We start from the raw sequence: 127,101 nt of genomic DNA, 5'->3' as shown, positions 1-127,101 counted from the left end.
CAAACAAAGAAACACATAATCACAGTAATTTTGTGAAATCAAAGACTTTCTGGATTTTGTTTATTTGTTTATTAGTCTCAGTTTGACCACGTGGTATGTTTTATGTTCATCTCTCCTTTCCTGCTGACTTGTTCTTGCTCTCCGACTTCTATTTGTGGATTGTATCTTTTCTTTCTTTTTTATTTTACTATTTTTCAAATTTATATTCTATTGTACTTTTTACATTCTCTTTTCTATTTTTGTTGCCTCTCAAACATTTATTAGTAAGTTTCAGTTTTCTCCACATGTCAGGACGTTGCGCCAACATGACATATAAGGGTTAGATTATGGTTAGTGCTACGGCCATGTGTATCTAGGATCCAGTTCACCTCCTATAACGGTTTATACGGATCATAACCCACTTGTTTTCCTCTCGCGTATGTATAACGACAACCAGTGCCTCATGCGGTGGGCCTTAATCATGCAGGAAAACTCATTGGACATACGACAAAAAAAGGGACGGGAAAACATTCTTGCAGATGGTTTGTCCAGATTGTAAGTACCTTATTGTACCATCTTGTGCCTTCTGTTTTTGGTTACAAAATGGTGTGTTTTGTAACTTAACAGGGAGAGTGTTACGATCTCTGGTTTCATGCCTCTAGAAAAGTCTCTGTACTTAGTTTTGTTTTGTTTTGTCTGAGTGTACAGCCCAGTTCTCCATATTCTTCAGCCTGCAGCCCAGGGGATTCAATTGGCTTTGTTCCTGGTTCCTCCACCATCACCTGGGATCAGCTGGGAATCATCCAACAAGGTGTGTCTCTGTTAGTATTTATCTGTATATTGTAAGTTTATTTATCTGCGTTTTTTCTTTATTAAATGCACGTACTCCTAAAAAACAAAAAACTCAAATGGCTCTGGGTTGTAACAGTTAGGGATAGTGAAAAGTGATTAATTGATTGCTTGTGGGTAACTTTCAGTTTGTATAAATATGATTTATGTTAAAAAATGGTATAAATATTTTTCTAACAAGCCTGTAATGTGTCAACCTGAGCTGATGTCAAAAATAAGAAGGCATTCTAAATATTTTGTCTATTCTTTGCTTTGTTTTTTTTTAATCACCACTTGCCTAAATTCTGCTAAATGCAGATCCATTTGGCCACCTGCTTTTCATCCACGTGAAAACAGGAATTCTGTGTTTGTCCACATGCTGTCTGTCTTATCCCACACCTTCCGCAAGCCAGTCCACCATGACATCAACAATCAGCGACAGCTGGAGAATGACCCATAATGCAGTTCAGCCGTCGCCTTCAGCATGGGAGGCTTCCCACTTTTTTCTTTTTTCTTTTGCCCCCAAGCATTTCCAACACACACCCTTTGTAGCCTCCAAACCTCTAAACTATACACAACGTTGACTCTTGTATACACATTCCCAGCAAGCAAACGTTGACACATGACAAATCAAAGTTCTAATCCCCCCCCCCAACACACACACACACACACACACACACACACACACCACCACCAGAGGATGAAAAATAAATAAATCCCCGTCGTTGACTGTCCGGGCCATTTGGTGGGTCTGTCTGCTGATCACTGGGTGGCCCAGGGCTGCTTGGTGTGAGGCCTGGGACGGAGCCACAACTGTTTCCTGTGGGCAGCCCAACCCCCAGAACTTCTGCACAACTGGCTTGGTGGGTGGTATTCCCCTCCTCCTACACCCCCCACCCCCCACCCCAAACACTGACACCCTCCCATTTTCAAACCTCTTTACTCCAAGCGTCTCCCTCCTTTTCTCCCTCAGTCAGTTGGTCCATCCATTTTCACAGCCTGAGTTCAACAGTTGCCTTGAGGGCGTTGAGTAAACAACAAACTTTAAACTCGCTGCAACAAAATTCAATCTTGAATAAGAATTTTAAAAAATTTCTACTGAAATAAATTAAATCTTGTTTAGGAGCAAACCGGGTGATTTCAGACATTTCTGCATGTGGTCCCTCTCCCGTTATTGAGACATGAGTGCAGCCTTGGAAAACGTAGCTGCAACATTCAAAAGTGCTGATTTCTTGGTCAGAGGAAGGAGAGGACTTGGAACTGTTGGCTTGGAATCTATTCCCATTTTTCCATCTGTTCAAAAGCACATTTTCTCAGTTTAAAGAAAATTGGCAGAGTTCAATGGCCTGTTCCCTCTCCACTGACTAAACACACACGCAAGCTGTATGTGAGCCGCGCACACCTACAAACCACCCAAGATGGTCGACAGATAAGGAGAAAATATTGTGGATCTTTAAAAAAATTGGATTTCTTTAATGGTATTTGCATTTAACTTAATTTGAGTTTGCACCTTAGAGTGGAATAGGCTGGAAAATGTGGTGGTATAATGGTATTAAAGGCATACCCTAGTGTCCACTAAAGGCTAAACTTATCTCCTCGCTGTGCTGTTTGTCTTTTTTACATCTTAATCTAACAGCTGAAATGCCTCCTCAGCCTTCATTAGTGTCTACAGGAGTGGTTTATCTCTAAACAAAACAAGTCAGCTATGTTTATGATCCAAAACAAGGAAATTGCTGGGACCAGACTGCAGCGCCAGGCATGTCAGCTCAATTTTTTTCTAAATATAACAGACCAGACCGGCACTCTGAAGTTGCAAGAGTGGTATTCTGGCCTCAGAGGGCAGTGGGGGTCTGAGTGACAGTTCATGAAACTTGTAAAAGGTCATTTTAGCACATACTGCCTCAAGAAAATGGTTTAAAAATATGAAAAAATTGCTAAATATATATATATAAAAAAATACCTCTAAATCATTCTGAGTCTGTGATGCAAACCTCAGTTTGACCAGCAGAGTGAAGTATAGCTGCAAACAGCAGTGGTAGCATGCACACTCATGAGCCTACATTAAATCAGAACTTTTCTCATTCATCTGTTTTTTGAGTTTGATTTATTGTTCCATGACTGAACTTTGATCCAGCAGGGATTTAAAGCCTCTCCAGCCAAGGAGCTAACCAGACTAAACACTCCAAGTTTCTCTGAACTCATTAAAGCATCTTGGTGTTCTTATCATGTGGAGATCCTCTGTGAACCATTTTGGTTACCAGCCAATCATTTTAGAGACATACAGCCACAGTCCTTATTCATTTCAAGTATTTAAAAAGTTCAGCTATCATCTCACTAATCTTTGAGCTCACTGGCCTTGAGTTTGAAACCACATGCATGTTATTATTATTATTTTTATTATCTGTATTTCAGGCTGCTATTTGTTGCTTTTAAAGTTTAGGATTGACATCAGCAGCATCATCATGAACCTGTGTACATTTGTGAACTTAATGTCTGAAAAATATGCAGCTTCTAGGTACTATAATAACTTCTCACAATATAGGTCAATAAGTGTAATTTACTCAACTTAATTTATTTATGGGACCTTTTTTGCTAAATGAATAAACATTCACAAAGAAGACACACGGAAAATATAAAATTCAAACCATGTGGTCCCAACTTTTTTGGCTTGTAACTCATGAATAACATTTAAGCACCGATATGAAGCACTTTGACCTATTTCAGGTGTTTTAAAATATTAGAAAGCATATGAACATTTTTATTCTTATTTTTTTTTTATTAAAAAGCATCATCATTTGATGCACAGGTGAACTTAGTGGTAACATCAACAATATCAGAATACTGCTGGAGAAAGCATCTCTCCAGTTCTTCACATGTTTTGGTGACTTCTGGTAAAGCGTCACGTTGAGGTTAAGGTGCTTGTGTACCAATCAGCGGGTAACCCTCCTCCCTACTTATAAGGCTTGTGATTGTGATGTCATCACCTACACGGCCGCCTCATTGGTGGCCTACGAGTCCTTACTTTTTGCTTGTTACTAATGTAAAAAGTCCGCTCAGTCTCATTCTTGCGGCTTAAATGAATTTATTATTCATTTGATTGGTTATTTTACACATTGTTTTCACAGTTTGTTTACACTCATAAGGCCGCCAACATGTCTGCGCACATCCCAGAATGTTTTGCGTAATCACATGTGATCACAAGCCCCATTGTTGCTCCTTGAGAAACTACCATCAAAATCATTCCACTCCACTGACCTGCTGGTTGCACCATGTTTTGAGCTTAACTGTTGCAGGTACCAAGCTTTTGTCACCATAGCTAAATTGTGGATTAGCCTTCCACTAGAAATTAGTCGTGCAATCTCACTTGGGGCCTTTAAAGCAAAATAGCAAAATAGACTCACGACATCCCATTAGGCCTCTGTTCTGATATGGTTGTATCTTGCCAATGTGTTAACTGACCTTGTTTTGTATAGTTTTTACTGTCTTAATGGTGTTGAATTCTACTTTAACAAATACGTTTGCAGTTGAAGCTTGTAGAAATGAATGCTTTGTAAGTCGTATTCGGGGGGCAAAAAACATTGATGCATCATTTCCTAGAATGAGCCACATCACAGTTGAGCTTAAGACAGCATGTTTCTGAGTCTTATTTCCTGATATTTGGACATCTCACCCCAGACTGGATAACAGCAATGCAACTCCATCACTGACTTGCAACGTGAATGCTTTCTCCATAAATAACACAAGCCTGGAGGAGCTCCTGCCATGTGGTTGAGTTGCTAATACAAATAATTGCATTAGCACTGCAATTTGCATATAAACTATGAGGGTGGAGGGCGGTAGCGGTTTTTGATATGGGCAACCTGGACAATGGCATCACGAGGGGGGCAGCAGAATGGGTAATAAATAAAGGTTTTAAAAAATAAGAAAAAAATAAAAATAAAAATAAAATAAATAAGTTAAAAAAATTACGGGAGCACAGCCCCCAACATCATGTCATGTGCATATTTTGGAAAACATGGGCACCGATGAGAAGAAAGGCTGTTTGCACCAAAAGAGCTAGTGGAGGATGCCCTCATATACTTGACTCACCTTGAGATGCATAAAAGCATTGTGAAAGTCATGTTCTTCAACTTCTCAAGTGCCTTCGACATTATCCAGTCGTGTCTACTGCAGCAGAAGATATGGGATGCAGGAGTGGATGAACATCTGACTGCATGGACCGTCTACCTCCCCAACGTGAAGCTGCACAACTGTATGTCCGAGGTGGTTGTGTGCAGTACGAGAGCTCCACAGAGTACAGTGCTCTCACCCCCATTCTACTCACCTTCTACACCTCAGACTTCACCTACAACACCAGCTGTCACCTCCAGAAGTTCTCAGTTGACTCGGCCATTGTTGGCTGTGTGTCTTTTTTTCCAGTGTATGTGCTGTAGAAAGTGAATTTCCCCTCTGTGAGTTTAATAAAGTCTGTTCTATTCTAAAACTTGCCAAGATGTCCATTGCTGATTCCCGGACATTAAAATAACAACAGCCTTCCCTGGCATGAGGCAGGATTGGGTGAGTCCATGGAAGTCAAGTGAAAGTATGAGGTAGATCTGTCGGGATTTTCAAATGCTAGAGTTTCACTGTCTATTTTCTACCAGAAGCTAAGATACGTGTAGGAGACTATTTTCATGTTCAGCCTGCATGAAAAACTCATAAATAATTTTTTATAAATGTTTTTTATGTGTTCCACAACTTTAAAACATCTGTCCTTGTTTGATGAGTTTAAAGTTTATCTCATCTGTAGATTTGTGATCTGCAGGAATTCTGCTATTTTCACAGCTTTACTTCCATATTCTCACACTTATTTTTTTAACCAAACACAGTTCACTTTTCTAGTTACTTCATCTGATCAGGAACTAGTCCTCAGGGCCTTTCTGTCAGCCCCAATTTCCCTCCTCTCCATCAGTTTTCACTTTAAACTACAAAAAGCGAAGGGGTTTCCTCCCAGCAAAGAAACAGGGTTTAGAAAAAAATCCTCCAAATCTGTCCTGTTAAACTTGAACAGAATGAAATGCACCAGGGACAGGGTTTTAGCCGTGACTGTGAAATTAGCTTATAAAATCTAACCTTGAATTCAATCAGTTTCTTTATGTGAACTGTTAAGACTGAAGTAGAGCAGGCCTGAACGCAACCTCAAAGGGGAACACCAATGGAAACCACAAACCATGAAGAGAACAGTAATGTGTCAGTGTGCTTTTGAAATTAATCCTCAAAACCCACCAGTGTTTCTTTCCCCCTTTTTACAGGGTCCAGTAGAAAAATCACATGTTTACTTGCACAGTTCAGGGATCCACAACATGTGGACCCCAGCTTTTTAAAAGAAAAACTTACACTAACAGTGCAGAGTTTTATAGCCCGTTTGAAAACCACAAGATCTGTGTGCGCTGCAAAAAAAGTTAGTTATACTGATGACACTTTTGTATTTCAGCCAAATTTGCAAAAGTGTTTTGAAATGCTAAGTTACATTGAAAACCATGAGAAAAAAAGCATCTAATTATAAACTTCTAACAAATAAAATATGTAAAAAAGAGCAAAATACAAATCTGATTTAGTATAACTTCATTAATACATTTTTGTTTATAATAATGACTTTTTATTTGTCAAAAAGCTGAAAATGATTTAAAGTGGAAATGCAAGGCAGAAAAAAAGTGACAAAACAGTCACAGAGGCTAAAATGATATTAAAGAAAACTACAGAAACCACATCACTGGCCTCTGATGTGTGCTCGATGTAAGTACTCCAAACGTTGCTTAACCTTTGAAGATATGACTAAAACAAGTAACGCATTCCCCAGGCCAAAAGTGGATTTGAAAATGAGCATAAAAGAGAGAGCTTTACATCCTTGTTATCAAAACTTGAAATCAGAGAATAATTTACTGCTCCAGATCTGAAGCAGTCCTCGTAAAGCCGTGCCTCGCTGGTAAACGTGCAGAGACGCAGCCAGAGTTCAGCCTTATGATTTTTCTGTGCATTAATACTCCTGTTTGTGATAATTACTGGGTTTACGTAAAATGACCCAGGCTTGTTAACGTCAGCTCTGTCAGTTATGGCTACCTCCAGTGGAGAGTTGGATTTTATTGTTATTGCACCCAAATGTGTTAATGCCATGTTTGCCTTTTCCATTGCCTAGACAAAGATCTGGCAGCCACTGAGACGAGAGACGTTGAAAACCCGTGCTCATGCATGGTGTCAATTATAGTTTATCTTTTGGTTTGCTTCAATTTCTGTAGATGGTTTTGCCTTATTGCTCCTCGGCCTGCCCCAGACCTCCTCCTCCTCCTCCTCCCTCTCTGTTCACCACATGAAATGACTGTCTGTGCCAGCCTTGCACTGAGCCTTCATTAGCTTTTACTACCCCACTTGGATGTGTTTGGGTTTTGCTTTAGTTCTCTCCCTCTCGTGTGTGTGTGTGTGTGTGTGTGTGTGTGTGTGTGTGTGTGTGTGTGTGTGTGTGTGGGTCTCACCCTCAGTGTGTCTGCATTTGTTTAATTACCAACCCGCGCCTTCTTTTTGGAGCACCCCTCAGTGCAATGCCACCATATCATTACACCACGGCTGCAATTTAAACTTCAGTCTCGCACACCAGCCCACGCTGGCTGGAGGTGGAGGGGCACTCTCGAGAGCTGTCTTCATTCAAATGGTGGTCCTGCGTCTCAAAGGGAAACCCATATGGACAAAAGATTGACTTTATGAAGAAAAAGGAAAGAACGAAAGACGAAACACAACAAAATCCCCCAAACCGCAGAGTTCTACGCAGCACAACACATCACGGCTGATCCACAGCTACATCTGGTGTTCAAACTGTTATTGTTTGAACCAAACAAACCACTTATAAACACAAGGCCTCTGCCAGACGAGGCTCATATTTAGGCCCTTCTGTAAACAGCGAAGCACAGAATGAATCAATTAAAAGGGCATTACGCTGTTCCTGTTTATTTAAAACATGTTTACACTATATGGGCTCTACCGCCTGTCTGCATGATTGCCTGGAACTTCATAACCCCCCTCCTCCTGCCACCCCTCGACAGGGCTAGTCACGGCCAAGGTATAACACACACACACACACACACACACACACACGCACGCACGCACGCACGCACGCACGCACGCACACACACACACACACAAACACGCACGCACGCACGCACGCACGCACACACACACACACACACACACACACACACACACACACACACACACACACACACACGGGGTAAAGGATACAAACACATTTAGAATTTGGAGTAAATATTGATCTCGTTCTTCCTCTGTTTCCGTGAGACGTGATTAGAAGAAAGTCAGTTGGAGCAACAATTTGATGCAGCACATGGAAGACATAGAGTTACATATAGCAGTAAAAATGACTACAAAAATAAAACGGCTCAACGAAGCATTCAGTGTTGGAGAACAGTCTCTGGATGGCAAGTTAGTACTTTAGTACATGAGCATAAAAATTTGGTCTTTGAGGAAAAAATGTGTAAAATATGCAACACAGATTAACTCTTATGTTGTGCACAGTGAACAGTTTCAAAGCTAAAGCCAGATTAGTTATTATTTCTGAATCCAAGATGAGGATGATGACTGAGGTACGTATGACTGTGAAATCACACAATCCAGCCTGAAAACATGCCTGATATCCTAATATCCAAGGATAAAATCATCTTTGGTTAACCTTGAATTTGTTAATTGTCAAATTTAAGTTTTGAATTAATAACACGTCTGCGCGAAAGTGGTTAAAACTCAGATTTTATAATAAAAAAGTTTTTTTTTACTACATCTTGAGTAAAAATGTAAATTGAGCATTTTTACTTTGTAGCCTTTTTTGTTGCCAGTACAGCGAGTACAGCAGACAGACAGACACATAGATATTCTTCACCCGGTGCAAAGCCGAAACACACACCACCTCCTAATGCACACAGAAATGCATGCTAGAGTGTGTTTTAGGCACACACATACACACGCTTGCCAAACACACTTTTTCTACTAATCAGTTCTATTGAATCCCAATAACAATAGGTGCTCATCCTCAGGCCACCCGAGCAGCACACACACACACACACACACACACACACACACACACACACACACACACACACACACACACACACACACACACACACACACACACACACACACGCATCACCAAATAATAAGTTAATTCTTTTGTTCTTTCATCATGTTTTCTCTTCCGTCATTGATTCTGCCTTCACAGGTCAGGAGTGTCTCAGCTCCTATCCGGGCCCACACACTGCCCTCATACCCAGAGTGGAGGAAAGGGGCTTTAACCACTCTCACACTCTGTGATGTTGTCTTACCCAGATCAAGGTTTTGTTCACTATAGATTTGGCAGCTCACAGATAGCCGCTTTCCAACCGCTGTCAGAGCGGCTCCTACCCCAACACTCCTCTGTGAATTTAATGTCATTGCCAGTAAAATCAGGAAATGTAGAGATATCAAAAGCAACGGTAAATCTGAATAAAATAATGTAGGTATTAAAATCCACATTTACCACCAAACATCATTCATAAATCAAGTGTCTTTTGATCTTTGAGGAAAACCTATTTTTATGGTGACGTTAGCTAAGGCACCTGTTGTTTACTCTTTGGAGAATACGACTCTGGTACACCATTGTTGCAGCTGATCAAAACACTCCTATTATTAGTCATAAAATAAATCACCAACAATATTTATCCATTATGATTTGCTTCCAGACTCTACAATATGGGTTAATGACTGATTACAGTGAAAATTTGTCATGTTTTGCTTCCTATTTGTTTTATGATGTAATGACTGATATACTGCAGGTCAAATTACTGATCAATGGACAACAGGTTGCAGCTGTAGAAAAAGGAGTTGATATAAGATGATTCAGTCTTGTCCTCTTTGGAAACACATCTTACTGTAACACTTATACATCAGTAATAATAAAACAATCATAATGTGAGAATTTATGTTTCTCATCTTGTGATGCCTGAGGGCTAAAAGATCATAAAATCTGTTTTCTTTGTGTGCAGTGATTTGTCTGACATACCAGAGTGCCACAGTAATACGTGCCAGATGATAAAATTGTCAAATTCTTGATAATACAAAGTTGTCAGAAGTAATTTGTGACTGTTGAATGAGTTGCCTGGTGAGTTTTCACTCTCTCAACAACTTTGGTGTTTCTACAATGTTACCAAATTAAACATCGGTGAGATGTTGCAAAAAGCATATTTTATTCATTTCATTTTAATGTCCTTAAGCATTTCTTTAAAACAAAAATAAAATGGAAAATTGAAATAAAATGTTTAAATTAACCAGTTTGTTTGAACATGATTTTGTGACAACAGGAATTTCATTCCAGGAAGGGTGGCTCTTTGACACAATTGTTTGTTTGTTTATTTATTTATTTATTTATTTATTTATTTATTTATTCGTTCATTCATTCATTCATTCATTCATTTATTTATTTATTTATTTATTTATTTATTTATTTATTTATTTATTTATTTATTTATTCTTCCTGATCATGTTATGGTTGTTCCAATTCTCTTATATTCATCTTATGTGCTTGTGTTAAACATGCTGTATGGGGACTAGTCAGGAGGAAACCTTTTTTCAGCCAAAGATGAAGCCCTTAAATCACTGATAACATATTTGAGAGTGATTATGACTAATAATAATTAAAAAGGCTGCTGGTTTCAATTTGAAGCTATTTTAATGAATCTGCAAACAAGCTAGTTTTTTTTTATTGCAAACACGGTCATGGAAAACTCATTCTTCACTTCGGGTATTTTCCCTGAGATTAGGGATCGGTACCTTTGACATTTGAATCGATCCGGTACCAATCCCCGGTACCTACGAATCGATACCGGTACTTAACGGTACCGATTTTCGATACTTTTGAGTGTTTAATAATTTTAATTCTCTTTTATAATTAAATATATATTTTTCTCAATATATAACCATATTTGATAAATATCACGATAAATAACATACAACTATTTGTATTTTAACATCGTCCTTGTAGTTTTAGAAGCTGATAATTAAACTGAAGCAAACATCTTTACTGTGAACTAAATTTACTGTGTATCTTCATACCTTTTGCCGTCTTTTCTCATTTGATTTTTCCTACTGGGAAGATAGAATTTCCAAGGAGAAAGCGAACGCACCATTAGCTGATAACAATGGTAGCAATGGAAGCTAACATACCAAGCTAACATTATCTTAAACTGTTTTTTTTAGCTGCTGGAGCAGATTAAAATGATGATGCCTCACACTTAGATCGTTGTCACTGGTTTCGTCTTCACCCGTCACATTTAGTAAAGTGAAGTCAAACTTTAGAGCGCGTTCATGTTCTTCTAATCAGGAATTTGGAGTTCCGAGGAGAAAGCAAACGCACCATTAGCGAAGCGGAAGCTAACATATCAAGCTAATTATATTTACTTACCAGAGCAGATTAAGATGAGGATGTCTCACTTAGATCGTTGTCGCTGGTTTCATCATCACCCAGTTACCCATCACATTTAGTGAAGTGGACCCAAGCTTTAGCCTGCATTCTTTCTACCATGCTGCTCTGTTTACAACTGGCTCGCAGCGAGCGACGACATAACGCTCTTGCGCATGCGCAGCTGTCTTGGCAAGTTCTCATTATGATGGACGGGTACCGAAACGAGGCACCGTTTGAAATGACGTGAATCGGTGCTCGGTCGGTACTATGGAATTCGGTCGGTACCTTAAAAAGTACCGAATTCGGTACCCATCCCTAATCATGGTATTTTTTTCAGCAATATTATATCGATACTCAAAAGCTGTGTATCTAATTTTTGGAAGAAATTCACTTGCAAACATTTGTGTATTTTATTTTCATTTGGTGCAATTCAAACGCTGACCGCTAATTGGCAGCAGCGTTCAATGGATTTTTTTCCACCATTGAAATGTAAATCCCTCTATCATGGTTCAGATACCTCATGTTAATCATGTTAAAGTGACATTGTGTGTTTTCCCTAGTGATAGGGGGCAGTACATACCTAAATCATTGCAAGCAAGCAATTTTTTGTGTTCAAGTAAGACCTTACCAACAGATGACCATTAGGGTGAAAAATTCTAGGGAGTGCAACCTCCAGCAAAATAACAAGAACATCTGATCCCCTCCCATCACTTGCAATAAGTGAAGAGGTAAATGTGTTAAAAAAAACAACATTTATTAATGCTGAAAGTTTTGTAACCATTTGTTACAAATCAGTAAATGCATTTTGTCCTCACAGGCTTCCGTTGAAAACATGGCATCCAATATGGCGCCGCCCAGAGACCTAGACCCGCTCCCATGTATTTTAGACCTAATTTTTATTGTTACTTGTTATGAAACTGTCAATATTTTTTCAACAACTGGGTACATTTTAATTAATTTACAACATTTCAATGGATAATTCCAGAGATTAAAAACTACACATTGTGTAAAAACAATGTGTAAAAACTACACATTGTCACTTTAAGTATCAGTTTGGACTGTTTATTGAATTTTCCTATTATAAACTCCGTCTAAAAATCGCTAATATTGTCTGACTGAATGTATCGCAATATATCGTGATATATAGTACAGTCTACCCTGTATTGTATGGAACTCAAAAATATTCAAAATTCAATAAATAAATAAGACATTATGAAATAAATATCCACATGAAGAAATACTAGACAATCATGTAATCTGACAATGAAATGATGAAATAACAGAATATTATGTACAATCTAAGCTCAATATTATGAAATATTTTTCATTCTTCTTTTAAACTGTCTTTATTAATATGTTTTTCTCAAAAGTCATTTTTCATAATAATCCAAATTAATATTGAGCTACTTTTATTTAATTAATTCGGTTTTTATTACACAACGTCTCTTTAACAAAGACAGCTTTTATTTCATAATAGTGTTTTTTCCCATGGCTGATTTATTTCAAAATGAGACTTTACAGCAGAATGTCTCAGTCCGTCAGTCAAACCAGTGGGTGTGACCTGCAACACCATTGGTTAATCCTTCCACATCGGTTGGTTCTGTTTCGTTCCCTCTGCCAGTGGCAGTAAACAGAGTGGATGTATCTCCTCGCGCTCTGCACAGATCGAGTACTAATGTAAACAAAGTCACGCACGTGACACGTAGCGCACCTGGTCGCGAGTCTATAAATTACGCGCCGATAGCTACGTTCGGGTCTCCCGGGATCTTCTCGCCCGAGAAGTTCCGAGTGACCCCTGTGACTGGTCTGCAGCTAGGTATTATTGACGGATTCGGACACACAAGCACCGTGTCCATACTTTGTGAGTGATTGCTTTTGTCTGGCTGAATTGGCAGCCAATGACAGACTGGCTTGGCTCCACCCCGTTAGTCCTGACTGACGGACTGAGACATTCTGCTGTAAAGTCTCATTATGAAATAAATCAGCCATGGGAAAAACACTATTATGAAATAAAAGCTGTCTTTGTTAAAAAGACGTTATGTAATAAAAACTGAAAGAATTAAATAAAACTGGCTCAATATTAATTTGGATTATTTTGAAAAAATGACTTTTGAAAAAAACATTATATTAATAAAGACATTTTAAAAGAAGAATGAAAAATATTTCATAATATTGAGCTTAGATTTTACATAACATTCTGTTATTTCATCATTTCATTGTCAGATTACATGATTGTCTAGTATTTCTTCATGTAGATATTTATTTCATAATGTCTTATTTATTTATTGAATTTTGAATACTTTTGAGTTCCATAAAATCGTGACACATATCGTAACCTTTTCCAGTTTGTCTAACATTTCATCCAAATGGGATCTACCATGTCTAATTACTGGACTCAATGTGTTCTTCGAGAGTTGTGACATTGAATACAACATGAAAACATCACTCAGTTGGCAAATTTCTTGTCATGCTAAAGTGAAATGGTACCTTTCCTTTTCAGTGTGCTGGACTGTTGCATGACATTGTGGAACACTGTTTGGTTTAGAAGTGGATGTGCATGAAACAACTTCAAAGACAGAGGTATCAGATTCAGACATGGGCTGCTTTGCCTTGGGCTGACAAACGAGGGGCAGTTATGTGAAAAGGGGAGGAATTTACAGCAACTACCTTTCATCTACACAGGTGGGCCTGTAGAAGCGTTTCAGCGTTTAAGAGAAGTCGGAGGTAATCATTTTTTATTAGATGCGCTGGGTCTCAAAATAAAACGGCTTTTACACTGAGGTTAAAACACATATTGTCACAATTCTGGGTTTAAGGTTAGAAACGAAAACATGAATGTTCAAGTAAACAAGGGTTTATGTTTGGGTTGTTTTGTGTTTCATTGTATTTCTTGGTTTGGACCAAAATGCAGGAGAGCAGGCACAGGAAGCAGACTGGCTGGCAAAAAGAACAGTTTTATTTGGATAAAGGCAGGGAGAATAACATGACAGGAAGACAAGACGAGGATCTGACACAAGAAAAGGGTTTAACCCTGCAAACAGTCAACGTCACATCATGGGCGTGCATTGCATGTCTATATTGAGTCCGTCAGTCCAGAACATGTCTGGAGAATGTCCAAACTAGGTCTTTGCACAGTGGATAATCAGGGAAACAGGTGGGTAGGGAAACAGGGGGCAGGTCAGTGAAATTAACACTTAATGAGAGGAGACAATCCATAAGAGACACTTAGGAGCTGCAGGAACAGATCCTGACAGTAACCCCGCCCCCTTTAAAGGCAGCTCCTGACACCCAAAATAGGAACCAAACAGTAAAAGAGGCAGGGGCAGGAATCTAGGATGCTGGAGCTCCTCGGAAGGAGGCAGGAATTCCTCAAGGTGGTGCAGCTGGGGCCTCTGGACCGGGCAGCAAAGCTGGGACCTCTATCAGAGCTGATTTCAGTTTTATATTTTCAGAACTAGTAGATTTTAATCTCATGAAGTAGAACAATTCTGTCTTATTATGATGTAACATTTTTTCTTTCCATTTATTTAGGAGCCAGCTTTAGCTAAAAGCTAAACCATCTGCAGTCCCTTAATTGATATTTCAGAACATCACACTACGATATCAAAGATCCAGCAGCAGTAGCTCAGGAGGTCAATTGGGTTGTCCAATAATCAGAAGGTTGCAGATTCAATCCTGGCTCCTGCCAGAGAAAGCTTCTGTTGAGTCCTTAGGCAAGACACTTAACCCTCCTTGCCTGCTGGTGGTGGCCATAGGGACCAGTGGTGCCTGTGTTCGGCAGTCTGCCAGAGATCCCCAGGGTAGCTGTGGCTATATTGTAGCTCATCATCACCAGCGTGTGAACTTGTGTGTGGATGGGTGAATAATTGTGCTGTGAAGCACCTTGGGGCATAGTTAAAGCATAAGAATGTGCTATACGTATACATACCATTTATGTCCATTCATTATTGTCGACAAAAAGCCAATTTTAGCCTCCTGCTGAAAAATATATAAAAAAAATAAAATAAAATAAAAAAACTAATAGGCATTTTCACCCTAACCCTTTTCAAACTATTAGGGAGTCTGTCCAACTCCTTAGGTACCATAAAGAAACAAACAAAACAACAAAACAACAACAATTAGAGAATAAATACTTTATTTTATTCTGCTCATAACAAATGTGTAGAGAGGCCAAATGATGGATTAGTATTAATTAAATTTTTTCTAAAAAAAGTTGTTTAAATTTTTGATTTCAAGCTGAAAAACCCAGCTAAACCTTTTGTTTGACACTCTCAATGATTATTGATATTCAGCATCAGCACTGCAACACTGTCAGTTTGTTTAGCTCCTCCACAGCCATGAGAACAGCACTGACCTTTCCATTAGCCTTTCCAAGATAAAACAATACAACAAACACACACTCAGACAAAGGCAAACATGAGAAGAATCACATTTTCATTGAATTTATTTTGTTAGTTCAATTTCTATAACAGGTGAGGGAACATCACGGTCACATATGAGTTTTTCTTGAGCATAGTTTTCAGAAGTCACAGTGTTTCAGACGTGGACAAGAACATCTTAAAATGACAATGAAGAAGGAAGGAGTAAAACAAATGGTGTAACATTTTCCTACACACACCTTCTCCTTCATTGTCCTCATACTGCCCCCTTTGCTCCAAACAAACAAACAAAAACAACAACAAAGGGCCTCTGCAGTCATCTGTAGTCATCCCCTCCCTCCAAAAAAAAAACAAACAAAAAAATAATTGAACAAACGCAGCAACAAATAGATATAATTATATATATTTATATATATAATATATATTTACTCTTTAAAAATAGAACTTCAGTCTACATACTAGCATCTGTACAAACTACAAAAATAAAAATTTTATTATAAATAATTTATATGGCATGACATTAACAGTTCTTTTGAAATAAACCAATGCAGGAGCTTTCCCTCCCCCCCACAAACCCCCCCTCACCAGGATGTGACATCACCTCCAAATCGCCAGACTGAAATGTAGATGGTGCTTTTATTGCTTTATTATTCAAAACTGCAGTAGCTACTTGACTCCTCTTTCATATTTACAAAAATAAAAACAGCTGCCAGTAAAATTGTGACACAAAAACGACAGATCTGCACGTTTATCCCTGCAGTTTTAACCTGGCAGTGACGAGACCAATACTGAACGTGTGATAGTTTGTGCAGCGAGCTGATTGAGAATCCTAAAATAAACAAAAAGAAAAAAAAGAAACGTGTGAGTTTTACTTTATCAAGAGAAATTAGAAAGCGAGTCAAAGCAACTGGTGTGGAAACATTGGCGAGTCGCGACAACGCGGCACTTTTACACCTCTAAAAGCAGTCGGCAAAGAAAAAGGTGAAAATAAATAAAATAAATCCCTTTGCATTTTACAATTCCCTTTTCAAAAATAACACAAGGTGACAAAAATAAACACCGCCCATATTAGAGCTTACAAGAAACTGCAGAAGAAGAAGAAAAAACTCATCACAGTCCCTTCAAGTAGTTTCAAACTGCAGAGGACGGTGGGACAACCTGACTCAGATTTAGTAATAAATAAAAACATGATCAGGGTTCGGTGTGATGCTGTTAGAATGGTGGCAACATTAAACCAGAGGGTGATGAATAACATTTTTTTCCCCCTGCATCTGAACAAGACAAACACACATTTACAACAACGTGAGGATTTAATACTGAGCTTGAAACGTTGCGATAATGACGTACGAAAGGCACGGCGGTTACTGCTGTCCGGTGAACAGTATCTGCGTGCTGTGAAAGGCAAACACACAGACGAGTGTGTCAAGATGCAGTTTCTCACAGCGTAATACTGTGAAAGGTATTTACTCGCCTTAAATTAGGGTTGGGTACTGCACTTTTTAAGGCAAATTGACTAAAAGAAGTCATTCTGAAGTGTAGCAGCAAAACAAACATCATTATAAAACACTGACCATGTATGCTCAATAGCCTAATACCTTAATACGATCTCACTTCTCTGTGAAAACATATAGAGCATTTCTTATTCTATACAACGAGGTGGAAAAGAAAAATTCAAACCACCCAACATAAAAATAATCTTTTACATCTTTACACAAGAGTATACCCAAAGTTATACAGTACTCTTAAATAGCTTCCCTTGTTTTTAGTATTAAAATATATACTCGTAGATTTATATCATAGATTTATGTCCTTGATGTGAGTCCTCTGTTGTCTGTGTGTAGTCTATGTACAGGTTGAGAGACTTGACGTGAGAGGACACGGTGTGTGAAAGGGTCTAGCAGGCTTTGGATGCCTGGATCCTCCGTTCACCTGCAGCACACATAAGACAGAGATGGATTAGTGATGAAAAACGAGTCAGCCAATCCTCACTTTCTGTCTTGATGTGTTTTTATACACCCGAAGAAAATTCCAAACTAAAATCACCTTGTGTTTTTCTGAGTCTCCTCCAAGTCCTGCAGCTCTAGAGAGTCTCTCTTACATGAAGAGTAGTTTGTTTTGTCTCCACAAGTCCTTTTAGCAGCTTCAAAACAGTCCAACTCACTGTCCATGTCAAAACTTTCATGCATGTAGCCTTGGTACACCGCCCCTGGTAAGGTTGGATGCACAGCCACTGTCACAGAGGCGGTGGCTGTAACCATGGTAACAGGTCCCCCAGCAGAGCCTTGTTGTGCAGAGTTGCTGTGACTGTAGCTCGGCCCTTTAGTCCTGTTTGGCTGAGGCCCTCTGCTGTTCTGAAGCCTGGGGCCGCTTTGAGGAGTCCTTCCAGGAAAGTGAGCTCTGTTGCTGGGTACATTTTGAGCAGGCTGGGCCTGCAGTCTCGGAAGACCGCTCTGCCGCTCCTGCTTGTTTCCATCCCAGCAGGTAACCTGGGAGCCGAGAGGTGAATGTGCATTGTGGGAGAATTCGCACTTGGGTTCCACCCTCCCACCGACGGTACTTTCCCTGAAAGGCTTCACCACCTGCAGCAACACATTTTTAGAGATAGAAACATAAATTTTGGACGACTTTGCAAAGTTTAGATCCAGAGCATTTGTGGTGTGTACCTTGAGTTTGGGGAAGCTGGGGTTTTTGCTGGCTTCCAGCAGGATGTGTGATGTTGCGGGAGGAACGCCGGTGTGCAAACCTTGTAATGCACTCCGATCACAGTACTTATAATCCTCCTCTCCGATTCCCGATGTTGTGGTCAGTTCAGAGTAGTATTCTGAATCGGATGACTCTGAAAAGGCTTGCTGACACGCCGACGGCGGGTTGTGGTGGCCTGTGTAGAACCCATGGTGGGTCATTGGAGGAGGCAACGGAGGTTCAGGGGAAGGTGCTGGCAGGCAGCTGGCATTGTCAACGGGTGTGACTTCAGCTGGAGGGCCCATCATAGAGAGGAGAACTGGGAGGAGGACTAAACCATTCAGCATTCCCAGAACAGTCAGGATGGCCAGGACTGCAAAGAAATACCTGCAGGAAAACCAGATAGAAGTCATCCTTTAGAGCGTAAATCTAAAATGGCAATTTCTATTTACCTTGATGTTGTTTGTTTGCACACTTATTTTATTGACTTGTCTTTTTATGCTAGACCACATGACCAGATGTTTGATGTGAGCAAAAACACTCAAATAAACATGTGCACACACGACTTTAAATGTACACACTTAGATCACACACAAGGAAGAGAGACAGCTCAAGGGAAGAAAATAGGGAAAGCCCAATGCTTTTATATCAAAGGCATGGGAAGTGAGGTTGGGGTGGGAGGGTTAAATCTGACTCTCCCTCAACCTAAGCATGCTTTGATGCCACTGTGCTGCTGCTACAAGACTTTCTCTCACTCTGTGTGCATGTGTGTGTTTTTTAATATTTCTTTCATGTGTGTGTGTTTCTGTGTGCGTGTGTGTGCATCTCGGTTTGAGCTCCAAGGAGGCCAGGGGTGGAGGCAGGCCACAAGAAAGAGCTCCCCAAGAAAATTAGAGAGGACTTAAACACTAACAGAAAGCATTGAGAGAGACAGAGAGATGCTAACCACCAGCCAGACTTTAAAAGGTAAAAGAAAAAAAAAAAGGAAGGAGAGGGAAAATGGAGAGATGATGTTGGTACGAGAGGGGAAAAAAGTCAGAAAGGGCATGGATAATAAGCTGTGGAGTGTTGTGGAAACACTCTTCTGCTTGAACGAACTGCTGAAATGATTACAACTCATTTGGCAAAGGTCATACTTCAGTCATCTACAGCTTCCATTAATCATCACTTTACAAGAAAATGCTTTTTGGTTTCCTTTTTGTCATTTTGCACAGAAACGTTTAACATGGCGGAGAAAAATGAGACGTGGTGAGGATGGAAGACAGAAAGAGACAACACTGGGACCTCCAACAGTGTCACTGTCAGGAATGTGTCCGTATTCTGTTTGCATGTGTCCAAATAAGCATTCATGCTTTATTTGAGTGTGTGTGTGTGTGTGTTTTGAGAAAATGGAGTCTCTGAGCAGGGTTGAATTGAGCCTGCTGTTTATTCAGTGTGTTAAGGCCAGGAGATGTTTACAGCAGTGTATTTATCCTACTCCCCAGCTAGCCAGTGTTAGATCACCCCGTTTACCCGACTGCAGCTAAACAAGACCTCCAACAGAGACTAGGCCCCTCCGTCTCACCCCGTCCTCTGACGCACAAAAACCAGTATGCCAAAAACGGCTTTGGTGTCCCCTTAGAAACGATCAAACTTATGGTTTTTATCCCTCCGTTCTCTATATTTTCAGTTCTGTAAAAGATCTATCTACTATCTACCGATCAACCACCTTTCCTGTCCTCCTCCTGCTTCTGTCTCTCTTTCTTCAGGAAAACTTTGCTGGTGAAGCCTGTGAGCTCAAGGCTGTGGTTTTGGGTATGAGCCGAAACCACATTCAGCTTAAAAACATGGAGCAATCCCCCCCCCCCCCCCCCCCATTTTGACCATGAACTAGTGAAAACACACACACACACACACACACACACACACACACACACACACACACAAGACCTCAACTTTGTAGACAGTTGCAGGGAGAGGAGGGAATGCTGTCTGTTGGTGGGCTGCAAACCATTTGACTAAGCTGACCAGTTCAAATTTAGCTCCACTTTTTATTACGGCATTGAGCGTGGCGGGTGAGAATGCCAAATGGATGATAGGAATTTTTACAGTTTCCCGTGTGTGTGTGTGTGTGTGTGTGTATGTGTGTGTGTGTGTGTGTGTGTGTGTGTGTGTGTGTGTGTGAGAGAGAGAGAGAGAGAGAGAGAGAGAGAGAGAGTTGAGGAGAGAGACACCACCCAGTGGGTAGCAGAACACTTCCATGTTTACAAGCAGCTGCTACACACCACCAATGTTTTCCCCATTTGTTGCACTCTGAGGTTGGGGAAGCGTGCATTCATGTGAGCGTGCATGTGCACGTGCATGCACACGATTGTGTGTGTGGAGTGACAGAACCAACTGCAGGGTTGTCACAGGTTGAATGTGTGCATAAATCGGGAGGAGGTAACATTTCCACCCGCATGCAGCCTCCATCACAAACAGGGATTCCCTCCAAATAAAGCTAATCACACACATACACACACATTTCTATATCACAACTTACCTCATGATGAAGTCAAACTCTGACCCTGCCAGCATGAGAACACCCAGCAGTGTGGAGATGGCTCCGTCAACCACTGGGGCGAACATGTGCTCCAACGCCACCGCCGAGCGCTTGTTCCTGTTGCCAATCGCTGTCAAGAAGCCCTGTGGCAGAGGGGAGGGAGAAATAAGTTGGAAATCTTTCCGATCACACAGAACGTGTTTGCGGTGGGGCTTGGCATGTTCTGGGTATCACTATGCTTGACTAAGAAACCAAACAAAAGACTACATTTGCAATCACACATATTTAACAAATAAAAGAACAAAAGTTTCAGCTGTAAAATGATGAAAATTGTTTTTTTATGTTTAAAAATACATTTTCCACAGTTTTAGCAAAGCTACACATATGAAAAACACCAGCTGCTCTAGTCTTCCTAACAACCCACACATGTGTTGTACCTCCATGCTGAATCTTACCAAAGCAATATGAACAGTAAACTCCACTCCGATGCCCACCGAGGCGATCAGGATGACCACGGGAATGGCACTGAGCTTGATGCCAATCAGGCCCATGATACCAAACAACTCCACAGTCATCATGGCCAAGATAAACACCTAGAACACACAAGGAAACAAAATGTTAACAAGTCCTCCAGCAGCCTACAAATGAAAAAAAAAGGAGGTTATGAAGAAGTTAATAATGCTGAGTTAGAGTAAATTGCAAAATGAAGAAAAATACACAATGATTGGGTAAACAGCAGCCAATTAGTTGCATTGTTGACTTACAATGATGCCAGCTGTCCAGGGGTTGAGCAAGAGAAGTGCACACACCAGGAAAGTGCAGGCTAGGACAACACTGATGGACAGCAGGAACCAGTGTCTGAGGCCGATGTACTGCTCCCAGAACAAGAAGGGGTATCCATTTGGGTAGTTGAGCACACCCTTGCGACTAAACTCATCGCAGATGGCTCTCACACTCTCAATGGCCTCCACAAAGTCACTGGCCTGGCGAAGGCCATTCAGGTAAAAGGGGAACTGAGCAAACTCCAGAGGTTCTGCAGCTTGAACTGCGAGGGGAGATTACAAATATCCCATTGGGATCATAGAGCAAAGTGTTTTCTCCACACAGGTTATTCAAACAAGATAAAGCACTTACTGCGCAGATTTTCCCCCGTAGTGTCGTACTTGTCATGAATCCACTCTCTGGGGTGGGGGTAGAAGTTAGCTTGGGATGCGGCGTAGCCCAGAGGATCGTTGCTGACCCAAACTGTCAGGTAGATGTAAAACACCTCTGAGGGGATCAGACCGTCGGCATCCACCAGCTGGCGGGTGGTCAGCTAGAAAAAAGTTATGATTCAAAAGGGGCATTCAGTGTTTCATGAAGCCACAGACTATCCCACAACAATAACATCTGTTTCTCTGTTTTAAGAGCTTCTGTGCAGGTCCTGACCCTTACTTACCTGGCTGTAGTTGAAAGGTTCTTTCTTGGAGCCGGTTTGAATGAGAAGCTTGTACGCCAGAGCTCCATCCTCCGTGCCGTTCCTGTAGCTGTCAGCGGTGATCCTGCCTGCCTGCCAGTCAGCATCAAAAGCAGACTGAAGACCTACGTGTGAGGTAAAACACCCAAAGAGGAAGAATTATTATTTATAAATACCTCCATTTTTATTTCCATCACAACAGAAAGGACTTCCAGATCACATTTGCACTAATGCTGAAAACGTGAAATATCATGTTTCCTCTTTTTTTTCCCCCTTTAGTTGGCCTCGGTTGGCCTGTTAACTATTACTTCCTCTTGACTGAGCCTCTGACACATTACCTAAGGACATACACATTTGCACACACACACATGGGACGATAACCTTTGACCTCAACCTATCCACCATGCCACCCCTGAGTCCAGGTGGAGGTAAAAAAAATAAAAAAATAAAAAATAAACTTTGTGAGTGAACTTTCACTCACCCTTTGCACATTCTCAGCCCCGAACCCACTCCTCTCAAAGAAAACCAAGAGAACAAGTTTTTGGTCATGCCTTTTTTTTTTTTTTTTACCTTTAAGCCAGTCCTGGAAGTAGTGCAGCCACATGCGTGGTAACTTGTTGTTGTCATCTCTGACCACGTATCTAACGGAGTTGAAGGCATTGTGCAGCTGAATCAACAACCGCTGAGATCGAGCGTAGTCAAATCCATCCATGGTCACAAGGTACATGTTGTAAAAGGAGAAGTACTTAAACTGGGCATCGATAAAGTCATACTCCTTGGTGTCACGGGGCACAATGTCAGTCAGGTAAAGGCCGTCGTGCACCATGGTGGTCCCATACAGACTGAGACCCAGTAATCCCAGGAAGAGAGCAACAACTATGACTTTGCTTTTTGGCTTCAGGAGCAAAGGGGCATATTTTTCTCTGGCAAAACTGGACAGGTTCCAGTGCAGGAAAGGGAGAGGGACACACTTCTTCCCAGATTTGGAGTCTTCCACCTGGGCAAGGAGATCCCGTGTGGAGCTGGAGGTAGGGGTGAAGAGCTGGGAGCCGTAGGGGTCTGACACAGGGGTGGTGGTAGGGGAAGGCGAGATGGCTAAAAGCAGAGAATGAAAAAGTCTTTAACTTCGGCACATCATTTCTATAAAATAAAAGAAGAATCTGAGGTATGAGTAATACCTTGAGACTGTGAGGTGGGACAGACGATGATGGAGGCAGGGCTGGTGGAGATCTGTGACGTTGGAGGCAGTATCGTGACAATATGCTGCCCCGCTGCATCACACTGCGTGAACGCCTGCACCGTTGTGGTGATTTGGGTGCTGGTGGTGATTGTGGAACCGGCTGTGTACTGGTGTGGATGCGACGCCCCTGTCGTGGAAGCTTGAGGCTGCTCGCCAGCATCCGACAACTCATGAGACGAGAGGTGGATGACGCGATCGGAGCACGGACTGTACAAGCAGCAGAGGATGTCCAAGCGCTTGTCTTCCCGCCTATGGAGGTCCAAACTGAGGATGGCAGGGAAGATGAGCAGCACCATGGCAAAGTTGAACACCATCACTATGGCCGCCTAGGGAGAAAAATGCAAGGAGAAGAAGAAGGGAAAAAAAGAGAGAAATTTGAGTAATATATGCAACCTCAGCTGGGAAAATCAGAAAAGTCTCCTTTATTTGGGTCCAGGAGCACAACCCCCGAGTAAAGACAAGCCCTGCCGTAAATCAGCAACCAAGAATACAAGTGAGCCAGGAGGGAAGAGAGGGACAGCAAAAAGAGAAATAAATGTTTGAAAGAATGAAAGGAAGAACAGAGGTGGTAGTGGTGGTGGTGTGTGTGTGTGTGTGTGTGTGTGTGGGGGGGGGGGGGGGGGGGTATCTGTTGAGAGTCTGAGCAAAACCATTATCCTTCTCCAGAACTTCCTCCACCCCTCCCATACATCCCAGACTCTGAAGTTGGCATTCTATTTTGTGGTTTCCAGTGTGTGTACGTCTACTTGAGTGTGTGCGTGTGTGTGTGTGTGCGTGCGTGCGTGTGTGTGTGTGTGTGTGTGTGTGTGTGTGTGTGTGTGTGTGTTTCAGACCACCCACAGTTTAGTCACAGATCAGAGAAAACCGCTGTGACGGGCTAGTGATATACTGATCCACTCCTCCCTCCTTCTCTTTTTCTCTTCGTCTGCCTCTCTAAGTCAGTTCGTTGCTCAGTACACACACATGCACACACACATGCACATACACTCGCGCAAACACACTCCCACATGCATGCTAGAACACGCTCCCAAACACACACAAAGCTGGCCCTCTAGGTGCAGCGCCTTTAAAACAGGGAACAAAACATTTTCCTGCCCTTGAATCAGTGTCACCCCTTTAAAGTTATCTCTTTCATTTACAAAGGAGCCTCAGGCCTCACGTTGTGCAATTGTGTTCTTGTTGTGTGTCTCTGCGCATGCATTAGAGGGTGAACGCCCCAAACCTACCTGCAACGAGAAAGCTCTCAAAGCAGGAATGGGCACGAGGGCGGCCATGAAAAAGGCGATCATGTTGTTTATAGATGTCAGAGCCACGCTGGTGCCCGTGCGACGTAAACAATCTCCGGTCCGCTCCTTCGTGGGAAAATTCAACAACACACGTATGAGATAGGGAAGACAGGAGAGCAGCCAAGAGGGAAGCAGTCTAAAAGAGATATTCCAAAGTACCTTAAAGGGGATATTACTTCCTGTCTCTGTGAAGGAGTGAGCCAACAGAAACACGTCATCCACGCCAATTCCTAGCGCCAGGAAGGGAAGCACCTGGGATGGGAAACATCAATGCAGGGCAAAGGGTCAGACTGAGCATTTGAAGTAAGTCAACATCAAATTCTCGGCTCTAAATCAAAGCATTACCCCCCCAAAACACACACACACACACACACACACACACACACACACACACACACACACACACACACACACACACACCCTCTAAGGGTCTATTCATATTCCAAATGCATGTGGTTCCTTTTGCATCGTACCTGTGTGGTTGCAGCATTGAAGGAGAGACCAAGGAGAGAGCAGAGACCCAGACCTGCTGCCACAGACAGGGCCACCAACAGCACTCCCGCCAGTCCAACAGCCCCCTGGGACTTGGCACAGTCCCATCTGAGCATTGTTACGCACGCATAGGCCAGCTGGAGAGAAGATTCACACATAAACACCACGTTTTGTCCAAAAACATTTTAGAAACTGGGAGAAAAGAGATCGAGTTAATCACCATGAGCAAGTATCCTCCAGCCACCCTGATAGCGCTGACATCAGAGAAGGACTTCATGATGTCATTGAGGGTTGTGGTCGAGAAAGCGTGGATGGACTGCGTGGAGTTGGATGGGACGCTCTGGTGAACCACCTGCAAGAGAAGCAAAAAAATCCTTAAAACCTTGTTTTTGAACTTGTGATGCCAACAAAAAACAATTCAAAACAAACCAGAACTTGTTAGACAAAAGAAACAATCAAATGTCTGTTCTCTTTTGGAACTGAGGTCCAACAGTACCAGTCATAGTTCAAGCCTGAAATTTGGTTCCTTAAATGAAGAAAAGCCCATGTTGCTTTGAAAAGCCCTTATGGAAAGTGAGTATGAGAGTGTGAATGTGCGTGTTTTTTTTTTACATGTGGCAGCATGTGTGTGTGTGTGTGTGTGTGTGTGTGTGTGTGTGGTGTGTGTGTGTGTGTGTGTGTGTGTGTGTGTGTGTGTGTGTGTGTGTGTGTGTGTGTGTGTGTGTGTGTGTGTGTGTGTGTGTGTGTGTGTGTGTGTGTGTGTGACAACTGAGGAGTAATGAGCACAGATGCCAGAGGTTGTGAGGTCAAAGGTGAAAAGGATGGGATCACATGTTTCAGGCTACTACTCTCTTCTCTCTGTGCCAGAAGTGAACCAAAGAGTTCCAAGAAAGCCATCTACCTTTAAATATCAAGGCACCTCTCACCGTCTCGATCTGATCTGCTCGTGCATTTACCGTGTCAGGCAGAGGTCTCATGTCTCTGTCAGTTTACGTTGGAGTTTCGTACCCCTCCTCCCTTCCACATGCCCCCCAGTTTCTTCCCTCCCTCCTTTACCCTCACAGTGGTGGGTGTCAGCTATCACGGCAACAGCTTGTTCCTATAACTAGGGCTCTGACAGAGAGAGATGATTGCCCTGCCACACACACACACACACACACACACACACACACACACACACACACACACACACACACACACACACACACACACACACACACACACACACACACACAAACACATACACACACACACACACACACACACACACACACACACACACACACACACACACACAACTTTGTGCCCTGTTCTGCCCCATGATCCCCTTTACAAGGGAGCTGCTGAAGACCGATGGAATTCAAACACTGAAGAGGAAGTTCCTGTGCGTGTGTGTGTGTGTGTGTGTGTGTGTGTGTGTGTGTGTGTGTGTGTGTGTGTGTGTGTGCGTGTGTGCATGCGTGTGTGTGTGTGTATAAGACAGAAAGCGAGCATGTGTGTGTGTATATATCAAGAGCAAAAGCTGTGTAAGATTAAAAAAAAGCTTCATCCAAACATCTCTATTTTTTTAAGTCATGCATGAAATTTGCTCACACCTCCACAAACTTCCTCTGCCAGGACTCGAGGATAGCAGTGGCCTTTTCTTCGTTCCAGTTGATGTCGTGGATCTCGTAGTCGTCTTTAAAGTGCTCGTACAGCTGTTTGGGACTCATCAACAGGAACATGCTTTGGAGAGCTTCCGCACTGCAAAACACATCGCCCAGATTAGAACAAATCAGAGTTATCGAGATCCTCAATGCCCCAAAATAAGGCTAATTATAGGGACTACTCTGTCTCATAAGTAGAACAATAAAAGTCCTTCAGCTTCTGTAAATGTCTAAAGGCTGGTGCTGTGTCTTGTAGGATTTTTCAGTCTGTCTGACGTCCAATGCAAACAAATAAAAGCAGGTGTTATCTAGATTGATGATTTCTGTGCTCCAAACCCAGATGTCCTCCATTTTTTTTAGCATAAGCTCAGCAAACAGCACCACAGCTCGAAATGTTAAAGAAGTGACCATAAATCAGACCAAATAATACGTGAGGCTAATGCAGATGGAGCTGGAGCGTTCTTTTCATTCAAGGCTCTCTTGAGTCCGCGTGGGTCTCAGTCTGGCCTCTGACCCAGTGCTGTCACTTCATTTGTTCTGACCATGTCTTTAAATCCAGCTGATGACAGTAGGAAAATGCACGACTCTTGAGACGTTCTAATAAAGAGAACCGGGGCCAGCTACAGATAAACATGTTTTTCTCCCTGTTCCTGTGTAGCGGAGTGGGAGGCTTTATGTGGCTGTCAATCATCTTTAATTAGCCTATCCAAGAGCGGGGTCAGTCGGGAAACCGATCCCTCGCTTCGAGGCATTCCTTGCATGTGTCTGCACAGTGCATGGGGGGTTAAACAGACTCTCCAACGTACTGTCCATCTGCTTGGCTGGTGAATATTGCATTATTTCACTACTCTCCTAACCTCACATCAGGCTAAATGAAATGTGAAATCACTCGAAACTAGCAAAGCATGATTTTTCTGCTCTGTCTTTAAGACATACACACCTCAGTAGAGTATCCTGGCTGCTTTTGACCCGCCCTCCCAGGATGAGCTCCTCCTGCCAGTGCATGAACTTCCGGCTGAAACCATGACAACCACCCTGGAGACGCCCAGCAATGTCAGGACTCTGAATGGACAGGCATTAGAAGAGTTGAGCAAAAGGCAGGATTTGTTATTAGCTCAGCGCTGCTTTGCTTTCATGCTACATCTGATTTGTAAAAAGGACTCAAGTTGAATTTGCACACATAAACGCACCTCTTCTAGTTCCTTATTGGGCGCACTGAGAGGACAGTCTGGGTCTGACGGGTCGAGACACGGCCTGTTCATGTAGGCGTGTCCCACCTGAGGAATAAACACAGAGTTAAAAAAATTGAAGTAGCTGAAGAAATGGCTGGAGTGAGACAACTTTTCATGAGGTCAATGAATGAGTTAGTCTCTCACCTGGGCTTTGTCCAGCATCTCTTTAAACCCTTCCAGGGAAGTGAACTGGCTTAGCTCCTCCATCAGTTTGACAGGATCTAAATTCATCCACTGGATATCTGGCATGCCCCTGCAGAGAAAACTCACACGGTCACCAACAACCCGAAGCAACGTGGTCACGAAAGCAAAAGAGATCTGCTCTAATCTTCACTCCTTCACTGCTAATCTTTAGTGCGTACACAGGATCTATCAGGTCTTCTTTTTTTTTTTTGTTTCTCTGTTGCAGTGACCTACACAGGAGGCCAGCTGCAGATACAGGATAAAATAGCGTTTATTATCATGTTTCACGCTGCCACAAAGCCCGGGAAAAAGGCTCGGTGGCTGCCTGTTCACTCTCACTCCTCAGTGCCCTGCACCGAGTCATAATGATTACCTCTGCCTCCCAAACATCTTGATAGGAAGGGAGACTCGGGTTGGGAAGAGGGGGAAGAAAGAGAAGTTTAGGGATGGAGGAGAGTAATTAAATGCTGCTGCGCAACTTTTATTTTCTTTTATTGGGGATGTCTAAGCTTTTTGCATGTTTCCTCATGATTCTAATAAACAACACATATTTCAATTGCTTGGACTTTGAAACTTACGAAGCTTCATTTCTGTTCTTTGGGATCATAAATAGAATAAAATAATCCAAAAGTATCTCCAGAGCTCACGTAGCTCTTCCCCAGTCCCACATGCCAGACTCCTTTTTCCGCCAGTTGTAAAGATTCTCCTTTGCAACTCGTTTTTGCTTGACTGAACCAGATTGCTGCTTTGCTTTTTGTTCCTAACCCCATTTTCTCCGTCTCCCCTCGATTGCATTCTCTTTTTCTTCTTTTACATTTCAAACAAGTCCCCTAAATCAGCACTGCTGTCACTCACCACTCAGTTCCACATGAAAAAAAAACCCTCAGTAATAAACACTTAATAAATAACAACAGATGTTGAAAACTTTGTACGGATTACAGGAATGCTTGGATGACGTGTGAATCATCAAAGACCCCCTTCTCCCTCTCTGGTGCAGTCGCACAAACCAACTGGGAGATGCTGAGGATGGGAACGTTCATGTTTGTTTCTGTGCGCCGGCTTGTCATGCAACACAGCACCGTGGGCTCAGACGGATGTATAAACAAATAATTCCTCTGCACAGAAACATCTGCTATGATCTAAACTATCCTTTCTAAAGTAAGCACTCGATTGAAATATCACTTCTGACGACAAAAAAAAAGGAATCCCTTTCAGCGACTATTTCTCAAGAGAACTTTGTTCCACCGAAAAAAGGAGATAGAAAAAAAAACCATGAATCTGTGAAAACGCCCAGATTCCACTGTTAGCTGTCTTTTAGCCTCTCTCCTTCCTTCTTGGGGGACTTGAGGCTTGAATGCTGCCCATTTTATTTGTTGGACAACTTGGGAGCTGGGAGCCCAGGGCATTACCATGAGAATGCCGAGTGTTAGCCGTGAGCTGACAAAGCCGCCCCCCCCCCCCTACTCTGGGGCCCCTGCACTGATGGACACTCACTCGTAAACTGAAAGAATGCTTACCATTGTCTGACCCAAAGGGTTCCCCTGCCACCGCCACCGCCACCACTGCCACCGCCTCCCCGCCCTCCGTTCTACCAACCCACCACCCAGTTGCTGCTACAGCCACCTCCTCTCCCTCCATCCCTCCCTCGTTCCTGCAGCATCTCTCCTCTAACATTCTCTCTTTGAATTTCCCTGTCAGGGACTCCCCCTCTGCTCCTCCTCCAGCCCCCTTCTTGGACCCTAAAAGAACTCTATTACTGACCACCGCTGTCAGTCACAGCACCCACTGACAGACCTCTGAAAGCCCAACTGTATGTCTCCATCCAGCGTGCACTAAAAGTTGTGGACCCCTGAAACAGGCTTGATGTGGATGAGACAGAGGCGGTTGCGCAAAGGTTTATGTTGGATCAAATATTCAGAGACTTACGGTAAATAGGCAGAACCTCCTTGTAGTTTGGCCCCTTCCCAGAAACAGTCCAAAGGTGTGATTATCATACAGGGGAAAAGCTTGTCAATCATCTGGAATCAGGAACAGAAAGCAGAAATTATTAAAACATGACAAAACAGTGAGAAATGTGTGCTCAGAGGAATAAAAACCCTTTTTTTTGCCAACATACCCTTTCAATCATGACATTTTCTATGATGGGAACTCCAGATTTGTAGCATATTTTATTAAGATCCCATGATCTATTAGAAAAGAAAGAAAGTTTAATCACAACTTGGATATTAGTGACAAAATGTCTTAAATGTGAGAAACGTCTTGCCACGTACTTTCCAAACAGTGACACCTGCACCCTGCTGGCAGCCAGAGCGGCTTCCATATGAACCAGCAAAGCCTCCTGGGTAAGAACATCAGCACCCTCTTCTTTGGGGGTCTGAATGAGCATCTGTGAGGTAAACACCGACTCCTCTCCCTGCTTCTCCTTGGTGTAGCGGAGCTCTGTACTCACCCGACTGCCAGCTAGAAAACACACAAAAAAAAGAACAACCAAAGAGAAAAAGACGTTTATTAAGCGCACAGAAACACGTCCTTTCTAGTCAAAGTGCAAAAATGAGATTCAAACATACACACTCCATGCATACACACTTACAAAGGAACACACATGTATATTGACCAACGCCCTTGGCCTTCACCAGTGTTGGTTTTGAAGGCACTTCACACAAGGCCGTGTCTCGCCAAGAGAAATGACTAACACGGCTTCTCATTGGCTGCTTCTGCGAAACAGATGTGCCCTGTTAGTTAGCAAAACCAGCTTTCTGATGCCCCGAAATCTTCTACTGCGCTGCTCCGAGCCGCAGATATGGATTCAAATGCTCTGAGCTCATGGAAAAGCATTGTTCACGTGCATTTATCTACGTCTAAACGCCTTCCTAACGCTTGATGGTTGTCTTGAGTGAAAGAAGTTCACCCTAAAAAGTGAGAGGACAGCGGAAAAGGAGAGCAGAAGAAAGGAAGAACCTATTGAGACGCAAGGGGATAAAGAAGGGTGAGCTGATACGAGGAGAAAGAAATATGGATTTCAGAGGTTCTGAGCTGGAAAGAGCTTAAAAACCCAGAGAATGAGAGGGAGAGCTATGCTGCACAGTGTGGTACACCCCAGCCCCCTAATTACAGGAGGTTGCCCTGAAAAGAGTTTGCCAGCCGGGGGGATCTGCGCCTGTGCCAAGCGGACATGAAACATGCCGCGTTGGATCACAGAGAGCGTGTCTGCCCCTCTCGCTGTCCCACTGCATGACAACCCCAGAGAGAAAGAAAAACAGGGAGGGGGAGAAAAAAAAGGGACGCAGCAAAGTTTGGAAACAAGGCCGACCACCTCCTTAAAACCAAATCCTCGTCTGTCTGTGTCCACGGCGTTGTGCTCAGTTCTGGTTTTACCTGTTTTCGAGCATCTCTTTCACTCTTTAAAGCCAACTACTTTGGTCTCTCCCTCCATCAGTCTCACTCTTTTTCTTTCCCTCACGTTCCCTGCACCTCCCCCAGCCTGGAACAGGCCGCTATAATTGATGGGGAGAAAAGAAAAACAAACAACTCAGGCTTCGCCGCTAAAGTGTGAGATCAGGTTAGAACTCTGGGCCTTGAAGAAACAGTCCAAAATTTCTAGGCTTCGCTTTCAAGGCTTTAATTACGTGTGCAGGGCCTCTGGTAGGCGAGGTTAGTGCATCTGGAAAACAAAAAGCTAACCCTGAGCCCCCAGAAGAGTATACCTTTTTTCACTAATATTAATATTTATGATGATGGAATTCCTACTTGAAGTATTTGTAAAAAGGACCAGAATCCTTTAAGCTTTAGGAGAATCTGGAGCATATCTGACTGGTTAAATAATTTCCACACTGTCATCATACCTGCAAAAGGAAAAAAAAAAAAAAAAAAAAAGGAAATCACACCGAGTGCAGCGCAATGATTACATGTTCAGCACGCCATGACTCCTTAGTTTCAATCCCACACATTTCCAATCAAAAACGACTTGTACAAAATGGAAGCTTTTCCGTTTGCGGACCTTTTCTGACATCTGTTAAACCTTTTTTGACATTTCGTATGTTAACCTCTGCAGTGAAGGGTTTTGATCCCAACAGTAACTGGGTGGCTTGGAGAGACTCTGGCTCTGTAATTACAGGCCTCCTGAAGTAAATTATAGCTATTTGTGTCTCGTTCCTCCCATCTGGACCACACAGGCAGCTGGTCGTCTCTCTCTCTCTGCTCTCTTTCTCGCCTTCGCTCCTCGGCCCCTGGTCCGGCCCCAACCACCCAACTCTGCTTCACAGAAACCCAGCTCGCTACCGCTCCACCAAGCTAACCTCACTCTTTTTTTCCTACCTTTGCTTGTTTCTCTTATCCTTTTCTTCCCTCTTTCTCTCCTTCTGACTGTCTGTTTCTCACTCCTTTTTCCCTCTGCCCCCTTCTCTCCCCCTCTTTCGCTCAAGCCTGTGTTTCAAACACCCTTAAAGAGACAGCTCCCAGAAGTTTTCCCACCCAGGGAAGAAAGCTCCTTTGAGTATGGAAAATTGAGATTTTAACACACTAGAGGCGGGTCATTTTAATACACGCCGTGCTCAAAAACATGAATGGTTTGTCCATGTGAAGCCAAACTGAGGAAAAAATCCACACTCCAAAGACGTCGATCCCAATATTGATGTGTTTTTGCAGGAAAAGTGATCTTAATGTTAACAAAGATGCTTTGAGAAGCAGAGTCCTGACAAGGTTTCGTCGCTTTTAATCCAAAAATGTATCACTTGTGTCTTCCTTCACGTGAGAACACCAAGGTAAACATTGGACCCCATCTCCACTGACCTCCATTATTTCCTCCCCACCTGACCCTTCAAACCCAAAGAACCAAACACGGAGATATTTCAAACTCGTGGGGAAAAAAAACACGTGGATTCTAAAACCTGAAGCAAATCGAGACCATTTTAAAGCGTCTCTGTTCCATCTTCATGGTGTCTTGCAGCCCAGGTTCCAGTGCCAGGCCATGCTAGGTCAAATCAGGCCACCTTCAAACTTCAGTGTGGTAGATTAGCCGAATTAAGGGGCCTCTGAAAGGCCCCACGCTGCTACAGAGGAAGACCCAAAAATGAAGAAGGCTGAAAGTGACATGCATGTTTTCTCTTGCTATGTGGTTGAGTTTTAGCTCATTTACACGGCGTGCCAGCACGAGAGCGTGTACTTGATGGTGAAACTAATGAGGTTTTGATCAATTCAAGAGGAACAGTTCCTTTAAGTTAGAATTCAACTCCATGTCTTAAACTTTACCAAAGCTGAGCCATTGGAACAAGGTCCGCAGACCAGCCCCACAGTCGGGATTTCCCAGCCAGGGCAGCGCCTAAAGCAGGTCTGCTCCCAGCAGATGGGCCTTGCCTCCACACAATCCTTCAGACTGAATGCAGAGCCTTTTGTCATTCAACCCTTCAATTTCTTTCAAATGTTTCCCAACAAACAGCAGAATAAAAAAGGAGCTTTTTCACAAATGGACCAAAACTTTCCCAGCTTGTAAAACAATGGCCAAGCCGACTGTGGGAGGGAGAGGATGGAGAGAGGGGGGCGAGGACCGAGACGCTGGCACGTTGGTGTCTCACCTATAGAAATACAGTGTGTCTGTTTGTGAACTGTCAAAGGTGCTGTTATTTTAGAAGATAAATCTAAGTTGGTGCTTTCACGCGAGAAGACTGCATCATCAATCTGAGTCAGATTCGGTTCTGCAGGTCCTTCGTCAACATCTATCCTGCAGTCAGAAACCATCAAAACAGCGAAAAACAACATGAAAAATCAGTTTCACTTACATTCTATTCAGATGTGCCAGCGGCGTTAGCCACCACACATAAATTTCCACCGCGGTTGGCATTTAGGCACTTTCTATTTCCATATGTATAGCCTTGCCTCTGCTAATTATGCTAATCATGGCCAGTGTTGGCCACTGTGAAAAATAGTCACATTAGACACTCCACTGACCGCTAATACTGCTTAATGTGTGGTTGAAACATACATTCTTCCCTGCCTGAAAAGCAAAATTTTTCCACGTTGCTGGTCGCATTCACGCGAGAAATGAATTTATTGAGCACAAGAAGCATTTCTTTTTTTTTTTCTTCACTCCCAACTACCAACAAAATGTTCAGTCGCCGTCTCGCTCGCTCTCTTTTACTTTTTACACTTGAAGACAGACGCAAATGGTGCAAACTCTAAAGGTGACTGGTGCTGCTTTATTTTCGCCTGGACAGGAGACAAAAGTTGGTGTCCACTAAAGAGAAGAAAGGGTGCCACGTCATACTGATTGAGGTTTTATTATCCTGTTTTTGCTAACTTTGTTGCCTTTCTAGGAATGCTGAAATCTCAGTAGTTCGGCACTCACTTTGTCAAAATTCTGCTGCAAAACCAGACAAGTCAGTGCTGAATATTTGATTGTTTGTCAATAAAATGCAAGTTTTCTAACTTTGTTTGTGTTTCCTGTACAACGTAAACAAAAGTCATGTGTGTAGCGTAAGGTTATTGATGTTCGGGGTGTTTATTTGTAAGGGGGGGTCCATATATTGATGTATGTTTAGGATGGAGGCGGGGGGAGTTGAGACAGGATGGAATGAGGTAGTGTTGATCTTAAGGATGGAAGGAAGGGGGTGAAGTAAACATTTAGAAGTGACCCAGGTTGACTCTGGTCTTGTTTGTTCTCTCTACCAGTGAGGTCTTGGGCCCTGAACGCTGGGAGTTTATTTATCTAGCTGGGGGCACCACCGCGCACTATTCACCTCCAATAATGCCTCATAGAGCTCCCTTTCTCTGTCCCAAACTGGGCTGCTGTGTGCACTCCAATGAATTATAGCATTTACCTGCTGCGCCACGCTGAGGTTTGTTTAGAGAGACTGCTCCAAACCCTGAAATGCCCACGTGTGCATTTGCCCATTTGCGTAAACTCTGAGGTGTTTTTTTTCTTCTTCAACCAGCGTCTCTTTTTCTTTCTTCGAATCAATAAATTTTTTGATCTGTTCATATCCTGTTTAATTTTACCAAACCAACACCACTGTGCGTTCATGTGGCCCGTGCACCCCCACCCCCTCCACATTTGTCCTACACTGACTTTTTATGGCACATGTGGTGCGACTGCTAGGCCCCGTCATATTTGGACAGCTTGAGTCTGTGTATATGTCTGTCATGCCTCACCCAAAGCCTGCCAAGAAAGATGAGTTTAGTTGATGTCAGAGTAAACACCACCTCTTTTACACACAGCCCATTTCTCTTTTTGTCTCCCCTCCTCCTCCTCCTCCTTCCCCAAACAAGCATTTCAAGCGGCGCATTGTGAAGATAAAATAACCAGTAGAAAAGCAATTATCCAAAACAAAGTGTGGAAAAATTTTCACTTTTAAGCTGAAGGGAAACAAACGTTGTAAAAACACTCTACCGCAGCACTTTGCTGGGAAATGAGGAGATGCAGTTCAAGTGAAACAAGTGAAACAAGAAAAAAAATACCAGAAAAAGAAGGAAAAAAAAGCAAGAGCGAGCAATAAACCTTCCAGCCTTTTCCTGCCCCAACCCCCCTATTGTGTCCTCTCATCCCCGTCTTCTTCCTGAACCTCTTTTTATGATCTTTCTTTTCTCCTCGCGAACAATACAGACCCAGGTCACACCGTCATCTCAGATAAAACAAGATCAACTTTCCTCTGGTAAATTGGGGGAATTAAAGAAATTCAGAATTCAAGCGGATCTATTTGAAGAAGGGTTGTTTGTGAGGTGATTTGATGGGTCGTGTATCTGAGCTAAGCCAGAAGCTGGTCTTAATCCCCATCACAGACTAAACAGCCTGATACTGTGGCTTTTCGCCTCACCTTCACAGGTGTGAGGACTGGGGATTAAACCCTTCCACGTCTTTGCAGATGCACAAGAATCCTCAAAGTAAAACAAAATCACCTGGATGAGAGTGGAAAACACAACAATCTTCTGTTGCATCTCTCTCTCTCTCTCTCTCTAGTCCACTCTTTCTAGACAGAGACCGCTCTGCTTCACAGAGTTTGGTCCCAAAGAAGGGAGGAAGCAATTAAAAAAAGCCCTGGTGGCCTGCCTTCACAGAGAAGGCACACACACAGGTAGAAATATAAACACACACACACAGAAAGGGAGGCAAGAATGCAGCGGGGACATTTAGGTGGACAGACAGACAGCCGGGCGAGGGGTGACCAAGACGACAAGTGTACTTGTGTGTGAGTGTGAGAACTCCAGGGGTCAATTCTTGTTTGAATATATGATAGGAAGCATATGCTCCTAACACCTTGCAGGCAGAGCGTTAACACATATGGCGTCAATTCACAGCTAGTTTCCTCTGAGCAAATTAGAGTCTGGATGAGCTTCCTCATACACCAGATATGCCTTTTGTATGCATTTAAACAAAATTCAAACATTATTTAGAGTTTCTTCCCTCCCGTGTGCATGTTGTTTCTCCTCCGTGTTGTCTGGCTCATGTGCGGCTGTGCCTGAGTGTGTGTTGCTCCTTGTTTGTGCGTGTGTGTGAAAGAGGAACAGAGAGAGAACTAACCTCTCCTTGTTACCGAACCACTTTACTCTCCATTGAGGCCCTAGCAGCTTTGTCAATGGGCTATTGGTGGAAAACAAGGCAGGCAGAAACTTTAGAAACATGGCCACAGCCTCTTAAAGGCACAGCGTTCCCTTTTCAGGCTGCCCCTCCACCCTTTGGTGCAGCTCTCTGAATCCCCACAGCAAAACAACTGGCACACAAACATCTAAACATCTCCTTTAAAAGACAACTCAGCCAATCAGCCCAGGAGGTAATCCTGAAGCTTTACACTAACCAGAATGAAACCAGAGGAAATGGAAACTGTGGAATTTAGATCTGTTGTTCTTGCTTTCCCTCCAAATTCAGGCTTTTCTTTGCATTCCCAACAAACTATGTGATCACCTGCATTTACACAGAATGCTTTAAAAGGTGTTCCCGGGAGGAATTTGTTCAAATTCCTGTGCAAGTGAGGCGTACAGCCTCCCCATGCTTCTCCTGACACCAGCGGCGTGGGAGTCCCCTGGCGACACCTCCACACAGGTCCTGCTGGAGCCGCCTGTTCCTGTCCTCTAAGGACACGGTGGGCTTAAAACACCCCATAGAGTCTGTTTATATTCACCAACTGCTGCGGCGCTTTTAGAGCGTGCAAAACAGGTGGGTAAACTTCAGCTGCATTCACTTAATATTTTTTTTCTCCTTCTGGTGAGGAGAGAAGGAGGAGGGAGGAGGGTTTAGGGAGGTGGTGCCTGCTTGCCTCTTGTTGAATGGAATCCAAGAATAGTTAGGGACCACACAGGGAGCTGGGGGGGAAGGGTCAGAGCCCTCAAAGATGGCTAACCATTCACACAGTCCATCTGCTGCGGGGATCAGAAAGCCTGAGGGTTTAAAAGGAATTTGGCCAGTGTGAAAAACTAAATTAAGCTGCCTTCACCTCGGAATATGTGCAGATTACCTAAAGATGAGAAGTTTGTGTGTGTGTGTGTGTGTGCGCGCACGTGCGTGCGTGTGTGTGTGTGAGTGTGTGTGTGCGCACGTAGGGGGGTAACAGATAAGTGTAGGAAGTTTTTCCTAGGGTGTATGGAAGGAAAAGTGTCAGGTACAAGGTTGTGCTTCTCAGGTGAAGCTCTACCTGTGAGAAGGCAAATACTGTAAAAACTTTCATCTAGACTGAACAAAATGAAAAAAGCCAAATCTAAAATAAAAGACTCAGGTAACTGATTTGGATGGAGCTGTTTTTTTTCAATAAATGGAGAAAGAAAGTATTCAAACCATCTTTTTGTTGTTCTTGCAAGATTCCAAGCAGACAAACAGTCCGTCGCTGAAAACCCCCTCCCCTGACAACAAGATCACACTAATGTAGCATCTCTGCATCTTCCCACCAGCTATTATTGTCATTCAAACTCTAGTTAGAAAAATTAAAGGAGCTTCTGTCAGGCAAGCATCCAGAACTTAGAAACATCTACAGATCATGAATGCTTTTCTCTCAATAAACAGCTGAACTCTCTCAAACTCACCTTCAACCCAAAGCTGCTCGATGTTGGTCTCGATGGCTGCGACACGAAGTCCCACAGACAGAGCCCCGAACACCAGGAGTCCGATAAAGAGGACCTTCCCACAGTGGCTCTGGATGTGGCAGCCCAGAGAGAACAGGAAGGCCTGGAACCTCGCCCGGATCCACAGAGGAGCTTTCTGACCTACTGCCTTTCCCTAGATTTAAAGCAGGAGGGAGGGCGAGAAAGCACATCATTGTGGAATTACTGAACATGTAGTAAATAAACCATCATATCTACGAAGGCAGGTTAGATACTGAGTTTATTAATGCATCTCTAATATGAACATTCAAGCCTCTAATATAAAATCAGACCACTATTTTACAGGATGTGCTTGTAAAAGGTAGAGTTATGCTTTTTATAAGGCAGGATTTGAGATTTATAACCTTAAATGTTCTGTTTTGTGTAAGTTGTCTCCTTTTGGAGTCACAAATGGCCCAGCTGTGATTTCTGCTTATGATGTATAAAAAGAGAATTAAGCTCTTGGAATAAAAAAATCTGAAGGATAAATCAATTACCTCCTATAAGAACTCTTTGAATTATTCTTTTTGCTAGACCAAAGTTTAATGTATAACCATGTTAAGGCACTGTCTATTTTATTGTAAAACATATTTTTTATCACTGATACAACTACGATTTGCAAAAAAATCATCATGCAAATTGTCTTTTAACCCTTATTTAGTTGTATTTTAGTAGCTTTAACAGTCTAAATCTGTGTGCTCCAAATGTCACTGCTGCAGAGGACATTGCTCTGCTGTTGTGGTTTCTCGGCAGTGCTGAAACACGTCCAAGCATCCGGGCGGTCCAAAGATGCTTTGTCAGATCAAACTCAATCAGTGAATTCCTCTACAAGACCCACCACATTTCCAAACAGATCCCGAGCCAGTGCGCTCTCCGCCGGCTGTAGGAAGCCAGGAAAGCACGCACAGCGCGTACATAAGGGAACAAACCCCTCTGCTCACTCCCGTCAACCAACAAAAATGAATGAGAAGTTCAGAAACAGCGAAATTAACAATTCATAATTTAACAGATCCTTAGGGAGCCCGACTCCAGATCCCACACGCTCTCTTTCATCACCACCAGAAATTAAATAAAATCTGTATCAGACGACTTGAATGACAACTTGGTCAGTCCACTTTAAACTGTGCCTAAAGTATCACCTTTGAGATCTGTTTAAGTGCGAAAGCAGCGTGGCAGTAGCTGGGTCTCCGGAGAAGATCTGGGTTCACAGGCGGCTGGGTGCGCGTATAACTCGGGGGTAAGTCTCCAAACACGCCGGTGGCCCCCGGGACCCCGTGATCCGAGGCCATAGTCCACACTCGGAGGCTGATCGTGGGGCGCACGGAGCGATGCGGCACAGAGTCGATGCGAGTTCAGAAAAGGCGACAACAGTAATCCAACATAGACGTGGAGCGCATCCAGCACCACCGGCGACAAACTCGCTTTTCTACTCTTCCGTGGAGCCAAACGAGTCTCGAAACTCCATCCCAACATTATGCGCCGAAATCCGTAAAGATCCTTCAGTCTTCATTCGTCCCGAGAGTTCGTGAGACTCAGAGCGGAGCTGTAGTAGTTCGTAGTAGCCTCTCTGAGTGTGTGTGCGTGTGTGAGGGAGTGAGTGAGTTGTGTGCGTGTATATGTGTGTGTGTCTCGAGCCGTCCGTGTCAAGTCTAACTTCGATCGCGTAGCGGTAACATTTGGAGAAGCTCGCCTCTCGGCAAATCCTGAAAAGGGAGGTTTGATGGAAAAGTGCTCCGGCTCCCATTGGCCAAGGAAGAGGCAAATTACTTTGCAAACATCGCCTATTATTAGCTGCTAAGCAACAGCTCACCAAAGTGGAGAGAGAGGGGGACCACCCAGGCTGCTGCTGCCTGGGCTGGAGGGGAGGGGAGGGGAGGGGGAGGAGGACAGAAGAGGGGAGGGGAGAGAGGAACTCTTTCAATAAACTCTGCACGCTCACACACACGCGCGCATTTCCCAGTGCGCGCCGCTCCAGCCCGGACACCAGTTTGCAGATACACACATGCCATCTATTGATGTTGCAGCAAACATTTTTCAGCTTTTCAGTTTCATCAGCCAATAAGAGAGGGAGAAGCAAAGTTAATTCAGCTTTTTTAGACTGGAATGTAAACGTGTAATTCCTCCTGCTCTCTCTCTCTCTCTCTCTCTCTCTCTCTCTCTCTCTCTCTCTCTCTCCCTCTCTCTCTCTGAATGTGGGTTTTGCAGATCTTTCAACACCCTGCATATCACTCGGAGCCATCTCGTGTTTGAAAAGGCTTTCTGCTCCCATCTGTGACAGACATTTTTACATTCAGATGATCTGCTTGCAGCAGACAGCTGTGAGAACAGCTGTAGCTTCACCTCTTGAGGCCAAAAGCTTCTAAAAGTAGGATGATGGGGTTTCTTACAGCAGAAAAAAATTCTACAGAAAGAACTATTGAGGAAAATTCCACATAGTTTTTATTTTTTGTCAACGCCTGAGTGCTGCCTGGTTTAGTGTGACAGCCTTATCTCTGTTAAACCTTTTGGAAAGTTTCCATGTTCTGTCATGAATGATTTCCTGGGTTCAGAAGGCAATTCACCTCAAAGTGAAGCCTGTAAGAAGAGAAGAAAATGAAATGAATAGAAATCTTGGATAAAAAGACCTAATTTGGTGTCTTGTGGTTTGCTAATGTGAGCCCCTGTTGGTCCCACTCATGGCTGTATGGGGGGTGAAGGAAAACACTTTACCAGATTACACCAACCTGTGCTGCTTGCGGGACATTTGTCAGGTGGCTGGTGCTAATCCAAGGCCCTTTGGCTCACCGTAAAACAATCTGACGCGAAGAAATGTAAGTGCTCGTTTGTTTAGTGACAACAGAACAGGTGCGGGTTGTCACAGCTTGCTCCTGAGCTGTTACATCCATCATCACTGTTGACAAGATACTTCCATGATAACAGAATCTGAAGTTGTTTAAAGAGCAAGTTCACTGAGAAACCGCTTGTACTTGTTTTTTTATTTTTTTTTATTTGAACAGTCATTTTGAGTTTAACGTGGAGGTTGTCTTCCACCCCTATTTCTTGCATTAGCTTCTGATAATAGACAGGAAAATGCTTAAATTAGAGAAGCCAGTTGGATCTAAGTGGACTCACCTGTCTTGACTCATGTCAGGAAACGCGGTTGCTGGTTTAGCATCCAGCAGAGAGCCCGTCACCGCAAGTAGAAGCTAACTATTAGCATTAGCAACTCCACACCATGGTAGAACTCCTTCTGTCTTGTGTTACTTGTGGTGATAAAACATCAGTGTTGCAAAGCAAACGAAGTCAGTGGTACAGTTACTCTGCTGTTAACCAATCAGAGACAAGATGTCAAAATATCAGGCGTTAAACTCTAGTTATGTAGATAACTACGCTACATAGGACTTAAAATACCATTGTTTTTCTCCTCCGGCTAACCTCTTCCTGAAATGGAAACACCAGAGCCTTTTTCCCACAGAGAACTCACAAGGCATTAATTTGTACAAGAGACCACTGCAAATGTGTTAAAAAACACAAGTGAACTTGGTCTTTAATATCACAGTTACCAGATTTTGTGCTTCATGCTATGCATCACATGTAAACAATAAAAGCACTTTGAGAAATTAATAATCCATCTATCAGTTCTTTTGCTACCTTATACAACCAAAAAAAAGTTTATGATCTAATTTAATGAAGCTAACACATTATCAAACACTTTTTTTTAATTTCTTTGTGTCCTGTCTGGCTGTGAAGCAAACAGAATTGATGTCTGAATGCTGGTGACAAGCCTTACAGATTTACTCTCAGGTGGAGCATCAAAGCTTCTGATTTATAGTCATGCCCGATACTTAAAACTTTATTGTTATTGTTTTTTGAATACTTTATAATTCTGACCAGACACGGAGACAGAGGTGCAAGAGAAAGGAAAAGACTATCATTGCAAATTGATAAATTATCTTAATTACATAGTTGTAATTAACAAAATAACCATATATAGTGCAATCAGAATGCAATGAACAGAGCAAAATCAGAAGTAATCAGAATGGCTTTAATTAAAATAAATGGGGAGAACAGATGCAGCTTACTTCACAATACATCAGTGGATTTTTGTTCCTGAGGTTTAGGGTATAGTATATAAATTGTCGAATGAAGAACTATCAGAAATGTAATGAAAAATGCAGAATGGAGGCAGACCTACTTCATGAATTAGAGTGGTTATTTGTTATTCTGTTTACAAAAGTGAAACTTTCATTTTTAATATAGTTGTCGACTGGGGCTTGGTGGACATTCCACAAGTGATCCCAACACTACCCTCTGCTGCAACAAGGTGTAATCTTCATTCACAAGTCTAGCATTGCAGTAATATTACTACCAAGCTTGGTGACACATCACGGCCATAATATTCCGCTGATTTGCAAGCATGGCGTGTATTATGAAAGCGGCTAAAGAAGCCCTGGCATCATTGGTTACTCTAATATCAGGTGAAGAGGTTAGAGGCTAACAGTGAGTTACAAGCAAGTACTCTAAAAGTATCTCTATTTCAGTTACCAGCTATTGCTATTACAGTGAAATACTTAAAACAGTTTAGTACTTGTTTTAAAGCTAATTCATCCTTTCATGCACATGATACACGTCAGTCATTGTCTTCATCCCCTGAAATATTTGTCTTTTCTAGGACAAATTTCCATCTGCTACAGAGGCTCATTTTTATGGAATTGTTTTCCCCATGTGACAACAAAGTGTACATCAGCAGACGCTTTTAAAAACTGTTTAAAGGTGTTTAATGAAGGGAGAGCATAATTAGTAATCTACTCTCACTTCTACTTTCTCTTACTTTAAGCATGTGCTTTGTGTTTATTTTGTTGTCGTTGATGATTTTTTAATTATTGTTTGTTACTAGTTCATTTTGTTGATCTCTGTTTTCAAATTTCTTGTTCTTTTAAAAGGATGAGTAAACGTTTTTCAGGGAAGGTTTCAGATGAGCCTTACTGTGTATGACTCGTCTTTGCTTGTCATCTAGAATCTTCTGGCAATGATCTGTAACTGTCAACGGCCATGGAACTCACGCAACAGGAGTGAGAAAGTCATCTTTTGTTAAGAAAAAAAAATGCAGTACCCGAATTTTACCACAGGATGTCATTCTCGCATATTGCACCTTTCATGATTTATTAAAGGGGCATATTATACAAAATTCTTTTGTGCCGCCATGGAGGTCTCTACTGCCTCTATAAACACTCCAAATGTGAAAACACCCATCCATCCTTTTTTCAGTGTTTGGTTTCAGAAGATATCTTGCCTACAAGAAGTCATTTCAAAAAGTCCCCATTTGTGACATCACAAACAGGGGAATTACCATATAACCCTCTTTCACTTGGAGAAGAGCAGCTTTTGTTGGAGAAGCAGCAGTGGTACTACAAAACCATTTTGGATATTGGAGCTTTTCAGCCTATAGCAGCCTGAGTTGGAATGGGTAGGTGTGGTCAGTTCCAGCTTATTTTCTTAAGGTGGCAGATCCCTGAAACAGCTAATTTTGGAAGTACGGATACTGCCAGGAATGAAACTGCTACAATTTATTTATATGAAATATATTTAGGGCAAAAAGCTTCATGAACATGTTTGGCATCAACCATAGAACTATTACAACTTCAGAAAAATGTTAAATTTCACTTTTAACACAATAAGATATACTGTAAGGCAATTAATGTCTATAAATTAGATGGATTTTGAATAATGTTTGACTTACATTTTCTCAAACATGTTTTCCTATTTAAAAAAATTGGAAAATTCAAAATTCAAAGATTTCTGTCTTCAGCACAAGGCTCCATCCTGAGGTATGATGGGAAACATCAGGAAGAAAAACTTAACAAGAACCAGAACAGGTGCTCAGGATGTGGTCCCTTCTGTCTCAAACATCCGGGCTATGACAGGTTTTCTGTGAGTGATGGAAATAGCAAAGCTAGTTGTGAGACAATACATACTTGTATGAACTAATCAGATCACAATGTACAACAAAAATAAGTAACTACATTTATCCTGAAAACTAATTCCTTCCAGCAAGATCTATGCATGAAAGCGGCATAAAGACAAACACTTGCCATTGGCCTGAAAAATAAAAAAGTTTGACTCAAATTCAACAAAAGTTAGATGTAGTTTAATAGAACGTTTTTCACAGATTTGGCAAGCACATAACAGAAGTCAGTGTGCAACACAAGCATTGTTTTGTTGTTTTTTAAATTCTGTTTAACTTGTTTTGTTTTAAATAAGATCGTTGGTAGTTATATTTGTGAAGGTTGAAACAGATTTTAATTTTCTGCTTTAGTTCTGTCAACAATGTTTTTAGTTGTAATTGCAATTTAAAAAATCCCACTTAAAGGTCAACTTTACTTGTATTTTTAATCCATTTGCAGTGGTCTCTGGTAGGAATGAAGGGCGTATCAATCGTTCTATGGGGATAAAAATCTCTGGTGCGCCTGTTTGAGGACGTAGAAGTCAGCCAGAGGAGAAAGTAGCTTCAAATGGATTTGGAGTCTTATTTCCTGATGTTTGGAAATCTTGCCTCTGATTGGCTAACAGCCATGTAATTCTACCACTGACTGTTTGCTCTGTGTGACGTAGATCTGTTAGACAAAACTGAGCATTTTTCTGCCTTTTGTTGTCAGACGCTAATGCTGGAATGGTAGAAATAATGGAGTTTTGTGGTGTTTGGGTCAAATTTGATGCAAGAAACAGAAACTGTATGATGACAGGATACTGTTAACTCATCTTAACACTCTTAAATGTATATTTACTCATCCAGTCATCTCATTTCCAAAAGTAGGCCAGATGAGCCTGTGTCTTCACTTCGCTGGAACCGGTCTACTCGGACTGGGCTGGGTCCGGCTGAGTGGGAGAGGGAAAGAAGCAGCTGGAAATGGGAGCTAAAGTGGAATGTGAGGAATTGGGTTGTGTGGTAAGGGGCCCCTTCAAGCCTAACAAACTCAGGGAGGTCCGAGGCCTGGTCCGGACGCCTTGGATAAATAAACCATGGGAGATGACCATGCACTGTGCAGATATCTGCCATCACACCTCCCCAGCCTCACAACACAAACCCTTCATCTCTCCACATCTTTTGTCCCACATGTTTTCTCTCCTAACTTCCTCTGTTCACCACCTCCTCTGTTTCATCTTCTTCTCTTTTTAAACAAGATTACTCTGAACACCTTTATCTTCTTAATTTTTTGGTGCAATCCCACTCTTATCTCAGTTCCTTCATTTAAGCTCTCCCCAGTGGCTTCACCCATCCAACCATTCATCCGTGCATTAGCTGCTGCCCGTCCAGAGTTACAGAACCAGTCTAGCACATCTCACAGCAGCCACATTTCTGATTGTGTTTAAATTTCAACACATTGATGAAACTGCTCTTGACTGTTTCTTATAAGAAGAAATGAAGAAATGCAAAGAAAGGTGCAGATCTTACAAAGATATACATAACAACCAGCACAAAACTAAAATGATAACTTGATTTTAATGGGATCCACAGAAAAGTAATGACTGTGTAAAATAAATGTTGCAATGTGCTGGAATTAGAACATTTAAATAGCCAGAATCCATGTAGAACTTTTCTATGACTAGGATAGAGGAATGTCCATGGTAATATAACATGAAAGCCTGACCAGGTTTTAATGACTGTATTTCTCAATTTAATAATTTTGATAAATGTCTGATAAAGATTCTAATGTAATAAACTCCACAGCAATTTTACAGCTGATTTTTGTTTTGTTTTTGGGACTCTGTAGTTTATCCTATCTTGAAGTGGTGGCAGCTGGCTGTTTCTCCTTCTCTGATATTATTGAGCAGAGAACCTCTTTCACCAGTGGTGTTCTGTTGCTAAATACGTGAGTGAATGAATAACTTGCAAGCAGAACTCAGGGTAAAAAAAAAAGCCGATGACTTGCAACGTGGGTGTTTTATCTCCAAAAATAACTCAAGCCTGGAGTTCTGCTGTGTGGTGGAGTCGCTAATGCTATGAGTTAGCTTCTACCAGTTGAGACATTCTCTGGTATTTTCCTGGACGCTAAACAAACAACAGCCTTCCCCGTCGCCAGTCAAGATGGACGAGTCCATGACTGTTAAGTGGCAGTGTGACGTAGATCTGTCAGGCTTTTCAAATCCTAGATTTTTAGCATCTATTTTCTATTAGAAACTAATGCAGGAGATAGGTGTAGGAGACTATTTTCATGTTCAGCCCACATGAAAAACTTAAGAGTTACTCATTATTATCAAAAATAATAATTAAAACCATTTTTCAGAGTTCCACACATTTAAGATAGATTGTTTTGCAGATTTGCCATCATAGCTTTATTGTAATGGTTGCATTTGCATGAACTGCTGTGAATGTTTTGAGGTTAGAGTAGCATTGACGGCAGTAACACTTTGGGCCAACTCAAAGTAAACTAAACTTTATGTGACTGAACTAATTTTTGTAATCTTTTTTTTGTTTTCTACAAATGGAAACGGTTTAAAAAGCTATATACAACTGCTAAGAATGGTGAAACTTTACCATTCCTTTGAGTTTCAAAAGTTACAAATGCAAACCCAAGAATGACAGCTGAAGATGAAATAATGAACCTTTCAAACATAACAAATACTCCAGATTACACTTACAAGCATAAAAAAGACAAAATAACACAATATTATGTTACATCGGGCTGTGGAGCAAACATGACAACTACCCAGGACACTCAATTTATTTGGAAAATTGACCAAAACAGAGAAACTATTTCACTGGTTGGCTCTCGCAAAGTTCTTTAAAGCTGCTTTCCGGAGTTTTCTACTTTCAGAAATTATGTATGATATTTCAGAAATCTGTAAAAGTGATTATCTTATCATGTACTGTGATAAAATGTAAGCAATACGTCTTTTATTTTGCTAAGCACGCCTCCTGCCCCGCAGAGCTTCGTGCAATAGGAAAATGAGCGCCGACCAGAACTTACCAATAGCGTTAAACTACCGCTTACTTGCTTCAAACTTAAGGAATACCTCGGCTGATGCAGAGTTGATGAACTTTTCACGAACAAGAAAGTCTTTAAAATATAAATATATGAAAACACAACATGACATAGGAATAATACTCATAAAACAGCGTGTTTTAGTTCTGTTTGTCGGCTACAGAAGCTCATTTATTAACAGAAACGTGAAGTCGCCATCTTGAACAAACAGATTTTTTGTGTGATTTGCTTGTCAGCCACTAGATGGTGCCATCGGATAAGAGAAATACACCGGAAAGAAGCTTTAAGTTCTGATCATGTTTTTGTTCACATGCCGGGAAACAATTTTTAAGAATTTAACTTCATAGTGTATTATCAAAGGGGAATGTAATAATATAGCACAACATACATATTCATTTTCTTTAAGCATTGATCAGCAGGGGCGTTTCCGGGGTGGGGGTGGGCAGGCCCCCTTTGCAAAAAGGTTGGCCACCCCAGGTGTCTTCCCAAAAACTGTGACAGTAAAACATCTAGACCTTATAATCAATAAACACACATAATCTAAAACATATAAGCAATAAAATATGAAATGTGAGATGACATTTTATTTTTTTTTTATGTTTTAGTTTTGTCAGCATTAAACTGAGCTTGGTTCATGCTCCAAAACATTTCTGAAATTCAGATAATGAAACTACTGGGTTCAAACAAAACAAAAAACCAAGCCATCTAATTTCTTGTTAGTGTTGATGCTATTTTACCGATATTAGGTTATAAAGGTCACCCATTTCTGTTGTTAGTTGAAAAATATTAAACTAATTACATATTAACAAAAAGTTAAAATGCATGGACATTACATCTACTTCATCCAAAGTGAGCCCTCCTCTCTTTTCTTAAAGAATCCTGACTTTACAAAGTCAGAGAAAGTCCCAATTTTATTACAATACATTTATGCAATTATTCATGGAAAAAAATGTCATAAATATTGATAAAAGTTCATAATTGGTATTGTGCTTTGACTTTATTTATGCTTATAGTAGCCAATTAGACTATGAATAATGAATTTTAATTTTGTAAAATAAAAATTATATATATTTCTTTAAGTCATGAGCCGTTTACATGTGCCACCCTTGTCCAAATTTGTGCCCCTATCAAACCAGCCCCCCCCCACCCCCCCCCCCCCCACCCCAAAAAAAAATCTAGACATGCCACTGTTGATTAGATGAGCAAACTGATGATCTTGTTGGAAAATCAAAATTAATTTTTATGTTTATTTATCCGTGGGCTGCGCAGTGGCGCAGTGGTTAGAGCTGTTGCCTTGCAGCAAGAAGGTCCTGGGTTTGCTTCCTGGCCTGGGATCTTTCTGCATGGAGTTTGCATGTTCTCCCTGTGCTTGCGTGGGTTCTCTCCGGGTACTCCGGCGTCCTAAAACATGACTGTTAGGTTGATTGGTCTGTCCAAAATGTCCTTAGGTGTGAGTGTGTGTGTGATTGTTTGTCCTGTGTGTCTCTCTGTTGCCCTGCGATGGACTGGCTCTCTGTCCAGGGTGTACCCTGCCTGATTGCCCATTGACCGCAGTAGATAGGCACCACAGGAGATAGGCACCGCCAGCCAGGCACAGCCCAAAGAGGAAACGTGGGTCCCCCTTCCCATGGGCTCACCACTCGTGGGAGGGGGCAAAGGGGTCAGGCGCAGTGTGTGATGGGTGGTAGTCGAAGTCAGGGACCTTGGCGGTCTGATCCTCGGCTACAGAAGCTGGCTCTTGGCACATGAAATGTCACCTCTCTGGTGGGGAAGGAGCCTGAGTTGTTGTGTGAGGCTGAGAGGTTCCGACTAGATATAGCAGGACTCACCTCAACGCATGGCGCTGGCTCTGGAACCAGTTTCCTTGAGAGGAGTTGGACTTTCTACCACTGTGGAGTTGCTCCCACTTAGAGGCGCCAAGCAGGAGTGGGCATACTAGTTGTCCCCCATCTTGGTGCCTGTACGTTGGGGTTTACCCCAGTGAATGAGAGGGTAGCCTCCCTCTGCCTACATGTGGGGGGACGGGTTCTGACTGTGGTCTGTGCTTATGCACCAAACTACAGTTTAGACTACCCACCCTTTTTGGAGACCTTGGAGGGGGTGCTGGAAAGCAATCCTTCCGGTGACTCCCTCGTTCTGCTAGGGGACTTTAACGCTCACGTGGGCAATGACGGTGAGACCTGGAGAGGTGTGGTTGGGAGGAACGGCCCCCCGATCTGAAATCGAGTGGTGTTTTGTTATTGGACTTCTGTGCCAGTCATGGATTGTCCATAATGAACACCATGTTCAGACATAAAGGTGTCCATATGTGCTCTTGGCACTAGGATACCTTAGGCCGCAGCTCGATGATCGACTTTGTTGTTGTTTCATCTGACCTGCGGCCACATGACTTGGACACTCGGGTGAAGAGAGGGGCGGAGCTGTCAACTCAGCACTACCTGGTGGTGAGTTGGCTCAGATGGTGGGGGAGGATGCCGGTCAGACCAGGCAGGCCCAAACGTATCCCGAGGGTCTGCTGGGAACATCTGGCAGTCTCTTGTCAGAAGGAGCTTCAATTCCCACCTCTGACAGAACTTCCAAAAAGTTTCCGGGGGAGGCGGGGGACATTGAGTCTGTCTGAATGGACCCTGTTCTGTGCCTCCATTGTTGAGGCAGCCGACCGGAGTTGTGGTCACATGATCGTTGGTGCCTGTCGTGGTGGCAACCCCCGAACCCGCTGGTGGACACTGGCAGTTAGGGATGCTGTCAAGCTGAAGAAAGAGTCCTATCAGGTCTTTTTAGCCTGTGGGACTCGAGAGGCAGCTGACGGGTAGCGGCAGTCCAAGCGTAACGCGGCTCGGGTGGTCGCCAAGGCAAAAACCCGCGCATGGGAGGAGTTCGGTGAGACCATGGAGCAAGACTTCCGTACGGCAAGACTTCCGTATGGCTTTGAGGGGATTCTGGTCCACCATACGGCGCATGGGGGGGGGGGGGGGATCAATAGGTGGATTGGTGCTGCATCTGCAGTGATGCGGGCGTTGTACCGGTCTGTCGTGGTGAAGGGAGAGCTGAGTCAGAAGGCGAAGCTCTCGATTTACCGGTCGATCTACGTTCCTACCCTCACCTATGGTCATGAGCTTTGGGTAGTGACCAAAAGTACGAGATTGCGGATACAAGCGGCCGAAATAAGTTTTCTCCGAAGAGTGGATGGGCTCGCCCTTAGAGATAGGGTGAGAAGCTCGGTCATCTGGGAGAGGCTCGGAGTAGACCCGCTGCTCCTCCACATCGAGAGGAGCCAGTTGAGGTGGCTCGGACATCTGGTCAGGATGCCTCCTGGACGCCTCCCTGGTGAGGTTTTCCGGGCATGTCCAGCCAGGAGGAGACCTAAAGGTAGACCCAGGACATGGTGGAGGGACTATGTCTCTCACCTGGCCAGGGAACGCCTTGGGATTCCCCCGGAGGAGCTGGCCCAAGTGGCTGGGGAGAGGGAAGTCTGGGCCTCTCTCCTTAGACTACTACCCCCGCAACCTGACTCCGGATAAGCGGAACAAAATGGATGGATGTTTATTTATTAAACATTTGTTTGAAGCAAAAACCTCCATCAAACATTGTGTTTTAATATCTTTCCACATTCCCCAGATATCACCTAAAAGGCGATGAAAAAAAACAAACAGACTGTGTGTAGTGAGAACCTCCATCAGAGTCAGACTAAAGTTGAAGCTGCCACCCACAGACTCACACAAAATTAATTATGATAATGCATTTCTTTACACTTTTGTCATCGTAATGAATGGTTGCCTTTCTGGGGCAAAACACACAGAACACAGAAAGCGACAGAGAAACACACTTTTCTTTAAGTCTTTGTTTGCGCGGTTGTAACAGAGGTATTGTCAGATGTGACTAGCAGGTGGCAATGCAAACTTAGACCTGTGGGTTTGAAAGAAAACCGCAGGGCCTCACAGGCAACAAAGTGCCTATATATGTCTGAGAGCAAATACAGCTGAACTACATGGCTTCAAAACGTTTCTGCGCCTTTGTAATTTGCAAGTGATGGGAAAAAATCCCTCAATCCTAACGATCGGAGTCATTTTTTAAGATATTGCACCTAGATTTAGGGGTTAAAGAGGTGGTTATATCTGAGATGGTTAAAATGACAGAAAATGATCATGTTGAATGATTTGTTTGCAGCTGTTGAGCACTTTTACTTCAAGACTTGATCCCGGTCGAGCGGTGACTCAATGTTTAGTTAATTAGCTTGGCGGTGGTGCTGGCTGGGAGTCTGCAGTGACAAACAGAAACATTTAGAAAAATATATGAATTTACTGCCACAGATAGGTGTTTTAAAACTGGAGTTGGTGAAAAGAGTTCTTGTGCGTTTTTAGATATTTATGTCAGAGATGGGCAGGGTTCGGTGCGTACATGTTTGTGTGGGTTTGATCGTCCCCACGGAAGAATGGGGGGGTGCTAGCGACTTGGAAGGCGGCATGTGGAAAAAAGAGGGAGGAAATTTATTTGTGGTTGAAGAACACAGAAGACAAATTGAGGAAGTGTTGTGCTAATGCGTAGAGGTCAGCGGCAAACACACGCAGGTTTCTGACTGACGACCACTTGGGTGGCCTTCTCGTTCTGTGTGAGTGTGTGTGTGTCTCCTGCTCACCCACAATCAGCCCTCAAGCAATGAAGCCACCCATCTACTCAGGCAACCCCCCACCCAGAGCTCAGACCCCACCCTATACCTCTACGTGCATATGTCTGTCTAGAGCACATTTGTCTCTTTCATCCATCCAGCTGAACCATCTCACGCAGTTTAATTCACATTTCCATGTTTAGGAGAAATGACAGACAGGGGACTTCTCAGAAACCAACACTTGTAAAGATGGTCAACTGTTTTCCTACCTTTTTTTAAAGCTCAACTTCTTTTTTTAAGCTGCACATTCTGGAGTCAATGTCACAATTCTCCAGTTCATGTTTTGAACATTTTAACTGAAAGCTGACATGAGAAAAAAATACAATTTTAAAATGTGTATTTTCTACACAAAATAAGAAAGGCTGCTCTTTTTTTAGCTCTGCGTCTCCATTTTTCTTTGTACTGACTCAAAAAACAGAAATACAGATTATGAGGTTAATTTACAACTGCTTTTAAAAAGCTTCTCTGAATTTTTTTATTTTGTTTTGGACTGTTTTCATTACAGCTGAAGAAGAGAGTTCACGTAAAGTTATTTCTATTAAATGGTCAAAATGTGTTTCTTTTTAACAGCCTTTGGAACCCTAACAGTTTTTAATTAAGTAAATTATCTTCAGGTGGCCGGAGAAAAAGATTGTTCTCAAATGATAATTTAATGACTTCTTCAGTGTAGAAAATGTGATTACCTAATAAATGAACTGCTATTTTATAACCACCAGCTGCATTTTACTATATACATCTGTGTTTTTAAATCACAAGTTAAAAAGGAGAAGGTGCCAATTTGGTGTGTGAAAATAAAGGTACACATATGTGAAACTCAAAAAATGAGAATGGTGCATAGTGCATTTAGCTTAGACTGAGAGACCATCTAAAGGCCCAGGAACCCTTTGCAGGTATATTAGATTCATTAGCTGATCAGAGTGTGACACCTTGAGTCCAGAATATTGAACTTTTTCACAATATTCTAATTGTCTGTTTTTTTTTTTTTATGTGGGGTTTTCATCAGCTGTAAGCCCTAACCATCACAGTTTTAACAAAGAACTGAAATATCCAGCTTTACATGTAATGAGTCTATCTCATATATTAGATTCACCTTTTAGGTTGAATTACTTAAATAAATGAACCTTTTCACCATATTCTAATTTTTCGAGTTTTACCAAACATCAACTACAGCCAAAAACGTAAATCTTCCCCTAACTGGTTAACCCTTTGGTGCATAATGGTCACTACAGTGGACAGGTACTAAAAATTGTTAATTATTTGTTTTTGCTATTAAGCACAGCTGTTGAAGACTTTATTGCATGTAAGCCCCTCCATTTGGACTTCAGTAAGTCAAGCCAACATATTTCATGTTCAGAATGCACGCCGTCCACCAAGGTGGACATGTAATAAATTATTTGTAAATTATAAAATTTAACAAAAAATATTTATTGAAATTTGTTTCATTCACACCTAAAGATGAATGAAAAAAATTGTTTAAAAAATCATGGTTGAAGATTTCATAATTCATGCATCAAAGGGTTAATATATGCTTTCATACATTCATTTTCTTCAGGATCCATTGTGCAAATGCATGAATGGAAAATAAAGTGCACTTTTCACAGTGACACGCAACAATCAGGCTCAAACACTCAACACACAGACGAGGAAACGCTCTCAGGGCAAATTAAATCATACGTTTATGTTTTGGCTGCCAGCACCAAATACACCACTGTAAAGGTTCCAAAGAGCAAGTTGTTCATGGAAACGTTTGAGTTTGCAGCTCATTTCTTAACATGATCTAGTTTGGGAGGAATAATTATTTACTGAAAAAAATAAATAAAAAGACCATACAGAAACCTTGACATCTCGGCTTGTGTTACAGAAGCCCACGTCTGCTAATACGCTTGTTGCCTATATGTGCACACAGGAAGTTGTTCATATGTGTATTCGACAGTGCATTAAACAGATCAAGTGTACAGGTGAGTGTGCACACACACACACACATGCTGCAGGGATTCAGACACAGGTGGGCTTGTACTGCAGGGGATTCTGTGGTCTTCGTGCAAATATACAAATTTCTGCCTAAACACAAACAGCTGCAAGACATAACCACAAGGTTAAAACCTGGGCTCAGGGTAAAATTCTCCTGAAAAGATCAACACAGCTGAGTTTACGAGTACAGACAGAGGGAACCTAAGTGTTGATTTCACGAGTTAACAGCTCAGGTCACTGTTAGTTAACTTAGCACCATCACATTTGGCAAGCCTCAACAGGAAGTGACACCAAGTTACGAAGGTTAACGCATTCCAACTTAAAGGGATCTCCAATAACTTAAAGAGGAGTGAAGAGAAAATACATTAATGTTCTCCTCAAACACATGTATCAAATAATCAGGCCACAGGGGACACAAAACAACTCGAGCAAGGCCACAGACAACAGAAAAAAATTACCCCCCACATGCACACAATTCAGACGTCCCCATCCTCATCTGCTTTCTACATGACTCAGAAACATCAGACCTGTAATTTAAGAAAAATTCCACCAGTAGAACACTGTAAATCTTGTGACAGCAAAGGGGGCAGAAAGTGGAAGAGGACAAGGAGAGAAAAGCATCAGACGTGAGTCAGTTTCCTCCTCTGCTGCGTGTGAGTGTGTGTCCGGGCGGGGTGTCGGTGTTAACTGATACAGGATCGAGCTGGGTGGTCCAGGGCCTTCGCATACACCATTTTTGTGTACAAATAAACTTCACCCCCGCACACACACACACATGCACGCCATTGTGGAAACCCTTCCCACTGCTTTTTCTTCCCATCTCTGGTCCCCACAGCTGCACAGCGTGCATGTGTAAACACCTCCACACACTCAAAACGTGTGTGAGCTCACACTCCTCCCACCTGGAAGACTGTAATCGAGTATGAATCATAAAAATGATCTGATAATAGATATGTCCAGTACCATCAGTCAGAATGAAGACTATTTTTTTATTTAGAAAAAATAAATAGATAAAAAAAACACAAAAAAGTTTTGAGTTCAAGTACATTTCTTTTTATTTTCACTGAAAAAAAAAAGTCAGCTGAGAAATGAGTTGTTATCGTTTTTGCTGCTCTCAGGTCAGTGAGGTGAGGTAATGTCACCCCCCCATCCTAGATCTCCATCAGCTGGTCCGTTCCAACGATGACCTCGTTTGTCCGCTCAGCTGTAAACAAAAGAAACGTTTACAGATGAAATAAATTAAGATCTTCCCAGTTCGCCTCGAACAAAGTTCTTAGTTAATGAGAATTTACCCAAAAAACACTGGTTCAATGTTCAAGGTTGATAAAATGATCTCCCAAATTTCTAAATATGTGACACACTGTGGTCGAAGGTGAACCTGTTGTTTATTCAGTATCAACGTCCAACTGATTGTTTTATTAACCTTATTACAATTTAACCTGACTGGGACTGTCTTGTCACAAATTTTCACAGAAGTGTCAGGGACGCCTGAATCCCTTTTTAATTTATTTTCCTTGAGTCAAAATGTGCCAAACGAAAGCAAAGTGAACCTGTCATCCCAGACACGAGACCGGCCCAAATTCCAATGCTAGGGCAACAAAATTACAAATAAAAGGATCATTTGAAAACATGTTAGGCAAGGTTGGGCAATCCTGGTGCTTAAGGACCACCATCCAGCATGTTTTAGTTGTTTCCCTGCTTTAACAGACCTGATTTTAATCAGCATGTGATTGAACGGCCTCTACATAGCTCGATGACCTGCTGAATTAAGTGTGTCGGAACAGAAAAACAACTAAAACATGCTAGGTAGTGGCCCTTGATGATCGGAGTTGCCCACCCTTGACCTAAGCCATGTTTAAAACACTTTTTGACCAAATTGTTACAGAACATTTTGCACGATATTTGTAGTCTCATCTAAATTTTGTAAGTGAAAATTCTGTGACTTTAATTATAGTTTTGCATACGTATCCTCAAAATGTGATGCCTCTAGCTAGTCACCAACGCTAACATCCCAGTGAGATCCTGACTTAATGCAAATAACAGAAAAATACACACTAACCTGCCTAAGAAAAAAAGTCTCCACCTGAATTCAACTAAGCAAATACGTACGAGCCTCCTATTTGGAAATTATTGCATGGGCGATTAGCTTACAGCTGGCAACAAGTTATTGGACCCCAACTGGTGCAATGAGTTGCTTCTAATTTCTTAAACAACCATTTGGAAAGACACATCTGGTGGTCGTGCAAAAGAAGCTAGTCTGTTTGAGAATGGTCAGATTATGCGTTAAGCAGAGAAAACATCTAAGGAGATTGTAGAAACAACTAAAATTGGGTAAAAGGTTGAATATGGAACACGAACAGTATAGCGACTGATAGTGTTTAGAGGTGGTAGTGCTACAACAGAACACATTTTCTAGCCGTCAGGGTGTTTGTTCACTGCTGATACGTGAAGTGACCAGTCAACAACATGTCCAGTGTCGAATTGTACAGGGTAAGGACTAGTTTCTACTCAGAAGTTTATTTTACAACAGTATTTACTGTTAGAACATCTTCTGGGCTCAGAATCAGCTGCTTAATTTAACAAGGCCGCCATTTTACACAGTCTCACTCTCGCCTTGCCAAGCAGAATTTTTACTGCAACGGTGCCCCCTAGTGGTTGGTTAATGTAAACATAAAACCATTGTCGTGCCTGTCAAAATAAAATTTTGATCATAAGTTTTTTTTTTACATTTAGCTTTTAAAAGAGAAACTGTACATTCATTCTGCACACCTCTAAATGCCCCGTGGAGGCATTTAAACATTTTTTACATAGCTTTTTATTAAAATGGTCCATATTCAACCTTTGAGAACTGTCCAACGCATTGTTAAACTGGTCTGAGAGTCCAGATGTACCCTGTTCCAGAGTGATGGGCACATCAGGGTAAGTGCCTATTGTACAAGCCTGTGAGGGCAGTGCCATAATCTGGGATTGCTGCAGTTGGTCAAGTCTAGGTTCAGCAACAGGATGTGCTCCAAAAATGAGGTCACCTGACCACCTGAATATACTGAATGACCAGGTTATTCCATCTTCCCTGATGGCACGGCCATATTCCAAGATGACAATGCCAGGATTCATCGGGCTCCAATAGTGAAAGAGTGGTTCAGGGAGCATGAGACAATCTTCTCACACATGGACTGGTCACCACAGAGTCCAGACCATAACTCCATTAAGAATCTTTGGGATGTGCTGGAGAAGGCTTTGTGCATAGGCCAGACTCTACCATCATCAATGCAAGATCTTGGTGAAACATTAATGCAACACTGGATGGAAATAAATCTTGCGACATTGCAGAAGCTTATCAAAACAATGCCACAATGAATGTATGCTGTAATATACGCTTAATGTGGCCCAACAAAATATTAGTGTGTGTGACTTTCTTTGTGGTGGCAATATTTTGTTGCCAGGTAGTGTGTGTTACTCAATGAATGACACATATGTTATTCAGAAATATCGAAGGCTTAAAAAAAACTCTTTTTAGTTGCAAAGTGCTTACCAGATGTGTTTTCCTCTCTGAGGAAGCAAACACATTTGCATGATTAAGCAGGAAGAGGTTGGTGGTGACGACTGACACCTAAAGTTTACTCTCTGACTTTCTCCTCCAATCACTATTCACTCATTTTATTACATAAATAAGTTATGCTTTACCCTTTAGGCTAATGATGCTATGCAAAATGTTAACTTAGAAGAGTTTTTACACCTAAAGAAGCATCTCTAGAACTCAAAAACAGGCGCTACTGTTAAAAGATGAGGATTATTTCTTTTTCCACTTTTCCTGTCACATCCTGAGTTTTGTTGTCTGATGTTAAGAGTTCACAAAAGTGTCTGTGTTAAGAAAAAGTAGACCGCGAACAGTCTTGCAGCCCCCAGCTGCCTCATTATTAGTGTTTAGACCCAGATGCTGCTATACCCAGAATTCATCCAATTACTAAATGGTGGAATTAAATTTATGAATCTAAATTATGTTAATGAAGCTATTACACTGATCCATGCAAAATATTTATCTGCTCCAGCTCTCAGATCAGAGCTTCATTTTCAACCATAAGCTAGCCTAGCGCAAGAAGCGCAACCACAAGTCCTCCTTGGATCCCTCCATCACCAAGTACCGGTCCAAAGTAAACGGTGGCAGAGAGCGATGTTCCATCCACACAGACAGGTTTTAGTGTGAAGGAATCTCTTGCTCAGAATGAACTTAGCCACTGTTGTGTGAAGGGAGGACAAATGGAGCATGGGATAGCAGGAGAGGGAAGAAAAGAAGGAAAATGTAATCAGTTTAAGCTTGATGACCAGTCAGAAACTAATATTGCTAGCAACAGGGTGCAAGTTTCTATTACTGGAGCTGTGATAAAGGGCAGAAAGGCAAATGTTTAATCAAAAACATACCGGTGTGATTTTAATGTAAAGTAATTGCATTTTAATAAGTGAGCATGAACATGAAATGGACAAACATCTTACAACCGCTTCAGACAAGGCACATCAAAGCACGCAGGAAGGAGGCCCATGCATCTTTTACATATCAACACCCGATGGACCAATATGAATGCAGCGCATGTTTCTGTTTGTTGAAAGCTGTCAGGGTGGTCTTTGGCTGCTAACAGCTTCAGCAGTGGGGTGGGCGGCTAATGTCTTTAGCAGCCTCGAGTCAGCTGGCTAGAATGGCAACAAGAACCAATACTGTGTCAATTCAAAGATTTTAATGCCAAATAAAAATAGGGAAGCTTTACATTTGGTTTGTTATTTTATTTACACAACTCTAAAAACATCTACATGAGCAGAATAATGCTTAATTTAATTTGAACCTATTTTTTTGTAATTTCTCAGCATCCTAGTTAGATTTTTTTGCGAACAAGCTCGCACCTTTTTAGTTTTTCCAATAAATTTGAAAATTTAAGATCATTCATATCTTTTAAGTTATAGATATTTAGCAGACTATAATAGTTCAAAAGACTAAAATAAAAAAAATGGCAAGAAGAAAAAGAAAATGTATCGAAAACGGCAAATGAGTGTTGTTATAACATGTTGAAGACCTACACTTTATCAGAGAGGCTGAAGATTTGTGTGACTGAGGTTTGGTGATACAGTAAATGTACAATAACCATGCAGCCTGGTAGCTCAATAGTGTAAAATAACTTTGTAATTAAAAAAATGCTAATGTGAGATTAGCTTTATTCCAGAGCAATGACACGCTGCTGGCTCCAAAGTGGCTTCAACAATTTCATTTTAAAACACCTTTAGCTTCGTCGTCACCCCGAGCTCCCTGTTGTTCACTCAATTAGGACGCTCAGTCTGGTCACCAAGCTCGCTCCCTTTTTCTTACATGTTTCAGGATTTGTGTGTGACTGTGCGTGTGTGGCTGCAGGCTGCTGTTGAATTCTGGGTGGTCCTGTTCTGGCCCTGCTCTCTAACCTCTCACCAATGTAACACACGCACGCACGCACACACGCACGCACGCACACACACACACACACACACACACGCACGCACGCGCGCACGCACACACACACAAACATACACACACACGCACACACACACACACACACACACACACACACGCGCACGCACACACACAAACACACACACACACACACACACACACACACACACACACACACACACACACACACACACACACACACACACACACACGGCTGACTTTGGGGACAAAAAGGTAGATGACATTTTTTTAAAGAAAGATATTCAGAGAAATCAGATCAGAGAATGAAGAAAAGTTCCTTGCTGGCACTTTAAAAAGGACACCACACACATTAACACCTCACCTGAGTCGATTCCAAATGAAAATATTGTTTACATATTAAGATTTTAAAATGTTTTTTTTTAGGTAGCATATGACCAATCTCTGATACGATCATTTAAATGTATTCATAACATTTGTGTGTGCAACACTGAAAAAACAATGACTCAGACTGTGATTTAGTGAAAAATGCAGAAAATAAGAGCACATTTCATATTACAGACATGACGACAGGTTTATTGTATACTGAAGAAATTGAGAACAGAAATTTCAGAACCCAGTTTTATTTCTGCTTGTTTATTCTGGCGCTTCTCACCTTCTGGTTCAATTCGTTGTCCACTTCCCACCAAACAGTATTTGAGGTCTGCTCCTCTGCCAATGACTGCATTGCTGCAGATCACACTGCCCTGGATGCTACACCTGGAAATAAAAAGTAAAGTGTTTTTTTGGTGGGATTTATAAATTCAACCGCCAACTGGACACAAATTTTCTGAATTTAGAGGTGGCCGTCCTAGCAAAGAGCTAACAGAGTTAACATTAACGAAGTAACCCAGCAGATGTGAAGTTACACTCGATCTAGCAACTGCAAAGGTTAAATCAGTGACCCATCAATGTTAAAATATTATTTTTCAGCATGTTTTCTGGGCTCACGGATTCAGACACGTCAGCACACACACCTCTAACCACAGCCTTCCTTCTGCAGCTGGCTGCTTACAGAGCTCAGGACTCAAGAATCCTCATACCTGCTGTGAAATGTCCAATCAACCGAACCTAATGACACATCATTAGCATATGCATCAGGTAATAATAACAGCGTCCAGAGGTGTGAGTGCTTGTGCGTGTGTTAAGATCTTGTTGATGATGTTGTGCCACAGTCCCACCTGAGCAGGCAGCGCCAACCGACCATGCATGCTCACATTCAGCCAAACCATCACCATAAAATTCTTGGACAGCGACACAGGCTGTCTTCTGTGGACATGAATGTTCAAGTGTGTGTATGAGATATAGAAAACTTGAGTGTGTGTGTGTGTGTTTGTTTCGGTAGCTTTGGAAGCCCAGTGGAGAACACAGGTGGGTCTTGCCCAGGCAGTGACGCACACACACTTGGCTCCACGTACCTCATACACACACACCTTTGTATTGGACCATTTTATTCAGGTGACTAATACACACGCACAGAGAGAGAGAGCGAGAGAGAGGGAGAGAGAGAGAGACAGAGAATAATCTCTGTGTGTGTATGTGTGTGTGTGTGTGTGTGTGTGTGTGTGTGTGTGTGTGTGTGTGTGTGTGTGTGTGTGTGTGTATGTGTGTGTATGTGTGTGTGTGTGTGCGTGTGTGACTACCCAGGAGGTGGTGGTGGTAGTTGGTGATGGGAGATTACAAGATTCAGAGTTTTGTGACATTAGAGAGGAGAGACCACCAAAGAAGATCCATAGCTGAAACACCACTAATTACTAACGCCAGGGCTCCTCCTTGTCATGACCCCCACATCCTCCCTCCCCTTTACTCTCTCTCTCTCACGCACGCACGCACGTACACACACACACACACACACACACACACGCACACACACATCCTGTGCCAATCCCCCCTATAAAGTTGACCCCTACTATCCCCCTTCCCAAACATGCAGTGCTTTGTCAACAAGCTCTGGTCAGCTCCAAACAAAGAAACCAGAAATGCGAGGGGTTTCTGCGACATGCCTAGGGTCTGCTAATCCCCTCATACTGGCGCTTTCTTCCCTTCTTTCTCCTTCTCAAAGCAAGAAAAGAAAGAATTGCAATTTCATTCTTGCGTGTTAGCTTGCATTCCCTTCAGTCCTTTCTTCCCTTCTCCCCGTCTCACTTATTCTTTCATAGCTTTTGTGCGTGCACCTACACAGGCATGATGAGGGTCCCCACGCTAGCTGGCTGGGGTCCCTGAAAGGCTTAAGAAGAGATGGTAAGGGACAGAAAGAGAGAGAGAGAGAGATGGTGCCGGGGCCTTGATGAAAAGAAAAGGAGGAGTAGTAAGAAATTGAGTTAAAAGAAAAGGAACTTGTGAGTGAGTGCATTAAAATTTAGACTTGGGGCCAAGATGAGTTTTTTTTCCACCAAGATGTCTGGCTAAGAAACTAAACAGATCAATCTACATGCTAATTCTACTGTAGCCACTGTTGCTCTCTGCACAAGTCCTCATTGTTGCAACATGGCACTCAGATTTCCTTTTAAACAGTCTTACGCATTTACATGTTCGTTTCATTTCCCATAATAAAATGAAAATAGAAATATTCTTTTTTCTCTTCAGCTACATTGGAGGCTAATTTAGTTTAATCCTGGAAATGAACAAATAAATGAAAACGAGCTAGAATTAGTTTTAGAAAGATTTAGTAGAAGTTAACAGGTTAACAATGTTTTCAAATTATTATTTTTCTTTATGAATCAAAAAAATTCAAGTTATAAAAATTGCTTTTGAAGCTACAATACCATGCCTTACCATACCATACACCATATTCAATACCATAATATACCATACACCATACCATATCATATCCTAGGGGTGTAACAGTACGCCAAAATCTTATTTGGTTCGGTTCAGAATTTTGAAGAGCTCAGTTCGATTAATTTTCGGTATATTATTATATTTAATATCCAAAGCGGCTCCTATAGGCGTCATCACAGGCTGCTGATCCAGCATGATGTCTTTAATTATTTCACAGGTTATTTTTGCAGCTATGAGTGTCACGCTCATACAGACAAGTGTTGTGTTTGACTGTTGATGCTCCGTGTTTCAATTTCTGCAGTGAGCTTTAAAAACTTCCCTCACAACGCCAAGAGTTTCTTTTTAAAACTTGTATTAAATAACAAGCTTCTTCCGTGGCGTATTTTTCATTGTAGGATGAAAACTTGACAACAATTGTCTCAGGGGAAAAGTTCAGCAGACATGTTTGTTTACATTTTTGCCACTGCGTGCCTGCGCAGAGTGAGAGAAGAGAGGGAGGGGCGACACAGCGCTCCGTTCGGGGTCTCTACAGGCTCCACAGTAGCAGCGACGGCCAGCTGGTTTGATCCACTCTGAAAGGCGTTGATCAGAATTTGCAGATCACATGCACACAGGATTTGGGGGCCACAAAGAGGCCGCCAGGGGATGGTAATCTCGACGGTGTATTTATAACAACTGGACTTTTCTTGAAAATAAAAGTCTATTGTTCCAAATACACCTTCAAGAGTATGGCATGGCATGCTTCTTCAGCTGCTTTTGAAAGTGTTACATAAATCTAGACGGGAGGAGAAAAAGGCATGGCTAATCATGTTTTGACACCAACCTTCCCTGTTTGGAGATATTTCTAAAGTGACAAAAACTGATTCGGATCAATGTTTTTAAGTGGCCTTCCAGAGACATTTATTGGTCAAAAACGACACCCAAATTCCTCAAGTTTGATTTGACGGCAGAAGATAAATGACCAAGTTGTTGACTAATCAGGGGAACCATGCTCTCAGGGGCAGTGATCAGACATTCAGTCTTTTCAGAGTTTAACTAGGGCTGCACGATATTAGGAAAACCGGAGATATGAGATAGCAATGATTAATATTGCAATGACGATATTACTTGCGATAAATAAAAACTTAACTCAGGAACAAAAATAATCAAAAACAAAGAAAAAAAATGACTAAAAAATCATAAAAATGAGAAAAGCAAAAGATGTGAAGAAAGGGAAAAAGAAAATGAACAAGAAAAGGAAATCAATGGATCCCAGGAAAAGCAGAATCACCAGAAAGAGCAGCACAAAGCTAACTCAGGTGTTTGATAACCATCAAAATTAAGTGCCGTCCGCCTCGGGCATCTAACCTATGAGAACCCACCCAATTGGCCAAATGGGCGAAGAGTTCTATTTGATTGGTTAAAAAACCATCATCCTTCCGTTTGATTGACAGAATGCATTATGTGTAGCAAACATTTGAGCTGAACATTCATTGCAATATTTATCTGTTCTTTGCGATTTGCATATTGCGCATGCTGATATCGCGATAACGATTTATTTGCGATATATTGGGCAGCCCTAAGTTTAACTGAAGGAAGTTAACATCTAGTCACCTGGGGATAGCTGATAGACACTCTAGAAGTTCAGCGAGAACATAGAACATAAAAGATTAAAAATCGTTTCATAAATGGCATTATAAAATAACAGCAGTGGAAAACATCATCCTCGCTATCCAGACAACTACAAAGACATAAAAACAACCAAAGCTAAAACAATAAATTGCTTTGCCAAAACATGTGAAATCACATAGCCAAACTTCTTTAAACCTAACAAGTGAAGAAAAATCAAAGCACAAACAATAATTAAACTGAATAAGTTTGTTATGATTTCACTTTCTTAGAAATCTCTCATATCCTAACTGAAAGAAACGTGAATGTTGTGTTTCACTTCAGTAGCTCTGTGTTTGTTTGGCGCTGGTGTATGGCTGGTTGCACACCAAAAGGTTCTTTGTCAGAGAGCACCGAAAACACACACACACACACACACGCACGCACGCACACACACACACACACACACACGCACGCACGCACACACACACACACACACACACACACACACACACACACACACACACACACACACACACACACACACACACACACACACACACACACACACACGCACACACACACACACACACACACACACACACACACACACACACTTTATATATTTGCATCACAGCACCAGGAACATTCTGTGAAGGTTTGTGCAGTCAGTGCTCAAGAAACAAAGTGGCTAGTTTTGGTGATAGTTAGGATCCAATATCCAGAATTTAAAGTCTTCATTATATCTTAAATAAAATAAAATGTATTTATTATTTATTTTTGAAATAAAGCTTTAGTGCCTTGTGTGCAGCATGAAAGAAAAAAACAAAGAACAGAATAACTTATTTATAAAAATGACTAAGAATGCTTTGTTTTGTAAGAGTTGAATGTTCTCAACAAGTGTGTGCATGTGTGTTTACAGATGTGTGTTCTCACCCCTCCTCGACGGTAACCCCGTGCATGATGATAGAGTTGGTGACTTTGACCTTCTCTTTCACGGTGGTGGAGTTTCCGATAGTGGATCTTTTTATGGAAGTCTTATCTGCGATCTGGCACTGAGCTCCGATGATACTGTCTGATCCCATCTGTGAACGCAACTCAAACAGCAACACAGAGTATGGCATGAAACACACACTTGCCACACTTACCACACAATAAAGTGATTGTTGGAGAGTGTATTTTTTATTTTTATTTTACATCTTTATTTTATTTCAAATTCATAAAAATGGTAAGAATCTGATTTGCAGAAAAAAAAAACTTGCCTGGCATTTTTCAGAAATGTAAGCTGATGGGTGAACTGCTGGCTCCTCAAACAGTTTCGGGGCCTAGTAATGAAAATACAAAAATAAATAAATAAATATATATATATATATATATATATATATATATATATATATATATATATATATATATATATAGTCAACAAGTGAAGAAAAATCAAAGCACAAACAATAATTAAACTGAATAAGTTTGTTATGATTTCACTTTCTTAGAAATCTCTCATATCCTAACTGAGGCCCTGTCCACACGTAGCCGGGGATCTGCCAAAACGTAGCTATTTTCTACGTTTTGGCCTGTCATCCACATGAAAACGGATCTTTTTAAAAACTCCGGCCAAAGTGAAGATCTGTGTTTTCTCCATTTTGGGTGTCTGCGTGTGGACAGACAAAACCGGAGTTTTAAGGTCCGCAACGTCACTTTCCGCGACAAGAAAATGCTGACATCACGTGTGCGACCTGTGTTTACACTAGCCGACAGCATGGATGCCCTCAGAGCTGCGCTCGCTTTATCAGTTGTCCATGCGCTTTTTGCTTGTTTGTTTTTGCAAGCAGAATTACTGCTCCTTGCGGAAGACCACAGACGAAGGACGAGGTTAAGAACGGGGGAAGTACTGCCGCCTACAGGTCTGGCATGTCCTTAACGACGTATTTATCCGGGTACGTGTGGACAGAGTTTTTTTTTAAACGAGGTGGTGTGGATGCAAGTTTTTGGAGGGGCGGATATTCATTTTTAAAAAACCCGGCTACTTGTGGACTAGGCCTGAAAGAAACGTGAATGTTGTGTTTCACTTCAGTAGCTCTGTGTTTGTTTGGCACTGGTGTATGGCTGGTTGCACACCAAAAGGTTCTTATATATATATATATATATATATATAACCTGCATGATGCAAACATGAAGATTTTGATGACCTACAAACAGTAAAACTGAAAAATAAAGACATGCAAGAACATCTTAAACTGAGCAGCTGACTCACCAGTCGATTTGCCTCGATGTAAGCAGCGAGGGTGTTAACACGGTAGCACAGGCCCTGGTCCATAATGTGGACATAGCAGCGCAGCTTCCCCCCATGATAAGCCTCACTCATGTCACCGTGGTGGTCGTTCCAACAGGAACGCTCCTGGGCTAGCTGGAGAAGAGACTCGTCCCGTGAAGAGATGAGGAGCTCTAAGGAGAGCCGTTGAAAACACAGAAATTAGAAATGTTACTAAACATGAAATTGTATCTTTTTATGTTCACATGTTGTGAAAATCAACATCAATTTCTAATAAAGAGATATTATAACTTGCTTAAATGCTTAGTTTAGTGTAAACAATAACCATGGTCTGTAGAGCCATCATTCTTTTTTTGGGTCTGATCCTCAGAGTCATCCTTCATCTTCTGTTTGCTGAGAGTTTTAGAAAACTGCTTGCGTACCAAAAGTGGCACCAGTTCACCACGGATTGATGAAATAGACCTTAGAAACAAAAAGAGGGGAGTTAAAACATGTTTTTGACATTTATTTAGACTGACAAAATCTTAGAGAATAATGGTTAAGTCATACAATTTCTTTGGGGTTGTGACTGTTTATGTCATTGTGACTTTTAGAGTCTAAAGTTGTGTTACTTGTAGCATGATTTAGTGTAAAACAATGAACACGTTGACTTTTGCACCAAATTCAGATAAAAAAGAAACTTCTCTACATTTCTTCCATTTCATCAGGACGTGACATCCTCTTTTCCCTCCGCGCTACACTTTGCTCGGTGTTCCTCTTCACTACACCACATCCCCAGACCCCCTCCACTTTCCTCCTCTTACTTTCATTTAAAGGGAGATTAGAATTTCCATCTGAATGACAGGAGAAAAACAACAGTTACTCTGTCTATTTCTGTCATTGAGCGAGGGGCAGAGAAAGAACGGGGAGGAGGAGGAAGGAGGAGAGCCTGAGAGGCGCGCTGAAAAGAAAAGTCCGAGAAAGGAGCTGGAAAGGGGAAAAAAAAAGGAATGAGTCATCTAACAAGAGAGACGATATACGGTGGCGGCTGAGGGTCCATTAGTGATGCAATGATTGATGCAAGACTTATATTTACATCTCTTTAACCAAAAATACTCAGAGGGTGAAGAGAGGGGATTTTTTTTATGTAGCTGGCTTGCTTTGAATTTATTGTGAGGGATGAAAGCAAGTTGGTATGGATGTCTTCATTCAAATGATATAAAAAAGACTAATTAATCATACAAAATTCTTGTAAAAAGACCTTTCCATGTCCTACGATTTCTGCAAAGTTTTTAGAAAATAAATCATCAGAAGCTGTTTACACTTAAGTGTGCAACTTTGGACTATTTTTGCTGCAACATAATTAAGAACACTAAATACACTGCCTGGCCTCCCAAAAAAAGTCACCATTAAAAAAAAAAAGGTCGTTCACTCTAATATTTTGTTGTACCATCTTTAGCTTTGATTACAGCATACATTCGCTGTGGCATTGTCTCGATAAGCTTCTGCAATGTCACAAGATGTATTTCCATCCAGTGTTGCATTAATGTGTCACCAAGATCTTGCATTAACGATGGTGGAGTCTGACCGCTGCACAAAGCCTTCTCCAGCACATCCCAAATATTCTCAATGGGGTTAAGGTCTGGAATCTGTGGTGGCCAATCTATGTGTTGAAATTATGTCTCATGCTCCTCGAAACCCTCTTTCACTATTTGAGTCCGATGAATCCTGGCATTGTCATCTTGGAATATGCCCGTGCCATCAGGGAAGAACCTGGTCATTCAGTATATTCAGGTAGTCAGCTGACCTCATTCTTGGGGCACATCCTGTTGATGAACCTAGAGCTGACCATTGGCAGAAATCAGAGATCATGGCACTGCCCCCACAGGCTTGCACAGTAGGCACTTGGCATGATGGGTGCATCAACGTCAACAACGTTTCCACAACCACAAGATGGGTCTTTCCACATGGTTGTTTAACGTTTAAATGCATGGCTATTAGGGTCAAAACTCCCTGAAAGTGCAACTTTAGAATAAGTACTTCGTCAGATCGTTCAACCTCTAGCAAAATGACAGGAACATCGGACTCCCTTTCATCACTGGCAACTTGTGAAAAGGTAAAAGTGTAAAACAACAAAGTTTATTAATGGTGACAAGTTTTGTAACCGCTTGATACGAATCAGTAAATGAATTTTGTCCTCAGAGGCTCACGTAGATAGAAATATGGCATCTAGTGGTGTCGCCCAAGCAGAGACTTAAGCCTAGTTTATGTTTCTGCGTCAGCTCCACCGCCAGGACAACAGAGGGCATAGCGCTGTTCTGGGGTATCTTGTCATGTATCTGGTCCAAGATAGTGCATTTACTATTGTGTTTATATTGTAGTTTTTGTATTTCAGTTACTTTTTAACACAAACAAATCTGTCCCTCATTCTCCTCCACCTCTTCATGCGCTCACCACCTCTAAACCCTCGTTTCTTATCCTCAAATTAACCGCTTGCTGCATTTCTTTTTACTCATCCAGTCTCAGGTGAATAAAAGTTTCATATTTGTAAGAGTTTTCCCGCAAGGTATCTGCTCCGTGTCCGTCTCTAGATATCTTCAGCTTCCTTAGTTTTTGAGAGTGCAATAGCAGTGCTGTTGACGAAAGCAACGTCCTGACCAATCACAAGCTTAACTCCGTACATCCTTGCGAGGGCTCTCCAGCAGGCTCGCAAGGACGAACAATGGCGTTGCATGTCTCTGTCCTAACGCAGAAGCAGAATTAGGCTTTAGACCCGCTTCCATGTATTTTAGACCCTGATTTCATGATTTTATGTAATGAAGGAAGCCATCAATAATTTTCAACAACTGGGCATCATTTAATTAATTTTCAACAACATTTCAATGGATATTTCCAGAAATTAACGTTAAAAATGACACATTGTCTCTTATCAATTAGGATGCTCGTACCTATTTGCTTAGTTAAATTCAGAAGCTGACTTTTTTTGGCCAGGCAGTGTACTTCTGTAATTACTAAAATATTCAAGCGTTAACCCAGATTTCTTTGTTTTTGCAGAACTAAGAACAGAAAAGTGAGGAAGCGGACTGATATGTTAAGCGTGACTATGAGGATTTTATTTGAACTAAAAAGCATTTAGCTTTATTTAAACTTTGATTTGATGAAGTTGTATTGATTGAAAAAGTAGCAGATAAACCAGAAGCTCAAAAATCTGTTTACGTGAACAGAAACTTGTTTTTTATTATTCTCCACAAGTTTTCAGGCCACCTTTTACCTTTCATGTTCAAAAGTTGAGACTTTAAAACTACTTTCCACCAAAGAACAAGATTCAGATATCACACAGATCCTCTATAGGAGGAATATAAACACCAGGCGACCACAGAAGTCTCTCTGTCACACGGCTTTAGTCCAGAGGCTAAAGGCCTAACAGCCCGTCTCAGCGGCACATAGTAAAACAAATTAACACCTTGCTAGAATACCCTGCTAGCAGAGCCCTTCAAAGCCTTACACGCCATGTAACCATTCTTAACACTTGCTACAGATTAAGCAGTAATTGAGGGTTCAAGCTGATGTGACTACAGGGGTGAATGCATGCACCTTGTATTCACAGGCAATGAGGAGCATGTTCCTCACATAAACCCAAACTGGTGTGTCGTGTTAGAATAATTTCAATAATTTAGTCGTACAATTGAAATTAGAAAAGCTAAGTTGCTATTTATAGGTTTACTCACTTGTTTTCTGTAAGGAAGTCAACGACTGCTTTTTTCAGACAGTAAAGGTGGGCGTCCACTAGACCAGTTTTGATGTGCATCCTGGGATGTCTGCAAAAAATAAAGAAAAAACTTGTATAAATGCATGGAGAAAATTAAGAATCGAGACAAAAATATATGAGACATAGTCATCCTTTCATAACGGCGTTATTAAGATGACGTAAATGAAAAAAATAAAATCAGAAATAAATATAACATAAAGATCAAAAAACAGTGATTTTTGTCTATTATCCTTTGTCAGCTATCAGCGTTGCTGTAGGGAGACAGCTTTATGTTGGGTGCCACATGCACACAGACCCCCTCATGCATTCACTCATTCACACAGTCGTTCCCATAAGGAGACAGTGTGGCGCAAGGCTGAACGTGACATTTATGAAGCGAGAACCAAAGAAAACCATGTCATCCTCAGGTTTCAATAAACAAATCCTCCCTCGCCCATTTATAATCTCGGACTTTCTTTCCAACTCTTCTGCCGTCTTCATAAAACCTTGGTACATGGATCATATCATTATTAAAATTCATTCACACATGCCTCCAATACTGCCAACACTAGCTTACACTTCCATAAAAGCAAAGCCTGAGTCTCATTATCACACAAAAACAATGTGGCTTTGGCAGGATCAGAAACAGACACAATGTTCCATGTTAACAGTTTTGTTCGCATCTGATTTATTATTCCGTATGAAATGAAGCAGAGGCTAAAAGGTGAGTGAAACAATTCCCCTGGAGGCGGTGTGGTTGGTGTGCAAAAATAAATAAAAGTTGTACTAGCAATAACTTTTCCAAAAAGACTTCAGTTCTTTGTGAATATGTGGTTTCATAAAAGTCAGGCAATTAAAAAATATATTTAATAAAATTCTGATTATGTGAATGAATGAGAACTGACAAAACATGGATGTAAGGATTGCTAAATAAACAAAATAATGCATTTAGGAAATAGAACACTACTCAGATTTACTAAAAATATGAAAGTTAGTAAATATAACATGTGATATTTTAATAAAATGAATTAAAGGTTGACCAATATTGTTTTTTCTATTGCTGATACAGATGCTGATACACAGAATTTATGGTGAGCCAATGGCTGAATATGTGCTGCCAATTTTTCAGCTGATTTTCATGGCCGATATCTAGACATTTTCCACCTATTCTGCATGCTAAAATATCACTAATAACATAATTGATGCAAACGTTTTGTGAAGCAGAATCAGTTTTTGAACACTGAATTTAATCCAACTGTTAAGTATCAATTTTGTACACTAAAGTTAAAACAAGTCAATTAACTGACAAAGTATTAAATATTAAAAACTGGTATATCCACCATTTTTTAAATGGAGAAATGATGACGTTAGCAACATCCGGTGAAATACTGAAGCTAGCGCATACCCATTGGTTTACAGGGTGAGGTTTCAGTCCTAGTAGCGGTTTATTAGAATAATTTACGAGGACTTAAAACATTACTTACCTCCCAAAAAATGTACTCACGTGGTTTGGGAAGGTGTTGCACTGTTTGCAGTGGTACAAACAACCAGAGAAAATAAAATGTATGGCTAATTGCAATGTTTATAACATGCACCATGGAGTAAGAGAGAGTGGGGCTGCTAGCGTTGGTGCAGCTTTCACTGCCTCCCATGAGATGAAAAACCCAGAGGGATAAAACTGAATTTTTTCAATTCAAAAACCACCACAAACTTCATTTGTTTGGGAGCATTTTACAAAGGCAAAAGAGATGCACCTACAGTGCAAAATCTACAAAGTGAAACTCTCCTTTCACGGGATTACATCTGTGATGCACGAGCACCTTAAAAGGAAGCATGTCATGGTGGAGAACAAAGTCGCCTCTGTGAGCTAATTACCTCTTGTTAGCTGCTAACATCAACAGAGAGTTATTTAGGTGAAGCAACAACAGAATTGATGGTGATTTTATTACCTTTATACATGTATGTATGTGACGTATTCGCCCTAATGTTACAATTCAATTCAATTCAAGTTTATTTATACAGCGCGAAATCGTGACAAGAGTCGTCTCAAGGCACTTCACAAAGTAACCATTCCAATACAGGTCAGTTCATTAAGCCAATAAGAAAAAGTTTCCTACGTAAGGAACCCAACTGGTTGCATCAAGTCACTGACTGACAAACACTAATGATTTATTTTATCCAGCTACATTACAGTATTAAACAATGCACTTCTCCTCTTCAATAGACGAGTTTGTTACAAAGCCAAAAATGACAATTTTATCTGAGTACGTTAGTGAGCGCAAGTCATTTTTGTGTACAATTTATTTTGGGTTATAGGCATTTGTATTAACAGGTTACAAAGTTAATTAAAAGTTGTTTAATAAGCTATTATCTTGTCTTTATTAGATGGAACACAACTGATCACACTTCAAACTAGAAGCTAATGATGAGCATATTAGAGCAGCCTGGTGCAATAAGCTATACTTTTACGCATGGCAAGATTAGTCGGCTAATCGTGAACAAAAATAGTCATTTGTGGCAGCCCTAAGATATATAAAAATGGTAACTTTAGGCCTGATATATTGGCTGACCAATACATCAGTCTACCTTTAAAATGAATGAAATGAAAACAATCATTTACTTCTCTTTACTCATCAGAATGTGCACACAGAGCTGGCTATGCATGCACAGACATGCTCTGCAGGTGTTTGTCAAATCTACTTATTCTAACAATATTTCCCAGGTGTAGGACTCTGTGAGTGTTGAATTAGTGTAAATTAAAATTCATGAGAACACTCAGCATGTGACATCACAGTTCAGCACCTGCAGGCAGAAAGTAGAACCGTGCTGTTAGAGCCAGGTGTGTGAGAGCTCAAGGTGCAAAAAGGTGAAGAAAAAGGCAGGAAAAAAACTACAGGACGTTTCTTAAAAATATATGTTATGACAAAAAAAATTATAATTTAAAAGTACACATTTTTAAAACACATTTTCTGCCGTGCAAGATATGTTTTATGTGATAAATTAATCTTTTTATGAGTTTAAATATATTAAAGGAGACTAGGCAGCTTTGACTTGCTTTTAGCACCCCCTTGTGTCTGTTCAGTAGAACCAAAAGCAAAATTTTATTCCTCGCTGTACGTTTGTTCTAACACAGTGGTTCCCAAACTTATTTAGCCGCGCACCCCCTTCTATGTTCCGACCATGTTGACGCACCCCCCAGCCCCACATCAGGGCATGGCTATATATATATATATATATATACACATATATATATATATACACATATATATATATATATCAATCAGACGTTACGCTAAACCAGGGGTCGGCAACCTGTTCCCATCAGAGAGCCATTATTACCCGTTTCCCACAGTAAAGAAAACACCACAGCAGCCGCAGCGTTGTGGGCGGGGCCTACCCTCAGACAGCAGAGCGCTGCTCACAACAGGCGACAGCAGCCGGTACCGGTCGCTCGGGTACGTCAAAGCTGTCTTTCATAAGAAGATAATCAATAAAATGATTTATTTAAAGTGGATCCAGAAGTTGTAGCCCGTCTCTGCCTACAATATTTTGATATTTTTCACCCTGTTGGTGGTTTTACTGAGCAGGTGCCACTTTTGTCATACGTTTCTTTTTAAAACATGTTTAGACTGTTCAGAATACAAATCCAGGCTCTGTCACGTTTGATTGTTGTAATTAAACTTTGTAGGTGGAGAAGGTCAGAAAAGGATCCGATCAATTTTTTCCCCCCTCATTTACAGTGATGGAGATAACGGTGCAGTGCGCCTGGCTCTGGTGGTAATCAAGTTAAATTTGTAACAATTTTCACAAGAAAACAGAACAGTTAAAAGCAGGGCTTGTGTTGACTGGACAGTTCCCGTATTTGGCCGTTTATTTTGACGGCGAAAGAATAGAAAGAATTACCCCGACGCATGCAGACGAACTGAGATTTTATTCGTTTCGCAAATCGCAGATGTAGCTAAATCACTCAAGAAAAGATTTCCTTCTGAACATCTGAGCTGGAAACCGCTCAGCGCAGCTCGCTGTCAGCGCGTACTTAAGGTGCACAGCGAGCTGATGATGTGGAGAGGGGCTTGGAGTGCGTAGCAGAACCAGAGCGCATGCGGGAAGATTCCTTCCACTGAAGCGAGAGTTTTCCAAACCCCGTCTCTCAAAGAGACTTGTCACTTAGAAAATGTTCCCTGATGATGAAACTTTGGCTGAATTGTGCTTGTTCCTGTCTCCAATGTGACGTCTGAGGAGAATCCCAGAATCTCACATCGTCTTCAGCTCAGAAAGCGCCTATGATTACGCACAAGCGTGACGCGTCAACCTGGTCTCACAGTAAGACCGGGTTGGCCCTGTTCAGGTTTACGCAGACAATCTTTACATTTAGAATTGGCTTACAGATGTAAAATTTATGAGTAAAATATAAAGCATTTTATTTAAATATCCATTCATTATTTTACAAGCACAGAGAGCCACATCAGATGGATGGAGGAGACGCATGCGGCTCCAGAGCCGCGGATTGCCGACCCCTGAGCTAGGGCATGTGCGGAGGACACACACACACACACACACACACACACACACACACACACACACACACACACACACACACACACACACACACACACACACACACACACACACACAAGCAAAATATACTTGTTTTCAATTACATTTATTGGATCCACCCACAAATGAGTTTTTGGCTACGTTAATGGTGACTTTTGACAGACTTCTCTGAGCTCTGCAGCCATTACACTTTTCACCTCGCGCACCCCCTAGCGGCAGCTCGCGCGCACCACACTTTGGGAATCCCTGTTCTAACAGCTGAAATGTCTCCTCAGCCGTCATTAGTTTCTCCAGGAGTGGTTCGGGGCTAAATTAAACAAAGCAGTTGTGTTCATGATCTAAAACTAGGGTTGGGAATCGAAAACTGGTTCTGGTTGAGAAGCGGTTCCCATTATTTCAATTCTTAGGAATCATTCGCCACTTTTGCAAACGATTCCCCTCATCAATTCCAGTCGACGCAAACGACATCACCGCGCACGCTGCGTAGCTTATGGAAGCAGTAAACATGGCGTCTAAGTGGTACAAACGCTCAAAAGTTTGGTAATATTTCACAAGAAAGCAGAGCAACAGGGTAACTTGAAATAAATGCAAAGTAGAGGAAATACTACAGATATACAAAAGCTTTTGGCACAAAATATGAGATAACTTAAAAGTTATTGATGTGTTTTGACTCGCTCTGGATTAGTGAATTTTAACACAGCAGCAGCGTGACGTACGCATGTTCTCTCCTTTTAATAATGCAGGTAACTAACCAACTATCATGTAAGCGTCATCTACCTCAAATATACACCTCCACACTAGCAGACTCCAGCGACAAACGTCTGACCTGTGATGAGATTTATCCCATTCTACAAAAGCTACACCAAACAAGAAGATAACTGCCTTCACAGGGAGCATAAAGGAGAACATTTGGAAATATTTTTCCAACCCATACAGGTACAATTGATTATTTGTCGTAAATAAACTGACAGTTTTAATGCAGGAGCCATGCACAATTGTTTTTTTGCCACCTTTTTAACTACTCTGGAATTGATAAGGAATTGGATCGATAGACAGAATCGACAATGTCATTAAGATTGATAAAAACTTATCAATTCTGACCCATAGCTAAAACCATAGACATATTTTAACCAGGCTATAAACAGGTTTATTTCTGCTGTGAAATTGGCATTTTTAACATGAGAGTTGATGAGGACTTGCTCACTTCTGGTGCCAACCTCTAGCGGATGAGGGGAGAACTGCAATTTTTCTCACTTCCTTGTTTGCTTCACAAAATTCAGATCATAATGGCCCCTTGTCCAAAACATGCAGGAAATGTGCTGGAAGTAGACTGCAGTGCCAGACCGGACCGGCACTCTGAAAATGCAAATGCAGTATTCTGGCCACAGAGGGCAGTAGGGATCTGAGTGACATTTAATTATTCTTATAAAAGGTCATTTTAGTACATACCGGCTCAAGAAAATTATTTAAAAATTTGAAAACGTTGCATAGTATCCCTTTAAATATTGGCTGAAACAAAAAAAAAAAAACACCGTAACGACTTTATTGATTTGCCTGGTATTACAATCAGTTGGTTGGAGTTCTAATGAACAAACTAAACTGCCTCCTCCATTAAACCCTTGACCATAGTGGTTTAAGAGTTCTCAGCTCAAGGCTGTGCTTGTTTGATTTAAGGCCTACGTGTTTTCTCTAGTTCCCATACACGTGCCGTTCCACAGATGTGGAATGACCTACCAAGCACTACTAGAACAGGGGCTTCCTTGTCGATTGTCAAGAAACTTCTGAAGACCCAGTTCTTCAGAGAGCATCTTCTAAACTACCACCCTCCCAGCACCCGTCCCCCACTCTACTGCACACTCCCTGTTCGCTTCCCTCTATGATCGATTATGCTGCCCCACTGCCACCTAGGATTGACTGAATAGTGTTTGTTGTTAGCCTCAAGGGCAACCTGCTGGCTTGATTATCACCTGTAAGTTGCTTTGGACAAAAGCTTCTGCTAAATACATAAACATACACATGTAATAAGCTGAGGCAAATAGTCAAAATTCAATTGAATAAAAGAAAAATAAAGCTGGAAATTTCTACTCAGATTTGTGCATTTTTATCTCTAAAATATAATACGATTTCTCTAAAACCACCTTAATCTCACATTAATGCATCTAATGTGATGATCAAAGTCTTTGTTTTAATTTCTTTTTCTACTTTCCAGAGATAAATAAATCGGAGGATTGCATTTTTCAGTCACAAACAAAAACATTTTTAATTATTCTGTCGACCTGCCAAGAGTTTATTGTAAAACATGCAGAGCACATGGAAAGGGAAAAAAGATAATCGGACTGCCGCATCTAGCTTCAATCACACTTTTTCAAAATGCCACATTATATTATTGTGCTGAAAAAGTATCACCGCATTAACTGTTATTATTAAACATGAAGATGCAACAATCTGCAAAAAGCCAGGTTTGTTTTGGTTGGAGATTTTCTGCTTTATTTTCCAGTAAAATTACAAACTTCTGGATTGATGTCTTAAACATAAATTGCAGAACAGATATTTTGCATTTCAGAAATCTGATGTCATGTTTTATAATAACAGCAACTTGGCAAATGATCAAAACCAGGCCAGTTACAGTAAACACATCAAAGAATAGTCTAACCCTAACCCTTCTTGATTATTGAATCAATAACATATGTAATGTATACGTCTGTATAAAAAGTCCCGTTTTCAGGAGGTTCTGACAGGTGGTGCTGTGATGTACCAAGCAAAGCTCTGTTGGAGTTCTTTCACACCATTTAAGCGATTTCCAGGTCAAACAAACTCACATGTGCACACGGTTTAAAGCCAACACACCTCAGCCATGTGGAAACCATAGAGAAGGAAAGGGGGTAAACTTGCACGGGGGTAGAGGTTGAGCAAAGATGGAGGGACGGAAGAACAGATGGCTGGTTGTGTGGAGGGACACACAATGTGGGAGAAATGGCTGAAATAATGTATGGATTGACTAAAAGTAGGGTGTTAGAAGAGGCATGCAAGAATTTGGAGGTGCCACTCGATGTCAGTCTTAGAAAAGAGAAAAACAATATTATTCACATTAGAGCTGCTGAGGAAGTGAGAAATCCTCAAATGCAAATGTTCAAATTATGTTTACATAAATTATGTTTACATAATGTTTCACGACTTGGCCGGGATCACATCTGAACGTGTCCAGACTGTTTGTGTACTTTAGGTTGGACTGTGCTGATGTTAAAACAGTGAGATCTTGTTAAACTACCTTCTGCTGGGTTATAGAAAACCGGGACTCTAGGATTTCTGCAGTAACTGCGTCAGGCCGTTTTTTTTTTTTAACCCGTCTTGCACTGCTGTAAGACAGACGCGTGTATAAATGATCAGAACATTTCACTGTTAACCAGATGTTTATCTGTACCATCGATGTTTCCATTACGCTGTGACAACGTGTGACTGTTTTCTGTCCAGCTCCAGGTTGTGTTATGTGTTCCTGCGTGTGCTCTCATAGGCAAAATCTGCTTTGTGAAAAAAGACAGAAATGCGTGTATAAGCGTGAGTGTGGCCCAAGACTTTCCCTGAGCAAAGAACCATGTGAGCAGCTGCTCTGAACCCCCACCATCCTCCCAGCCACCCGCCCGCCTCCTTTTTTGTTGGCCAGAATTTACAGTGGCTTTGGCTCCATGAAATATTTACGAGCTCCCAAAACACCCACTCTCACACATACACACATTTTAGGACTGAGAAACGAAAACCCACCTAGAGTACTCTTCCTGTACTAAAACATCCAGCTCACCCAGCACAGAACCTTAAAACACACTGAATGTAATTACAGACCGAAACATCTGCTCTGTTAAAGCCAGGAAACAACGTATTTACCTCCAGTCACAAACCAGACACTAATCTACATTTAGTGGATGTAAACACAATGCAAGTTCTGCTACTAATAGAATGAAATCCATTTAAATTGAGCTAATAAAACACGGATATTTCAGATGGGATTACCAAACACAGTTTAAACATAAGGAGCATGTGAAGTTTCAGTGATCGTTTGGATTTAGTTTGAGGTGAGCACCAAATCAAACAAACTGTGGTCACAGTTGTGTATGATTAGTCCTACTGCACATAAAAACTAGATCAAGTTAAATTATTATTATCACGTATCACTGGCATTTTAGTTTTTATGTGGACTTACTTCCTTAGAATAGATTTCCTAACTGAGAGCCCGTCTTCCAGATCGGCTTCATTGGCCATAAACAGGAGTCTCTTCCCCGACTGATCCACACCAACAAAGTCCCTCTGCTCAGCTGGAGTAAAGTACACATCATAATAAACATGTCAAATCAGCCATTTCAACAGAGGAGAAGAGCAAAAATACAGTTTAAAATGCTTAATATGAAAACAGCATGCAATGTCAGATTTATAGTTTTATCATCTCTAATTAATTTTCCTGTTACCGGTCTTTTTCTTGCCCTTCTGGCCCGGGACGGTCTCAGTGAATTCATGGGCTTTGCTCATCAACATGGCCAGTGTTGCGTTATGGGCTCGGAATAGATCGACAACCTCATGAAGGGCCACGTCCGATATTAGGTCACAGCTCACCACCAGTACGTCGGTCTGTAGAAACAGTCATTTCAGTGAGTCATTTTAATATGATGGGATTTCTGGTTAAATGGGACTTATAAATACAGAATTTAGATTTGAGCAGAATTTAAAAACAAACATTTTAGCAGCACTGCTCTATGTAAACTATAGGGGTGCATATTGACAATACATGGTGATATAGATACAGGGAAAACCAAACATAACACCTGGCCTTTAGTAAAAGGTGTTGCAACTTTTAAAACTGAATTAACTTAGAAAACTTAGGCCAGATGCTTCCAAGTAAGAATGGGCGACACGGCCTAAAATCTATATCGCGATAAATTTTGAAGCACGTGTGGTAACAACATATACTGCAGTATATTCATTTCTTCTGTTTATACATGTAAAAATGACAATCTCACATACCAGATGAATTGCAGAACAAATAATTCTGAAAAGTATAGAATGCCATGTAAATTACATTTAATGATCAAAACTTATTAAATCCATCCATCCATCCATCCATTTCCATCCGCTTATCCAGAGTCGGGTCGCGGGGGCAGTAGCCTAAGGCGAGAGGCCCAGACTTCCCTCTCCCCAGCCACTTGGGCCAGCTCCTCCGGGGGAATCCCAAGGTGTTCCCTGGCCAGGTGAGAGACATAGTCCCTCCACCATGTCCTGGGTCTACCTTTAGGTCTCCTCCCGGTTGGACGTACCCAGAAAAACTCACCAGGGAGGCGTCCAGGAGGCATCCTGACCAGATGCACGAGCCACCTCAACTGGCTCCTCTCGATGTGGAGGAGCAGTGGGTCTACTCCGAGCCCCTGCCGAATGACCGAGCTTCTCACCCTATCTCTAAGGGAGAGCCCAGCCACTCTGCGGAGAAAACTAATTTCAGCCGCTTGTATCCGTGATCTCGTTCTTTTGGTCACTACCCAAAGCTCATGACCATAGGTGAGGGCAGGAACGTAGATCGACCGGTAAATTGAGAGCTTCGCCTTCTGACTCAGCTCTCCCTTCACCACGAAAGACCGGTACAACGCCCGCATCACTGCAGATGCAGCACCAATCCGCCTATCGATCTCACACTTTTCCCTAACTTGTGAACAAGACCCCGAGATACTTAAGCTCCTCCACTTGGGGCAGGACCTCATCCTGGTTTATCCGTTTAATTATAGATCCACTAGGATAAATACAATAAAGTTTATCTTTCACCAAATAGAATATTTACTAAGACATCACAATATAACTATAGACACATTACTTTTTTTTTTTTTTTTGCCCTGGCCACGTGCTGAGAGATTTACTCGTTCCCAAGGAGGCTGTGTGAGCAAAATCTGGCCGTGCACCATTGGGCCGATGCTACCAAGACCAGACTGGGCCCACCCAGATGTAAATGAATCCATAAATCTTTGATCAGGGTAACTTGGGTATTTTCTGTTGTCAATATAACGGAAAAATGGAAAACACGATTGTTTGATAATAAATACCTTACCCAACTACTAACCATAATTGAAAGAAAGTTTTTTTTGTTTTGTTTTTCTGTTATCATTCATATTCTCTGAAAAATGGAAAAAAGAAAATCACCATTTCTGTTAGGGTTTAAAATCCTTTGAGCACAACTGTATATATTAGAGGTATACACAATATGAAAAAATATCTTCAATACAATGACTGCATTATCAATATTGGAAAAGTCTGCAATAAATCACCAAGACAAACTGAATGCCAGTAATGTTAATGAGCCTGGCTGCTGTACATGTTCACAAGTTGGGTTGCTAAAGTATATGGAAAGCCATGGGGAAAAAAAACATTGCGGGGGCACAACAGAGAATATAAAATTATGCTTTTGAGCAAATGATGTCATCACTACAGTATTCAATAACACTGTATCTAAATATGACCCTAATATTATGCAGCAGATACCGTATAAATCTACTGCCAAGCTACAGGGTGCTATAATATTACAGCAAATTATTAACAGCTCACTGATGGAGACACATCAATAACAATGATTTTTTTCCCCCTTATTACAGCTACTGCTGTGCTTTAACTATAGGTATTGATCTTCAGGCTGCGCAGTGGCTAGAGCTGTTGCCTTGCAGCAAGAAGGTCCTGGGTTCGCTTCCCGGCCTGGGATCTTTCTGCATGGAGTTTGCATGTTCTCCCTGTGCATGCGTGGGTTCTCTCCGGGTTCTCCGGCTTCCTCCCACAGTCCAAAAACTTGACTGTTAGGTTTATTGGTCTGTCTAAATTGTCCCTAGGTGTGAGTGTGTGTGCATGATTGTTTGTCCTGTGTGTCTCTGTGTTGCCCTGCGATGGACTGGCTCTCTGTCCAGGGTGTACCCCGCCTGATTGCCCGTTGACCGCTGGAGATAGGCACCAACCCCCCCCCCCGCGACGACAAGCGGGTTCAGAAAATGGATGGATGGTATTGATCTTCAATTCTCCATCCAGACTACAGTCCACTGTTGCTAGAGTAGTTGAAGGCCCTATTTTAAGAGTTAGCAAAGTAGAATATGCTGAGTGTTTACAAAGAGAGGTCTTCATTTCAGCCAAATATGTATACTGAATTTGTTCTACATTTTGTCAGCTTACAGAGACCAAGAACTGTCTATGTCAGGGTGTAGGTGCTGATTAGGTAACCCAAACCCAAACTGAATCATGTGATAGGATACAAAAACAAAACACAAAATCAGAGGGGGAAAAAACATTTTAGAGCTTCATAAACAAAAAAACACACGTTGCCAGTTCTTTATGGTGCATGAAATGCCACAGCTGAAAGATTCTGACTGTGTGTGTGTGTGTGTGTTCACGCATGCACGTTTGAATGAGGGTGTGTCTGCATGTGTGTGTCCGTGGGTTACATGTGCCTCTCCTGTGATGAAGGCTGTCAGCATGTGAACTAATCCCACCATTAGCACCAGCAGCTCACTGTTCTGTATGTGGCAGACAGAAATGAAGGGGGCACTACAAAGCACATGGACCTCCATCTTTTTAGAGAAAACAAATTGACATAGAGAATTTTTTTTATTTGTTTGCAGTTGATTTGCATTTAAACACACATTTCCCATGTCCTGATCTCTTTTTGACTCTTTTCATTGAAAATTAACCCATTAAAAGCTGACAGATGTGAAAAACGACCAAATACAATTTAAATTTAAATCATGAAAAATGGACATACAAAGTTTTTGCTCGACAACAAGCTTTTGTAGTATTATAATTTTCAAAATAAAAGCATAAAACTGTAAAATATTGTCTTTGTTATTTTGAATATTTAAAAGAGGTCAATCTTTTATTAGTTATATTTAAAAAGGTAAATTTGCACAACTTGCATTTTAACTGGGTTTAATTCTGAGCAGAGCATGATGAAATAATACTGAACATTTTCTGGCCATTTAATAAAAAATTTAATTTTTGTTTTTCCTTTGAAGGGGGACCTTGCAAAAACATGGAACTGTAACTTATATAACAAACTGGATAGGCATTTGTATCTGTATTGATAATTATTTTAAGATTTTACCTTTAATTGTGGTTAAGAACGTTTAAAGAGTAATTGGGATAGGAGTGGATAAAGCTGTTGCTTCTTCCTGATCCCCTTTCGAATGCTTGAATAGTTTTTGCTTTTGTTTATAAAGTAAATTGTTTAGATTATGTTTTTTAAAATGTTCATTTTTTTCCTTCTTTTTCTTTGTTTCATTTTGTGAAGTAATTTTATGTGTCCAAAATAAAATGAAAATAAATAAGGAATTTTTTTTTAACATTTCGTAAAACAACTAGTTTTTTTCAGCCTTTTCCAAAACTCTGGAAAAGTTAGTGCAAAGTCACCAAAAACAAACTTCTTGGGAGGGGTAACATTGTTAATTGAATTATAAAGACTAGGGCAGTTCATTGTGGAGACTTGAGTAGAAGCAGTATCAGCAAAATGAAGGGTCATCTAGCTGACATAGATTAACTTCTATCACAACTTGATCTGGCTGTGGCGACAGGAAGCAGCCACAGCAAAGCTGGGGGTGTCTGCAAAACATCAACTGACACGGAGACTCGGATCTTTCAACTCTCCATCGCAAACTGACAAGCTTGCACAGATGTTCAGGAACACAGCACGCAAGTATGCATCCACATGCAAACACGCACACATCAATGCACAATGACGCGCTAACATTCAGCCCACACACACACACACACACACACACACACACACACACACACACACACACGCGCGCGCTCTGTGGGGCGACAGCCGAGTGGAGTCAGCTGGAGAGCCAGAGACACTTTGGCCTTTCCACAGCCAGGATTACTGGACAGGTCAGCACCACACACATTGAGATTTGCAAAAATCACACTTAGACACACAAGCGGTTGGCAACTTCAGTTCAAAACTACTATGTACACAAACTCAACCCTATATTAATTAGCCTTTCTGTTTTGAAGTTTATAAGCTTTAATTTTCCGCAAAAATCAAATCTTTGAATAGTCATGATGTGATTCACCACTGTCTTCTTATTCAGGGAAATAAATGACAACATAACAATATTAGATTATCTTTTAAATACACATTATAATTAAGGATGGCCCGTTCCGATACTGATATCGGAAACAGCTATTGATTATTATTGATTAAATTGGACTGCATCAAAATTTTCCAACATAACAGCAATTCTATCCAACAGCACCCAAATCCAGCTTGCAAAGCCCACATGATCTTAAAAGCGCGTACTAGTAATGTAGCAAGGAACAAGAGAGATGACGGCCGAGTGGCAGTATTTTTCATTAAAGACTGAAAAAGACAGTGTGGCTCAGTGCAAAACTTGTCCTGCACAAGTTTCTCGTGGTGGAACAGAACCGGAGACATTTATTACGTCCAATCTCGTTGCGTATTTGAAGCAGCATCCCAAAACGCTGCATGACGATTTTCACAGTATGCAAAAGTAAAACTTTGGACATTCCCCTTGTAGCAGTTGGTCAATGAACTATTTTGTGGTTTTTCGTCTTCTTATGTCCCTCAGCTCTTCCTATCTAGCTTGGCTTGCCAGACTCGCCTTCAGTTTATTCTGCACAGAGGATGAGTCGGGGCACCATGAGGGGCGGGACTAGCATTTGTTAAACATTATGTTTAAGGTTGAAATTCATGCAACCAATGGTTTATAAAGAAATTTATTTTATTTTCATACTTAGTTTTGCTAGATTTTGTTCCATGTTTGTCACTTGATCAAGCCTTTCATACATTCCACACTACGAAATAGGTAAAAGTATGCATGACTGGTGCCAATATCGTATAGGATTGATATCGGTAACAGTCAATAATGACGGCTGCAATATCGGTATTGTAATGGAAATAAAAAAGTTGTATCGGGACATTCCTAATTTTAATAATTAAGTAAAATATGATACATGTTATCTAAAAACTTCAAAACAAACATGATTTATGTGTATTAGAGTACAAACTGAACGATTATTAAAGTTATAAATAAGTAACAACATCAAAAAATTGTTTAAGCTTGGACTGTTTTCTCCTGCTTTTAATTATTTTTGTTCCATTTGTAAACTAATTTAGATTGTAACCACCTTACATAAAAAATCCAAACAAAGCATTTCCAACTACCTCCATTGTTAACTCATTCACTGCCGTTGATGACTAAAGTCGTCATTTGTGTTTTTTTAAACGGGGCGGGCTTGGGAACGACCTTGTGCACCTTGAGAGTAAACATAGCGGCTCTAAAGTTGATCTTTATCCGTGTGTGTCACGTCAAAGGATCAGGACAATCCATGAATTAGGAAATCGTTTGGGACGCCGCTAGGAAAAAAGCGAGGCGCAAACTGGAAAAGCTTCTGCAGCTCACACTTCGACAACAGATTGTGAAAGTACAGAAAAGCCTAGGAACACGCCGATTGTTCCCAATGTAAGAAGTGAGTCTACCCTTTCTTTTAATAATTTTGCTGTTCACATGGTCATAGAGCACAATATTCTGTGACTCTTCAAAAAACTGTAACAAAGCTCAAAAATGCTGGTAGTCGGTCTTTCTAATCAAAAACGGTGGGCAGTGAATGAGTTAAAAAGTAAAGCTCAAATATCATACACTTAACTTTCATGTTGTGTTTTTGGCGTCAAAACCTGCACAATTTATACATGTGGCTAAACATCACTGTAGACACACACACAATCATGACGTCACATTACTAAATACAGCTAAAGGTATTAAATGCATTGACATTTCAGCATTCAGCAGCAAGATAAGAACTATGTCAGTCATCAAATATATTACATTATTGTATACTATAAGGGTATTTTTACTGATGTATGGAGAAAACAACACCAAAACCTGTACAGCAGCCAGCCACTAGGGGTGTCAGAGTAACATTGACACGTCAAGACTTGGCATGAGGTAATGTCTACTTCTGTAATGCCAAACCCCGGCTTTCCACCGAAAGTGAAAGCATAGCGTTTTGGACGCGTCCCAGAAGCAAAGGGAAGCTATCATTATGTTTCAAGTCTATTTTTTACGAGACTCTTAAAATAATAATAATAATAACATAAGTCTATTTTATGTAAGCAGTGTAAAACATCTGGAAATTTTCAAAATAAAAGTCACATACATATAAACGTTTGTCATTTCTGGTGAAACCCCATAGCCAATGTAAACAGAACAGAAAATAAATCACAGACTCTTTTTGGTTACATGCTGCCGTCTTTCTCCTTGCTTGTTATTGTGTGGATTTCTTAATTCACGCCGGTGTTTGTGATTTTGCGACGTTGCAAGTCCAGCGGTGTGGACTTACACTCCCATTTTGCAGCAGAATCGCTCCCGGTTGGAAGGAAGCTCATGGGTAAAACGCTGCCAATGTATTACATGTCACTTTCACATCCAGTCGAAAGTTGGGGTCAGACTAAAATGTAGATTAAAACATTACATAACAAATATTTGCAGCAATAAAATGGTAACTGCGCAACCAAATATTTTTGTTCCAGTGTCTCCATTTGAATATATTTCTATCTGGCTTTTTGTGTGGGGTAAGCATGTTAATACAGGAAAATATATAAACAAAAGACAGAACTGTGTATTTTTTCTCGTCTTTCTCTCACAAAAGCCTCAGTTGTGTTTCTCAAAACCTCTCTTTCTTCACCTTTTCTTTTGAGTCTTGACTAACATTGGTGAACCAAAGGTGAGCCTTTGAATCAGAGCTTCCAATGTACACTTCATTCTTTTGGCTCACTCATTTCGCCTGATAATTAACCCTGAATGAAGCTTTAAGCATACAAAGCAAAAAACGTGTATTAGAGTACTCCTTTCACTAGTTTGGCTTTCTATGAAAGATCTAAGCATTAATCAGCATATCCGTCCACCTTTGTGTAGCTTCACTGCTTGAAGAGTGAACAATATAAAATATGCTTCTAGTAATCCCTGTTTTCAGTAGTCAAGAGAAATGATGTGCCACGCTCATTCAAACGGTAAAACGGATTCCTTAAGTATTTTGTTTGGTAGCTTGCACCAAATCCCCTGATGGAATGGTGTTTGCAAAAAGACACAAGTAGGTGTGTCAGTGTGTCCACACTGGGCTGATGCATTGGTTTGACGGACGAAATGATCTCTCTGCTTGCGTTTGGCAGGCCATGGGTACAGTTCTTCACTCGTCACCCTCCAGTGTGTGAGTGTGTGTAACTCAATGCTTCTAATCTAGTGAGCTGCTTGAAGGATTAAACTCCAAACGATTCTCAATGGGAGCATGCAGGAGCTAGTCTTGTTTAAGTGTGTGTATATGTTTATACCCAAGAATCTATGAAAGAAACCTTTGGCAACAACGACAAGAATCTGTGGAGACATGCTGCCATGCAAGAAAAAAAGCACTTTAAATTCCAGTGTGAAACACTTATTTGGATATAATACATTTGTTTTGTAGTCGGTGAAACTAATAGTTTATTTTTAGGTTACTGAACCATGACCAATTGAAACACACCAAAGGGCACCATCATGGTACTACAGTAGCTCAGAGGAGACAAAATACAACTCTAGCTTTAGAACAAACATTATGCAAGTACCAGGAGCAGGTGATAGGCTATTCAGGAAAGTTAAAGCTGTTAGATGAAGAAGAAGAAAATATCATTTCTATAGCACCTGTTGAAATAAAAATCACGAGGCGCTTCACAAAAACAAAAAATGTAAAAAATATAAAAAAGAATTTAGAAAATGATTAAAAATATATTTAAAATGAGCAAAAATATGGAAAATTGTGATTAAAAAAATGTTAAGAGAGAGAGTGAATAGGAAAGAGGGAAATCAGTGGAGCCTGAGGAAGGTGGAGTAGGTGGGGAGAGCAGAATAAAGAGAGAGTGGTGAAGAAGGTCACACAAGTGAGTTTCAGCTGCTTTTTAAAGGAGACCGCTGAGTCCACTGATCTCAGGCTGAGGGGGAGAGAGTTCCAGAGTCTGGGGGCCACAGCAGCAAATGATCTGTCACCTTTGGTCTTTAGCCTGGTGCGCTGCACAACCAGTAGGCTCTGATCACTGGACCTCAGGGACCTGCTGGGGGTGTAGGGACTAAGAAGATCACCAATGTAAGATGGTGCTTGTTCATGTAAGGCCCTATAGACCAGCACCAGGATCTTGAAATGAACCCTGAAGTTGACTGGCAGCCAGTGAAGCTGGAGAAGAAGTGTGGTGATGTGGGTGTGTTTGGGGGACTTGGTCAGAAGCCGAGCACAGGCATTCTGAACCTCCTGCAGACAGTTCAGGGAGGTTCTGCTCAGACACGTGAAAAGAGAGTTACAGTAGTCTAAGCGTGAGGAGATGAAGGTGTGGAGAACTGTCTCAAGTTCAGAGCGGGACAGAATGGGACTCAGCTTAGCAATGTTCCTGAGATGGAAGAAGGAAGAGCGAACTAGAGAACTGACATGAGAATCCAGGGTGAGAGCTGGGTCAAAGGTCACATCAAGATTCCTGACAGAAGGTTTGGTGTGGGAAGCAAGCTGACCAAGAGAGTCTCTGACTTTGGGAACCAGCTTGTCTGGGGCACAGATGAGGATCTCAGTCTTATCTTCATTCAGCTGAAGAAAGCTCCCAGCCATCCAGGTTTTGATAGTCTAAGAAGGTGTGTAACAGCTGCAGCTTAGACATCTCATGAGGCTTAAAGGAGATGTACAGTTGGATGTCATCTGCATAAAGATGGTAGGAGATTCCTTTGAAGGAGCTCAGGATGTGCTGAAGAGGGAGCAGATAGAGGAGGAAGAGCAGAGGCCTCAGCCCAGAATTGTTATAACAAATCTACAGAATAAGCTAGGTTTGAACACAAACATGGTCACGGAACACTCCCCCCTTCCCTCAGGTATCTTAACTGGATCTGCGTCCACTGGAATGAAAAATCCACATCGCCAGAGGAAACGAGAGAGAGCTAAACTCCAGTCACTGTTTTCTACATCCAAATGTCTTTTGTTGTTAGTGACTTCAAATGAAGCTTTTCTTTTTGGGACTCTGGTAGTTTGTCCTAAATATGAAGTGGTAGCAGCCAGCTGTTTCTTCCTTTCTGACACTTTTGAGCAGAGAACCTCTCACATCAGTGGTGTAAATACGCAAGTGTGTAATGAACGGGGGACCATGGGAAGAGTAGAGGTTAGGCGAGACCGACAACCGGATGGTCCATTTGCTTTCGGTCTGAAATGTGTTAATGGCGGAGGTTTTTAGACAAATGCAAGACAACCACTTTACTTTTTCTTTTCTTTAAAACATATGTGTAGCTATACTAGGTTAGAACGTTGTGAGGAATGAAAAAATGTTTTAAACCAAATTATTTTCTAAATTTGCTAAAACAGCTTTATGTTATGTTGCTGCTTAAGGCCACTAAAACCAGAAATATAGAAAAACAACAACAATATACTCTTTTCTTGCACAAAATGTTTACAGAGCTGAAAAGATAGGGAAAAGGCAGAAAAAATCTAAATGCTGCATTTATTTTAATTATTTTATCAAAAATAATAAGTTTGAATTTGCATGAGATACTATATATCAAACCAATGGCTGCTCTGGAAGATGTAGTATAGCATGATACAGGCTCATTAAATTAGTCTATAAAAACAAATAAATAAATAAAACACCTTGATTTTCTGCTGAATGTATCTGAGGGCATCAGCAGTACCCATGTCTCCGTCCTCCTGGATGCAAACCACGTCCAACTTCATCTTTACCTCCTGCTTCATTTTTGGGTCCGTGCTCATCATCTTCTGGACCTCTTTAGTGGTTATCACTATAACCTCTGAAAACACAAGTCACAAGTATTTAATGATCACTCCTTTTAGAAAACAGACAGCATCGACGACATAAACTAGTTTCTACTGGGCATTTGCTCAGATTAGCTGTGTCAGCCCAGTAAAATCTAATTGCAAAGCTTTGGCTAGCAGGAAACACGTAGTAAACTGCTGGCCACACAAGCGGATTACATATAGAAAGCAACTTTTCTTTAGACAAATGAGAAATGGCAAGCTTTCATAATGAACAGTCCAATTTATTGGCAAGAATAGCAGACTGGAAAAAAGCAGGTTTACATTCATAAGCTCTGGTTTGTGGATCTGCTGCATCCTAAAGAAAATCTGGTCTATAAATCCAGACAACAAGAATGCACACCCGACAAGTGAGATGAATGAGATGATGTGTTTATGAAGAGAAATGCATGTCTAAATGTGTAATGACTTTATAATAAATAACGAAATCATATTAAAGACTGTAGTTTTCTGTTTAATTGTTGGTAAACAACAAATAGGTACAGATAAAATCAATTTATCTGCCAAAATATTGTTAGTGATGTTTTGATTAAATCTGTATTTTTTAGCACTTTTGTTTAACGAAAGAAAGAAAAAGATCTTTTATATAGCGCCTCTCAAGTTAAAAAGCACAAGGTGCTTCACAAGAACATAAAACTCAAAATACAAAAAAAAATCTTCAAAAAATTATTTTAAAATATGGTAAAAATTAGAAGAAAAAGAAGAAGACAAAAATGAGGAGCTGTGATTAAAAATGCAAGGAAAGGGAATGAGAAAATGATTATGAAAGAGGGAAATCAGTGGATCCCAGGAAAGGCGGGATTGCAGGCAGAACAAGGAGAGGGTGGTGATGAAGGTCACGTAAAAGCCAGCTTGAACAGGTGAGTTTTGAGCTGCTCTTTGAAGGAGACCACTAGGTCCACTGATCTCAGGCTCAGGGGGGTAGAGTTTCCAGAGTCTGGGGGCCACAGCAGCAAATGATCTGTCACCTTTAGCCTGTTTTACCTGGTGCTGCACAACCATTAGGCTTTGGTCACCGGACCTCAGGGACCTGCTGGGGGTGTAGGGACTAAGAAGATCATTAATGTAAGATTGGGTGTTTGTCCATGCAAGGCCCTAAACCCAGAACCAGGATCTTGAGTGGCAGTGTGTAGTTTCCTGGCACTAGGGTAGTGCATACATTTCAGAGTAGTTTTACACCATTTCGCCATGACTGCCGCTGGTAAAAATAAATAAATAAATAAAAAATAAACATTACAGTAAACATTATCTGAGGAGCAGAAGGCATGCAACCTCAGACTTTGAGGGTCCTTCAGGTAATTCCATCGAGAGAATGCAATGCCGACTCTAGTTTTCTTGCGCTGCACTTTCCGGATCTGCTCTGGGTCCTACGCCTGCCAATGATGTCATCCCACTATGGCAATATCGCTTAGCCAAAATATATTGCATCTCTTTTCAATTCTGCTCTTTCACATATGTCTGGGAAAGAGTTTAGCAGTTTTGTTATTAAATCTGTTTCATACTACCATGTCCAGCCAATTATCTAGTGTGATGTCATCAACAGGCACAAGACCCCAAGACGGTCAAAAGGAAACATGGCGTCTAATATGGCACCCCCCAAATACGCCATGTACTTTAGTCTTGATGTTTTTGGTTATTTGTAACGAAGCTGCTAATGTTTTTCAACAACTGGACATCCTTTTATTCATTTTCAACAACATTTTGATGGATATTTCCAGAGATTAAAGGTAAAAACTACATTGTCTCATTAAAGTTAAGAAACTGGTGAATAGCATTATATTTACATTGTTGGTTCTTTTTTAAAACACAGAAAAGGTTTATTTTTTTTACCTTGCTGCTGACGCGTCCGCTCTGAGGAAGTTTGCAACCGCGAATAAAACTGTGAGCAGAAAGGTAAAAAATAAACCTTTTCTGTGTTTTAAAAAATAACCAACAATGCAGTTAGAAAAGCAACACAGCAAGCACATACCAAAGGACCATTATATTTGTTTTAATCCTTACTTGTGACTTAAACTGTGTGTCTATGTATTTATCTGTGAAAATAAGGCTAAAGCACAAAATTATGCGTAGACAAATACATAAAAGATGCTGTCCAAGTCCTTATGTCAAGTTTTTATTTTTATTTTCTATTTTAAGTTCCGGATTTCTCAAGTGAGTCACATAAACCTACAAGCTGTATTGTGCCTCTTTACATTTTATGTGGAAACCAAGAATGTGCTCCCCATAACTCTTCCAAATCCTGCCACTGAGACATGGATGGAGGGCACAAAGCTTACACGGAGCCCTCCCGCCATGAGATCTGATTGTTGAGAGGATGTTAGAAGGTAAATTACAGCGTAACTCGACATACAAGTCCATACAGTTTAAACGTTAGATGGCCCACATGTGTTTATGCTTATACTGCTGGATTTGACTTTTAATCATGTCGAAGGTGGGTTTGTTGTAGCTTATGTAGGGTATAAAAATGTTAATTATTATAATTAACGCTTGAGTTCTCACCTTCAAAGCCGACTCTCTCCAGCAGGTTCAAGGGATACCACATAAGTGGTTTGTTGCCAACAGGCAGCATAGGTTTAGGTGTGTTGTATGTTAGGTCAGTCATACGAGAACCTCCCCCAGCTGCCATCAACACCGCCTGAAGCTCCATGATGTCTGGAGAGAGAAACAGACTTTAAAAGAAAATAATAACAGTTTTTATCAAATGAACTGCCAAAACTAACATTAATGAACAGCTACTGGAAATCAAATCAATGCATGATGCCCTCACATCAGCGTATGTTCTTCTAGGTACACTTATTTGCTGCTTTAACTAAACTTTTGACACAATCCTGTTAAGGTCAAGTGCTCTGTGATGCTCACTAGCTGTATCAGATTGTCATCTTGTTGCAGAAATGCAGCACCAAACTTGCAAGAACTTTCTTCCCGGTTGCCTGCAGACAATCAAGTGTCCACACTGCAGGTTTTTGGCATAATCTTCTGAGATAATCTAGTAACTGTTGCCTTAATCAGAGCACCTACTTGGCTGCACCTAAGTTCTTATATTTTTGATAAGCTGTATGGGTTTGTCTGTATAATAACATGTTAAGAGCATTTCTTGTTAGACTAATTAAGAGAGTAGATATGTGTACCTAGGTCACACAGGTATTTAAAAGGTTTGTACAACTTTGAGCACATGACACTGCTGGACATCTTTAGAAATTTAAGAAGGTAGGCATGAGGCATCTTTCATCTGTTGGATATATATATATATTGTAGATTTATTTTCCTTACTCAAAGCTGTGAAGCTAATTTGAAATCAGTTTAAAAGATCTATTGAAATGAGTAAAGACTGATTATATGCATGTGTTGATTTTGTTTGAAATTCTGCCTAATTGTGTGCTAATTATGTTTAGGTTTAAAACATTAGATTGCAAACGTTTAATACCTTAATGAGAGGTTAAACGCGATATGAAAGATAATCTGTAATTATTTGTAAATGTACAGAAATATGAATCAATACATATATTGACAAAAGTAGTAAACGTTTTCTTATTTTTTACTAAAAACACATTCCTATAGTTTAACAGAATTTAACGTTTAGATTAGATTCATGACCTTGCTTGATTAGCGCAGCTTGAAATGCAGCAATAAGAACTGTGGGACAAGATGAGACGTGCCGGTGACTGAAAAAGCTCACTGAAAGGAAAAGTTATCGTCTCACATAAGGTTGAACAGGGCAAGAGCATCACAACATGCGGTTCAATTAAATAAATGCCAGTGACTTCAACTCGAGTAAAATGCCTGAACTCGAGAATGGTTAACATTTGCATACCTATCCTTAAATCCAGTTGCCTTTCGATGACAGAAGAAACAGACGCATGCAAGTTGTGATGAGTAGTTAGCACCTGGCTAACTATCGGTACACAGACGTAAACGATGCCGCTACTCAAATTAATGCTCAAAGTCAAACTCAGCTAGACAGCTCTTTTGGAAGCAAAACTTATCATATGATAAGCGTTGGTGAAAAAAATCAAAAAGCTTGCTGAAACACTGTACAAGAACAGCGTAAGCCAAGCTAACAGCTAGCAATAGTATGATGACATTGGGAGTGTTCAGTAAAATGTGCCCGTGAGGAAACTGATTCCTCGACATTTGTTCCTACAGAATATACCGGGTATTACCGCTGACGTGAATGTTATTACATGAAAGCATTATGGCTGTCTGTCTAATAATATGAATGTGTAGTTATTCAAAAAAACGGAAAGCACATGCACAGATTTCATTTATGAGAAAATTTAAAAACATTTTTTCTGAATAAGAGCTAAGATATAATCTAACTTTGTAATGATCTGAAGAAAGTGTGAAAATACAGATCTCTTTATTTATCAACACCGGTGATAATAAGTATTCAAAGATTGTTAATTGCAATATTTTCCTTATTTCTATTCAATGATACCCCCACCCTTTAAATTTTTGGTTTAAAACATTATATGAATGCATGTTACTTTTAAGCATGTTTAATGAATTTACTTTCACACAGACACCAAAATAGTGTGAGTATATTAGCAGCCAGAAGTCACACAGCCTCCAAACTTCAGGCCTGAAAACTCTCAATCCACAGAGCTGAGACGTAACAGAAAATTGAGCTCGGGGAATGTGGCTTTGGTTTTGTTTGTTCTGGCCAGGAGATGAGCTTGACTGCTCATTACTGCTTGCTCAAAACCAGGCAAGCAACAAGTGAGGAAAAAAAGACAAAGTACCGTAGCTTGAGTGAGCAACACCATAGAACGAAGAGTGCACACTGAATCCAGTACGCCGAATTTGGCAAAAGCCTGTTGGCTAATTGTGTAGGTGAACTGATTTATCTTTTTGCATCTTGTTTGCAGAGTATGCAGTAGGCTTTAGTATTATTGGGTTAAGTGAGGGCAGTAGAATCAGTGCATTGGGGAAAATGTATAGCTATCACAGATTAAGCTGTATGATAAAAGTCAGTTTTTATAAAGGAAAACGGAAAAAAGTGCACATTTTAATTTTTTTATTTTAAATAATAATACAATAATTTACAATAGTTTGAAATCTCACAAAAATGTACTGTGAACTGTAGGAAATCACAAACTCAGCATCAGCACTGTAATCCTTTTTAACAATAACTTACTTGTTAATTGCTGCCAGTTGATTACTGTGAGCTTCACAGTGTGTTCGTTACTGTGTACCTTCATAGTTATGAATGTAGACACATACAATTAAAACCTTTGTCTTTTTTAATGTCATGTCTGGATTGTTCAATCAATCAATCAATCAATCAAAGCTTTATTTATAAAGCGCCTTCCGCAACCCTGTCAGGAAGCCCAAAGCGCTGAACAATGTACAGTTGTATGTAAATATATTGAATAAATCAACAATAAAAGAAATTCAAATTACAAAATACAAATTACAAAATACAAAATGGAAATTACAAGATAGATGAAACATTCTGGTGAAGGACAAATGTGTGAAACACATTTGGATTGAGTGGATGGATTGAGTGTACCAATGAAAACTGTGGAATGGATTCAACATAAAAGAGGGCCAAAATCAAACATGTTCTGGAAACGCCAAGCGGAGGAGGTGTGTTTTTAGGTGATTCTTAAAGACTGGCAGAGAAGGGGACAGCCTAACTGAGGGTGGCAACTGGTTCCAGAGTGACGGTGCTAGGACTGAAAAAGCCCGGTCCCCACGGGTACGACACATAGACCGAGGGACAGCGAGCAGGCCTTGGTCAGAGGAGCGCAGAGCACGTGATGGGGAATGTTTGTTCAGGAGAGTGGCCAGATAGGGGGGACCACCACCCTGGAAGAAATGATAAACAAAGACGAGGATTTTGAATTGTGAGCGATAGCAAATCGGAAGCCAGTGCAGAGAGGCCAGAACCGGACTGATGTGGTCCCGTTTCCTGGTCCCAGTCAGGAACCTGGCAGCGCTGTTCTGCACAACCTGTAGGCGATGCAGTGTTGACTGACACAACCCTGCATAGAGAGAGTTGCAGTAGTCAAGCCGAGAAATAACAAAGGCATGCAGTACCCGCTCCAGGTGGGCTCTCGACAGCATAGGCTTGATTTTAGCAAGGCGTCTCAGGTGAAAGAAACTGGACCGGATCACAGAATTGATGTGAGCATCAAATTTAAGTCCTACATCAAGTTTCACCCCCAAACTGGTAACAACTGGTTTTGGGTATGGAGAAAGAGGGCCAAGATCAGCATAACGATCCACATTCCTGCTGTTGGGGTGAAAAACAATGAGCTCTGTCTTTCCCTCATTCAGATGTAGATAGTTGGACATTAGCCAAGACTTCACCTCATTAACACAGGAGACAAAGGACTGAATAGAGTGACCTTTCTCCTGACACAATATTGTTTTATTGTTCACAATATTGTGATTGTTCTGTTGACCGTTATCCTTGCCAGGTCATGCAACACTTGCAACAGAGAATAAAGACAGTGCTGCAACCCAGAAGTGATTCAGGTGGCTAAAAAGTCAGGAAGGCTCAAATCAGGGGTCCGTAAACCCTATTGCAGATTGGGGCGACCAGTTGTGCAAATGCTAAGATTCTTGCGACCTTTCTGCGTGGAGTTGCACGTTCTCCTCATGCTTCGGTTTCCTCCGGGTACTCCGGTTTCCCCGACAGAACACATCATGCCCTATAGGTTAAAAATGTATGTCGCTTTTGATAAAAGCATCTGCCGAATAAATAAACATGATCATAAGATTCACCTGTCAATCACAAATGGCCAAACCAAATACACAAATACTATTGAGGCAGATGGGCCAAGGTGACTGGTCTGTAACTGGAAGGTTGCAGGTTCACATCCCATTCAGTCTGTTGCAGTCGTTATGTCCTTGGGCAAGACACTTCACCCTAATTGCCTGCAAGTGGTGGTCGAAGAGACCGATGGTGCTTGTGCTTGGCAGCCTTGAAGAGACTGGGGGTACACGTGCCTGGCAGCCTTGTCTCTGTCAGTGTGCCCCAGAGCAGCTGTGGCTACAATACCATCATCACCAGTGTGTGAATAGATGAAGGATTCACCGTCGAGTAAAGTGTTTTTGGAGTCCTCTGATTCTGAAAAGTGCTACAAAAGTGAAGGTCATATATCATTATCACAAATGAACCAAAATAAAGAAGCCTGCATAAAATATACCAATCCCAGGTGGTTTCCTTCAAATTCAAACCGAGGTGACTTTCAGATACCGATATAAAAGGAAAATGAAACATAAAAACTCTTAGACTGGATTAGAGAAAGTAAGCTTATAAAAGGAGAGGCACTTGTAATGCAAGTGACTTGATATGGAGTCCTGAGATCTTTGATTTTCTCCCCTCCTTGGCTCTGTTGCTGCATCTTATAAATCATTCTCAATTCACTGAAACAAGCCAGTTGGATTAGCTTGGTTTAGATCATAAACATTTGCAGCACAGACCACCCAGGGAGAGTGCAGAGCCAAGACAGGAGTGTGCACAAGTGTGCGTGTGTGTGTGTGTGTGTGTGTGTGTGTGTGTGTGTGTGTGTGTGTGTGTGTGTGTGTGTGTGTGTGTGTGTGTGTGTGTCTGTGTGCCTGTCTGCACATGTGTGAGACCACATTTGAGTCTCCATCTTTTGCAATGCTCACCTCAAAACTCCAAGCAAGACTTCACACACACAAACACACACACACTTTCGTGTTTAGGCCCCTGGGTACAGTGCAGTGTGGGATCCTGATCTCTGTCATGGAAACCAACTTGGCTCGTTCTCGAGCTTGGTGTTAAAAATGAACACACTTAGAGATAAAGATACCTTTCTGAATTGTTATAGAGGTCCTTGTGTTGTTTTAAAGTGCATAACTGTAACTCATGTGTCATTTGTTGAGACAAAAATATTTTTTTTATTTGTAAATCTATTCATCCCTTGCATGGTGGTCACAGTGGACAGACATTCAAAATCTGTTTTATTGTATATGACATGTGTTGATGGTATACTTGCACACAAGCCACAGTGTCACCCCCATTTATGATGTTGGTGGCAGTGCAGAGGATGACATTAATATCACATTAAGGGTACAATAATGTTGTAATGACACATGCTTTAAAATAAAATCATGTTTAATGTGTAGTTTTAATGTCTAAACTATAAAGGAAAAAAGGAGTGAAGATTTCATAAATCATGCAGGAAAACGCTGAAGTCACTAACAAACATGAATTTTTAATGACTTACAAGGAATTGTTCTTTTTCTGCATTATGAGGACATGTATTTTATTTTATTTTATTTTCACTTCAACACAGTTGGAATAATTCTTCTCTTGTTTCTCTCCACACGTAGAAGTGATCTTGGTGCCAAACTGGTGTCAGAACCAGGAAATATCTGGGTTGGGTTTTGCACTAGAGCTGGAAAAGCCAGGCTACTCCCTGCTGCAGACCACTGGCACTTGTAACCTCCCTGCCCTGCTTGCATGAATGAGGGCCTATCCTTTCTATTTGTGTGTCCATTTCCCATTCATCGCTGCTGATAACATTTTGAGCATTGGTAGGATTACATGATTGATGTGAACAAACATTATTCTCCTTCTTTGTCTCAGCTGGAGATGATTGTAGCGTATTACAGACGTGGAAGATGTCTTTTCAGAGAGTCCATAAAGGATTTTATGGATTTTCCTATATAGGGAGAGAACAAAACAAAGGAAAAAAATTAGTGTTGAATAGAAAGCCAGGAGGTATCTTGACCACATTGTTTCAACACAACCTCTCCGTCTGTCTGAGTCTTTTCTTGGCCAGATTCTGCTTGACAAAACGTCTGGGAGGTCCCTGAACCACAAAAAGCAAACATACACACACACACACACATGCAAGCACACACACAAGCATGCACGCACGCACACACGTGCACACACACGCGTACGCACACACACACACACACACACATGCAAACTCGTACACAAGTATGCATACACACTTCACAGTTTGGGTATTCTTAAGCATTTCGATTTGTGCAACAGAAATTCACTTTCCTTAAAAAATGTTGGTTTCAGGTAAAATCATCTGATTAGGTGAAAAGAATCAAACACGATTTTCTTCATGTCTCAAACTCTAAAAAGCACTATCAGAACACTAACTCTTCCAGGATTAAAATGAAAGTGTCACCTACAACACAACAAACTGAAAAGATATGAGGAACATTTTTAGATCCTCATAAAGTCTTATTTATACTTAACACAGAAGTGAAAAAATGCTTTAATTCTTTTCATCAACCCAAAAATACAAATCTTTACATGTGTGTTCAATTTTGTGGATTAAGAATGAAGCAACAGTTTTTATTTTCAGTTTTATACATAAACATGTTATATTTAACACATCTATGTTCGGATTTCTATGGAATGGTCTTGGTGTACAGTTAACATCTCTTACCTTTTGGCGCGCGCGCGCGCACACACACACACACACACACACACACACACACACACACACACACACACACACACACACACACACACACACACACACACACACACACACACACACACACACACAAGCCTGGACATACACATTCAAAAATCTTTTTTTAAACCAAAATGAATGTTTATAGCATTCCAAACAATTTGTGTGTGAGACTGTATGTGTGGTCCTCTCTGCACCTAACCTGAGGTTTGGGTTCAAGGTGTTTGTCTGCTGCAGTGAAAGCATGTCAGCATGTGTGTGTGTGTGTGTGTGTGTGTGTGTGTGTGTGTGTGTGTGTGTGTGTGTGTGTGTGTGTGTGTGTGTGTGTGTGTGTGTGTGTGTGTGTGTGTGTGTGTGTGTGTGTGTGTGTGTGTGTGGTAGTGTACAAGATTAAAAAGGTGTTCAAGAAAGAAAATGTTCTTGTTTCCTCTCATCCATGGTAAAAATAGTAGAACATGAAGCAAATACACTAGTTATGTATTTTTAGGACAAAGCCTGTTATGGAATTGCTTAATGTTTGGTAGCTTTATTCATCATAAGCAAATATTTTTAAGCAGTCAAATAAATAAAATTAATAACTTAATAAACTGCTTAGCTATTGGAGTCATGAGGAAGTGAGGAAGTCATTAAGAAGTGGGCTATCTGTCAATCCCAGGGATGAATTAAAACAAACAATTCTTCACTTTCTTCTGAAATGAAATTTGAATTCCTGAGTAATTTATACATGCATGATTTAGATCTGTAGGAGAAAATGAGAACATGGTGAAAACAACGCACACAAACGCCTTAATGGCGTGGAACACTCATTTAATCAATACATTTGCTCTGATTGGCTAACAGCAATGTGACTCTGCCACTGACTCAGTTTGCTTTGCAATGACGAAGTTTCTTCTCCACAAATAACACAAGCCTGAAAGAGTTCTGCATCTATTAGTCGAGATGTTCTCTGCTGTTTCCTGGACGCTAAACCAACAACTTGTCACGAGTCAAGATGGGTGAGTCCATGAATGTTAAGTAACAGTGTGATGTCAGGCTTTTCATCGTCTATTTTCTATCAGAATCTAACTCAAGAGATAGGTGTAGGAGACTATTATGTTCAGCCTGCAATAAAAGACTCAGAGTGAATTGATTTTTTCAGTGTTCCACACCTTTAATCATGCCACATTGTACATTTTTTAGTTCAATTCAATTCAATTCAAGTTTATTTATGTAGCGCTAAATCACGACAAGAGTCGTCTCAAGGCACTTCACACAGTAAACATTCCAATACAGGTCAATTCATTAAGCCAATCAGTAAAAAGTTTCCTATATAAGGAACCCAGCAGATTGCACCAAGTCACTGACTTGTGTCAGAGTCTTTACAGCAATCCTCATACTAAGCAAGCACTTAGCGACAGTGCAAAACTCCTGTCTGTAATAGTATGTCTTTTCGTTTACAAAAAAACTAATAAATGTAGAATAAAACTTTGCACGTACTCACGAGTAGGTGCTCTACAGCTGGCGGGCAGCCAGTCAGAGGGGCTGGAGTGCTGTGGTGAGTGCAAACGTTTGTGCACTCACCTGAGCGCTCCAGCTCCTCTGCTTTGTACTTGAAAATAATGGCTCGGCAATAGTATCACGTTTTATTGGAGTCAGCTTTGTAAAGATGTCTGTCAGAATTCTTTGTCTAGTCTAACACGGCTAAATGGATCCGATGTGAATCATGGTGGGAATTTTCTTTCTGATTACTTGCTTAATTCAGTCTAATGGAGTCCAGAATCAACTACAGCGGGCTGTTGCACGCTCGATGAGAGAAGCTGCTCTTCACCCCGATCAGCCAACATAATAATAATATTAATAATGCACTGAACTTATATAGCGCTTTTCTAGACACCCAAAGACGCTTTCACACACTCTCACATTCACACACTGCTAGTGATGGTAAGCTACTTGTAGCCACAGCCGCCCTGGGGAGGTCTGACAGAGGCGAGGCTGCCATTTGGCGCCGTCGGCCCCTCTGACCACCACTAACACAGGCAAGTTGAGTGAAGTGTCTTGCCCAAGGACACAACAGCAGGATACCCCTGGCGGGAGCTGGAATCAAACCCATAACCCTCCGATCATGAGGCAATCCGCTCTACCACCTGAGCTACTGCTCCAACAGAACATACAGAAGCTCGTTGACAGCATTTGAGATTTTATTCTTATTTTCATAAAACAATCATTGTGTAACTGTAATAGAAACAGTAGCATGCCAGCCTTTTTAATAGTTAACCTGTTATGTAAAACAACACCAAATCATTCTTCTCAAGGTTTATACAAATTCCTGTTAAATCCCCAACCGGCTGCTCTGCCAGGCACTTTAAAAGAACAGTTGTTTGCATTTAGAAACAATTACTCAGCTAAAAAGAGCAACAGAAAACACGTAAATATGAACATTTCCACACATTCAAAGGACCACACATGACACATGGTTTCAATGTAAGAAAAAACATTTAATGCTGACATGAACACTATATTTTACATTTTCTTTTACTTTTATTACTTATGGACAGAATGAACTGTCTGAGTTTATGAATGAACTCTGACTGAGGTTTTTTTTGTTTAATCTGATTCATGAGCAATAACTGAATGCTCGGTTTATTTTGGATTTCATATGAGTCAGAGCTCGTAATGAACCTCGTGTGTGAGCTGTTTTGTGAGCTGCTTATTTGTATTAACAAGGGTTTGTTGGTTATCCAGGTCTAAACTGGGTTGCTTCATTTTTATCATTTATTAATATTTTACTAAACATAAAATAATATGTTATGGTGTTCCGCAAGGTTCTGTTCTTGGTTCTGTTTTATTGGTGCTGGATCTAATTATTTTCTGCCATCTTTAGAAAATATTTTAATAGAATTTCTTATTGACACCATGCTGATGATATTCAGCTTTTAATTACTTATGAATCTCATTCAACTTCCAAACTAACCATTCTACAAACTCTGTGGAATCAAATAAAAACTGTCTGAACAAATACTTTCCAGAAAACGCAGTTCATGAGATTAATGGCCACTTGGATTCACTCACATCATGGGGAGTGACAGTGGCACACGATTTAAGTGCTCACCCCGTAATCGGAAGGTGGCAGGTTCGAGCCGTTGTGTCCTTGGGCAAGACACTTAACCTTGCCGGCTGTTGGTGTTCGAAGGGACCGGTGGCACCTGAGCGCGGCAGCCTCTCTGTCAGTGTGCCCCAGGGCAGCTGTGGCTGCATTGTAGTTCATCACGACCAGGGTGTGAATGTGTGCGTAAATGGGTGAATGACTGATTGTGTTGTAAAGTGCTTTGGGGGTTCCAGGACCCTAGAAGGCGCTGTATCAAATACAGGCCACTTACCATTCACTCACATCATACATTCAACCCACTTTTAAACATTTTGGGGTGACTTTTTATAATAATTTTGACTCACATATTAGAAATGCTGTTCCTTCTTACTTTTGGAATCTGAGTGCTATTTTTAAGGCTGAGATCAAAATGGTGATTTGCTGTTTAATTTTTTTCACAAATTCATTGTTGATCAGCTCATCTTCCTCAGTAAAAACTTCCTGGATTGTCTTCAGATCATTAGTTTATATTCTTATCTGCTCTTATGTGATTTGCTTGCCTATTCTTTTTTTTTATTTCTTTTCTTTTTGTGTAATGTGTTTTGTTTTGAAAAGTACTATGTAAATAAAGAGCACTTAATGAAAGTGTCTATTAAAACAACTTGAACATGAAGGAATAATTAATGTTGATTTTTTAACCTAATTTCTGCATTTTTGCTTAATATTTCTAGTGGTGTTCTCCACTCCTCGCTTGCAGGAAGAAGATGCAGGTATGGTGGAAAACAGCATTGGAGAACAGGAAACAAGTTACACTAGAACAAACTGGAGCCATAGGAGGACTAGGCAAACGGGCTGACAAGCAAACAAAAGAATCAGACATAAGAGATTAAAACCCAAGAGTTTATATTCAGAAGGAGGTGATTGTGGAAAAGGAACAGGTGAGGAACACTGTCGCTGCATGCTTGCTTAGTATGAGGATTGCTGTATAGTCACTGACACTAGTCAGTGACTTGATGCAATTTGCTGGGTTCCTTATATAGGACACATTATTTCTGATTGGCTTAATGAACTGTGAATTGGAATGTTTATTATGTGAAGTGCCTTGAGACGACTCTTGTCGTGATTTGGCGCTATATAAATAAACTTGAATTGAATTGAATTGATTGAAGACAGCTGTGCACTGATAACAAGGTCATGCCACTGTGGGTTGAATCTCTTTTCTGTGGGACGCAAAGTGTTCTGATGACTATCTGTATCAAAAACAAACATGAGGGAGGATCAAGATGGTGAATGAGATGTCACAAACATATTATATTTTTAATAAACTGCTCCTTTAGGTGAGTAGTTGTGTTTGATTTTAATGACTTCTGTAACAAAAGAGAAGGATGGCACATTTTATGTAAAAACACAACAACAGGCATCTGCTCCAATTGGAGAGACTATTTGAGAGGGTAGCTCCTTACGCTGAACTAGAGATAAATCACAGCCCTGTACAGTGGTGAAGACACATTTAGAGCCCTTTCTTAACCCATGCACTCACTCAGGTCCCATATGGTGATGCTGTCAGGAATTACTCACAGACAGAAAGCCACCAGACAGCAGCAGAACCAAACATGGTTCAGTCTCTTGGAATTTTGCATTGATGTTAAAGATGTAAAATTCTGATTCTGTTTAATGAAATACAGCATTTAAAAATATATATACTGATCCATAAAATAGCTATTCTCCCTTTAATGTACAGTGCATCGTACAGTAGCTTGGAACGGATAATAATGGTAAAAATGTTGAATAAATTAAAGAAATTTGTAATTTATTTAGAAGGCAACTGAAAAAAGTTTTGAAGATTCAAATTATTTTAAAAATTTAAAAATTTCGATATATTTTAATACAGTTTTTCAGTTGTATAAAGATTTGACCTCACATTTCAATACTTGCTATCTATCTATCTATCTATCTATCTATCTATCTATCTATCTATCTATCTATCTATCTATCTATCTATCTATCTATCTATCTATCTATCTATCTATCTATCTATCTATCGTCTGTCTGTCTGTCTGTCTGTCTGTCTGTCTGTCTGTCTGTCTGTCTGTCTTCTATCAGCTGTAAATGTCCATATGAACAGAGATTGAGCACCATCTGCTGGTCAAATTTAGGTGTGGCAACATACTCAGTGACAAGTTTTGAGATTAAAAAAGTTACAAATGACTGCTGTTGTTTAAAAATGTGACTAAATGTTTAGCAAACAAACTATAGTCAAATGATCACATGATTTTCTGAGAATTTGCGTTGCTATTTTATTTCCTTGGGTTAACCACACATTACAGTGAGATTTAGTCTTTTTTTGAAAGTGAAGCTCAAACTTTTAAAGTAACAAAAATAAATAAGTTTAGAGGATGTGACATCAAACTGAGACACAATATCTATTTGATTTTAAGTAAAAGATCAACACCCCTTCGGAAGAACAGATCTGACCAAACCCCGTCCACCTTTTTAGAATCAGAACATCTGATTAATCTTTAATTGTTATCTAAACTCATTAATAATTCAGATCTAAAATCACAAAAGACTCCAGGATTAGCCATGCAAGTTAGAATTAGATTATTCAAAGTGTGTGTCAAACGCTCTGAGGGGAATCTCCCTTGGACATGATGTGGCCGACCTTGTTGCATTTAACCCATTCACAGTTTCGACTTGCTTCACAGGCAGATGTCACAGTGTCACCTACAAGGAAGAGGGAGCTAATAGACAAACATATTTGCAGATACACACACGCCCGGAGCATCACTGCACCCTCTCATGGATCCCTGGCAAAGCCAGCACATTGCAACTGCTTCCTCTATTGTCAAAGACCCTTAACTCCCTCCCTCTCTCTCTCACTCTTGTCCCCCCCAAGTCTCTGCCCAGATTCCCGCTAGCTGGCCCCTGCTCTTTTCTCCTGGTTGTCATAGAGATGGCTAACAAAGCCATCACTTTTACCAATTTCCTCAGAGACAGGTGCTGGCACAATGACTGCTTCCTTGCTGACTGAAAGGGGAAGGGGCAAGAGGGGTCCATGGGAACTCCAGGCGGACACTCTGAGGGCCGTCCAAGTGTCCTCCTCCCCAGATCCAACCGAGAAAAGAAGGCTAATTTGTTGTCCCTGTTTTCCCAGGGAGGGGGGATGCAGCAAAAAAGGAAGGATGGGGGAAAGCAGCTGGGGGTGGAGGAGGGGGCAAGTGGATTGGAGAAAATGAAGCATAGGGCGAAACAGAGCATATTATGCAAAGAGGTATCCACCAGTTTTGAAAACAGACCACCTAATATCAGTCTGCTCTCACTTTCTTCTGCCAGTAGGAAAGGTCCCTCTCTCTCTCTGATGTCATGACATCCTAACTGCATGATGAGTCAATTTAGCTGTAAACATCCATTCACTTCCTGGTTTTTGTTGTGTTCTGTGTGTTTACATGTCCACATAGATTTAAATATGATTGATGAGCTAAATGAGATTCGTGTTTCTTTGTCCAAAACATTTTTTTTCCTTTTCTCAAGATGGATTCAAATATAAAATGTACAGATTTGATCTGAGTGGGTTTATATGTTACCCAAGAAGCCAATAGTGAAGGTTTACAGAGCCAGCCTGGAAAAGGGGCTGTCTATTGGGACAGCTACAGCATATTTGTTGCTCCTCAAAGAGCAAAGGCCAGACGTGTGTGTGTGTGTGTGTGTGTGTGTGTGTGTGTGTGTGTGTGTGTGTGTGTGTGTGTGTGTGTGTTGTGCTACTCTTTGTTTGAATTGACCATACAAATGGTTTTTGTGGTACCCAAGTACTGCTGAAGCTGCGTTCGAAGCACTTACATTCTGTAAAAGGAGGAGCTATTTAGCTGCAAAAGACCTGAATAGTTATGGTACTGAATTGTGTGGTGTGTGTGTCTGCTTTTAAAGTTTGAAGCAAGATGTGATTGGATTTTAATCTTAAATTAAATTGATTTTGAGATAAAAAAAACAAAGTTGGGGAGGAGACATCTGAAGAGTCTTTAGAACTGCCTTCTATGTGCCTGACATCATGACTAAATGGACATAAAAGGCTGGATAATTGAATAAATAATAACAGTAATTGAAATCTGAACACTGTGCAGGATCAATGGTTTTAAATTTCAGACTCAAACTGATTAGTTACCATAATTTTCTGAAATTTAATTATTAAAGTTTACACTGGGTTATTTTATTTCAAATAGCCCCTTAAAACATGAATTATAAATAAATAAATAGCAATACAGCAACTTAGTAATAATAATGCTATGTAATTGCGTAATTACATAACAATATGACAGTAACATAAAACTAGAGGGCAGAAGACATGTATTTGATTGGATCTGGCAGGTTTGTGATGTAATCTCTCCACGAGGGCTCAAGTGGTTTCATGTGGATTTGCAACAATGTTCTAAAGGGCGTTAAATAGTTGTTCTTTCTTCTTAACTTGTCAAAGCAAGTCATAGAAATACAAATGAGACTACGTGAGATTTATACGTTTCATCTAAACAATTAGGCAATTTTATCAATTAGAATTTTTTTCACTTTTTCTACGTTCTGAATTTTGTTTTTAGCATTTTTGTGAGACCCAAAAACTCAAATGTAGTTTGTCAAATCAGCATAAAATGCACCAACACATGTCACCAGGTTCAAAATATCAACATTTAAATAATGTTTTGTTATTGTAATATTTAAGCCATGTAGGGTTTCGGTAGCAGGTTTCATTTAAAATCTGGCAAATTTGACCATTTTAGTCGATAACTATCATAAAACTATACACTCGCTCACTCATTCACCTCTTTGACATTCAAATTAATTTTAAGGTGGACGGCTGTGAATAATGAAGACTTTACTGGGTAGCTTTTATATTTTCTTTCTAACAATTTGCATTAAATACGTAAAAATGAACCCACAGTGAATTCTAGAGTTTATGAAAATATGAAAAAGATATAGATCTATTGGTACTACACACAATACTTGATTTAATTTGCAATGTGGTGTTCTAGTAAACTTCCTTAAAATTAGAAACCTGTGGCCGAACTGCAGAAAAGTCTTGAACATTGAATTGATTTCCGATCTGATAAGTGTTTCTAATCCAAACATGGTTTGTTTTGTGTGTTAGACTAAATGCAATCTTTAGCTGATAAAACAATTTCAATGACTAACAGGAACACAAAAACTGAAACAGTTTGGGAATTAGGTTTAGACTAAGTTATAATAAAGCACTAAACCTAATTCCAAAACAGTTTCAGTCCAGGCCACATCCTCTTGTTTCCAATCAAAACAACCATTCTAACACAATAGCACCTAACGACATCAGTGTCTCCTCCAGAGGTCAGGGAGGGGGTTATTCATGGGTAGTTTCAACTCGTTAAGCAACAACAGACAGTTTTTAAGTTTGAGTCTCCCATATTCCAGTCAGAATTGACAAAGCTCCTGGGATGAGAAGCACAACGTCTTCAAGAAACCAAAGAAGTCCAGTTGCTGAGAAACAAGATTAAATCACAACAACTTTATAATCCACACATTGTCTTAGAGGAAATCTAATTTGCTTTCAGGCATACAAATACCAGAAATAGGGTCCAGCTTGACAGATTGGTCGGATAAGTATAAAATATAGCTTCATTTAAATACCTAAGTGACGCTCCTTTGACTCCTAAAATCATATTGTGTAATTAGATGTTTCTACCACTAGAGGTCACTAAAGTCACATGTTTTATGATTCAGCACAAAATGTTCTGAAAACACTTCACCTTGATCTTTTTTCTGTCACTTTGAACACAATTGTGATTAGTTTAGATGAGTGTAGTTCAAAGCTGCCTTAAGATCCCAACAGCCTGGCTCAAGGGTTTGAGATGTCAACGAAAATCTTAGATGCCCTGCATGCTCAGATCTATGTTTAGAATCCTTCTCAGATGTTATTTGCATTTTCTTAGAGAGAGAGAGAGAGAGAGAGAGAGAGAGAGAGAGAGAGAGAGAGAGAGAGAGAGAGAGAGAGTGTGTGTGTGTGGGGGGGGGGGGGGGGGGGGGGTATGATGAGGTAAACGTTTCCAAAACTTATACTTCTAATTTTATCTCAGAGTTCTTCTTCAGATAATCTTAGTCTACCATACCTGCCACTGACTATGGTTCTGTCAATAAAACTGTAAGAAATGTAATAATAAAGAACATAAAAAAGGAACAAAAATAAAGAAAATAAACAAGAAGCAGTAAAACAAACTTCTATTGTGAATACAATTAAATTACAGTTTCAAAACAAAATGTTTTACTAAATTAAACAAACAAGCAATTTTTATTTAATCCACACGAACTGAGTCTTCAAACACAAACTGATTCAATCATTTTAAAACTGATACTGACTCGTAAAGCTGGGATCTCCTCGATAAAGTAATTTCTTTAGTGGTTTTATACGCCTCTGATTGTAGTCATGTGTCGGGGAAAATAGATGCATCACTTCCTGTAAGTTGCTCTGAATAGTCACTGAGTGAGTTAAATCATGCTGAGACCTCCTTCATCTGACTCACATGTTGCTTTAATCTTCTTTACAGTAACAGATTACTCGTGACTAAAATAGTTTTATTCCAGTTATTTATCCATCTGTAACCATTGAGGGGAATGTTTTGATTAAAAAATTGCGATAAATATAAACCTTTTTGACTTTTAAAATAAAAATCAAAGGCAGATAAATAATATTTTTTATCATTTGCAAACATTTTTACGTTACTTTGTGACTGCAGAGGTTCATGTGCACCTCAGGTTTCTTCCATCACTCCCCCACCACAAAATAAAGGACTCAAACTTTCATATTTTGTCCAGTAGGTGTCAGTGTAACACAACTGCAGGACTATTCGAGAACAGCAGCAGCAATGTGTCATGCATATTAAAACCATGCCGTCGTTTTTTTTCATTTTACGCATAATTTAAAATTACCTTTATCCCACTCTCACAACAAATGAAGTCATATCCTCTGTGCCTTCAGATATTTCAGATTTAGTTGCTGTTTCATAACATAAGCAGCTGCAAAAGGATGTGCAGCACAGAGGAAACAGAGGAAACTGATAGATGTTAACGTCAGGTTTTAATTTTATTTCAAATGAAATGCTTCAGGCTCTTCACCATGGTAATGTTGACCATCCATGGTCTGTAAAATTCCCCTTTTCCTCTTTCATTTATTAGATTTAGAAACAAGTGATATAATTTAATTGAAGAGCATTAATTTTTCAAAATATTAGCATGCTAGCCAATTTGTCTTCCTTTTTCATTCTACTTTGTGCATCCATTGTATCTGAAAGGAGAAAGCAACAACAGCTGAGAGGATTCACTACAGCCTGAATGGGAACAATGAGCATTGAGACATGCATCTCATTCTGCCTAGTCATTACGCGTGTTTATTAAGAGTCTAATTAATGTTGCAACTGGCCTGCATACACAGCCTGATCACACTCAGGAATCTTTTATTCAACAGTTCTGCAAATGCAGATAAAGCCCCAACATTACTGAGACAGCTGTGAGAGATGAAACAGGAGTAGCAGATGACTTGACACAATCTTTTAAAAATATTGAAAGTTTATCTTTACTTGAAAGTTCTGCCAGCATGTTATGAGGATCTCTGCTTTTGCAATCATGGGGGTAATGAATGTTGTAAAGGATGCACAGATCAACTGGATATAAATATGACATAAGCAGAGTTTTTGAAACAGTTTTCATGTTTTTGATGAATATAATCTTAGAACACTCAGCTGTAGATGAATGATCAAGGTGGCATGTTTTCTGTCTACCCCCCCCCCCCCCCCAAAAAAAAAGAAACATTCTGATTTTCTGTATTTGTGCAAAAGAGGAAGTATTTACTTTAGGAATAGCATCATATCGATGATAATATAATGTGAAGCAGCTTTGTCAGCTCTCGCACCGTTTGCTTTAGCAATTATAAATTACAGTCTCATCTGGTATTGTTCCATACACTCTGTGGTCCAGCCAATTCTAAAACAAGCCTGGGCTAGATCCTTCAAGCCTAGCTAACTACAGGCCTATCTCAACGCTTCCATTTCTCTCAAACACACTTGAGAAGGTTGTGCTCCTTGATTTTATGACTGATGACAAATTAATAGAATTGTTTCCGTTGGGATTCAGGCCAGGGTACAGTGCTGAAACCACACTTTTGATTGTCCTAAACAACAACTTTTTAGCTAATGATGACAACAATCCTTTTGTTGAACTTTAAATCAAACTACAGCCTTTGGCACAATTGATCCCAAAATCTTATTGGATTAGTTGCAACACCGGATTGAGATTACAGTCTTGGCCCTCCAGTGGCTACAATCATACTTTAATAGAAGCTTTTGTGTTTGGATGAGAGAAACTCCGTCTGCCTTGGAGTACCTTATGGGGGTCCCACTGGGTTTCGTCCTTGGCCCCCTCCTATTCTCAATTTATCTGCATCCACTGGGGACTTTACTTGATAGACATATTGGTAAATTCCACTTCTATACCAATGATTGTCAGATCTGCCTGCCCCATTTCCAGGGTACGGGTGCCTCGGTCTCGCCACTTAGTACCTGCCTCAAGGAAATCAAATTATGGATGAGCTCCAATTATCTGCACCTGAAGGAGAGCAAAACCGAGCTGATTTTGCTGACTCCTGGTAGGACTATCAGTACGGCCCTCAAGGTTGACCTCTCTTCTTTAGCCCTACGGGTGATGTTGGTAGTTAGATGCATTTGTATTGTCACACCTGAACTATTGCAACGCTGTGTATGCTGGTGTGAGATTGGATGTAATTGCCCACCTTCAGCTTGTTCAGAATTTGGCTGCACAATTCCTTATTGGCTCTAGGAAGAGGGAGCACATCACTCCTTTGCTGGCCCATCTTCACTAGCTCCCAGTTTAGTATCGGGTTAGGTTTAAGATGTATATAGGGCCCTACAAGGCACCGCCCCAATCTATCTCTCTTCACTGCTTGATAGATATAGCCCCCTTGCGGGCTTTGTGTTCTCTTAACAGAGAACTTCTGGAAGTCCCATGCTCTAAATATAAATGTCGGGGGGACCGGTCCTTTTCTGTGGTGGCTACAAACCTGTTGAATTGGCTTCCTTTGCTTGTGAAGCAATCATACCACATTATTTCAGTCACCGCAAACATAAAAATACGCAATTATGACAATAAAGTGCATACACTTTGTGCAGGTCTGTGTGTCCTTATTAAATCTATCCATTTTCTTTTTTCTCAAACATGAGGAAAAACACCAACATAAATTTTGATTGGTTGGAAGCTTGAAACACTCAGAGTCTAACAGCAGTTGCTTATTAATTTGTGGTCAATTTAAAGTCCAGATGTATTCAGGTCTACAAATTAACCCACAGACTTTCTTCTCTGTGATGCACCTGATCACCTTTAATGTTATCCTTTTAGTGTCAAGCTCATCTTTTCCTTTTCAGTTTTAATCTATTCATATCTGGTGTCGTTGTCCCACTTTTAGTTACCGGTATGTGTTTTTTTATTCCGCAAGAGTGATTCAGTTTATTAGAATACAAAATAAGAGGCTAGGTGTGTAAATACAACAGAACATAACACTTATACAGTAAAAAAAAAAACATACCGGTACTTGAGAGGGAGTTATCGACATACTCAAGTTTTTAGGTGATCTATGGAAAACTGACATGAAACAAAATTTTAATGAATTTTATTTGGTTTAAATTTCCCGTAAGAAGCACAAACAGCCTGTAAGAGAGGATATCATGTTCCAAACAGTAACAAAAAGATGGAAGAGCATGTTTACTTTGGTTCAGTGAGAACTGGAATATGTTGAATTTTAAGATCACACCTGAGACTTCTTCTATTGTTTTTTAGTCACCTCCATTGTCAGCTCTGACTGGAATTATTCCTTCATTTACTTGAATTACCTTCTCATTTTTTCACATGGCACAACTTCCTATTCAGTATATTTTACATATGGCAGAAATAATAAGAATGAAGAACAAACACATGAACAAAGATATAAAACCAAAGACAAACCATATCTTTGTGAATCTGTTAAGAGGGTGGAAATGGTGCATTGAAGTGCAAAAGGAAACAGGAAGTGACTTGTGTGGGCTATGGAAGTTTCAAAAACTCCAGAGTTCACCGCTGTTCACTGGTTTCTTCTTTTCAGCTGAGAAATTAAAATAAATGAAACATTCTAATTAATGAAGCTCTTATATGTCTACATTAATACACAATATATGTTTCTAACACACACACATACAGCAAATAAACATTTCAGAGCTGTAATATATACAGTTAATGTTGTAATACGCCGCTTCCTGTAAATGTCATCAACACTATAGTTGATATTTTACTGAAACTGTAAATCTGATCTAACTGCTGCCTGTAAGAGTTGTCAACTGTGCCACACTCCTTACAAGGTTACATGTGCACCAATAGTACATTTCTGCCAACCACTACAACCAGATCCTGTGCTGGATAATATTGCATACTTTTGCAGGAATTGTAACAAAATAAGCTTTATTAGAGGAAATAATAATATGCCTCTTTTATGCCCTACATCCTTTTCATACCGACTTATTTTCCTCTAAGCTGCGATTATATAACACAACAAGCTGTAGTTTTGCCAGGTGCTTTTACGCGGTTGCATTAACATTCTCCCCATAAAAGGTAATTAAAAAGCATTATTATAACGAGCATGAAACACAAGCTGTCATTTAATTATGTTTGCTGGTGGAGGGACTTGTTTGCTTATTTACTGAACATTTTAACACCAGTGAGCAGCTTGATTCCCTGGACAACATCTAACACCATCTTTTATTTAGATGCAATACAAAAAAAAGAGCTTGAGTTGAGGAAGTGATTTTATTTTAAGATTTATTTGTTGTTGTCAAGTATTCAAATCTCATAAAGCTTCACATCCTACATGCACACTCCATGGAGGACATCGTCAGCATGGTCAAGCTAGGCAAATGGTACAAAAGTCAATTTAGCATTAATTCAGCTTAACCTGAGAGACCATCTGAAGGCTCAGAAACTCGTTACAGGTGTTTTAGATGATTTGAGTGTGACAACCCGAACCCTTTGAGTCTAGAATATTGAACTTTTTCCGCAATATTTTAATTGTCTGACTTTTTGAATGTGGGGTTTTCATAAGCTGTAAGCCATAATCATCTAAATTATAACAAATACAGGCTTGAAATATCTGGCTTTGCATGTAATGAGTCCCTCATATATTACAGTAGTTTCACCCCATAATTTGAATTAATAAAATAAAGGAACTTTTGTTCCATATTCTAATTTTTTGAGTTTCATCTTTGTGACTGATGACACCAATCCTCTTGTTACTGTGAGAGATGCTAAAATTGTGCAACATCCTCAACTCATTCAGATTTTTCACCAAGGATTGGTCATACTGGCATAAAGCAGTTTCATCTGGACTGATGGTAACAATGTGCATGAAACACACACACACACACACACACACACACACACACACACACACACACACACACACACACACACACACACACACACACACACACACACACACATTAATTTTTACCTGATAAAACATCAGACAATAGGCAATTAAAGTATAACATTAAATAATTAACTTTCCCTTTGCAACACAACCCTCCACTAATCTCCCAACTAAAAAAAAACCTCTTACATGTAAATTTTCTGGACATGTACCTGCTATTCAAGATGAAATTAGCCTCTCCATTTGCTTTGTAATGACACAAGAGAAGAGAACTTACACAACCAAGACTACAATGTCTTAATCTGTGAAACACAGATGCACACACACACACATGTTGATAATGTATCCAGTTATATTTATAGATAAAAATCTGAAGAGGTGGCTGCTGGTACAGAAAACTGATACTTTACTGTAAAGAGGAGATCTACAGCCCCCACAGTTTTAGCAGAGACATTGTGCTTTTATGATTTAGCAGAAAATCAATCATAATTCAAATAATCTTATTTGCTCATGGGCATGCGTTTTGTAAAGTACTTGTTTGCAATTTGGAGCTTATCTTAAGGTGAACGGTGCCATCTCCTCATTAAAGCATCTGTACAGTGGTGTGAAAAACTGCCTTTTTTTTTTTTGCATGTTTGTCACACACAATGTTTCTGATCATCAAACACATTTAACTATTAGTCAAAGATAACACAAGTAAACACATAAATGCAGTTTTTAAATGACGGTTTTTATTATTTAGGGAGAGAACAAAATCCAAACCTACATGGCCCTGTGTGAAAAAGTAACTGTCCCCTGAACCTAATAACTGGTTGGGCCTCCCTTAGCAGCAATAACTGTAATGAAGCATTTGCGATAACTTGCTACGAGTCTTTTACAGCGCTCTGGAGGAATTTAGCCCCACTCATCTTTGCAGAATTGTTGTAATTCAGCTTTATTTGAGGGTTTTCTAGTATGAACCACCTTTTTAAGGTCATGCCATAGCATCTCAATAGGATTCAGGTCAGGACTTGGACTAGGCCACTCCAAAATGGCAAATTCTTCATTTTGTTTTCTTCAGCCATTCAGAGGTGGATTTGCTGATGTTTTTTGGGTCATTGTCCTGCTGCAACACCCAAGATCGCTTCAGCTTTAGTTGACGAACAGATGGCCGGACATTCTCCTTCAGGATGTTTTGGTGGACAGAAGAATTCATGGTTCCATTTTTCACAGCAAGCCTTCCAAGCCCTGAAGCAGCAAAACAACCCCAGGCCATCACACTACCATCGCCATATTTTACTGATGGTATGATGTTCTTCAGCTAAAACACGACATTTGCCTTCCAAAATGTTCAACTTTTTTCTCATCAAACCACAAGGTATTTTCCCAAAGGTTTTGGCAATCATTGGGATGTTTCTTAGCAAAACTGAGACGAGTCCTAATGTTCTTTTTGCTTAACAGTGGTTTGTGTCTTGGAAATCTGCCATGCAGGCCATTTTTGCCCAGTCTCTTTCTCATGGTGGAGTTGTGAACACTGACCTTAATTGAGGCAAGTGAGGCCTGCAGTTCTATAGATGTTGTCCTGAGGTCTCTTGTGACCTCTCGGATGAGTTGTCTCTGCACTCTTGGGTAATTTTGGTCGGTCGGTCACTCCTGGGAAGGTTCACCACTGTTCCATGTTGTTGTCATTTGTGGATAACGGAGTCCCAAAGCTTTAGAAATGGCTTTATAACCTTTACCAGACTGATATCTCAATTACTTTTGTTCTCGTTTGTTCTTGAATTTCTTTGGATCTTGGCATGATGTCTAGATTTTTGAGGTGCTTTTGGTCTATTTCTCTGTGTCAGGCAGCTCATATTTAAGTGATTTCTTGATTGAAACAGGTGTGGCGGTAATCAGGCCTGGGGATGGCTACAGAAATTGAACTCAGGTGTGACACACCACAGTTAGGTTATTTTTTTTAACAAGGAGGGCAATTACTTTTTCACACAGGGGCATAAAGGTTTGGATTTTTTTTCTCCCTAAATAATAAAAAACGTCACGTAAAAACTGCATTTTGTGTTTACTTGTGTTATCTTTTGTGTGACAAACATGCAGAAGAGCAAGAAATCAGGAAGGGGGCAAATTAGTTTTCACACCACTGTATATGACTGTAATTCTTCAAAATGTTTGTGAGAGCAATTATAACAATCTGCTGGAACAAACTTGTGGATTAGAGAATAAGGAGAAGTATATTTTAAAGACAAAGTCTGCAGATGAGAACATGTTTCATTTAAGTTTAACATAATATGTAATTTGTAGTTTTCAAATTAAAACAATAATACACTTCAATAAGCCATTATTTATTAGAAATAAAATCACAGTAAAAACAAAATGATCTATGTTATGTTGCATCACATTCCTTTTGCATCATATTAACTTGCACAGTAATTACAAATTGTTTTGCAGCCATACAGAATGAAAAAGGCTAATTTACCTATGAAATTCGATTGTTTGCATCATCTGAAATTCTCTGGAACATCACCTGTCTTTGAAGCTTAAGCTGCAAACCTCTGTGGTCACAGCAGTTTTGTAACTGCAAGAAAAAAATGATGGCAAAATGATGAAGATGGTGTTGCACACTGTTTTCTTTGCTGTGATTTTCTGTCTGTTGCTTTTGGTGTTCTAACCTTAATGTTTTGTGTTTATGAATCATAAAGATAGATCATCTAAAGTAGATTTTCCAGTTGATTTACAGGGTCCAAAGTATTATTTTTGGACATCGCAGCACAAAGTCAAAATGTTTTCTGTTCATCCACTGCTCTTTTGCGACGTGTGGTTCCACAGGGCTCAATATTGGGTCATTTACTTTTTCCTTTTTATGTCTGCTGCTCACTTATTTGGGAACATAGGACTGTTTTCTAATATTAAACAATATCTAGGTGTTTCTACCCTTGACAACTTCAAAATGCTAACTGACTGTTAACTAATCACCAAACACTAATCACTGGAAAGCCAGATTAATTACTGTTGACAAGTCCAGCTAGCCTCGCAAGCCGTCCTGTATATATGAATATATTATCTGGCCACGATCCATAAACAGATCTCACTTGTGGGGCAGAATCTATGGTTGTCTTTCCAACTGTCTCCGCATGCTATTGGACAATGAACAACATGATGTACTCACTACTACAGATGTCAGTCAAGGGGCAGTCCACCATACAGTCGTAGAAAATGCAAATACATCCCTTTATTTCTTTTTTTTTTTTTCAATTTCATCTGTTTTATTCTTGACATTTTTAGTATCTTCCAAAATGTGCCATTTCAGGGCTCTGTCAAAAGAAGCTGGATATGGCCACGCCCACTCATCCTCCGCTCAGGCTGCTAAACAGAGCCTAAGTTACGCCTATCTTCTTCTGGACAATGGGTCCCGAGAAGAACGAAAAAAATGTATGCAAGTGAACGGGGCTAAAAACATTATTTTCTAACTACGCTTGTTATGTGCCATGGATTTCACATATGATGTTCGTGAATTTTAAAGATGCATTTTGATAGAGAACACTTATTTTCTAACGGGGGAACGTTATTTTAGGTTTTGTGTGAAAATAAGTCCAGGACTACAAATGCATTACACTAAAGTGATGTCATCGAACCAGACACGAAGAAAACAGAGGGAACTTCAGTGAACTTCAAATCCTTCCTTTGGAAGGAAAGAACTATCGTAAATATGACTATAAGTAGCAGCTATGCTAGCGGAGATGAGATTCTGTGGTGACGTCATATATGCAACGTGCCAGTGTCTGATTTGTAGTCATGCTAATTCCGAACTTTTAAAAGCTGATTAATCTCAAAGTACGTGACTGGAGTGGTAGACACACCCATCAATAGTCTTCCTTTCCTCCATCTGAATGACTCTAAAACAGAGGTAATCATTTTTAGTCCCGACAATGTTAGAGTAACCTGACCTCCACTGTCTGTCTCCTAATGTTACTTCTGCTATTTCCAACCTTGGAATAAAAATAAATGATAAATGACCCGCACTTGTATAGCACCTCTCAGAGTAAGGACTCCAAAGCGCTTTACACTACAATGTATCATTCACCCATTCATACACATTCACACACTGATGATGATGAGCTACGATGCAGCCACAGCTGCCCTGGGGTGCACTGACAGAGGCGAGGCCCGGTTCTGACGATGGATGCTCAGGTCAATAGCATAGCCAGGTCCTGCTTTTACCACCTCAGGCAAATTTCTAAATGAAAGCCCATCCTGAGTGTCTGTCTTCTGTAATCTGTGGTTCACACCCTCATCACTTCTCGGCTTGATTATTCCAACTCCTGCTTGTCTGGCATCAGTAAAGCTGCTCTGTCTAGACTTCAGCTTGTCCAGAATTCAGCAGTAAGGTTCCTGACTGGAGCTGACAGAAGACAGCACATTGCACCCACTCTTAAATCACCCCACTGGTTGCCCGTCCAGTTCAGGATCAATTTCAAAATTCTGCTTCTTGCATTCAAATCTTTGAACAGTCAGGCACCTCCCTATCTGTGTGAACACCTTCAATACTACCACCCTCCTCGTCCTCTTACAGTAGGTCTGAAGATCAGCTCCTTCTAACTGTCCCAAAGAAGATCTGCGGGGAAAGGGCTTTTTCTGTCTGTGCCCCAACATTGTGGAACTCATTACCTCTTCAGGTTAGACAAGCACCCTCTAATGCCATTTTTAAATCACGCCTGAAAACCCACTACTTCTCCCTGGCCTTCAAGTCCCAAACCATAAGGTATTAACTCATCCTTAGTTTTTCCACCTTGTTTGTTCGATTTTAAATTTGTGTTTTTATATTCTGGTTTTACTTGTTCTATTGGTTTTAGTTTGTTGTTCTTTTAACTCTCATCTTTTTTACTTCATATTATATATGTGACTATTTTAGCTTGTGTTTTTTAATTCGTTGTTTTTATGCGGCGCTTTGGTCGGTTGTAATGCCGTGTTAAAAGCGCTCCACAAATAAAGTGGTATGGTTCATCTAATCCAGGGTCTAAGGCAAAGCGTATTAGAAAATAGCTCTTTTAGTCCCAATCAATTTACATTCGTTGTTTTGTACTTCCGGGGACCTATGAGCTAACTGGAAGGGGAGAAGACTTAGGCTCCCTATAAGCTGAGAAGCTCCAACACCAGAGAGGGGCTTGGAGTACAGTTGTTTGTCCTCCAGCAGCAACTCTCTCTTGGACACAGAGGCGGTTCTATTCTAATTTCCTAGTTTGTGAATTGTAATCCAAGAGCATGTAACTTTTTTTCTTTTACCACAAATCAATGATTTACTATAGCAGTACTTCATGCAATTATACCAAGTGGTAGGCACCACATATTGCAGCTCAGGGCTATTCAATTTCAGGCTTCGAGGGCCGGTATCCAGCACGTTTTGACCCTGCTTCAACACACCTGATTTCAATTAGTAGGTGATTAACAGGCTTCTGCAGAGCCTGATGAGCTGCCGCACAGGTGATTCAACCACTGAATCAAGTGTGTTAGGCCAGATAAACCATGCTGGACGTCGGCCCCCAAGGCCCGGAATTGAATAATCCTGCTGTAGCTTATATTAAAGTGTGGTTGCACACAGGTTTGAATAAATCCTTTTAGCTTGTGAAACTTCATAAACATTGTTTATTCTTGCTAATTTACACTGGTTCCCGGTTAGATATAGGAATAATTTCAAAGTCTTGCTTTTTCTATACAAGGCTTTGAATGGTCCATCTCCATCAGATCTGGATGATCAGTTGACTCCTTATGTCCCCTGATGTCCCCATCAGTCAGAGATCACCTGCTGATGTGTGCTCTAATGTTACCAACAAATCACAGGGCGAGCGCGCCTTCTCTCATGCAGCCTCAAAACTCTGTAACTGTACGTTTGCCAATATCCCTCTGTAGGTCTGCTCTTCAGACACTTTTTCAGCATTGCTTTCCTTCCATGATACCAACAATTATTTCAATTCTCCACACCTTATTGGGCTGTTCCCTTTCTCATTTAGTTTTAATTACGAATCAACCGCTCTTTAAATTGCATCTTGTGTTATTTTGTAGTCCTTTCTGTTTAAATTTGTGTCGTTTTACTGGTTTAATAGCCATGGCAACACATTAGCAAGACAACATCTCTGTGGACACAACTTCTCCTAAAGTTACCTTTTCTGGCATACACGCACACACCTCAAAGGACACAAGGATGTTTACAGCTTGGTTTGGGGCAGCAGCTCTCCCTCCCCTCTAATGTCTTTGTGTGTCTGCTGGCCTCTGATCTTTGACATTTTCAGCATTCCAACCATCTGCTGGTCTATCATTTGCCTAGCAGCGTATAAAAACACCAAGCCCAAACAGAAGGAAAGAGAAGCAAAGACAGAAAGAAGATCTTTTTCCAATTTGAACCTTACATTTTCCATCTCATGTCGCAAAAGCACACCCAGCGTCATGTTGCGACAAACCCGCAGACAGAGAAGTTTGCTCATACACAATATTAGCTAAAACTGAGATTGTGTAGATGGAGCTTTTAAAGATTTGAGGACAACAATCAGTTGAATATCACTTTCAATGGGTTGCAACGATTCAGATTGGTGCCCCAAAGAAATAAAAAAAGTGATGAGTAATGTAATGTTGAAAGTTTTCCATAGCAAAAGGTTAGACTGGTTTCTTCACTAACTTGCTTAAAGGGAAATGTAAAAATATGTGGTTGAGAAGGCAGGATGTTTGAAGGTTACACGTCGACAATATACGTGGACATCTTCTTTCCATAGGCTCCAATATCACTTTTTTGAGGCCAAATGGGAGGTGGCCACCACAGCCATTTTGACCGTGTCACAGGTTCCGTCAAGCCCAGATCAAGCCCAGACAATTCCATAAAAGGGAAGAGAGGAGGAGCTGAGGGTGGGGCTGTAAGGCTGGGATCAACTGACGACACCCGGTCAAACTAGCTACAAGCTAACCTGAAGCTAACCCAAAGCTAACGCGGAGGTGGGAGCTAAGCTAACGGAGGTAGCAACCTAGCTACAACCGGAGTTAACTGTGCACAACACCAGAGCTTCTGAGTCAGAGATACGCCGGGCTGACCGCTGGGTAAAACCGGGTGGAACACAGAGGTCTCCAAGACCTCCACAAGCTGGCAGCCACACAGCAGACAAGCGCCACTGCGATCTGAGATGCGCAGAGCTGCCGCTGGGGAGAACCGGGTGGAGTTTCCATCCCAGAGCTCCACAAGCCGGCAGCCCGGCGCATCAAACAGAAGCTGCGATCAGACAGAGATACGCCAAGCTGCAGGGAGACCCAGCCGGCAGCCCGGCCCATCAAACAGAAGCTGCGATCAGACAGAAATGAGCCGAGCTGCAGGGAGAAACAGCCGGCATTCCGCGCAGCAAACAGAAGCCGCGAAGCCAGGGGAGAAACGGGTGGAAAACATCGGTCTCCCGAGAGCTCCACAAGCCGATAGTCGGAACCCAGCTCCACCAACATGTTATATTTCAACCCATTTTCTAAAGTGCAGCATTATGTTAAATGCACTGGGTTTTACCCTATTACATTTAAATTTCATGGTTAAACAGTACATGTTAAAATCTAAGCTCAGCTCGGCAGTGACCTAAAATACATAAATATAATTTTACTTACCGAAAAAAATGAAGTGGAGACTCCTTGGACGCTCTATTAGTGCAATTAATGCCACAGCAAGTCATTTTGTCCAACAATTGCACAAAAAATATCCAAAAAAGAATACACACACACAGAGACTCAAAATCCCGGAACAGTTTCCAAGCCAGACCGAGGCTCAGACTGAGGCCTTTCCACGGAGCTAGCTCTGTGGTCACGTGGGTCTGATGCTCATTAATTATACAGAATTTTAGGCTTTTAATACACTTAAACAGAAGAGTGAGAAAAAATCACCCCCCTCAGAGTTGTCATGAGTGTAAACTAGATAATTTAAACAAAAAACATGTTCTGGTACCAGGCTGTAAACATGTTTATATCTGCTGTGAAATTGCTATTTTTAGCATGGGAGTCAATGAGGATTTGCTCGCTTCTGACACCTGCCCCCAGCGGATGAGGGTGGAACTGCAATTTTTGGTACTTCAGGGTTTAACTCAATTTTAGAGCTCCGTTGTGGGGGCTTGAGGTTACACTGTGGTTTTAGCACTCTCCCAGTCTGCTCACATCTGCTTTTATGTTTTCTGTTACTTCCTTTAATATTCTTATGACATTTTAAAGGTATGGAAAACTGAAAATGCATTTTTTTAAATTATGTGTGATTAAAATGAGTTACTCTGAGTTTGTCATGTAGGCGGAACATGAAAATAGTCTCCTAACCCTCTCTCCTGCATCAGCTTCGGAAAAGCTTCGGATAGAAAATTTATTAAACTAAAGGATTTGAAAAGCCCGGCAGACATATGTCACACTGTCACTTAACATTCATGGAGTAACTCATCTAGCCTCGCAAGATGTTTTTGGATCACCTCAGCTATAGTAGAAGCTAACCGTTAGCATTGGAAACTCCACCACATGGCAGAACTCCTCCAGGCTTGTGTTATTTGTGGAGATAAAACATCAATGTTGCAGAGCAAACAGAGTCAGTGGTAGAGTCATGTTGCTGTTACCCAATCAGAGGCGAGATGTCCAAATGTCAGGAAATAAGACTCAATTACCTGCTGTCTGAAGCTACTTTCTCCTACTGACTTGCACTTCCTTAACAAGACAGCAGTAGCTCAGGGTGTAGAGCAGGTTTTTCCAGTATTCGAAGGTTGTAGGATCAATGCTGCTGTTGTGCCCTTGGCAAAACTATGAGGGGCCATGTAAGCCATAATTCATTCTGTCACTCTCACATACATATATTCTCTCCACACATGCATACATTCTTCTCATACATACATACATTCTACACTCATACACACATATATTCAATGCACACACGCATCCATTCTCCATGCACACACACCTATAATCTCTGCACGCACACATATATTGTCTTTATGCACACATATATTCTCAACACACACACACACATTCTCTGCACACACACCTATATTCTCTGCAAACACACACATATTCTCTTTACACACACACACACACACACACACACACACACACACACACACACACACACACACACACACACACACACACACACACACACACACACACACACACACACACACACACACACACACACACACACACATACACACAGAATGTATGTGGATGAGAGAAAAGTTTACATGTAAAAGAAGTTAATTTACATCTAATTAAAGACCCGTGAGACATAAAATTCCATAGTGGATATGAAATCAATCTTACGGACAGTTGGGTTATTTAACCAGAAGATTGGAACTTTTTATTGCAGGGATTATGTAACACTTTGTATTAACTGAGAGACAAGAGAAGGGAGAGAGAGTCCTTTAAAACGTTTAAGATGATTTATTTCTAAACTATTTAAACAATTTTAAACAAGACTAACTCTAAATGATGGATGGATCTGGTGTAATGAGACGTGAGATGAATGGTGTATGTGTGAGTGATGTTATTATCAAAACTCTCGTATCCGGAGAAGCAAGTCTGAATGATGTTGTGATGTTTTGCTTCTAGCTATGATCAGAGTTTGATCGGAGTTTCATAAACACATGAGACGCCATATTGTTGCTCCACACATACCCTTGAAATGAAACCTCCGTACAGATCCAGAATGTCAGGGCCTCGGACCCCCCTTTCGGTAAAGGAGCCGGTGCAACAGCGTCAGCGGTACGACAAACTAGTATTTGGATTGTCTCCAGGTAAAAGCGACAGGTGGTTCACAGCGTCAGATGGACCCCCCTTTGGGTCAGTGAGTTCAGCTTTTATTCTGAAATGAACCGTTGCTTGGTTGATAAAATGCAACAGATTTTATCCAGCTTGTTGGTTCTCGGCTTAAAAAGGAAGTCCGGATGGCCGGTCCGATACTTCGCTTAGCATGCGGTGAACTCCAGTGAGATCTTGAGAACTGAACTTAAGATGGCGAGGGACATGTTTTAGTAATCTGGATGTTTTGATTTCTGTGTAACCCGGGTTAAAAAGATGCATAAGTAGTAAAAGATAAGTAAAGTCTAAGAGTATAAATATCAAAGAGTAAAATTCATTTGTTCAATTTTCTTGTATATTAAAAAGATCAAAGTTCATGTCAAATGAGTAAAAACATGTTTGCATTGTTTAAAATAAGTTTTCTTTCTTTTATTGTGAATTGCTTGTGAGAACTGTAATTTCCTACGGGGATATGGTCTGTGAAGGTAACACAGCGTGGGGAAGAAGAAAAAAAAGAGGGAAGAGAAGGAGAGAGCGCGAGGAGAGATGGTGGTGGTGCGTGAGTTACACGGAGTATCCCGAAGAGTTAGCTTGTTTTTAGGTACTAGTAATAAGTGTGTTTTGACTTTTTGAAAAGATAAGTCATAGTGTCGGTAAGCTAGTGACATAACATGTAAAGTTTCAGCGTGAGTCTGCTGGACTGTGTGTTTTGTTAACTGCGTCCGTGCATGCATTGAGTTAAAGTGAGGCTAGCACAGCCATTAGCTAACAAGGACTACTGTAGACTGCCGTTTCGCTAAAGTGGTGGAACTTAAACAAGCTGCAGAGGATCGTTACTGGACTGGATAGCGACAGACAGACCCCAGATAGTCACTCTGAGTGCCCGCGTCACTCTGAGTACCTCTGGCAACGTGGGAAGCTAAAAACAAGTAGCTTGTGGAGCACGTGGAGATCACGGACCTTCCTCATCTTTGGCTACTGCGTTCAGAGCGGAGTGCTTTTGAAGGAGCGGAAGACAACCTGTTGCCTGGAGTAATCTGGTGGGAATTGCACGTTTCACAAGGTACTGAGTTTATTTATTTATTTTTGCTCGTTGAGTGAAGAACTTTCGGTTTGGAGATCGTTTTGGATTTATACTGGAGCAATACAGGCCTGCAACGTAGGGTTTATCTCTGCCGGCTTTAAGTTTAGTTTGGGACTATAATTGTTTTATCACTGGTGGTTTATACTGTGTATGTGGGGATTCTGTGTACACTGGGTAAATTGCTGTGGGTGTTTTTGCTTTGCCTGAATACTGAAACCTGCCATTTTATTATTTTATTGTTTTCATTGTTTGGTAAATTAAAGGAGGGTTACATTGCTCTACTTTACATGGTGTATGATATGATTTACTGCACTGTAGACACTAGTGTTCATTTTCGCGTGTAGTGCCACTGTTAAGGAATAAGCTTCATTGATCCCAGACACAAAAGAGAAGTTAATTTAAGAATATCGTACGAGAGTACACTAGAAAAAAGAACCCAAAGCCCATTTATTTAATGGTATTGAGTAAATGAGGGCTACATAAAATGGATGCACCGCTGGGATGTTTTGGGTCTCATAGAAGCATTAAAGGGGCAACACGCTAAAAAAAAAAAGAGTTAAAAGTTAACCTACAGTAGCTAGTTTACATTTCTTAGTATTTTTGTTTATTGAGAGTATGGCAGACCACACCGGGCTTGCTGCAGAGCTGAAGAGATGGTGTCGGGGTGAAGGTTTGGAGGAAGCTAAAGCACTCTTGGTTCTGGTTCCAGAAGAAGTGGAAATAGCCCAGATAGAAGAAACCATGGAGACCATTAAGTGTCTAGGGCGAGTCCGGGTTAGAGGGCGCTTGTTCCACACCCCCTTGAGCTGCCTAATGGTTCTCTGTGAGTGCAAACAAAGTATACCTAAAGATAATGTGCTCAAGGAAGTGCTGGACCCGCACACTGGTGAAAAATGGCCGATAGTGACTCTTAATGAATGTGCTGCTCCTGACGATTTTGCTGTGAAGTTGAAGAGTCTCTTAGACACTGAGGGTAGGACTATTGAAGACCTACAAAGATTATTTCTCAGCCCTGCTCCTCCGCAGCCCAGCTCTGATCCTTCCATAAACTCCACGGAGTCTGTCTTGCAAGCAGTTGGTGATTTTTTGGAGAAGGCACGTAAACCACAAGCAGAAGGTGGTTATCGGCGTTTGAGGCTGTTTTCAGGGAACTTGCCAGTTCCCTTTAGTGAGGACCCCTTTGACCATTGGCTTGAGCAGGCATGGCTCATGGTGGAGGAAAGTGACTGTACAGACAAGGAGAGAAGGCGCAGGCTGATGGAGAGTTTAAAGGGGCCGGCGTTGGAGATTGCCAAATCAGTCCGTGAGTCAGACCCTGAGGCAGGCCCTGTTGAATACCTGGAGGCTTTGGAAAGCGCATTTGGCAGTGCTGAGTCTGGAGATGATCTCTATTTTGCTTTCCGCTTAATGCAGCAACAACCAAGTGAAAAACTGTCTGATTTTCTGAGGCGTCTGGAAAGGGCCCTCACTAAAGTTGTCCAGAGAGGAGGATTTCAAGGTTCTAGCAAAGACAAAGCGCGCCTGGAACAACTTCTGAGAGGGGCTGTCGCTTCCGATCTCATGCTAATTAATCTGCGCCTGAGAGAGAGAAAGTCCAAACCCCCAACTTTCCTCCAACTCTTAAGTGAGATTCGCACAGAGGAAGAGTATGAGGCATCAAGGAGAAAGCTAAATACCTCAGTCCAGCAGGTACAGACAAAACCATCAGGGACTGGCAATACAGAAATACAGAGTCTCAAAGCTGAAGTTAAAGAGCTTAAGGCCAAGTTAGCCACCTGCATGACTAAGGCCCCTGATGTCATAGATAAAGATGTGTCCTCAGTGCAGTCAAGTGAGCACAGTGACACCAAAGAACTGGCTGCTTTGAAGAAACAAGTGAAAAGACTGCAGCAGAAAGTAGCCCAAAGAGATACTGCTCCAGACTCCTCTTTAAAACTGGCTACCGTGGCAGCAGTAGAGGCTAACTCAAAGACAAGGACCCCTTATCAGAACAGAACACCTTTGGGTGAGCAGTTCTGTTACCGTTGTGGGGAAAATGGACATTTTGTTGCAAAGTGTCAAAATCCTGAAAATCAGAGCAAAGTTATACGAAAGCTCATCCAGACTGTCAAGACACTGAAAGAAAGTGCAGCTACTTCAACGCGTAATGCCACTGACACTGACTGCCATGTCAAGCAGGGTCTTCTGACTTCTCCCACCCCAGCTGGAATTCCAGAAGGACTGATTGGGCCCCCAAGTATTGTGCCACTTAAAGTGAATGGACAGCCCTGTGATGCCTTATTTGACAGTGGATCACAGGTCACTATAATATTTGAGTCCTGGTACAAAGCTCATCTGCCTTCCATCCCAGTGCATCCGGTCACTGGTCTCAACATTTGGGGTTTAAGTGAGTCCAATGTCAGTTACCCCTACCTTGGCTATGTTGTGGTAGATGTTGAGTACCCGGCTGAGGTGACTGGCACCAAACACACAGTACCAGTCCTTGCCCTGATCTGTCCAAGCCCAAAAGAAGAGCAGATTCCTGTCATTGTTGGCACTAACACCAGCCATGTCCGCAAGTTGGTACAGGAATGCAGAAAAGCGGGGCATGACATAACCAAAAGCCTGGGCATACAAATTCATAGGGAGTCGCTACCCACATTCACAGACTCCATCACCCTAGGCTCTCAAGATGACCAGGTTGGCTGTGTGACTTGGCAAGGTTCAAATCCCTTGTCCTTACCCCCCGGAAAAGACTTGCAAATAACCTGCAAAGTTCGTTTTCAACAGACAGTTGGCAAAGAGATCTTGATGTTTGACTCTTCTCCCTTAGCCCGTCTGCCAGGTGATGTCCTGCTACAACCCATGGTTGTGCCCGCCCATGCGGTACAAGTTAACAGCTTCAGGATCCTGGTGCAGAACCATTCAGCCAGGGAAACCACTATCCCTGTTGGAACCGTCATGGGTCACCTTTATCGCACCGAAAGCGTCATCTCCA

General features: G+C 41.0%; 2 protein-coding genes across 2 annotated transcripts; both read right to left on the bottom strand.

Moving 5' to 3' along the window:
• Positions 1-17,452: 17,452 nt before the first annotated feature.
• Positions 17,453-39,976, bottom strand: ptch2 (patched 2). Its single transcript, XM_015956967.3, has 23 exons — positions 39,597-39,976; positions 38,401-38,593; positions 30,669-30,858; positions 30,515-30,584; positions 30,325-30,416; positions 28,360-28,468; positions 28,174-28,260; positions 27,924-28,045; positions 26,933-27,080; positions 25,558-25,689; positions 25,319-25,474; positions 25,005-25,097; positions 24,786-24,911; positions 23,498-23,885; positions 22,890-23,414; positions 22,302-22,444; positions 21,998-22,178; positions 21,628-21,908; positions 21,319-21,456; positions 20,864-21,006; positions 18,324-18,729; positions 17,704-18,239; positions 17,453-17,589 (listed from the first exon to the last, which is right to left on the bottom strand). Exons 1-23 carry the CDS (start codon positions 39,744-39,746, stop codon positions 17,586-17,588), a joined length of 4,413 nt encoding a protein of 1,470 aa, XP_015812453.3. The 5' UTR covers positions 39,747-39,976; the 3' UTR covers positions 17,453-17,585.
• A 15,111-nt stretch (positions 39,977-55,087) lies between these two features.
• eif2b3 (eukaryotic translation initiation factor 2B, subunit 3 gamma) lies at positions 55,088-93,428 on the bottom strand. Its single transcript, XM_054740093.2, has 12 exons — positions 93,134-93,428; positions 91,822-91,974; positions 89,140-89,297; positions 78,927-79,086; positions 78,665-78,776; positions 69,893-69,982; positions 66,511-66,647; positions 66,168-66,358; positions 65,176-65,238; positions 64,850-64,998; positions 60,162-60,265; positions 55,088-55,261 (listed from the first exon to the last, which is right to left on the bottom strand). The coding sequence occupies exons 2-12, from the start codon at positions 91,967-91,969 to the stop codon at positions 55,209-55,211; spliced, it is 1,365 nt and encodes a 454-aa protein (XP_054596068.1). The 5' UTR covers positions 91,970-91,974; positions 93,134-93,428; the 3' UTR covers positions 55,088-55,208.
• Between the last annotated feature and the right edge of the window lie 33,673 nt (positions 93,429-127,101).

This window comes from Nothobranchius furzeri, chromosome 11, assembly GCF_043380555.1.
Source record: "Nothobranchius furzeri strain GRZ-AD chromosome 11, NfurGRZ-RIMD1, whole genome shotgun sequence".
NCBI classification, from domain to species: domain Eukaryota; kingdom Metazoa; phylum Chordata; class Actinopteri; order Cyprinodontiformes; family Nothobranchiidae; genus Nothobranchius; species Nothobranchius furzeri.
Note: the sequence above shows the minus strand (reverse complement) of the source record. Positions and strands in the feature narration are given on the sequence as shown.

What these genes read in the sequence shown, in the direction of transcription:
- ptch2 (XM_015956967.3), bottom strand. Translation starts at nt 39,746, where the DNA reads ATGGCCTCGGATCACGGGGTCCCGGGGGCCACCGGCGTGTTTGGAGAC. An exon ending in CACTTAAACAGATCTCAAAG is followed by an intron (nt 38,594 to 39,596) that starts GTGATACTTTAG and finishes CTTTAAATCTAG; the next exon opens with GGAAAGGCAGTAGGTCAGAA. An exon ending in GAAGTAATATCCCCTTTAAG is followed by an intron (nt 24,912 to 25,004) that starts GTACTTTGGAAT and finishes TTTCCCACGAAG; the next exon opens with GAGCGGACCGGAGATTGTTT.
- eif2b3 (XM_054740093.2), bottom strand. Translation starts at nt 91,969, where the DNA reads ATGGAGCTTCAGGCGGTGTTGATGGCAGCTGGGGGAGGTTCTCGTATG. An exon ending in ACATTCAGCAGAAAATCAAG is followed by an intron (nt 79,087 to 89,139) that starts GTGTTTTATTTA and finishes CTGTTTCTACAG; the next exon opens with ACCGACGTACTGGTGGTGAG. An exon ending in ACATTTCTGAAAAATGCCAG is followed by an intron (nt 64,999 to 65,175) that starts GCAAGTTTTTTT and finishes TTGCGTTCACAG; the next exon opens with ATGGGATCAGACAGTATCAT.